General features: G+C 45.5%; 1 protein-coding gene across 1 annotated transcript; it reads right to left on the bottom strand.

Annotated features, from left to right (window-relative positions):
- Positions 1-21,471: 21,471 nt before the first annotated feature.
- On the bottom strand, positions 21,472-107,495 carry LOC142589926 (allatostatin-A receptor-like). The gene is made up of 4 exons (XM_075701639.1): positions 106,993-107,495; positions 45,107-45,196; positions 24,845-25,922; positions 21,472-22,292 (listed from the first exon to the last, which is right to left on the bottom strand). The coding sequence occupies exons 3-4, from the start codon at positions 25,835-25,837 to the stop codon at positions 21,987-21,989; spliced, it is 1,299 nt and encodes a 432-aa protein (XP_075557754.1). The 5' UTR covers positions 25,838-25,922; positions 45,107-45,196; positions 106,993-107,495; the 3' UTR covers positions 21,472-21,986.
- Positions 107,496-144,179: the final 36,684 nt, after the last annotated feature.

Below are 144,179 nucleotides of genomic sequence, written 5' to 3' on the forward strand. Positions count from 1 at the left end.
TTGGGCATGGCCTACACTGTTCGAAAACTGGGCCTTTGACATGGTACAGTCAAGTCCCAAACAACCGATGCAGCCTCCATTCTGGCTTCTAGGCATATTATCTGAAAAATTCTTATTATAGTAATCATCGAAACATACACAAACACCAAGAAAATAGAATGATCAAAGTTTCCATAGTTTTGAATGTGTGCTGCTTAGGAAGCTTCAGAAACTTTATTTTGCTATAACTACGCGAATTCCCCGGAATCGAGGAAAGAGGTAAGCACGGTGAACGCCCATAAGAAAATTTGCATGCCCGCCTGCAGTAGCAACACTCATTTTCTTTCTAGGATCAATGCTTGACTTGAATTGAACATATTGTTATATTTTTTTTAATTAGAAACATTGACATATGCAAAGAAATACTCAATTCACTCGATCTGAGTTTACCACGCTGGACATTTGGAGTGAGTGACTGCGCCTGCTATGAAAGAAAACACATCCCTCCCTAACCCAAAGCTTCACAACTCTGGCCAAGTCATCTTTTCTTTTGTTGTTGTTGTTGTTATTCCTTTGGCGGCTACATATTATTGCACCTGTGACGAATGATTTAGCTGTGTTTTTTTTACCCATTGTCTCTTTCACTCTGTCTGTCTTCGACAGGACTTTTCCTTTCGCAACAACTAAGTTGCACCAGACAAGACGCCGTTTGTTTGGTTGCCCTTACAACTGTCTACACAGCCTTTGTCTTATTTTAGGCGCGCCGCACGAAAACAAATGCTGCACTCCGTCTTTCGAGAATAAACTAAAATTCGAACATGTCTTCGGATCTCAAGATAGATTCTCCAGTGTTGAGAACCAAAGAAAGGAAGGCCCGAAATAAGTAAAAGACAGTTAAAAGTCGGCAAGGATTGAAGCGCGAAGTACGATTTCTGTTTACGACTAAAAGAGAAGCAGTACGTGTGTACCTCCGGGGGGTGAAAGCTTCCCGAATCACCGGCTTTGGTGCTGCCAGTTTCTCCCGTTACAGCTGCTTTCCACATCGGTCCCTCGTAGGAGAAGAGCGACATTGAAAAGCCTCCTTCGATACGAAGTAAATGCTCGAGGATTGATGGGATTTAACAAAAGCAACAACTTACAATCTAGAGACGGCATTGTGTAAGGCTCAGGATGAATTATGAGCACTCGAGGATTTCTTGTATCCGTGCTAGGTTCTCGATCCATGACACCGTTTCTATTTGCGCATCCTAACTACGATGCACGCTTCAAGGCAGCGCAATCGAACACGCGATCTCATTCCGAGCTGTTACAGTGACTAGATTCCTGGTCATGGAGTTCAGCTATCGGAGCCACGTACAGAGACGCTTTTGTTAGTCTTGCTTTAGACAAAAAAAAAAGAGAGATCATGGAAAAGTGTGAATCATTCCTGCCTTGAAATTATGTGAAGTACTTGTTGGTTATATTAAAACAATATGTTGTTTGCAAGCAGCTGAAACGCCGTGCGTGCGCTTGGTGTTGGAGAGCACTATACTGACGTCGTGGTTAGCAATATTATTTCACAAAAGAATCCCAATATTCGCACGTATTTTCTAGATTGTGTTCTAAGGCTCTCTTTTTTCTAAAGCTTTCCAAAACAGTAATCTTCGTCCTCCGGTATTCAGTGATTTTGACTTCGATATCAGCAGCATGCTTGCCTCACAAAGTTCTCGTCAATGTTGTGGAGTGCTTCGACAGTAGCAGTTCTTGCACAATCGTTAAGATTGCGTGGCTGCCAGTTAGCAGCGTAACAGGGACATTTCTGGGAGGTAGAGAGCGTTCACCGAACTTTGGAGGTGACGTTGCCGCAGATGTCCACAGCCAGCGACTCTTGGGTTGGTCAGGCCCCGTAGGAGCATTCTTAGGAGTGGTGCGTAATTGCGCACTGCACAGAAAGCTTGGCTGTTGATTAATTATGGGGCTTTTACTTGCCAAAACCGCGATTTGGTTATGAGGCACGTCGTAGAGGGGGACTCTGTAATGACTTGGACGACGAGGGGTTCATCGACGCGCACCTGAATGTAGAGTAGAACTTGTTGCTGGGCGAGTTGGTTGGGATCTAAAGAATACATTGTTGCGCCAAAAAAGGAAAATAAAGACTTGGGAAGGAAGAGTACGAAACGACGCTCAATCAGCGCTCAATCTGTCGTTTCGTACTCTTCCTTCCCAAGTCCTTATTTTACTTTTTGGCGCAACAATGTGTTCTTTAGCCACCTGAATGTCAGTGCACAAGTGTTTTCGCATTTCGCCCCCATGGAAATTCGGCCGCCGCGGCCTGGATTTGATCCCGCGACGTCGTGCTTAGCAGCCCAACACCACAGCCACTAGGCAACCAAGGCGGGTTTGGCTGTTCATTCGAGCACTTGAATCTTCTAGATGATTCTCATAATTGGCCTTTAAGGTTCGTACTCATCACTGCCTCCTCCTTCTGAAGAAAGGTAACCGCACGAATGGCGTCCTGACGACTGGTATAGCACATTTCCCGTCGTCACAAATGATCGGCGGCCATAAACTGTTGTCCCCCACCAAAGAGAATGTATATGGCGACATGCAAAAAGTTTGTAATCTCCAAGTTGCGGTGGCCTGCATATAAGAAGACTAGGATAGCCCAGGAATTTATCTGCTGTGTCAGATTGGGAACTAATACCTTGGAATGAGTGCGCAAGATATGTGCCAGACGGGTTAGGGAAGACGAGTTGTAGAGCCTACGTCGTTTAAATGAGAAGGCGGGTGTCTGAGGTGATTCGAAGCCGTTTTTTTCAAGTACTTCGCACACTACGTCTCTTCGTCTTGTTGTAATAAATTATTCCTGAGCAGTAACTATTTTGATGCTTGGTCGCGCTGTTTGTCTTCTTCATTTGCAATGTGGGATACCCTACGGAATGTGCAGATCCCCAGAAAAAGCAAGCAGCCACGCATATTGCATGCCCTTCCACATTGATGACAGCGTGTTTCTCCCTGAGTCTAATTGGAACACGTCCACCCGAAGGGACGGCACATCGAAAATACGCCATGAATGGGTTTCATATTTCAGCTATACAGCATGTGTGGGTACGATACGCCTTTACTTTGTAGACGCCTCAGCACTCTTCTCACAGTTGGAAATGAATGGTTGAATTCCCTTTTAGTACATTCTGTACTTTTGTTCTTGATTGTGCTGGTATGTCAGCACTAAAAATCTGGGGTCAACTGTACTTATGTTGCCATAAAAACTGCTCTTCCTATTGCAGCCGAACGCCCGATCAAGATGTGCTGACGTCAAAAGTCAAGGAACAAAGATGTGAAATGAGGCAGCGATTGTTGGAGGTAACTTTCAAAGTGAAAATACGGTCAAAGTCAGTCTGAAACCATCCGATCATTATGCAGCACTCAAACACAAAATATGCTTCAGCGTAACTTTGTTCGAATGTTCAAGGGCAACTATTGTTGAGGAATTCCAAGCTCCAGGCGAGGAGCCCATAGGCACTTTGAGCAGCAAAGGAGTGCGTAGTACTTGTCTCGGCGAATGAGCTACATGAACGGCAACATTTCATTTCACCTGGGTTGAAAGGGGCTCACTAATGAGCGCTATATAGTACACCCACGTATAACTACTTGCTGAATAGGCAAAGCTTGAAAACTTTTTCTTTCGCGTGGGTTGGCGCAACATTAGTTAATATATGCTGAGAGAAACAGAATCTTGCCTACTGTCCATGTTTTGTATTCCAGTGCGCTTGCTTCGTAAAGAAGCAAGCAAGCAAGCAAGCAAACAGAAACTAATGAACACTTCAGCATGCTATCTGAAAGGGCTAGATAAAACCACACGTTGCAATCCAAGATCTTTGCAGGGATCACCAAGCAGGTAGTTTGATATTAGGGTTTCTCTTGTACCCAAGCAAAGCTTACTTCTCTCGAATGTGTGGTTTGTTTCTCGTTACTCAATCTTTGCGCGTGGCAAAAATGAATCACAATGGAAGTCTGCATGTCTGTGCATATGATATATATATAATCTTTGCTTGTGCCGCCCCTGCTGTCATGGCGGCGTTGTTGCACCTGTTGCTATATTCGTTGGGCCAACTGCCATTCTTCTGTGTGACAGAGAAATAGCTCCTTGAAAAATATTACTCCGCAACTTTTCTTTCCGGGCTCGTGCCTTTAGTGAAGCCAGGGCCTTTTCTTTACGCTACAAAAGGACACATTGTCTTTCAGAATACATCTTCGAAAGGAAAACGCGCTTTCATCACTTATTCTTAGATGCTGCCACTCCCTTATCTAACTAATGTCTTTGTGATGTTTCTTTTCGCCAAACACCGAGAGCCCACTCGTAATTCTTTCTTTCCGGTGTCCGGACGCTGGAGGAACTGCCCAACACCGTAGCTTCTTTTCCTGCCAACCGCACCCATATAAATGACAACCACACCGTGACTTCGTCCTCGAGACGCAAACATTGCTGGCTCTATCGAACAGCCCTCGGGATGGCTAGCTCCAGACTTAGGATGGGGACAACCAAAGCAGCTCCGTGTGGATAAAAGGGGCGCTGCCTGTACGGAAACAAAATAGGGAGGACAACCCGTTTTTTTTCTTGCCACGAGGACAAAAGAAAGCGCGCTTCCTGTCCGAGATCAAAGAACATCCACTCGGCCGTTTCGATCACGAAAGTAGACCTCTGTTACACTTCCTCCGAGTCCTGCATCCGTTCACGACAAACAAGATGTCGTCCAAGCGAGTGCTTGTGAACGCCGCACAGCCAGCGGAAACCTTCTTTTTTTTTTTAGAATTTCGCAGGAAGTGCCAGTGCTTTCTGGCATCCCCTCCTTTTCATGATAGTATCGCTTCACTGATGGGAGAACGGCGTGCACGTTAATATGTTGGCCTCCTTGCGAAATTTGCAGGTTGACCCTGTTCACAAGTAATGCGCAGTTAACTGTCAAACGGAACACGGTGACGCGCGGCCTTTTTTCTGCTGTCGCTGACACTGAAGTCTCGCTTTGAATTACGCATATGCACTCAGCAGGCGAGTGGAAAGCTGCCAACGCCGCCATCAACAAGTCATCTCCTGCAAAGCCGGGTACTCCGCATTTTCCAGAGAGAGAAAAAAAGATGGGTGTTCTTTGTGCTTCTTTGAGCTCTTTTCAGACCCGCGCTGTAAACTGAAGCCTAAATTTCGAGGCAGAAGCTTTTTTACAGCGAGTGCTGCCAAGTTCGCTTTGTGCAGATTTCATGTAGCTTTCGGATGAACTTATCAAGCTTATCGTCAGTACGTTTTGCTTTCTCGCCAATGTTATCAGAAGGAAGTGGAAATATGAGTCGCCCACACGCGAGGTTACGTCCAATGACCACGATGTTCGAGCCTGTCTTTCCGTCATCTTCGTCCTTTGTGCCATGTCTGCACACGTGTGCTTAAGGTAACGCTACGTGTGGTTCTTCTCTGTGAAGCGGGTGATGTCGCCCACTTCTGTCGCGCACAGTATTTGTTTACAAGCGCTGGCCACAATGCTGGTACGAGCATTTCCTCCCGTAGCCTTCTCGCTGTCCACATGTCACTTTTTAGCACCCGTATTGCTGCAACGCGGAATAAAACATGTTTGAGTACAGTCTGCCCCTCTTCTTGCGGAAGCCTGAAAGTGCGACATCCGTGTTTCACATGCGGCTGCTGTCGTCGTGTCGCAAGAATAGCTAAGTGCTTGGTTTTATTTAATCACTGGAGGGGATTACGACCCCGTATGCACTAAGTGCGACCATGGAGTGTTCGCCACTGGGGCACACATTCTCTGGGGATGCGAGGGTAACGCTCCCCCCCAATCATTACTGCCAGCTCCCTCCGAGGAGGGTTGGAACCAGCTGCTGACAAGAGCAGACAAGAAAACGCAACTGGCACTTGTCTCGTGGGCCCAAGACGTCGCCCCCACCTGGGAGCCACACTAGGCCTACCTGCCCTAACTTCCTACCCTGCAGTGGCAAATAAAGGTGTTTCTCTCTCTCTCTCTCTGCTTGGTGGATGGAACGGAACGCCTTCACTTCAGTGGCGCTGTGCCATCTTCGTTCCCCATTGCTGGTGGCTTATGAAAAGTTCATTGTGGCCCCTAAAAAGAAGTTTGGACTCAGCGAAAGAACATCAACAATTCCAGCAGGAAGCACTCTGGTCTCTCGACCCAACAGTCCAGTTCTGATGATACCGCAGTACAATATCTTATCTATATTCAGACATTATGGGAAACGAGGCAAGGCACAACTAACGCCCCCGGATCTTCGAAATGTAACGATAACTGCCGGCATGGGCTCCTCCTTTGTGCCAAAAGAAAAAAAAATTATTCGTTTGCGCGAGCCCTATGAGCCTGTTAAATTAAGGGGCTTTGTGACATTAGGTGGCTAATCGGAGAATTCGGCGTGTATCTTTTAAAGCCGCCTCCTTCTTTTCCTTTCTTAAGGGCCGAGTGCGGAGGTTAAAATTGGACGAGAGAAGGGACAGGGACAAGCGGAGACTACCAAATAAAATTTTGTTATCTATGCGCCGAATTGGTGCAAGAAACTAAAAGAGCTATCTGAAGAAAGAACTTGTGAAGACGGAAGCAGAAAAAACCAAGTGAGGGGCAATAAAATTTCAACAAAGCAGAAAAACAAGAGATACACAAATCGATGTAAAGTAGCATAGCAACCGCCTACCATACATGCGCCTTCCTAAAAACTCGAGGTAAACTTACTGCCTTTTCTTCAGCCAACTTTGCTAAGCTACAGGTGAGGTACAGAGCCAGTATTTCGTAACAATTTTCTCAATTTTTTTGATAGGTGTACACCTGAGGCAGTCACACGAATGCCAGCACACTACGGTAAGGGTCTTGCATGTTAGGCTCTTGTTAGGGCCTCACACAACGCGTAGGGTTAGAGTTTTGACTCAGCGCGAATAATAAGAAAAATAAAGACTCGAAGACCGTTTCTTTCATGGACTTCAAGGTTCGAAACGCTACTCCCTTTCTTTTTGTTTTCGACAAGAACCCCCCTGTTATGAAAAAGTAGAATGTATTACGAGATATAACTGTTGTTACTCAAGGTAACTTCAGCGCCCCGAAAAAAAATATCTTTAGAAAATATCCATTGGCGCTCCCGCATTCAGTTGCAATGCCCAGATTTCTTTTGTTTTCCTTCCGTGGGCACATCTGGCAGTTGAATCGTTTTCTTTGAAACGCTTGCATGGTCCCTTTATTTTTTTTGCTCTCCGTCTCGAACCCGTATTTCATTTTCCCGCAGTCTCCTGGTGACTCCACGCGGGTTGCATGCAGAGCTCATTTAGAACAACCGCTTCCGCGGGCGAACTCCAGCGCAGTCGACGCCTGTGTTCCCACTGGGTGGCGTATTCGCCACTGACTGTCATATCGCGTGTTACTCCGACGTTCTTTGCCGTACGCAGTGTTTTTTTTTTCTTTTTCTTTAGTTGCGGAGCGCAGCGGCCCAAGTTTCTCCAACGGGAATTTCAGACTGCTCCGGGGAAAGATTTACGAGAGCCGAGGCCGCGTTGTTATAACGCGACGTGGCTGGAAAATACGCCGGCGGAAGATGGTGACCTCGCGCGTGTTTTGTCTCTGCCGTGACGTATGCGCTCGCGACTCGGTCGTTGCGGCTTCGCGGTTCGACTTGTATTGCTCCACCGGTACTTGAAAAGCAGCAACGTAACGTAGTTCACACCGCATCGCAATTCCAGAAATTTCTTTTTCTGACGCTACTGTCTGACCGGTAGAGCCAGCGTGTCCAGGATAAATGTTCAGGCTTTTTCACGATGGTCTCTCTTTTTCCCTTCGTAAAGGTTTAATTCCATTCCAGCCGAATGGCGTGAGTTCGCGGTATGTGCCATCAGGGACTGACTAATGCGCTCGCTTTGTTGACGTTGGACGTCATGCAGCCTTATCTGCATTTCAGTCCCCATAGTTTGAGTTGTCGTCGCCTCTACGTACTCCGTTTGCTTCGCTCCCCGTTCTTTTGTTTCCTCTTGAAAGCGAGGTTGAAATTTTATGCGTCTGTCACTTTTCATTTCTCGCTATTCAGCGCATAGCTGTAATGCAAATGCCCGGCATACCACATGGAACTTATTTTACCATGTACCGCAGTGTTCCCTCCGTTTCCAGATTTAAAGCCTGTCACGGGTATTCTACATGAGTGGTTGTGTTTCGGTTACTATTAAATTTAGGAAAGTGAAACTCGGCACAGAGGTCCCGGCTTCTATGGAGTACTAAAGACGCACGGGCGAAAAAAGACGCGCTTGCTAAACACGCGATTTTGATTACGCGCTTCCAGTTTGCACCCGCATCCTACGCTCTCAAAATGCATGTCCTTCAGACAAAACTGTCATGTCTACGCAGTTTCTCTGTTATCACAGTGCGTCGTTCAAAGGATAGACGCACACAGAATTCGCTCTGCTCACATTCCTTTCAGCGCAGACTTTGAACACGAGGTTCGTGCCTTCAAAGGTATTTTGTCTTTCGCCTTGTCTGACTGACGTACCAGTGCTATGACTGACTGACTTAGAGACCTACTAAATGTCTAACACATTGGCTAACCAAGTGAGGGACTCAAGGGGCTTGAGTGACTGACCGACTGAGTACTTATCGAATGCCTGCCGGACGCTTGACGAATGGGCTGACTGACAGGCTGAATTGTCTGACACCCTGACTGGCTGATGGACAAGCGATACAGCTGGCAGGCAGACTAATCAACCGAATGGCCTATTGACAGGATGAGTGGGACTTGATTCATTGACTGTCTTTTATTGGCCTGCCGATTGACTGACTGACTCACTAGCCGATCGACTGATGACTCGATGTTCTTGTACTATATTCACTTACTGACTGGCCGGTTGAGTGACTGACTAAATTGGCGGATTGACTGAGCAGACTGTTCACTAATCGATGGACCGGGTGATTGACTTGCATGAACCACTGATTATATTGACTGCATGAATAACTATGAGAAAGCTACGTTTTGGCTCTGAGAAACGGTGCAAAAAGGGATTTTCGCTAATTGCGCGTATATTACACCTGACGCTCTGATTCGCCGGTATTCAAGGAAACGAACAAACACAGTACGAGTGTTGATAGTAATGGCAGCCTTCCCGCCTACAGAGAATCTTTTAGGGAGGTCCCCGAACTGACTGAAATAAAACATCTTCATATGCAACGCAAGCATCTCTAAGAGTTTTTTTTTTCCTTCTGTATGTTTGCTTCCACGTGAAGCGCTCCTTCCAAAGACTTCATGCTTGATCACCGTCATCAGAACCAGTTCAGTTTGGTTCGAATTAAGTAGATGATATACGCAAATACTTGGGGACGCTGTGCCTGCGACATCCACCAAGGATTCAGTTTTTTTTTATTGCTGTAACAAATCATACGGACACACAAGGTAAATTTTCACTGTCCCCGTTGCAGCGATGTTCCGTACAAAGTCCAAGCACCATTCGCTCCGCACGCCGTGTCTTGGAGAGAAAGTGTCCGAACGTAGTCCGAGAAGGATCCGAAGATAAGGTGCGACAACGACGGTGGACGAAGAGGGCACGCACACACACAGAGGGCGCCCTGTGTCTGCGTTCTCTCTGCGTCCACCGTCGTTGTGGCGCCTTTACTGCGGATCACGCTTGACCAACACGCCCAACTATCCATCCTAACAGTCCGAGAAGGATCGTGTCTTCATGTGGTCCATCCTGCCACGCGCTCAACGTGGGAAGTCACGAGATCTAAACGCGCGTGTCCTCCTCTAGCTCGGCCACGGCTGCGCATGGCTGTCTGTGCCGTTGTGCGCATGCGCGGTCCATGTGTCGTAACTTTGAGGTAGTCTGCGGTGGCTGCAAAAAGGCTACGAGGGCGAGCCGACATAGCTAGTGGCTTCACGCTTGCTGTCTTCCCCATCACCTATTGTTGGAGGTAACGTAATCTCCCGTTTTGGAGACGCGGTGAGGCGAGAGGCAGCGCGAAGGGCTCTGCCACGCGGCCTGAGCTCTGCTCCAGGAATATAAGAGGAACCAATGATTTCCAACAGGGCTCTTTCCGGTTTAGAACGCAATGCAGACCTTTGAAATGAAAAGTAATATTAATACATGCACCTCGAAGCACTTGTATTATGTGAGCTACGTATTTGTTAGTTTAGTGGCATTCTCAAGAAAGGATTGGCCAGCTTTTGCACACAGAGACAAAGGCGAAAGAAAAGCTACGTGTTTTAGACCTGTCCAGGGAATAAATCGAGTGAATTAAGTAATAAAATAAATCATATAAGTGCCACTTGCGCAATATTTTTGGCAATATCTAATTGATGTGAGCCTAAGGTGCTTATGGGACTCTTTTGAGAAATTCTAAACGCTGAATTTCCAGCGATATTAAGTCACGGCGCCCCCAATGCATATATAAAAGTCTAATTTTTTTTCAGTTTTTGTGTAGTAGTTTGGTTCTATACATATAAAACCACTTGCAAGAAAGTGTGAAACAAAGTGATTCGACGCCACTATTGCGCAGAGTGCAATACTTGCTATAAAAAATCCTGAAGGTATTAAGGAAAGTTGCATTCTGCGAGCGCGTGCTTTCTCGGATCTCCATTTTCTGATTTTTCCCATGTTCAACAACAATGCTGGCATCAAAGTTTCAACGTAAAAACTTTATTTATCACACCGTAATTAGACAAAGAAAGGCCGCTCTTTTTCCAGTTCGTGAAACGCAAAGACCACTCTGGGGGGGGGGGGGGGGGGCACACGACATACGCCTTTCAGACGGCACTAATCTCGTGCCACGCCATCATATCTTTTGCTGCGGCCGGGGCTGATAAAAAAAGTACGTGGTGGGTCTTTGTGTGCTGGTCACTCGGTAATAGTCCGAAGGAAATAAGAAACGCTACAGACAGAAAAGAAAGCTAGCACTGCTGCTACGCGGAATTTGGCCTAAGAACGGGCCCCCCGAGAAGCCATATACTGTCGGTCAGCGCGGGCCGGCTTCGTTCGACGAAGACGCCGGGAAGGCGCCATCCCGGGGACGGTGTAGGTCACGTATGGCTCGTAAACGAACATCGTGAGCGTATAGGGACTAGCTTGGAAGGGAGGAAGCGAGCCGAGTATAACAGCCAACGCAAAAGTGTCGCCATGCAAGATTCAAGGCTGCCGAGAGCAGGGCGACCTGCGTTGAAAGCATGAGTATATTGTGAGCTCTCCCTTTACAGCCGAGTGGGTCGAAACATTCGTGGGCCCTTTCAAGAGGACGTTCGTGAGGACGATCGTGAGGACGTTTGTGAGGACGTTCGTGAGGACGTTGGTGAGGACGCTTTCGTGAGTACGTTCGTACGCGATATGGTGTCGTAAAAACCACTGGTGGCTAAAGTCCAAGCAGGTCGAGGGTGCAAAAACAGTGGCGCGGGTACATGTAGGCTCCATAAATGGAGTAATACTCGAGATGTGAGGCTGATTGACCGATGGATTGACTGGTTGGCAGGTTAAGCGAAGAACTGATTGAATGACCGACACATATATATGACTCAGTACTGACAGCGAATAATTGAGTGACTGAATAACGGAATGGTTTTAGACAAAAGGCGAATATGAAAATGATAAGGTACGGGGGCTGAATGAAAAAGTATTCGGCTGGCTACCCTTTGCAAGGAAAGGGTCGCAGGAATAGAAAGAGAAAAAGAGAATGGTTTCCTGAACCAATGCGCGCCGATGTAAAGTGCCATGTGGTCCAAGCTGGTCAGACGTGTCTTTTAACCTGGGAAAAGAACAACAGCGCCTTTTAGCCCGTCCTAGCTACACGCGAATATGGTTTTGTCCCAAAAAAAAACATAATACAGAGAATAAAACGCTGTAGATAAGGTCTCCACGTCAGTTTTGACCCATCAGGGTTCTTTATAACGTGCAGTCATTTTCCTTTTCTTGGAAGTAAATCTTGGAATGCAAGGCCTCTTGGTCATCCAGCTGGCCATCGTTTCCTGACTTAAGACCTGCACTCTTGGTAGTAGGTCTACTAATTTTCAGCGCTGTGCCACGTTCTGCGAACACATTTGCACCGGGACTCATTAGGCAACATCACTGTAGGTAACGCCACTACTTGTAAGTATAAATTGACTCTTACGGGTACAGATAACTATGAGCTGTTTTAGTAAATTGCACTATTGAAATAGCCAAACTGCCTTGAGCCTTGAGCCCCGTTCAGACTAGACATTCAGCGTCCAGGGTGACGGTACTGCCATTAGGCGGTGGTGAATTTCTGCAAACTGTCCCTCTCCGGGACGGTTGTTTCCGGACCCATTTCTGCCGCAGGTGTAGTAATAATCGTTCGCGTGGACGAATATGTATACGGGCCGATAAGGAGTCATCCTTCTTGGCACTTCGCCAAAAAAATTGGCGAGGTTGTTTAAGAGAGTTCTTACTGGCTAGACAGCGCTGATAGTGGAATATCGCATGCTTTTCTTGTTCTGCCGGCATTTTCGGACTAGGGAGAAAAGTCATCGGCACGACATTTTGGCACCAGGAGATTCCAAGCCTTTTCGATCTCTTTGAGTGTGCCACAGTAAACGAGGCATAGTCGCCAAAGGACATCTGCGATTAGTAAGAAAATGCCTATAATTATGCAGTTGGCAAAACCAGCGTGACGTCACTGGCTTTGCTGGGGCTCACAGTTCATCATTTATACGGCAGATAAGGGCTGCATGTTTTCCACTACATATACAACCAAGAAAAATTTTAGCAGTACCTGCGCCAGAACAGCCCAAATTCGAGAAAGTACTGTTGAAATTACTCACTTCACATCGACTTACCGGTGTTGAGTTATCGTTGAGAAAATTAAGGAACAGAGGCTTGGATATGGTTTACTCCCTTAATAGAAAGAATTTTTCTCCCAAATTAATAAATGTGCGAAGTTTGAAAAAGGAAGACTTGATAAGTCTGAAATTATATTGCGTTGCTCTGTAGGTCCTACACAACGGAGAATCGCTTCTCTGACATTTGTTTACTCTAGTGTACTGTAACATCTTCTGAAAGGATAAAACTTTCAGAAATTATATTTCAGAAACATTGCCACGGGAACTCCATACGAAGCTGTAAGGAACATTTCAGGACAGCATATCCTGCTGGCTACTGGCGCTAAGAAAGTACTGGGCATATGGCGGCGCATCAAAAAGAAAAAAAATGCAATCAGTGGCGATTTACATAATTTCGTTAGCATTACATCGCACCTCTTTGCGCTCCTCGATTCATTATTTTAACCACGTTCAAAACATTGAATAGTCTTGTTCAGAAGCTGACACCGTTCTTCTTTCCTTAAACTCCTTCCCCTATGTAGGGTAGCAAACCGGACGTGCGTGTGATTGACCTCCCTATCTTTCCTTCCTTCCTTTTCATCCTCCTCACACGACACACGCCCTGCCTCTTGGAGGAGCGGAGGTCAACTGACCGTTGTCGAATGCATATCACATCCGGTGGCATTATATCATCATCGTCATCCTCATCGTCACCATCACTCTATTTATATCTCCACTGCAGAACAAAGGCCTAGGCCAGTGATCTCCAATTATCCCTGCTATGCGGTAGCTGATTCCAACTTGCGCATGCAAATTTCCTAATTTCATCACACCACCTAATTTTCTGCCGTCCTTGGCTGCGCTGCCCTTCCCTTGGCACCAATTCTGTAACTTTAACGGTCCACCCATATCTGCCATACACGTTACATGACCTGCCAACAAGCATATTTTTTCCCTTAATGTGGATCAGCCAGAATATCGGCTATCTTCGTTTGCTCTCTGATCAACACCGCTGTCTTCCTTGCGCCTAACGTTATGCCTAACATCTAGCGTTCCATTTCTCTTAGCTTGTTCCCGAGCTTCTCGTTAACCTTGAAGTTTCTGCCCCATAAGTTAGCATCAGTAGAATGCAATGATTGTGCAATTTCCTTTTGAACGGTTGTAGTAGGCTCTCAGTAACTGCTGTGTAATGGCTGGCGTATGCAATCCAAGCTATTTTTGCAGATCTCCTTCTCATGAGCAGGGTCCCCTGTGGTTAAGTGGCTTAGATAAATGTACTCCTACAAAGACTATAGAAATTTACTGGCAGCCATGAATTCTTGTTTCCTTGCAAGGCCGTTGAACACACACACACACACACACACACACACACACACACATATATATATATATATATATATATATATATATATATATATATATATATATATATATATATATATATATATATATATATATATATATATATATATATATATATATAAACGTCTACAACCTGAGCGAATTCCCACCCTTCACATACACTCTTTGCCCACTTTGACACTTTAATAAAATTGGCAGGCGATACAAACTCTGTAGTGCACCCGCATGAAAAACAATGATTTCGCGAGCGGATTGGAGGTACGAATACGGTGCATTAACCACAGAATTTATTCTGACGCCCGTAGCGATGGCGTCTCCGTCTTCGAAGTGAGGCACAATGTTTTCCCGATGGCAAAACTGTAGCTCTCGCGAGGTAAGAATGCAAAAACGTTGTCTTTGCCACCCCCATTTCCACCTGTACCACTGGTACCACTGGCTGCGCGGCAGCACCCAGTACAAGTATCTCCGGTACTATCGGGATTTCCCAATGGTACCACTTGTACTAATACCACCGAGAGCAGCGAAACTAGAACAACATCATTCCTATAAACAGATCAATCACTTCCTAGATTCGGCGCTGTCCGCGGCAGGCTGAAGATATCTCAGAGTAGACGTGCCTGGACTTGCGTAATACTAATTAACCACCAGGGGCACGCGTTGTATGCTTACGTACTATCTACAGCTGCTCTTAAGAGAATGAGGGAAAACCAGCCCTGAAACTTTACCAAAAATGCTTCAGTAGTTTGTCCTCCTGCTTTCAGATTAATAAGCCCAAGTGAAAATTTGTTTTAGTTGGGTTTTGGAGCACCGGCGTTACTGCGGACGCCTTTTACCGTGAAGTTAGCCTCTACTTGTGCGGGATTTTTCATGGGCTCGTTCTGTGCTCAGATGAATGCATGGATGGACGGATGTTAAGAGCATCCCCTTTGAAACGGGGTGGTCGGTTGCGCCACAAAACTCTTGCTATTATACTGCCTAATGTCCTACCTAAGTTAAAAGAAAGCAAACAAGAAAATAACGCTATGGCCTCCCACAACCAAATTTTCTGATCCCCTATTGTTAAGTTTGCTTTTGTACGTGTCAGTTTTTTGACGTTTCCCTACTTTTCTTCCACCAATCTTCCTATCGCCTCTTACTAATCTCTACTGCGGCCATGTTTACTTTTCCCCTGCTTTCGCTGAACCCAAGGGCTTCAAGGAGGCCAATGGTGCCTAAATCGACCGCTGGGCCGATTCACATTCTAAATAAAACATGCTCCATCGTTTCTCTAGCTTTATCGCAGCAAGTACGTGCTTCTTCTTCCTTCTTATATCTCGTTTTATAGGTGCGTGTTCTAAGGCATTACGATTTCGCTTCGGAAAGTAATGAGCTTCCCTTTGAGCTATCATAAACTATTTCTTTCCTGATTTCGTTTTTCCTCTTAAGTAGTTACTCTTGGCGGGTCTGTATTTCATTGCCGCTACCCAGGAGATTATTTCAGCCTCCGTGACCTTCCGCTTCCCGTTCTTTGTTGCTGTGTTGCCCACCCTGCAGGCCGCATACTTGCTGGTAAGCTTCCTAGTTCTTTTCTCCACTGTGAATCAATGTTTTTCCTGTACCCATACCTCAACATACTCATCCAAGAACATTGCAGCCACCTAGCGGCCATAGCCACTAACACGGACCTCAAACGGTAGCTGAAATGAAAGGCTTTGTCTTTGAGTTTCCGCGTAACATAAACATGTTTTTCGTATACTCGAATTACAAGCCGAAGCTATCATGTCTGCAGCTTGTGCGTAAGTCGTACTTTACGAATTGACTTACTGACTTTACTTTAAAAAATTCAATTACTGCAGTAAGACACTTGCGCAAGGAGCATGGCCTAGAACAATCAAGATGTATCCTGCACTTCCGCACACGTGAGTGCACGCGTGACGTAACGTCGGTTGTGGTGGCGGTGCTTGTCTAACATCGACAGCAGCATCGCTGTACATACACTTTCGCAGGTTAGATGGAGGCGAATTTCTTTTAATAGATTTTCTTTGTTTCTGTTTTCAGATCTGTGGATTCGTTACCATAATGTTTTGTTATTTATTTGACTTTTTCGCTTACCTGCCTGGACGTTAGAGGCTGTGGCATTCAGCTGCTGAGCGCCCGGTTTTGCGTTCGGATTGCAGTCACCGTGGTAGGATTTTGATGGTTCACTTATATTTAACGGCACGTCAAAGAACTCGCACTGCTGACAGAAAGTAATCTAGGGCCCTAGGCTATGGCGTCCCTGATAATTCCAGGGTTGCTTAAGGACGTTAAGACGCAGAGGTCTACCAATTCGCTTTACGGTTTTTTTTCTTCTCCCAGTTTTCAAAATAGTCGGCCCTTGCAGTGTGCACAGTGCCTGTCTTTCACAGCTTTTAAACGCAAAATATGCACAGTGAAGCCCGTCTTTTCTGATGCTATACGTACACTCTAGAGACGGCTTAACACGACCGGAATAAACCCATTTAAGGGCGTAGATATATTGTGTTTTTCAGGTTTTTGTTTTTATATCTTTAACTGAAATAAAGGCCTAATGCGGTCTTTCTTGACAGTCAAAGACACTCGCGTAGAAATGAGGCTTCGTCCCAGGAGCACGCATCTATAAATAGATGGAATAAATTCTTGTGCTCATTTTTCACTACACCAAAGTCTAGAGTTTATTTCTTTTTCGTTCGCAGTTGAAAGGAAAGATGGAAATTTACTGACTTTAACGAGCAATTTTAGTTTCTGTCACCCACTTTAAAGAAAAAGAAAGCACTAGGAAAATTTTAAAGCTTTCGGCGAGTTAGACGTGTCCAGTTTACTATTTTTTAAATCGGTAATAGCCAATGATATCGCATTTTTTTTTCGAACGACGACCATTGCGACATTTAAAGACTACGAAACTGACGTTTAACGCACCTCTCTATAATACGTCATGTTCGACCAGGACATCTGCGAAACACTCTTAAATTTGTTATTTGTGAAACGTTTATTATTTTGATGTGACAAATTGCACGCAATTTCTAGCATTGCCCATTATTGCTCGCGCTTATGTCCCCTAGATAAGGGGCATGTGCCACTCCAGATAATTTTTGTGATGGTGTAGGGACTTTCGTAATGTTAAACAACTCCTCAATCGCTGCAATACCATTAATACTAAATCCTGATAGTAATGGTCAGTTTTTGGCAATCTGTTCATGTCATGCTGACAAATGTGTAAGCGGTATTCCAGAAAAGCTTCTGAACAGGATGGCGGGCTTTCTGCAAACAATGAATGCGACTCGAGGAATCGCGTGTAGATAAACTCGCAGTGCAGCGAAAGTGAGGTGGGATGTCTCCTGTCCTGATGAAGAAAAATTTCCACGAATTTAACTTCCGTCTTATAATGATTCAGAAGCAAGACGGGCTGTTCCGAGGTCTTCATTTGGGGCGCGAACAGCTCACACCATCTCCGCTCCGTTAGATCCGCCACCTTACGCTGTTCAGCGACGGCTCAGAAAACGTCGAGCAAATCATTCATCAGAAGTACGTGATGTGCAAAACGGGAGAACCAGGTTGGTGTGAAATTGCATATAGCTGCAACTTTATGAAGAAAAAAAGAGAACCGCAGGTTTTCCAACTTGTCCGTTGATTCGTTACACTAGGATTCCAAATTATAGCGGTAGTGGAATTCTGAGTGGCAGAGAACCCTCAGTTTGCATCGAATATGCTTGTGCAACCTTAAACCGACGCCCAAAGCCACCTAATTTTCAAAGCATTGCGGCATTACAATATGCTCAACTAATTTGCACTCGTGTCTTATATCGCTAATGGCTCAAGAAAAAAAAAGTATCTGTGCTTCGAATTGCCGATTAATTTACCTTGCCCTTCAATCGGCTTCCTCATGGTTAGTTCAGGTGATAGGCCAACACGCGGTAAGAGGTTGATCACGGCTCCATCCTTACACGAGGATGAGTTTTCAAGCGAATAGCTCACCTTGACACTTTCGTCCGTTTTCGTTGTTGGTCGGTGGTCGATGGTTGGCGATCGGTGAACGGCGGTGGTTGGTTGGATTCTGAAAGGAAAATGTTCGTTCGTTGTTCGTTCGTTCGTTCGTTCATTCGTTAGTTTGTTTGTTTGTTTGTTTACTCGCTGGCTTGTTCTTGCATTTGTTCGGGGCATTTGCTTGTGTTGAGAATCATCGTCGATGGTTTCCGCACCATTTTCTTTGAACTGAGAAGCTTTCTAACAAAGTCGTTATGGGTTTTTCTTGTACCATCGTGCATCGTACCATAAAAAGCAGGATGACAATTTTCCTTCTGGGGAAGCTTCTTCAGCTTGTGAATTTCCACTGAACTGGCGCAGAGTTGTCTCAGTCGTCAGCAACCTTTGCTATTGGCTTGCTGCATTCACTATGTCTATTTCCAGTATCCGGATTGACTGGACCTTTCTAATCAGAAAATTTAAGCTTAATATCTTTTTCAGAATATGTGCTCTGATTTGCCTTCGCGAAGAATTCTACACGAGGTTTTTTTTATACGAAATAATTGAAATCGGCCAGAAACATATTCATAGCAATGCAATATGGACTTCCAACGCGTTTATTGTACATTTTGAACGAAGATAATTAGTACAGGTGAACACGTCTTGGAGGAAAAGGACGTAAAAATGAAAGCCCCGGCAGCTTTGGCGTTTTATTTCTTGGCATCAGTCAGGAGTGCTCGCTTTTAATTTTCGTGTGATTAGAGTGGGACAAAAATTTAACCAGTTTTAGTTTTTAACAAAGTTTTGCTTGCACCTCCTCTAGAGTAAATGTCATACGCTTGATACAGGTTGCGTATAATAAACTTCAACAAGATGGTAACAGTCTTTCAAAAATGTCTTTCATTTTTCCTCTGACACGGCAAAAAGCCTCAGCCTACAGTTACAGCTTGAACTATGAGAACCAAGCTAACCATCTATGCTTTCCCCACTGTAACAGCATTAAGTTTACTTGCTACCCTGCAGAGAACATTAGCTGCGTCACAAGCACAATAGGTAACAAGTGGCGAACGCCCAACACCCTAAGTAGACAAGCACAATAACATTTTTTTTTTCTTTGAAGATGTATGTGCCAGATTCGGTGAAGTCGATTCTTGAGAGAGGGAATTGCACAAGCTCACTAGGCGAACACAGAGGCTTTTTTTGGCATCGGAACACAAACACTCGCACTCGTGGAACAGTTTTCTTTTCAAAGAGACGTAGAGAGAAAGAGACAAAAATATAAGTTACACGGCTTTCATCACAGTTGAAGCACCGAGATGACACTCTGTTTAAGCAGCGCAAGAAGTACAGGTCACGAGGAGCGCGACGTTGGTGTGTTTTTTTTCTTCTTCTTCTCCATAAACACGGCTTAGGCCACGATAGATAAGTTAAAATTGCACACATTCACCACACATTCACTGTCGGTCCGAGTTCCGCACGAAGGTTCGAGCATTCAAATTCTTCTTGTGGCACTGTACACACAACACCTACGCTACCGCACGGCGCTACAAAAGTGGTCCAAGCGTCCTTGGGTAGAAGACACGTATTCCGTTAGAGAGACGAACGTTGATAGGGCGTTGTGCTCCGTCGAGAGATGCGAACGCTGATAGGTTAGGGAACGGCAGAAGCTGAACTTCTCGTACGAGAGAAAGGCGGCAAGATTCCAGCAGAGAAGATGGGGACGCCGTCGAAAACGAACTCCCAGAGTACGACAAACAAGTTTCCATCTCAATGAAGATAAGCGAATTCTAGCGCGTACCACAAACAGGCATCGCGGCTTTTAAGCACTGAACGTGCTTCTCGTATGACACCAACCACTTCCAGTGAACTCGAGGGGCCTGAAAGAGGCCGACCCGATCACGAAGCACTTCTCATACCATAGGTCGGCGCGACATCAGGTATTTTCTATGTGCAGTGCCTGCGGCGCTTGCTAGTTTCAGCGATTTGGGCTACGTGCATTGAATTATCCCTATATTGTTGAAATATAGTTAACCGACTATTGAGAAGCATAATGAACACACTTTGTTACTGACGAAGATCTAGAGTTTTTCAAGCATGCGCGTATCATTCGCGTCAGTTCGCCCACTTACTGGCCCCGGATCACTCTAATTTTAATGTTTACATGCAAATTGGAGATCGTATCTCTTATTTATCGTTCATTTGAGAGGTCTCCTGTTTGTCGTGCTCACTGACTCATACGCTTAAGAACCTGAAATCACGTCAAAGGAAATCCAGTAAGCTATTGATGAGAGACACGGGAACAGGGGATGTGGAAAGGACAGGTGTGCAAATATATTGTTTAGTACACTGAGTGAACATCGTAAGTCATAAGCAATTCGTACCTGTCTATTTCCAAGCTAGTAAAGGAGATAGTTCGCAATGTAAAACACGTCGTAAACGTTCGGTCACGCATATGTTCCGCGTAAAGAATGATGCACAAATGTAAGTAAAAAAAAAGCAAGCAATATACGCTTACGCGAACACAACCTAAAGCAATTCGCATGTTATGCGCGTAGGATAGGACAGCGGGGCAGTTGCCTAAGTCACTGGCATGTTCTGTGCAATATGGAGGGTATGATTGCAATGACCTCTGAAAGAGGCTAAACATTGATATTTACACTGACGTTCCACGCTTTCTCGTACGACCATATCACTGCGGTATACGTTGGCAAATAACTATTATAATAAGTTCTCATCGCTTTCATATAGGCTGGGGATGCGAAAATCACTACTGTCTATGATGGAACAAAGAAATGCTTGAGACACTTGTTTTTCTTTTAGACAAATAGTGTGTTCATAATAACGGTGGAAATGAAACAATAACCCATGAATATCAAATGTTGCGCCAGCATGCACTACCTGTTTTTAAAAGAATCTTAATTTTACAGCGACAGCTAAGCTCACTCGAACTTAGCAGTGCCTATGGGGGCCCACATGGAATATATCAGTGTCGTCACTTTTGGAAGGATGTTCTGGGCAAAACTTTCTTTGTTTCAAGCTAGCACAATCACAGTTTAACTTCACCAAACAACGCCTTGTGTTCCCCGGCTCCAACTTTTAACATATTGAGATAATAACTCTGACTTAAGCTTGACAAAGTTAGGGGAACAGCGTAGCAGGTAGAAGAACAATTTGGCCCTGTTTCATCAACCGCTTCTCTTGTTCTTCACGTCCTTTCGACAGGTGCGTTTTGTGCGGTTAAAGCTGTCGTTAGCCTCCTCATCTGTGTGAAGCTCACTACGAAGATAATGTGCAAACACTCAAGACATTGAAAAAGAATTTTGCTCCGATTCAGTCAACGGTATCTCATTCTTCATCGGGAAGAGCTGGTTTTTGAATGTACACCTGAACGCACACCTGAGGCATGATCCAAGAATGCCAAGGAATTTTAAAAATACGCGAGGGAGCAGAGGCGTCAGCTAGAAGCCCGCCAGGGCCGCACCACATTGAAGAAGAACCATTTACACAACATTGGGCCGAGACGCTACGATGTCTGCTGTGTTTTGTGACGACACATAGTGGCTTGTCGGCGATTAGTAGCAGCTTCGTGAGGCGGTGACGTCGAAACTATTTCTCGAAGACAAAAGGTTATCTTTCTTTCGGTTGTTGTTTGATTAATGTTGCGTCATTCCTAGTGTGGTAGGCTGAATTTTGATTGAAGTAAGTTTTCTTAGCCAGCAAACTTCGTCAACATCATTGTCACGTTTTTAGAACTGCATCATATGCAGAAGCTGGACAGTCACATTCTGTCAACGACACAGGACATACACAGCGCAGAACTGCCGAATGACGGAATGCAGCGTCCTTGATGGGGAACGAAATGTGGACCAGTAGGGCCCGATGCTTCGGTTGACGGCGCACCATCGCAGTCTTCGTTACAGGATGTCGTTCATGATTTTGGGAGCCTTGTTGGCAGAGTTGGCGAGCGTCTCTCGCTCGGCGAAATCGATCTCTTCCCCCCGCGTCCGCGTTGGGCAGGAGCCGACCGCCGCCGGCGTCTTCCGGTAGCAGAAGATGACTTTCCGGAAGCTCTTGCGGAAGTTGTCCGAGAGGAAAGCGTACAGGAACGGGTTCACACAGGAGTTCGTGTACGCCAGAATCTGTGAAGCAATCTGCACCACAATACGCGGAGGGTTCATCGGCAGCCCGTAGATGTCCACACTCTTCAGCACGAGCACCACCTGCGAGAGAGAGAGAGAGAGAGAGAGAGAGAGTGAGAACATCGCGAGTTATATTCTGCATTTCGACGGAAAATACTAGTGAACAATGGACATCTACAGGAATCCAAGCTTTTACGTCTTACTGGAAGTGCCGCCCCCGTTTGTTTTTCGACTCGCGAAATGCATTGTGTCCGTCGCGAACGCTTATGCTTCTCTTCAGTCATTGTTATTATAGTTAAACTATTAAGAAAGCGTTGCTATCGTCTACGGTGCTGTTAAACACGATCGTTCCCGAATAGCATCGACTCTGCAGAGGCACTGTAGAGCCTTGGCGTACGACACCAGCGATTTCTCTTAAAGAGCTCTCTCGATGTTGCCGAAGTAAAAGAATATAGCAAAAAAATGGTTTCGTTACATCCATCGAAGTCAATATTAAGCCAAAACAATACCCGTCATCTACGTTCCGTCTATTTCATATCTTGATCTCTCTGAGCTCACTACATCTCTGTTAGATTGTTGTTCGAAACGTGAGAATGCCGTGACCGCACCGCTAAACAAATGAAACGCACGCAAGATAGAGGCTTGCAAGGAAATTGCTTGAAGAGAAACTTCGAAGCCTTGATCTGCTGTCAAAGTGTAGTTTCCTTTGTTTCTTCTCCCCCCCCCCCTTTGCGTAGGCTTCCGACTGTATGGTGCTGTCTCGCCGATCGTACAACATGGCTCACTGGCTACTTACGCTGGGTATCTTCTGAATAGGCAACATGGGAGACGGCGCATGTGGAACCGAGCATGTGACAATGTATGTGACCGAATATACAACTTGCGCTTGTAGATATGCGCAATCGGATACGTATGTATGTATGTATGTATGTATGTATGTATGTATGTATGTATGTATGTATGTATGTATGTATGTATGTATGTATGTATGTATGTATGTATGTATGTATGTATGTATGTATGTATGTATGTATGTATGTATGTATGTATGTATGTATGTATGTATGTATGTATGTATGTATGTATGTATGTATGTATGTATGTATGTATGTATGTATGTATGTATGTATGTATGTATGTATGTATGTATGTATGTATGTATGTATGTATGTATGTATGTATGTATGTATGTATGTATGTATGTATGTATGTATGTATATGAAGAGATAGAGATAAAACCAAAGCACACACAGCCAATGTGACACAAGGGTATGTGACCGTTGTTCGCTAATTCTCCAGAATAGCTGTCTGCCACTGGTCAGGTGCCAATAGCGGTCTGCCACTGGTTAGGTTAGGTTAGGTGCCCGATAGATGAGTAGAGGCAAAGGGTAGAAGGAATGAAGTCGGCAAAAAAAGGCACATTGTTCAGAAAGAAATACAGGAAACATCTGAAACAGGGTTTGCATTGAGTGAGGAGTGAGAAGCAGCCGACAGCGAAAAAAAAAATATGAGAGAAGAAAAGGGAACCATTGCCTTAATTGAGCGAGAAGCGTTAAAGAAGAACCGAATGCCGCATATGTGTGGAATTCACTGATCATTTTTATTTTTGCCATCGGGATAGGCTTGAACCATTTAACCACACCCTGCAGCCTACAGTCATGAACCGGTGAAGCAAGAACATTGATCGCACTGTCTCCTCGTGGAAGTACTTCTTTTGTCAACATTTACCCGACTCTTTGAAAACTGTTTAACGGCACTCAAGCTGCACCAAACTACTGGCGTCCCCACCTAATGAGAGCCGACAACTGACAGAATCATAATAGAAGAAAGCTGTTGTAGGGTACTGGATACAAGCTGCGTCATCACATACAATTCTGGTAGTAGGAAATTCAATCAAGTAAGTTACATTAAGCTTGCAGTTATAAAACTTTTTTTTTCTATTCCGGAGCACTGAAGGAAGTGACCACACGTGTGGCACTTTCTGCTTGATATTCTAAATCATTGAGCTCTATCGCACACACAGCCTCGGAGGCTGCAGCTTCGGCATGTTGCGGTCATCAGGGCTTGCCGTCAGAAAAGCTGAACGTGTTTTGCAAGACATGACAGGCATTTCAAAAGCTGAGTTTGTTCCACTGCACACACATGCCAGCTTCAAAATTCTAACCCCATATTTTACTGGCTTAGTTTGTACTTAGTTTGTTGATAATGTTACACGGGGACGAGAGCTTTGTTCTTTATTTTCTGTCATCAGTGTGTAATGCTATGCTCACCCAAAAGTCATACCTATGGCTGTAGGCGCGAATGAACCCAAAAATATCCGCTGCCATTTGTTTACGAAGGCGGCAATATACTCAAGTGGGCGCCAAAGACGACTGAACAGCCATTTAGTGTGGTCGTCTCATGCTACGCTTGGACACTATTTGGCGTTGTAGGCATGAAGCATGAAGCATGGAGACAAAAACACGTTTTCGACCCCATTTGCGCCACGGATTAGCGTCGCTCCCGTAGCTACATCCTTCTTAAGCTATAGATAGCACGACCCGAAGGTTGACTAGCACTTGAGCACAGGACCGCAGCCTGCCACCCTTGATACCTGTACTCGGTTTTACTAAAGCAATACACGTAGCACATACCTGAACAGGACACCAGCAAACGGCGAACACGACGACGACCACCACTACGAGTCGGGTGACCCGTTTCTTGGATCGCACGCTTTCCGCGCTGACCCTGCCTCCGGGCGCCGTTCCAAACCAAAGCCTCTTGAGCATCAAGACGTAAAGTACGAATATGAGCGCCAGCGGAATCACGAAGGAGGACATGAAGAAAGATATCTGAAACGCCGCGATGTTGTATCCCAGGTCCACCCGGAAGGTGCAAGAGGAAAAACTGTCGTTGAGGACAATCATGCCGTGGGCGAAGAGCGCGGGAATGCAAGCTAGCAGAATGACGACCCAGGTGAGGAGGATGGCCATGTACGCGTTTCGCTCCGTTCTCACGGACATGGAGGTGATCGGGTGGACCACGGCCAGGAACCGGTCGAGCGACATCAGCACCAGCGTGTATATGCTCGCGTACGCGCACACGATGACGAGGTACTGCACGACGCGGCACCAGACGTCGCCGAAGGGCCAGTAGTTGAGGGTGTAGTCCCAGCCCGTGAAAGGGACGCAGAAGACGATGAAGAGCAGGTCGGCCATGGCGAGGTTAATGATGAGAATGTTCGTGGTGGAACGCATCTGCGGGTTGCACAGCACGACGAGGACCACGAGCGCGTTGCCGAAGAAACCGATCACGGCGATGGCACCGAACAGGATGGGAACCACGATGCCCAGCACCTCTTCCACCGCCCTGTTCCCGGGGTACTCGAAGAAGTCGTCGTCCTCGCCGTCCGAGTACGCGGCATCGGGAGTCACGTTCCTGGAGTCACCGCCGCAAGACAGCGGCGACGCGGTACCGTTGCAGAGGTTCGAGGCCGCGGCCGCCGCGGTCTGTTTGACGAGCGTCGCCAGGAACTTGATTGGATCGGAACTCCCGTAGTGCTGGACGACGCCGGCAGGCGTCGCTGACTCGGCGTCGCGCTTGTGGTCTTCAGCTGCATACGAAGGGTCTTCGGTGTACCTGTGCATGATGGAGTCTTCTCAGGGCTCTTGCTGCTCTGGATCACAGGAGTAGCTTTGAGTCGTCCGTGGCCAGGATACGAAGGTGGAGACACTGGAAAAGAGGAAAGAGAAAATGCGAATGCTAGCTTTCAATAACGTTTCTGCCAATATTGTTCGCGGCGCGTGCACCAACTATAAAAGTGATCGGTTACTTATTGCTGACATTCATGAGTGCTAGGTACAATTTGCTTAATTTAAAGAAAGTGACATTGTGGTATCGTGAAGAAGTATGCGCACATTATTTCACGTGAGCTTTTGCAGGCTTTTTTTCATCAGGCACAAGAGCGTCGAGTGCGTTGGTGATACGTCTGCTACATACGGCAAAATATGCTTGCTCGAACGAATTTCAAGATCACATCTTTCGATTTTAAAAGAGTCGGTCGAGTATTGTTTCTTAATCAGTTGGTGGCATTTCTTTTTTTCGCGCACGAAGACCACGAGCTCTTTCCCTCATTCCTTTCCGAAATATATATGGTGTGAGTCAGCGCACCTGGCCTTCTATGTTTTGTCCACGTGTTTTCTTTTTGTCCTTTTTGATGATGGTTTAAGTTGTCAGGTCAATACGAGCAGTGCATTCTTTTTTTTTTAATCAGAAGCGTTCACGGGCACTGGACTGCAACGGCGCGTAAACGCCGCCATGATGCAATCAAGCTCGCTGTTTATCTCAAGCCGAGTGTGTACCCACATTGCGCTCAATAATAGTGCCATTGTACCTGCGCACTTTCTGCTGCATTATTCGCTTTACCTTTCATCCGGAGAGAAATGACCACGGGGGTGAAGTGGTGCGTCTGTGCATTGCTTGATGAAGTGTCGACGCTAAAGACTTCACTGCGACCTTTTAAATTAAGCATCAATCGTTGCAACATTAGTCCTATGATCACGTTCCCCACTCGCACCAGTACGCAGAAATTTCACCAACATAGTCGGGCACTACCGGCATTAGGTTCACATTGAACATAGAAACCGAAACGTTCTTTATTGCATAGTGCAGATACCGACATGGTCATACACTCTGCTAGCTACTGCTTATGACGAGAGAGACATATGAAACGACGCATTCAAGTATAGCCCACATCTGCCCAAGCGCAAACGCACGCAGCAGCAAGTAAGTAATGTGCCTGGTCGACGCCAGTGCCCCTGAGAAAAGGCTAAGAGCGTTGTCCCAGCGTTGTCCTGTCCGTTTCTTTTTGCTTGTGCTCGCGTCCGTACTTGCTGGAACCCCTTATACGTTCACCGTGCACCAGCTGACCCAGCAAACCACACTACTAAACTGCTAAGAGCACCTTAGTTGCTCCAAGGTTGAGGCACATGCCACAACTGTGAGGAACTGCCTTGCAAATTTAGGGCGGTTTAAGCACTTTACGTTTAACAAGGGGTACCAAAGATGAATATCAGGTCAAAGTGCACTTGTACATTATGCTTCCGCGAAATTACGCTTCTGCCAGAGGCAGGCCTCCCAGAATGTTCCTATAGAGCATGTAATAAGCTTACGAGACGCGTTTCCTAAGGCTAGCGGACAGGTTGCAGTCACCGTATCTGTATCGCCGCGTGGGAACACCCGTTTGGCGAATGGTTGCAAGGCTCTGATCGGGTTATTAGGATTCCACACCCTTTGGCTCCCTACTAAACGACAAGTGAGGCGTGCTACTTTTCTGGCACAGACAGAACCTAGAGGGTCGTAACTGGCACTCTCGATGTACTTCCTGGTCGCAAGACAACCAGGAGCCAGCACCGTGTTTGTGCACGAACGCCCTTCTTCATATCTCGTTAATAAAGATAAATATTACGAGAAAGATTCGGCCTGCGTAGATGGCGAGGATCAGACCATCACTCCCTTCTCGTCGCAAATGGGGTGGGTTTCGCTACATTATGGTGGTCATTACCCTGGAAAGAACGTGTAATCTCTAGCCCGGAGGCCACCCCTATCCTAAGGGAGAGAGACCGGTAATAACGCCCGGGAAGGTTACAATAAAGCAAATGCTTCCAGTGAACACTAACAACAAACTGAGCTCAAGGCTTGACAAAAGGGCGGATATGGTTCAGTGACTGTGAGCACAGGACTAGTAATTTTACCTTGAAGGCATCCTTTTAGCATCGCGTCTTTCTTCCCTTTTCTTTTAAGACACCTTGGCTAACTACAAGTACCCTGCTAAACATGCTTTTGTTGTGTTTATTTGGTTCTTAATTTTAGCCATTTTTTTCTTGTTCTCTCGTTCGTGTAACTCCGATAAGCATGCTGGATAGTTTTTCCATGTTGTGCATGATTGAAGAAAGCCATACCTTGTCTTGTCTCATATATTATATCTGCTTTATTGTTTACTTACCATTGATACAAAGCTACTGGCTAAGTAAAATGATTGCACTTTTTTTTCAACAATTTCTTGCAGAGCTGATCATTGCCACAATTATGTTTAGTAATTCTTAGTGAAACTGCACTTCGGCAAAAAACTCGGAGCAGCGGCAAAGAAAAGGAAACATACGGAAATCTTTGCTAAGTATAATGATGCCTGCGTTCAAAGAAACTTATAGGTGTTATGTATATGGACGCAACGAGGCCTTGAATCATCGCGGGCATCGGAATATTTTTCAGGTGATTGCTTTTTCTTCCCTTATTTAGGACAGTTTCTGAAGGTAAGCTTCACGGCAGATATGTCATTCGAAGGTAATGAAGTTACTACTATGTGGCGGAAGCAAGTGTAGTAGGGCTGAAGTTACGATGAAACAGAAGCTTATATTCTCTTTAAGAAACAACTTTCGCCGTGCAGAAAGCTGCGCGCCTCATTTTCGTAAACAGCAATCTCTCGTCTTAGGGATAGGACATGTTTGTAGTGTTTCGAATGAGTCATATTGGCTGTTGCATGTCTGTCACTTATTTCTTTTTTGTTGTTGGTGTACAAAGTTAAACACGTGCAAACTAAATAGTGTTTGTTGCGAGCACAGTCATTAGCTATTTGACGCAGAAAGCGGAAGCGGAAGCCACGTGGTTCACGCAGAGGCCTCACTGAGGCTCATGCTCGCGCTTCTCTCTGCACACCTTGCGCTATCTAGTATCAACATCGCGAAGTTCATACATGGCCACCGAGATGCGTGGTGTGCGCCGGTAGGTCTGATTGCAGAAACGCGCGTCATGTATGAGGCGTTAACTGCAGCCGAGCTCCTCCCTCGCGCTGTCCTCTGCACACGCTGCGCCGTCTGGCGGTGCAAACGCGGTAACACCGCGCGTGGCTTGCGAGATGAGATAACCGGTGCGTTATTTTTTTTATTTCACTGACGAGCGGCACACACCTAGTGCACACGTGCGTTTTTTTTTTATTGAAAAGCGCTGCGTACCCACACATACTGCGTCGCCCAACCTGGCGTAAAATTGGCGTTAAAGAGGTTCGATTAGGAACGTCACGAACCCGGTGCACTCGTGCAGCGCGTTCAATTTCCCCCAACTCACAATTTTAAGTGTCTAAATTTGTTTGATGAAGTTCGGGGAAGTCGTTACTGACGTAGCCTGGTACCGGGAAGTGCATGAAGTGTCTTATGTAATCAATTCCGCAACTCTAAACAAAGCAAGGTTTGGGTACGGGCTAGTTGGTATTCCATTGTTTCAAACATCCCTTACCGCGCATACAAGGACAAGGGAGCAAAAGAACGAGGAAGACAAGTGCTGACTTCCAACTGATTTTTAATTTGCGTAACACGCACAATGCGGCTGTATCCCGCTTGTTCAAGAAACCACTATCTTAGCCAGGCATTCTAATGAATGCACCAGACTTATTTTTGAAGCAGCAGCGATTCCCGAAGGTGACTGAGTAATCCGTCAATTGCATTAACACATAAAGAACTGGTTTTTCTGAGGTCGCACATGCGCTCTCGTTCATCTTAGGCGGCGGTCATGGTTCCTTTGAATTTTGAAGGCACACTCATGTCGGTTTGATGCTTTCTGGGGGGCGCTTTCGTCTTGGTGTCTCAGTATATGTGCGTGTTACTCGAAATAAAAATCAGTTGGAAGTCAATGCTTGTCTTCGTCGTTCTATTGGCACCTTGTCCTTGCGTGCGCTGTAACTGATGCTCTAAACAAAGGTTTTCATTTTGAATCGTAGTGTATATTTGAGTCACGTCCTTAGCCTATCAAATTGTGCTTCTTGTGCATATAGCACAACGAAGGCGCTTCTGCGTTACCTTAGAGAGATTGGTCTCAATGATCCACTTTATTTCAGTGTTAGGTGGTGCGCTTTGCGTATGTCGTGCATCCTTAGTGTGAACTATGCACGTCATTTCATTTTTCATCCTATCCATCCGGAGCAGCATGCTAGACATGATGCAGGATCCATTCAACCTCTCTCTCAGTGCTTAGACGTCACAGTATATCTAGCTGCAGCGAAGTACACTTTGCGCCGGCTATCCGTTCCACCTTACAACAGTCCTAAGCCTATGTCATTCACTGGATGCGGCCCTCCGCTCATGCGACTCGGCCTATTCTCCAGTTATGTCGTTTCTTCGCGTGTACAGTGTAGCGGTCGTTCAAATTCATGGTAACGTAAATTTGTTCATCATAAGAATATACACCAATTTTTGTTAACTTACTGATGAAACGTTGTTTACCTGCAACCCACGCTGAAGTTTGCCGAAGAACAGCAGCTAATATGACACCGCAGAAATACACCAGTGCATCGTAATACGCGTGCAGTATGCAGGCTATTACGGCAAATGCCAGTTGTAATCAGCTATAAATCAATGCAGCACAACCCACGTCACGGTGACTGTCGACGGTAATCCGTCTATCATTGAATCAATATAGCGACATGACGTATTGACACAGTTGAAACGAGTTATGTAGGAAGTGTGCACTGCAGCGGTGATGTCTTTTTCACGCGTCCATAAGAACACTCGCCGCCATCTAGCGGCGCCGCCGCGAAGACTGCGCGGCGGCGACGCGGCACAGCTCGTGGCACAGACTTGTGGCCCAGCTCGCGAAAGCGTTGGCGTTAAATGCGTTCATTGAAATTTGGCACACACACAGTGCATTTTCGGCGCAGCCTCCTCCAAATGCATCCGGTTGCTGTCCTTGAGGAACCATTGTGATGTGGGCTCGATTGTGCTCGACATCTGAGAAATTTAAGGTACCTATCCAGACGCGCATCTGCAGTGACCCATGTCGGCATGAAAGACGATCATAGAAGAGTAGCATGTGTGTACGCATTGCCATATACTTAGTGACCCATGTCAGTCCAATGGTCGGTTCGGGACCCTGCTCCCTGTGCCTAGCAGCTCTTTGGAGTGCCCATTCCACCACGTACTATACGGTAACTCAGATAGGCGGGAAAAATGGTTACATACAAACATACATATATACAAACATAGCGCCCCGTAAAGTGCGTAAGTACCTTAGGAATGTTAACGCATTAAGAATGATTAAGTGTACCATTTAGAGTTTGAGCCACACAAACTGCTCGCGGGAATTCGTGAGCAACAACGAACTCCTCGTTAAAGCTGTTGCACAAGCGGCGACGCTGGAAATAATAAAAGAACAGACTGGTAGGCTAGTTGGTACGGCATAACTTGAGGGAAAGAGCAAAGGAGCACGCAAAAGCTTCGTCTCCTTCTGTCGTCCTGCGTGCTCTTCTGGCTTTACCTCAAGTTAAAGAAATATTGCTCCTTCTTTGGTGACTTCCTTCTTTCGTACTTAATTCATACTTAAGGGTACGTGCGCAACACGTTATTCTTTCTTAATTGCTTTTTACGTGTTATACTAACAGCTCGCAGTACGCACTACCTCATAGCCACGAATTGCTGGACGCATTCGAGTCATGTCGTCCTAAAACACATACCATTCAGCGCGTCGGGCAAGCTTTTTACGGTCCTCACGGGTAAAGGTCGTAAAAGAAACGTTTGGGCCGCTATGCGACGGCGCGTTGTCGGCCTCGGTTTCACCTAATCATTACGACGGAAGGTAAAGTTTCCACTCGTCGTGGTCGTTAAGTTCGGCCTAGAATTGCAGTAACGTGTGACGATGTAACGGTGACTACGGAAACGTCGCCTTTACGAGTTCAGGGCAACAGAAGCGAAGTAAAGCTTCATATTACATCGGTTGTAGACACATTCTGAAGTAGTCTGTCGGTAGGGTGGTAAAAACTTGGATCCTAGTCCCTGGTTGCGCGAAACTACACTTAAAATTGGTTCCTTATTGCAAGAGCACCTATAACCAATTCCAGGAAGTCCAAGTCTAACCTATAGTAGGTACCTCGTTCAACAATAAAACGATACACACCGCAACACAGAGCGGACACTAGTCAAAGGAAGTAGCACAGTTTGATAGTTCTTCGCCAAAAGAATCTCACAATGCTGGTTTATGGTTGATGCGCGTGTTGCGGAACTTTGAGAAGTCGGATGCATTGAACAGAAATGGGGTCGAGAACTTCCAGTTCTTGATGGCGGCCTATATCGATCGTGAAATGTTAAGCGGCCTCTGCGGCCTCGTGGGGCCTTACCTCCACCTTAGTCTTTAGCTCGACAGCAGTGTGGACTGTAGGCTTGGGGCCAATTACAAGATTTACAAACAATCATTTCGCCAAAGACTATGCCTGGTGGACCAATTCCTTTTCTGCCGAGGGCATGTCTTTTTTGAAGCTCTTCAGGTCTTCCCGACTTGGTTGCATGTGAGCTGGTAGAGTGCCATTGGCTCTATTTTTTCCGCGTTTAGGCACCACTGTAAGCATTTAAAATGTTTAGGGGCTTCGGCGAGGAGTTGAGCCAGGTACCTGGATACCGGAGCCTGGTGCTTGACCTGTATTCCACGGTAACCTTCTGTGTGTGTTCCCAAATGCCTGTGCGTCCCCATCATATCCTGGTCGTGTATATCCTGACGAAAAGTATGCGGCTCAGGAATTCTGCAAAAAATCAAAATGTCCTGTTTTGTACCCATATTTCTCCCAGAAGATCTTTATATAGGACTCTAGATTCCTATTACGTTTTCCTTCGACGATTGAAGTTGATTTGTTCACGAACAATCGTGGGGGAATTGTGGGAAATCTTTATAAAATCTCCTTTTCTTATATTGAGGCTCGATTATATTCAGTCTCTGGATTCACGTTACACTTGAGAGACTCATTGAGCGTGCTTGTCCTTCGGTTTTTTTTTCTGTATGTGTGTCCTGGACGTCGCAACCATAAGCTGTCCAGCGCTGTTATCATCTGAGCGGAACATGGCGGAATGATAGGGATTTAGAGAAGGGGAAGTGGGGACGGATGTTCTAGTGGGAGCAAAATACAGGCGTACGTCTCAAGTAACTGCGTTGAAACTTACTGCTCATGCTGCACGCTGATAAGAGAGAGAGAGAAAACAAGGACAGGAAAGGCAGGGAGGTCAACCAGAAGAATATCCGGGTTGCTACGCTGAAGGGAAAGAATATATGACAGGAGAAGAAAAATTGCGCTGAACCCATGTCAGAATGGACCGATGTCAGAAAGTATCCCCTCGAGCTAGCCAAATGCAAGCACTAGACTTGATTTCGACATCTCGGTATATTCAAGCATACAAGCCTCGTATAGAAGTGTTCATTGAAAATGAATGTTCACAAGTTGCTGCTGCATTGTTACGTTTTGTTGTTTGCATTTTCAACAGACACTAAAAAGAATTATAAATCGCACCGTATTATTTACTTGCCCTTCTACAGTACCGAAATGGATACCTTCACTGTGAGAGCAAGCATGGAAAGCGACAAAAAGGAAACACAGAAAGGTAAGACGAGTGGCTATGTCGCACTTAAATTTTCACACCAGTTTGCCGTGATGTCGTGATCTTTGACGGCATATGCCCCGAGATAATTAACCTTTTATTACTAAACACTTCATTGCTAAAGTAGTATATTATAGTTGAACCGCAGACAGAACACGGCAAGCTTCAAGCACTTGTACGGAGCCACAACAGTGCACGTGTGAAAAAGAAAGAGAGAGAACTGAAATACATGACGTCACTGTAGCGTACCGGTGGTGGAGCTTCGATGTGAAATTCGACAAAAAGAAACGTGCCCTGGATTATAACTTTTAGCTATAAACCATTTACCATCGTAATAAAGAAAATATAGTTTCTAAGGGCCAGTATATAACCCTGATCTGATTTATTGTATTTAATTAGGGCGGACTTCTAAGTTATCAAGTTCTCGTGACAACATGATGATTGAGTTCTGGGCGCTCAGCAAAGCTCTTTTGTATGCGAGGTTTTTCATAACTGCAATTACCAAAATATCCCATTCTCTTAATTTTCTTTAGAAAACTAGAGTTTTCGTTTCGTTATTTCTATAGAAAGACCGAAGATCTGGTTAATATCGGCGAATCGATAGAAGAAAGCAACAAGAGCACCAACAAATAGTGATGCCATTTGCAGACGCGTATCAAACTCATTGTGAATATTTTAGCCTGTCCTTCTTTTATTCCTATGTTTAGTATACAGCAGATGTAATGGCGCCATTAAATGCGCACATCCCTAGTCTGCACCAGGCAATACCGACGTCAAAAGCAACGCTGAACGCCGCTGAATGAGTTAGTGCTAGAGCAATTGAACATAATGATGGTCCTGTTTTCAAAGTTGGTGGGCTCTCACAACTATAAAAAGAGAATATCCTACGGCAACCATACGAAAATAAAAGTACGAACACAACTGAAATGTGCTTAACGTCCCTCTGGCAAATGCTATACGTATACGCGAATTCTCCCATATTCCGTAATCGACTGTCACTTCCGCAAAGGTTTATCAGTGAACATCACATTGAAGTCTAAAAATAACGAACAGCGATGAAGCATGGGGTCGCGTGCTGGTTTTGATGTGGAGCTTACATCGGCGAGCATTAAAAACTTCAGAAGAGAAAGACGCCTCAGACACTGATATGAGGAAGCTTTTTTGAACTCCCTCGCAGCATGCGACTAAGCGCGTAGCCAGTCAGATGAACCTTCACTGCATAATAAGGCCATTTTTGTGGACTTTCGGGCGTGTGACCCTGTTGTGCACTCCTAGAGGCGGTCATGCGCTAGCCGTGCTGTAAGAAAGAAGAAAAAGCCGTGCGGCATAAACGGTGCCGCGATGCTAAGAAGTCATCTGTCTAGCAGTGCAGGTCCCCGATGTTTTTCTTTTGGTGGCATTTATGGATGGGGGGGGGGGGGGTTGTTGGTGATGATGATGTTATTGAGCTCATGAATACTAGGTAGCTGTTGATGCTACCGAGCATGTTGAGCTTTTTTTTTTGTTTTAGTACGAGAGGGTGTGGCACTCCCGCATGGGATAGGAGCATCTTGGTGTTAAGCCATCCAGCTGTACTAGCCCGATATCACCTCCGTGGCTTGCGTCAGGCTGAATGTTTGCTATTGCACCGTGAATTAGCTTGCTCGCGAACTGTTTTGTTGTTTTTTGTTGCGCCGCCTTGCTAGTTTGCGTTGACCGGCAGGCTTATCTCGCCTCGCTGTTCGATTATTTTCAAAACGAACGAACACTAAACGGTGGTAAGAAATCAGATGAGTTCGTAGCAACGCAGCTAGCCTTTGAAAAAAACCAGTTTTCACACATTTTCGTGGGAAATGCTTGTTGTTAGTATTATAGGAGAAAGTAAGCGCGAATATTGCTCTTGAAAATCGCTCGAAATTTTCAGTCTTGGCACGACGGCTTGGCATGAATGGTTTTAAGAGATTTTCGCAAATTTAGACCACTCTGGCTTTATAAGTTTGCCACGCTTGTTTTAGGTCAGCTTGAGTCCTTTTTTTTTTCATTGTAATGAATGAGCGATTAACGCTGTCTAAATCATTGTGGCTGACTGACTGACTGAAAAACTTTATTGTTTGAAGTATTTACAGGGAGCGTGTGGAGCAGTCCTTAAGGGGCCGTTCCTTATAGAAACTAGGTGGGCACCTCATTACAGGAGCCCATTGGCTGTAGCCGCGGCTCGGGCACGGCCGACCAGGGCCTTCTGGCTCGCCAGGTCGGAGCAGCCGAGCAGGGCCGCCACGGAATGATTGTGCAGAATTTATCCGGCTGTCTTGTTATCTCTCATTCATGTTTGCCTCCTTTCCGACTAAGTAATCCTGCTTTTTGGGTGACAGGAGCCTTGACTTTTCGGATGAATTGCGATATAATCGCGACATGCTCATTGCCACTTACGCGTGCTGTACTCTGCGCACCGTCCTTGCTTATTTATATCTATAGCATACACTTCATGGATAATTCGGCAAATCACGCCGGCGCGCATCGTAGGAAACGGTGATCGGATGAAGCGGCGAATCAGGACGTCCCTGGCGCGCTCAGGTGCAATTCGATGAATTTACCACTACAGTTTCGAGTTACCGTTTCTCCTGCGTCTGCCTTCTTTTATCCATTCTCATAGTGTGCGCTTCTTAATCCTGCATTTATGAACATTCAGATATTCCAGAAGCATAGTGAGTGAGTGAGTGAGTGAGTGAGTGAGTGAGTGAGTGAGTGAGTGAGTGAGTGAGTGAGTGAGTGAGTGAGTGAGTGAGTGAGTGAGTGAGTGAGTAGGCGAGTGTGTGAGTGAGTGGGCGAATGAGCGAGTGAGTGAGGGAGTGAGTGGGTGAGTGGGTGAGTGGCTGAGTGAGTATGTGAGTGAGTGGGCGAGTGTGTGAGTTGTGAGTGGGCGAGTGTGCGGGTGGGCGAGTGAGTAGGTGAGGGAGAGTAGAGTCAGGTATTTGGATAAAATTGGAAATGCTGGCAAATGTTCGCCGGTTTCAGCACAAGCAATAAATTGTTCAATGATCAAAATTTAATCGAACGAGCTCACAAAAAAAAACGTTCTTAACATAAAGTACATTTCTTAAGTGTGCTTGAACACTCGACACAGAAAGAAAAGCAGAGCGCAGACGCTGCAGATTGTGCACTTTCGGCAATCAAACAGAAGTCGATCCAACAATACAAAATAAATGAGCCCACAAGCACACCATAAGTATTACATAGAGAAGCATAACTTGCTAGGGCAACAAAACTTGCTGTTTCCCTTTAGGATCAATTAGGACGTTACACATAAGCTACGCTCAGTATCGTCTGCCCGAAACAATAAAACATAATTCTTTCGTCGCTTCAACGCAGTAGTTCTCAGCGCAACAGAGGCGCAGCAACCGCACGTTTGCTTCCCGTGCCATATTCCCGCTCATTCCCGAGCGGATGCATACAACGAAGTCCATGCCACGGAAAGGAAGGCCGGACGCAAAACGCGTTTACGTCCCATTGGACCAACGTGCTCGCACACGTACTACGCTAAATGGAAATTTGGCGCGGGGAAAATTCGCGCGTCGCTGATTGTATTGTATTCCCAGGAGGTGGAGAAAGAGAGAAAAAGGAACCCGTCTGGAGAATATCGCATTACGCAAGAACCGTTGTGGGCAGTGCGGACAACAAGACGGTTGTGCAAGCAACATCTATTTCGGCAGCCGTGGGAGCATCGTGAAACGATGCTTTGTTTCTCTTAGTATGCTGTGCGCGCCGTCTTCATCTGTACCCTTGTAAAGGAGAAAGTGGCAATCAACTTTCGCGCATTTGTTGTCCTTGTGGACTTCGGGGGAGACATTTTGCGGCGCCCTTCCTGTCTTGCGAGCGATTGTTTCTTTTACCTCGGATAAGCTCGCCTTTTGTTTTTATTGCGATAGCAATTACGGGGACACGCGAAGCGGATTCACGCCGTCTCCGTTGGTGTCGCCACGGTCGTGCTTCTACAGCAAGGATGACGCATGCTCAGTGTGCACGTGGAGGCTTTGAAAGTCTTTAGAGTGGCGGAGTACATTTGATTTGATTACACAGGGAACGAAGCCAAGTTGGCGTATCATCACGATCGGCTTAATTGGCTCTGCCGGAGGCAGGGCGGCAGCGTTCTGGCTTCCAGAAACTCGCATTATCTTTACACGTGCACACATTAGCGTTCCAGTTGAGTAGCCGTATGCGCACCGCAACCATGGTGGGTATACATCGGTCCGAGCGGAACAAACAGTAATCATCAAGCTATGACTGTCTAACATCCTCGTTGCGCGCCAGCAGAGACAAACTGTTTCTCGTCGGTCTCATCTCGGGTTCCATGGAAGTGCGACGCCTGTAACAACACTGCCGGTATTCATCATCGCGCCAGCAGTGTGACGCGCCTGGCATCTGACGGGGCGCTGTCTCTGCGGCGCCGCTGTTGTGGTTGTCTCACGTACGCTGCATCGCGCCAGGTCAAGTATCGTCTCGCTTTGTTTGCCCCCTTCTGTAACGTGGCGTCCTGCTACACCAGCCAAATATTATAGAACTACGCTGCAAAGAAATGATTTGATCAAGGTTTGGGTACGGGCTAGTAGGTATTCCATTGTTTCAAACATCACTTACAGCTCATACATGGACAAGGGACCAAAAGAACGACGAAGGCAGCGCTTGTCTTCTTCGATCTTTCGGTCTCTTGTCCCTGTATGTGCTGTAAGTGAAGTTTGAAACAATGATTTGATCGCTTGTGCGTCTTCTTCTTCTTTTTTTTCGTAACGGGAAAAGATAATGGCGGCAGCCGACGGCAGAAGAGGAGGGCTGTTCTGCCCAACCGCAGCACCTAAACTTGGAGACGTCCCAGCTCACGGGCAAGATCAGTTGCGTTTCAAACAGCGAGCTGGAACTCGATGAGGAACGCGGCTCGCAACTCGCTTGCGCCATTTCAACGCGGCGCCATTGCATTGTCCCTGCGTATTGTTAGAACACCGTTATGATGAGTTCGAGCGGCATGGCAAACGTTGCTATCTTTCGATGCGAAATCGTCAAATGACCCATGCGAGCGGAAGTGACGGAGTCTGTCGTCTGGACAAGCGAAACGGCACCTAAATTCCCATTAGCTGCGACGCCATGTCCCGCGCCTCGACGGAGCCAAACGGGCGAACGGGAACACCTGCTGCGGCGCCAGGGCACCTGGCGTTGCGTGAGGGGAGAGAGCGTCGCTGCGACGCCACGTCACCTTCACTCTCACTCTCGGAAATCTATGTTATCCGCGTGTCCCTTGCCCGCGCCCACTCTCGCCTGCCTTCTATGTGCGCCTCGGCAAGGCGAAGTTAAAACACGCCAAGGGACGCAACGCGCTCGCTTATCCGCGAGGAGTTCATAGCTGGAAGGACCGCTGAAAGGCACTAAATTTGACATAATGCTCTCGCATTCAGTATTCATAACAAGTGCTTAGGTGGTCACGGATTTTTTTTAATGCATCGCCTTCGATTGAAACTACCAACTTTTTTTTAATCACACGACAAAATAGAAATATTGAGTTGGAATTGACTATTTAGGGCACCGTTAATCAAGTCCTGATGAAGTGTTCAGTAGTGTAGGCAGTGACGTCGAGCGGAAATAAGCGCGCGAAGAAACGCCGTCGACAGGAGAGACGCTCTGCGATGCCCACGTCGTTTCTTCCCTCCTTTATTTCGACTGGCCCAACAGTCAAAGCTTCTGAACCTTTAGTACAGCTTTTAGAAATAATCTGAGTTCACAGAGTACGCACGTGTGAGTCCTAAGACGTAGTTCACGAAAGCTCTGCTCCATCTCCGTCTGCCTGAAATGAGCCGGGTCTGGGTCGGAGCATTCTTTTATTATCCTGCTCTTCCGCAATCAGCATAACTCAATAGCGTCGAGACCAAGTTGTCGTATCCGCAGTTTGTGAAAATAATAATGTACAATTGCAACTAATGCTTCGCATTTTAAAAAAATTTGTTTATTTATGCAAACTTGTATGTGCAGAGGGAGAACTCTCTTCTAACTAAATAAAATATGGCGCGTCTAATAAAATACTGTGAGCAATGTGTTGTCAGAAATGGCAGAAAAGCTCGAGACATAATGGCGGTTCAGTGGAAGCACGTACGTTCGGTATTGCACAAAACCCTGAACACACAAACCGTCATGTGATTCTCTGAAACGGGTTGGTCTCTAATGCGAAAACATTACGCGCCTATTCCGCCAAATATTGTGGTAGATGCCGGCGTGACCGAACGATGGTATCCAAAATGGCGGACGGAGCAAAGAGTAAAAACGCGTCAAAGAAAAAGAAATGTACGGATTGACGTAAAATTTCTAGGGAGGCTCTTGAAAACAATTCGGTACATTTGGGCCTGTGTGGGTAGCGGAACCGTGCCTCCTGGGTTCGAGACGAGCACGCTTCCGCGACACCGCCTACGCTGCACGGTTGTAGTTGACTAAAGTTGTGCCTAGGGTGTGTGTAACTGCACACGTCATACCGCATCTGGCTGCGACAAGAGTGGATCAAGGTGGATTAAAGTTGGTACCAATTAGAACAAGGTGAATTAAGGTTCGTACAAATTAGAGCAAGGTGAATTAAGGTGGATTAGGCTTGGTACAAGTTGGAGCAATGTAGATTAAGGTAGCTTAATGGCGGATTGAGGTAGGCTTGCGAAGGACACGTGACAACGCATGGTGTCATGCGCCATGCACGTAACCAATTAATGCGAGAAGTCGTTATGCTTTCGCATTCAAATCACGCAAGAATACTGGAAATTATTGTCTATTTTGTTTTGTCTATTCCCTCACTTTAAAGGACTTCTCGCAAGTATGGCGTAATTTTGGGTACGCGTGCAGCTTTCAATGCGCTTTATCGGGATGTATGGTGGCGTCAATAATTATTTTGCTCGATAACTGGTGTAAAAGAAACACACGCGCGCTAAGCGGACGGCCGCACGCGGGCATTGGGCATGTGACGTAGGTAAATTTGATTTATATGGCAAAGACTTTTGTTAGCTGTCTCACTAAATTTCATGGAGGTCGGCGGTGCGTTGCTAGCGGGGCTTAAACTCACCTCCATTGCCAAGGCGCCCATTTAAAGGGTCCGTGCTGTCGCACAATCATGTTTCGGGGCGTATTGTTCGCTAAACACCAACCATGCTTCACCTCAAAAGCCCTTTGCAGCAGTGCCGGTCTGCTTATGGCCATAGGAAGGTCGAATGCAGCTCGAGGCTTGTTCATCCACGACACCTCGTCAGCTCGGCCACTGATGAATTCGCGGAAAAACGACATGCACACGCGAAGGTCCTACGGTGTGACGTATCTCTGTAACACAGTACGTAACGACTAAAAAAATGAAAACGAACTAAAATCCTGTCATTGTTCGGGCAGTTATGCCCTGAACTATATCCCCTTGCGGAAGGATATTGCCTGCGTACGCCTCATACCTTCGGCAGGGCTGCAAACGACTAGTGAGATGGAGCGTAGCTCGAGAACAACAGGCTTTCGGGTAAGATATTGGGGCGTCTGACTATATGGAGTGCTTGCGCAGGGCGGACTGATTTCCCACCACCCTCTCCGCCTGCAGTGGCTGCCAGGAGATCAGTTCTGGTGGCAGTTGTCTTCAGCACTCTCTCCGCTGGAGACAATATTATGCGGATCCCACGCAGTGTGGGAATCGACGTAAGCGAACCTTTCTGTGCTGTTTGCTTTGATTTACGATAATTAGCGGTGGCGTTGACAGCAAATGTTTAATTTCTTCAGCGTTTAGTCTAATACGACCGTGGTTAGTTGACGTTAAACGTTACCTTGGGCTCACCACTGCTGTTTGTCTACCTAGTACACAAAACACACAGCGATGACGTGTTTTCCTGAGGCGCTGTTGTGCGCCATTCTTCACAGCCTCCGAGAAGGTTAGCATTCTCCTTGCCTCACACAGCACATCACATCGTTGCGGAAGTGCGATATTTTTATTAAAGTATGCGTTCTACGCGTCAGGACCACAATCGGATTATGAGACATGCCTTGGTGGCGGACTCCAGGTAAATTTTTACCACACGGGGTTCCTTAGCGTGGACCTCAATCTAAGTACACACGCGTTCTTGCATTTCGATCCCGTCGAAATGCGGCTGCCGCGGTAGGGCTCGAACCCGCGACCTCAAGCAAAGCGACAGCCGCAGTGCTACCGAAGCGGGCACAGAAGGGTTGATTTGTCGTGCCACCACTTCCGTAGTGTCGCCTAAAGATGCTACGGCACTTTACTCGCGCTTTGCGTCTGCACGCATTGCGCGAACCGTCCACTGGCCAAATTTGCGTGGTGTTTAAACATACCGTACCCTACCTCGAACTTCAGTTTATCAAGTTTTTGCGCAACCGATGTCGTTACTCGCAGTAGCGTTTACTGGTCGTGATTACGTGGCCTTCTCCCTTTCCCGCCCTGGCCCAATGTACCCAAACTGTGGACGAAGAGTGACAAGGCTATTACTCACTCTTTTCTTGGCTGCGTCGGTTCTACCCATTCTCTGTGTCCTCTCCCTACCTCCTCTCTACCACTCTATTCACAACCTCCGCCGCTCTGGATTGTTGCACGTTATGAAAGACAAAATTAGCATCCACCCGAATTGTATCACGAATCTACAAAGGAAACCCATACAGATTTCTCAGAACCAAAGCCTCGCAGCTGAAGAAAAATTTGTCCAGGTCCGGCATGAATTTTTCTTCAACGGCAAGGCTTCCTCTCCGAGAAATCCGTATGGGTTTCCTCTGTAGCTTCGTGCTACAATTCGGGTGGTAGCCAAGTTTTCTCTTTCATGTACTGTGCTACACCTTTCATGCTTCCGCATAACTCAATTGCTGTTGCCCGTTAGTAGAAAGGTAAGCGCTGCAGTTTCTGGAATGCTTTTACGGGGATCACTAATAGTTACTGCTGTCAAGAAGGTATTCTGGCGACGCACAGGGAGCTCCAGAGGGGGGTGTGCACATGTGACATGATCGAATGCTCCAAACGAGTTTCTCGCGTCGCCTTTCCTCTTTTCCAGTCTCGTGGCACTAGCATGCTTCGTGATTCGGGTATTTTATCTGCTTGTTTTAGGCTTCCTAGCGGATTTGTTTGTTCATTTAGCAGTTTTTTTTCCCGTTTAATTCCACGCTATGAAGCACACCTGAAGCGACGTGCAAGACAGCAGCAGTAGCAGTAGCAGTGGGAAAGTCGAAGGATGAGGCAAAGAAAGCTTCGCTTTAATAAATTTGTGACAAATCAACTTATATGTATATAAAGATATAAGAACTACCGCTACAAACGATCTGGCTAACGACACTCTTTTCTGCGGAATTAAGCAACAACGAACACTACCTAAATAATTTTTGTTCCAACAAAAATACGCCTGCAAGCTTATCATACAGAAATATAATAGCGTCCCAGATACGCTCGGCTTTTCGCTTGTTGTTACAATCATCGTCGATAGTTCCTGCACAACATTATTTTTGTCTTTAGCAGCTGCGCGTACTTCTTCGGGCAGATTTATCTTTTTCGGAGGATTTTAATAAACAATGCAGATTCCCATGTGGGTCTCAAGTTCTTTATGTGAGGCAGGGTGCGCGAAGTTGAGGAGCCTCATATAGAACAGCTGTGGAACTGCCCGCGCAGCGTCAGTCCGCCGTATCACGGATTGTGCTCAACGCAATTCTCTATCCTCACACATTAGGTAGTATAAATGCAGTGAAAGTAGGCCAAAACATGTTCACTTTTGGTCAACATGTGCGTGCGTCTGGGTAAGTACACATTGAACATGCTTCTTTTGCGATGTGAGAGTGCGGTGAAAAGCAGAGCATGTTTAGGTAGAATTCTTCATGTAGTTATTCCCGTTGACCTCAGGTCGTGTTTGATAACCGGCCTTCACTTTAGTGTTATTACCACCCATAACGATAGCAGACAGCGCTATTGGCAGACGGGGTGGAGTACAGGTTTGCATCCGGGTTCCATGTAAAATTCATCAGCATTGTTTAGTTTTTATTGCGACAGCAATTATATGGGCACTCAAGGCGCATTAGTGCCATCGCTATGGCGTTCCGTATAAAGCCCAAGAGCAATAAAATTGTCGCTGCGCGTATGTGCGAGTGAAAACGCGCGAGGGTGAGCCGGTGATCGCGGCTCCATCTCGCGCACGCAAGCGAGAAAAGCGGAGAGAAAGCGCACCGTCATCCCTCATGCGCAAGGCTCAGAGGGGACGTTAGGTAAGGGGGTGCGGGGCGCGTTCTACTCCGGTCCGCCCGAAGGTCAAACGCAGCGCGAAGGTCATTTCGCTCACTCCTGCTGCCGCGTTTCCTAACTCGAGTGTTTTGACAGGGAGTTTCCGTCCTCATCGAGTGAGATGTGTTCATGTTCGCTTGTGTGCACGTGACACCGTGCTTGTTAATTTAGTTAGTCTGCCCACGCTTACAAGTTTATACGGCCGATCATACTACTATCTTTATTTCCTATAGCTATTTGTCCACTAATTTGCAATCGCAATCGGTGCTCCGCTTTTCCGGCGAAACTGCAACAATGTTGTTGATCCGTTGCTGCCTGCAGTTTGGCCGAGATGTAATTGAACAATATTGGTTAAACTGTATACATGTACGCAACATCTCACGATAGCGGTCGTCAAGAGCTCTAGTGGTTAGCGGTCCTTGTCAGGTTGTACTCACAGACTTCCGTACCATTACCCTAGCGACCGTCTACATAAAATAATGGATACAATTTTTGATGTTATAATTCCAAAGCGGGCCTCTAGACATTCCATTGCTATCACTGAAAGATATCTGCACACTATGTACACTACGTTTATATATATTCCTCTAAAGAAAACATTGGTTTGTTTTGTTAACGGTGCAAAAGTATTTTTTTTTCTACAGTATAAGAGGGAAGACGGATCGATGAATTTCTTAAGCTTCACTCTTTCTGTTTTACAACGCGTATCTCTTCTTCTATTTTTCTTATCTTACGCCTGCAAGTTGTTATTGTGTTATATCACTGAAGATGTACTTTAGCAGGATTTAACGTGCTCTTTTGGCCGCGTTCATTCCTCGTGGTCAGTTCTTGACATCACATTTAGTTAAATGTTTACTTTGCAAATGTCCTTTCATTTATTTTTCTTTTTGCCTTACTCGGGTACCAACGTAAAAAACGAACTGTATGTAAAGTGCAACTAACGCTTTATACCACATGACGGCACTTCTATACTTACGCAGATGGGGCAATTCGCATACACGTTTTGAATTCATGGAGGCATAACTTTTCCACTGCTCCTCCCCCCCTTTTTTTGTCCTTGCACGTTCCATAATTTCATAAAATTCCTGAAACATAGTTTAAGATAAAGTCACGATGCTAACAACATCATTATTCATTAGTTTCTTTAGAGAAGACTTGCACGAGGATTTTTAGAAGTTCCTCATTGACAAATCTGTTTACGGGTGCGTGTCCCTTTTTTTCTCTCGAACCCCCCTCGCAGCGCAAGCCAAATGAGCGTAGGAAGAGGCACTTACGAAACTGCTTTCTCCCGTTCAGCGCACTGCGGTGAAACCCGACGCACGGTGGGAATCCTTTTGCATTATTTCGTGATTGTTCCCGCTTACCTGTAAGAGAAAGAAACGAAATGAAGCATTATTACTGCACACGCCGCCTGAGCACTTGCGCACGCCCTAGCGGCGACTCGTTTTCAACTACTTTTAGAGCCTAGCATTTGCTGCAAGAATCGGACCCTCTCGGGTAGCGTCTCGTCAATACCTGCGGAAACGCAGGGCGCGCGCTCTGCCGCGATGTTGCGAGTGGTGCCCTTGTCGCTGCTTTTGATGCAAAATCATCGAAAGACCCAATGAGCGAAACACACCCGACCGCCGTCTGTAGCAGCGAAGCGGCACCTAAATTCCCATTGGCTGCGACGCCATGTCACGTGCACGCCTCGACGGACCAGAGCGGGCGAACGTGTCCGTCTGCTGGCGCGCCAGGCATTGCGCGAGATGAGAGGGCACCGTAGCGAAGTCACGTGACCCTCGCTATCGGAAGCCTGTGTTATCCGCGCGTTCAGCGTCCGCGCAGCCTCTCGCTTGCATTCTAACTTCGCCTCGGTACTCGCTATAAAAAATAATGTTAAGAATGGTAAGAAATAATGATTGCATTCGCATTCAAAACTCACAGGAAGTGCTTACGTGTAGTCAAATTTCGAATTAATTCGGGATCAATAACATGAAATGTTTGAATAGACTACGAGTCGTCTAGCTGCAGCGCTCACTGGGCGGGGCAACTAAAGAAGAATGAAATGATTCAAAGGGTTCATTCCGAACCCCGACTGCGAGAACAGTTCAAAATAAGATTTCTGAATTTATAACTTCATGCGTAAGATTCTGCCATATATTAGTTGTTTTCGCGCACCGATTTTTTCATGAAGCCCGTATATATTGCAACTATGCGCTTTACAGGTTTAATGTAAGGTCTGGCCAAGTATTTTTTTCGTGGTAGCGCCCTTTTGAAAGAGAGGTTGTATTGAATTTTTATTTAGTGTAATCAGCAAACGTAGACAACATACTTATTACACTACATATTCCATGAGTTTCACTCTCACTAATGAGAGCCTGCGCGGAATGAGTGTCTCTGGGCGTCGGGTTTGTCATCGTTGGAGTTTGTTGCTAATGCTTCTAATAACACGTAATCTCTTTTTACATAAGTACCACTAACTCTGTGTAACATCTTTGTTCTTCAAAGGAGCGACTACGCAAGTGGGACATATTTTCCAAAAGTGTTCCGTTTATTTAGTCAAAATTACCGAGAACAATGTTGAGAGCGTGGTATACGATTGGAACATATTGTTTGAAACAAGAATGAAATGCCTACAACAAATAATTAGGGGCACAGGCTCCCTATTGTGACAAACCTGCGATCTTGCAGGTTTGTCGTTCAAGTGTGAGAGGAAAGCACAGTGCAGGCAACACGAAGCGGCATCCTTATTTCCTTGCAGTAGTTTATACTACTGAACGCGAATTAGTGTATTCCTACAGCAGGATACTGTTTCAATGCATTATCTGGACTCAATGTCGAATGCAAATATGAAGTCGGGAACATTTTCTAGCGAGTCCATTCTCTACAACATGCAGTGTGCTTGGCAATAATGAAATCTAAAAAGAATGGCATATTGAGGAGATAATGAACACGCCAGGTTTCTCAGCGTCTACAGGTGTTCTGTCGACAGTACTTCAGGCAAATTGTGCCTTAATGCATACAGGCGCCATGGTTCAGTTGGCCACCCACCCCCTTTCCGAAGTTCAAATTGTGGAAAACAAAACAAAAATTGTATTCAGTGGGGACGCGCTACATCGACGGAAGCCAAATGAGGACAAATAAGCAGTGAAACTTACTCTCTTCTGTTTCCGGAAGGCAACTCAGGGTAAGTTTTACGTCTGTTTGAGGTCTGTTTTTATTACCCACTGGCACTTTTATACATGCGAGAAATGCTGTTTTTGTTATTAAAATGCCGCACTTACGTGCTGAACCCGGCTTCTTTGTGTATGTGGAGCGAGTAACCTCTCTCTGCTTTCTGGTGCAAGGACAGCTCTTCTTTGCATAAACACCGAGGAGGATGTAACATCGTCTGTTCGGTTGACATGCAAGCATAACGTACCAGATCTTCATTGTAATCGAACAATCGCAACGAGCTTCACGATTGTTGTTTTCGTCACTTGCAATGACACAAACATTAAGATTAAATTAATGTGATTATCACTGAGCCTAAGGGCAGTTATAACATAAAACCACTTCCGTACAGTTCCAGTTGCGCCCTACTTTGGATTCAGGATGAGTATTTTTTTTTTTTTTTTGTAATCGCTTCAGAGTGAATTTTGAAAAGAAATGAAGCCAACGTGCAATACTACTGAGAAGGGATGTCATGAGAGTATATCACCTCTGATTCCAAAGCAAGGCACAAAATATTTTAGAAGCCTCTAAACTGAGCGTCAGTTCAGTGTGAATAAAATATTTGGAGAACGCTACAGTTTCGCCTTTAAGAGTGGAACGCGACAACATTAAAAGATCCCTGACTGCTTCTCACACTTCCCGGCAACAGCAGCTTATGTAACCGTAACGTTTACCGGGAAACGCTGGCGGCGAACGTTATGCACGAAGGCGAGCTTTCTGGTCGAAACGCGGCGGTCTTGCGTCGGCCGCGAAGTGCGGAGGCGAGCGCCATCTGGACGCCTTGCATAGAACCGAGCGCGCCTCTCATGAATGGTAGAAACGCTGGCGAAGGGGTTGGCGCGGGAGCTTCCACGTAACAGAATTATGTTTTCTCGTATATTCAAATTACTTCAAATTCTATATTCAAATTCAATTCAATCCGACCTTATCATGTCTGTAGGTTGTGTGCAAATCGTACTTCGCGACTTTTCTGACCCATTTTACTTTGAGAAGTTCACTTAATTCAGTAACTTGTTTGCGCTCCACGGATCGCCTGCATGGTTGGTGATGCGTGGTTAGGAAGGGTTTTACGCGAAAGTACGCTCGGCGCGGGACGCCGACGCCGGATTTTCTGCGACGCGGGGGGCCTTAACGCTACCGCGCTGGTAAGGCGGAATGGCCGGTTTCGCCCCAAGGGCGTAGCCCGCGTAAAAGCAACAGCATCGTTTAGCGTCGCGCTGGAAGCGCGTCTCACAGCGCTGACGAGATTGTGGAGTGTGCCGGCGTCCTTGCGGGCGTCGTATGTCCACGATGCCCGAGATAAGACCAAAGCAATATCGTGAGGAGGTGGTCGGCGTCCAAAGAAAAATAAGGAAAGGTTGCATACTTTAGCTTCACGCTCACAACAGTGTTGTAAGCGCGCAACTGTTCAGCTGGAACGCTAACGTATACGCTCGCACCGCACTCATGACAACAGGGAAAGCCAGCACTCTGCCCTGGCTTCGGCCCATGAGATTGAGCAGAGCGTCACGTGTTGTCCTCTTGGTTTGGTCGCTTTTAAACTCAAAAGCACTTCACGCCCGTCGAGTGCTTGCAATTCCCCACGCTATTGACAGAATCGTCAACAGCAGGACAGCACGACGGCGCCAATGGTGACGGTGCACAAAAGCGCCTCGAGCGTCCATATAATTGCCATCGCACTAAAATGGAAACTGCCTCACGTGGTGGCGCGGTTGCACTATAGCCATAGGTACTACTATTTTTGATGCGACCAAGAAAGAAACGTCTAACATTGTTGTCCTGCCCTGAAGTCTCGAATTGAAAGCTAACGTTTGAATCGCAACGTGTCATGCAGCTTTGATGAATTTCTGCAAATCGAAATTCAAAGCGTAGAAGTTGTAACCATGTCATCACACTCGTGCATAGTAGGTTAATGAAATGATGCGTATGCGACCTCTAAAAGATTATGTAAAAGCAATAAAAAAACAATGTTTCTATAGGAACAGTGTGTTCAATGGCACAGCGAACAATTGCCGCATACATATGCATAGTCCAACGTATGATACTTCGCTAATGAAATTGGAAGGGCAACTTCAAAGCTGCAATACTTTTAACGCCGAAGTTCCTACATAAAGTGGTCGTAGATCACATAAACAGTAAATCTGATACGAATCTGAAAAATATAAAAATATAAACGGTCGCAAGATAAGGAAAATATTTGAAATTCGAAATTTTATCGCGCATCAGCTCGCAATGTGATGATAAATAAAGAGCACGTCTTCACTTGTGGTCTAAGAAATAAAGCACACACTTAACATATATATACAGTCAGCTTTAAAAAATAAGACAGTCAAACAGACAAAGAAAAAAAGAAATGCATAAAGCAACTGACCCGGAATCTATGTCACTGCAAGATCTCTGCTTGCAAACAAGGATAAGAAGAATATTATTCGCTCACGGTCATAAAGAAACTGCGGCCGTTGTAAAGAGCCTCATAAGCTGACCAAATTTACGGCAAAGCTATGGCTTTGCACTTCACTGAGATGAACAGACGTAGACTACAGCCGCAGTAGTCGAGGTTAACTTATTGGCCCCAGCAGGCCGTACATAACATGGGTAGCCGGCCAGTCTCCCGCTGCGTGCGCTAAAAATAATAATAATAATAATAAAAAGCAATGGTGAAATCTACGACGCAAAAGCTGAAGCTATCTTTTTTTTCCCGGAAAGGAATGACGAGATGTGTGAAAGGCTCTAGAATACTACTGCACAGAGACATTGATTAAATCAGGCTACGGAATGCGTTTCTCCTGGTGTATTTCTTTTTTCGTGAAGGACGCAACAAACGCCCTGCTTTATTGGACAGGGTAATAAAAGACATCGGCACAGTCTGAGCCAACCTTAAAGAAATACGACGAGAACGAGACCGGCGACGATGACTGGGCCAAATTTCCTTTCTTTCCTTTTTTTGCTTCATTGCTTAGATTTTTTTTTTGTGCGGCAAAGGGAAGTTTAGGGAAGAGGCGTCTGTTGAGCGAAGTTAAGGCGACCACAACGACACTGGGTTTTTCCGCCTGGGTCCAAACATGCAGGCGTGAGCCAAAATATTGAATGACATCGTCTGGTTTGCAGACGATCGAGCAGACGACGATGAGTGTGGCTGCCTGCTGTACATGATGATTACCCTTGCCCCGGAACTCATCTGCGCTGATGTGTTTGGGAAGTGCAAGGAAACGTTAAGGTGACGAAATATTTGTAAAAATGGTTAAACTACACTTCCGGGGTGATTGAGGCAGTGCCGTTTCTTTTACAGGATCTGGACAAAGATGGTTCACTTGAACAAGGGCTCTCCGTATGACTGGAGAATTGTAAATGCAGTGGGTTGATTCACGTAGCAGACTTATATTCGGGAAAGAGTAAAAAAAACATTATACAGGAAACGAAGGTGACCTTATCCATGGTATGTTTTGTATGTTTAGCGGGGCACATGCACCAACAGAAGGTGCGATGAGAAAATATAATTACTTTAATTTCTAGCAGAAGTAGGTAGCAGAAACGATCATAGAAAGAGAAAAACAGGGCTTTGCGGTATGAAAACAAGTGTAAAAGAGCTTCTGACAAAAAACACGAAAAGAAAACCAAGATGATACGATAGACGCAAATGTTTTCGCGCTAAATATTCAATGCCAATCAGAAACGTAAAACAAAAGCGCAAGGTTTTGTTCACGCCTGCGCCATCGGATAGATCAACATCGGCACTCCATACATCCACAAGCAGTCACTGATTCCCTTTGCGAGCCGGGTTCTTACTTGAGGTAAATGACGACGCAATCATTATGGCGGTGGCCATGCGAAATTACTCGGTGAGACACTCTTATCATTGATTTAATATTCGTGTGTCTGCCTCACAAATGTTTTGTTCTGTTCAGCACACGATATTCAACTCAGCGTCGTGTAAAAGTCGAAAATAACTTAGCAAATCTGGCAGGTGCGTTGAAATGCCAAGACACACAATAAGCCTTCGCCTGATTTCCGCTCAAAGCTCGCAGGGAGGCCGAGAGTTGAAAATAAACCGGCCGTGTCGCAGAGTAGCCGATTTATAGCCAATTTTTTTTTTCGTATATTACTTGCCTATTTCGTTAGCACTAATGTCAAGTCCATGGTGACATCACTGTAATAGACGCTAATTTTGGGGTAACATGGGGATTTGTGGCACAGTATATCACCCTTACAGTGAAAACAAGTTTCACTATATTAGTAATAGATGGCGCCACTATTCCGATGAAGCGTAACTAGCGGGACAGGATAGATGCAGGAGTTTAGAGAAAGGAAAAATAAACGTTTAGGAGTGTATAGAAAAATGCTAGACTCATAAACGTATCTAACATATAGGATTAAATCAAGCAGGCTGACTCATTTTCACCGCCCCGTTTTAAAGGGGATGCCAATAAACCATCATCATCGCCGTCAGGAAGCTCGAGATTGCTTAGTGCCGCCGATGACGAAGACGCGGCTCTTGCTTTACTTTGAACGAAACTTGCATGTAAGGCTTGGCATAGTGGCATTGAAGTGAACCTAGATAGCTAAATGGTGCGCGGTTTGAATTTGGGGCATATATCAGTGAACGGTACAGCTGAAAGTCTCTTGTTAGCCTGATGCACCTATCGATGCAACACTCTGTATAGTAGTGTTGCTCTCTCTCTATCGAGCGGATTTATTTGTAAATGTTAGCATTTTTTTCCTGAAGTTTGCATCTGCTTCTCATAGGACGTCCCTTACTTGGCAGCTTTGTTCCTCTATAAAGTGCTGCGCTTTCATTTTCAGGGTCTGTTATCGCTCCCTCATTGCTTTCGTTTTCTTTCTTTTTTCTGTTTGGCAGCCATTGTTTTATTGCCGTCTGCTCCATACTTTCGCCGTGGTCGTTGCGTTTATGCTTTCTGCCGCCACACCTCGTATCTATCAGTGATGCAATGCTGACACACATTGCCTCCCTGCCTGTCAATATTCCCGGCTCCTAGTCTAGGAATAGGGTGTTATTTCCTTGTTTATTTTATCCCATCTTCCGCCGCTGACACTGTGCTCACTGCTCGTACGGACCGCCTGCTCTTCTTCTGCCCCGGAGAGCGATTCTGCACTGTTCGCTTCGTCGATTTCCCCGGCGTCGTATTAATACGCCAGCAACCACGCAAGACCACCAGCCGCTCTCCACGGTATAACAAACACAAGACGAAGAAGTAAAAATCTTTCTTAGCCCCTGCCCATATCTTACCTTTTAATTGTCTTATTACTTTTCTTTTTTCTTTCCTACTCCACCGCTCGCACTTCTGCCCCAGGACCAAATGTTCGGCTCCGCTGATGCGTTCTGACCCAGTCACTCACACTCACCCGTGTCAGCGATTTGACCGTCATCCGATCTTACTCTTCTTCACGCTTGTTTCGATCGCAAGTCATTTGGCCATACGGGGCTTCGTGTCTTTCTGAAGTTTTGTGCGTAGCGCTTGCCATTATTGCTTCAGTCGACCCTATCGCGTGCAAGTGGAGTACGCTAGCTGCCGGCAATTGACACGCAACGTTCTGGTTCATCAATGCTTTCCTTAAGCACTTGTCATGCACTTGTGCCAGTGCCTTACGTCTTCCATTTTCTTTGTCCTGTCCGCCCTTCGTATAGTTGCAAACGTGATGTAACATACGCGACGTTCTCCAGCTGTCCACTTTCCTAACTAATTTTTTTTTTTTATTGGGATACCTACGTTGGCCCAGTGGGCATTACAATGAGGCGGTTAGTTGAGCATTTATGTATAAGATGTTGCGCAGTGATACGGCAAAAAATGTCCAAAGCAATATGTATGCGGGAATCATTATAACTAGAATTTACAGAGTGAAATAAAAAACAACCTAAATATACGCGGAATTGTACAAACGAGGGGTAACTACGGTTTAAACGGGATTACGTAGGGCTAAAGAAAATTCGTCGTTGCCGACAACTTCAATGACGTCAAGGGGTTCTCAAAAGATAGAGCGCCAACTGTGACATCCCACTAAGAAGGAAGAAAGACATGCCAATGCGCTACTTGCAACAGTTTTTTGAACCAGATTAAGAAGAGAGGGCACACCTGTGTCAACACCCCGTCTCTGAATATTTACACAAATGAAAGCATGATATTAGATAAGCTTTAGATTTTGATTAATTGTGATACCCTTCATATACATCTTCAGTGTTCCTCTTTTTTCTTCCCCCTCTGCCCATGGAAAAATAACCAGCCGCCTTTGATTTCAATAAACAGTTGCAAGTAGAGCCTTGTCCTGTCTTTGTTCCTTCTTAGTGCGCTATCACTGTTGGCGCTTCATCTTTTGAAAGCTAGGCACTAAATAGCCCCACAACGTATTTTACGTCAAGAGGAATTCGATTACAATCGCTGATGGTGCGGGGAAACAAGAGTTCTTGGAAGAAAGCGTACGATATTTATTTATTTCAAAATACTGCAGGCCAATGCTTGGCCCAAACAGGAGTGAAATCATACCTTCGTATACACTGAAAAAAATAAAAACGTGCAGTTTTAGCAGCACACAGATGCAAAATACACAAAAAAGATACATAAAGTACATACATACACGTTTATTGATGTTTTTTTCGTACAAACGTGATCAAGGCGCTGTGACATGTATGTCGGTGGTTTATATATGGTAGGCGGCCTCAAATATATAGCGCTGTGCGACTTTAGTGCATGTAACCTTGAAAGGAAATACGAGAAAAAGTTCGAGAAGCAAGTGGAGGGCAGCTTAGGGAATTCTTAATGTTCAAATCGTTCAACTCTCGCTGCTATTTCGTCGCATTCAGCGACGAGACCATCGTCTTCATTATTATCATCAACCCGGTAAAATTTGTGCTGCTCGAAACAGGAACGAACAAGGACGTAGACAGTAGAACATTCACTGTAGTCCCTTACGACCTATTTTATTGAAAACTGAACACTGATCTGCAACCGAAGCAGTCAAATGCAACAGCACCATAACCAACTGATAAGCGAAACGTGGCAAATAGCGACAACGTTACGATGACGTATCGCACGAATGATGACCCATCATTACACGTTCAACTTCGTGATGGGATAGCGCAACACCCTCATTAATTGTTAAGGTATCCGATTTCATTAATTTAAGGAGATGCTGATGCTAAACTGACTGTTTTTTTTTCAATCTTTTATTGGGAAACGCTTTTATTACTTGTTGTGTTATTCGTCATGGTAGCGTGACGTAAAAGCTTTGTCAACATCAGTGTTTCAGTCCCTTATCACTTCTTTTGCGTGATCACCCTATGTATATGTGCATTGAAGGACAGAAGCCTCTCGAATACATTTCGACTAACCTATGTCGTGCGTCGGCTGACTCTAAAATATCCCTGTGCGCTTTTTTATGTAGTCAATCCCGTCATGCCTTTGCACTGTGGATTATGTACTCTAAGGAAACCGATTGTTATAAAACCGATTGTGTTATCAAAAGACCACAGGTTATCTTTTTTGTGCATTAGAGCACTTTCCCCACTCCTCGCTCTTCCTAATCAATTAGAATATCGGTTTGCATATTTTCCGGCGAATTAATACCTTCTTTTTGACTTGTTGGCAGGCAAGTTGCTTCTAGATAACGGTGCAGGTTTACCACAGGCGCCCACAGACCATAAATGAGACTAGGAGGCGACACAAACGTTCAATTCTAGGGAGCGAAAACGACACATGCCAGTCACATGAACTAATTACGGCAAACAATTCCATCACATAGGAAATAACCTCCCTTCTCAATAAACTCTCGACATAAATTTGCAACTTTAGTGTGAAACCGCAACTCTTTAAGAAACAACTAAAAAATATATTATTTACCAGCATGTCGATGTTCAATTGGTCTAGTTAAGCTATGTGAAGCATTTTTTTTTTCTTTATAGCGCACGTGAAAATATTCATTTAGAAAGATCGCACTTGCCATGCGTGTCTTTTAGGTCAGGTTTGTGAAACTGAATGATTGCACTGTACGCAGGTGAGCTGATTTGCATTAGCATTATTGTGAGGTGTCGTTGTTTTTTTCTTCATTATTTTTCCGTCCCTTAAGGTAAAGCCACTTGTAACTAAAGTACGTTTCTAATCATTTTTATTTTTTACTTTCATTCATGTTACTTCTAATCTACGGGAAAAAAAAAGGTAACTGCTACTCGCTGCGATGGTATCACTGTGTATTTGAAATGCTATAATGTTGTATAACCGGTATTGAGGCTCCTGTCAGGTGTTGCTGTGCCTTAAGCTTCTTTACCTTTCTTGGTATACTTAAAGAAAAATAAAGCATCTGAATCTGAACTTATTGGGTGCTTGCGGTTACAGAAAAAAAAAAAAAAAGCTGTTCTCATAACGTGGCGACTACGTGCACGAGGTTGTTGTATTTCTTGCTTTACTTTAGTTTGCCCAAGTTAGGAAATATACACCGTGGGCTTGCGCAAATAACAGTAATTGAAAGTCAGAACGCTTTTTTTTATCGCCTGCTTTTCTTTTCCATTGTCTGTTCAGGCTGCTCCATGGCTGCACCATGGTGCACGTTTCATGGTGCTCCATGAAACGCCTTTTATGCCTTTTGTGTCTCATCGTTATTGGCAGGGTATCGGCTTATATTGTTTCAATTTCCAACTGTCATCTGCCCCGAAATCTTAGCACTGGTCGAGTGTACTCATCTGACCAGGTGCATTAATTATCCGAGAGTCACTATAGCTTCTGGGAAACCTACCACACAATAGCACGAGCCGTTGCCAGCTGTATTCTCTTTTTCCTACAATTTAAATGCCAGGCACAACTTGGCTGCAACTTTTCTGCGCAGTCCACGTTTCGCTCAAAAACTTTGCGGATAACCAATAGTCACAGCTACCAATATACGGTCTGTTTTCCTTCGTGAGCAATATTACAGAACTACCTTGAATGCAATGTCGCACGTGAGGTTACATCCATCCGTTGTCATATTCATCTGAGACGCCCTTGTATAAGTAAATGCACTAAGCAAAGAAGATAAATTAGAAACATTGGGGGAATATGAAGCAACGGGGCTAACGTTACGAAGAAGTTATTGTTTATTGTTATTGGTCGGTGCCGCTGCGCCGTTTGCAGTTCACTTTACGTGTAGATTGACTGACCTGCTAGGTTTCGCCGCTAGCTTCAGCTTCAGATTATTGCACATAATAAGCTTGCAAATGTTAATTACGCTTATACACAGGGGAGTCCCAGATTCGATCAACAGACTGCAGAACAGACGTTTGCCCTGCCATGTTTTCCACGGTATCTCCAAATTAATGACTAATATATAATATGAATTTCCGTATCAGTTCACGTTAACGTATTAATTTGACAAATTCCTGCGTTTTCTTAGTTTTTGTTTGTTTGTTTCTGCCGTGGAGCTAGTCTCTCGAGTGGAATATCTTAAAAAGCTGCAGCACCAACAACACGTCCGCCTTGTGGTAAAGGTGTTGCAAAGTGGCCTATCCGCCATTATTGTCTTTTTGTGGCCATAACAAACACGGTGAACAAGACCATAGTTTCTTTCGCAGTTCCCATATTTATTTTGCTCTATTAATTTGATTGGCAATGTTATCTTTGTATGGCGAGTTTATTTAAATTTATGTGGTCTTTAGTTTGTTCTTTCGTATAGTCATCTGCATGCCACAAAACCCAAAAATTTACTTCATTTCAAAAAAAAAAATAATAATGTACATATTCTTGACAAAAACGTGACCATTTCTTCAACTTCTGGCGCCTTTGTCGTTGAACGGTTTGAGGCAACTCGATGCGGATTCAGTGGCGCGTCGACAGGAGCATTCTTCTAAGAAAGGCTTCAACAACAAGGCTGCCACCTAATGACACCACATAACAAGAAACGAGAATGCAAAGACCTGCCGTGTTCTACATAGCCACTGCGACGAACTATCGCAGCGCAATGTACTGTCTCTGAAAAAGAACAATGATAAACAACAACAAAAAGGGAGCTCCCACTCTGCCGTATTGAGCCATATCTTCACTACGAGTGCTTTATGCGGCCAGAGAAACGGCAAGCAAGAGCACCGAGTCGCTTCTGTCTCGCATCCAGGCTTTCCGCTACTTTGATTTGTTTCTTTTTTCCCGCCTTCCAGCCAGCAACAATCTCGCCACCGCGTCAGCAGCATCTGCTTCCCATAATAACGCCTCGAGCTGTAAAGGCGCCATTTATTTGCGTTAACGTTTACGACTTGACGCGCTTCCCGTGAAAGTGTGCTGGTGCCGTGGCTTTGCGAGCACGCGGGAGAAAGGTTAAGCTGTCGGCCACGAGTTCGCGGAAATGCGTGGACCACGTGTTTCCGTGGCTGTTACCCTTTTTATCTTCCTCCTTCTTCTTCACTTGGCTGCTTTCTCTCTCTCTCTCTCTTCCGCAGTTAGGGCCATATGCGCCGTTATAGCTTCAGGCGCGTTGCCTTGCTTGACCGTCGACCAGCGAAGCCGCCCATGGCCTGCGTAAAACCACTACAAGACTCGCAGTTTTTTTTTATTAGCCAATGCCGGCTGACCGTTGTTCTTCCTCTTTTGATTCTGAAAATAGTGGCACACTGACGCCATCGGGCCTGTCCGAAGGTACGGCCGGGATGGCGCTTCTTGTACGTCATGATTTCACCTGGATATCAGCGTCGGGTTTCTAATGTCTCAGTTTCCTTTGTGCCATTCGTGCGTCCATGCAACCTTAGCGCACCTCTCACCTGTAACTATCCTCAAACATTTACCCTCCAGGGAATTGAATAGGTGGCGATCAAAGTGGAGCAACTACGGCGATTTCTTGCAAGGCTTAAATCCGCGTGCAACTAATGATGCTCATCCACCCCCTATTTAATCGCAATACGGGATGTAGAAATAGACAAGAACGCCGAAAAAGTGCCGGGAAAGCAAAATTAAAAAAAAAAATACCAAGCAAGAGACAGGGACGTGGCTTTCAAAAAGGGATATACCGAGAAAGTGATTCTTTGACACTGATAAGTCAGCAGTGTCGAAGTTTACAGAGATTATAGAAGGGCTAAAACCCACTGCGAAGAAACACTACCGTTGCCTTCGAAGACTGATACCGAAGCCTCTTCCGGCCTCAAAAAAAAAATAATAAGTTAAATAAAAAGATATTACATCTTCCTGCCCGGGCCGAACAAGTAATAATGCTATCATGATTAAACTGTCCGTTTTTTTTCCCCTAATTGAAATCAGCACTTTCTTGCGCAAGAGCAGGCAAAAGACTTATGAGTGTCTAGCACGCGTCTGAAAAATGCAATTAACAAGTTCTGAAAATCGCGCTCACCCTCGCTACCTCTTCGTTGTTTCAATAACTTTTTTTTACCAGAAAAAAAAAAAGAAACTCAAGTCCTTAACACATATTGTTTTAGGTAACTTCTATTATATTTACGGCGGATTCGGAACAAGATCCGGACGTACTGAATTTACATTGCCATACTGGGTCTCAGTGCCCTCGCCATAAGTGCAGAGCCTGTCGAAAGGTCAGTGAACCGCGGAAAACAGGATAAGAAGTAGTAACAACCTATAGAAGCAGCGTGAAGGATGACTGCATCTCCCTGCCTTGGGCTATACCTTCTCGCCAACGCTGCTGTGAGCCTGTCAAGCTTAGTTCACTTGTTTTTGTATATTCACCCGCGCTGTCCCTCTCAGCTTTGCTGTCGCCATGAAATACCCAAGGATGCTTCACCATCGTTACGTTAGAGAAAGTATGATGGCGTCCACGCTCCGTCAGAAAAGTTGTACGTCATCAATCACTGCGTGAATGGGCCACCGCCGTTCTCTGGGCTCCCATATCTCTTCCCCGCTAAGGGAACAATTTAGAAAATAACAAAAAAAAGGAAAAAGACGAACGCGACGGCTGGCGCGAATGTTCGAGATAGGGCGTTCAGGTTTTTTTTTTTCTTTTTTTTTTTTCCTTGGTGTGCGGAACGTCCTTGTTCTTTTGTCATCGGTTCTGATGCATCGCCTGTAAGCGTCCCAGTTACGGTCGAGTAATTTCTCTTGCTGAAAGAACCGATGACGAGTCTTAGGATGGAAGTACCACCTCAACATTCTCGCCATATTTTTTTTAGTGCTCGGTGGTTGTGTGTTGACCTCGGGCTCTGGTAATCACGCGTTGAGACTGGCACGACAGTGGAACTAAATATTAAAATCTGTTTGTAGAAAAATTTATTATGACGCCGACGATTATGATCTAGTAACTTTTCAACTCTCTTCATGATAAACACATAACAGGGCCGCACGAAATAACCAGGAGGATGAAAGGGACGCGCACCGGGCGTTCCTTTCATCCTCTTTGTTTCTTTCGCGCTGCCCTGTTACGTGTTCAAGAATGCACAGACTAGCCCAAACAAGAGCTTTACTCTATATAGTTTTCTAATGCTTTCAAGACACTTAGCTTTCGAGACACTTTGCTTTCGCGAAGCGCTGCTGCTCTTTTGGACTCGGCAGTTGTTTGCTGTCCCAATGTGCCCTAAGCTTTGGCATTGCCCGTTGAATCCCGATAGCTCGTTGATTGAGCGAGATTATTTCGGCAATGTGCTTCGACGTGAGACACCTGGGAACAAATGCACGAAGCTTTTGGTTTGTGCGGACCGTTTGCCAATGGCTGGAAGGCTTCGCTGATAAGTCGAACATCATGATTGGTTGATGTACTTGCCCATTGCTCTTGCCAGTAGTTTTAAAGCTTGTTTTCGTGCATGCGGGCTCCACTGTTTATTTATATTTCAACGACGTAATTTGGTTCGTCAATTATTTGATATTTTTAGGAGGTCCATCCGCTAGGTTAGAAATCCTACTTGAAGGCAATTGTACTGTCCTTTCAGTATCTGCATAACCTTATGTAATGCAAGCACTTACATTTATATGAAGCTTGATTTCTTGACAACGAAGTGAGGTCTTCCGCCCCCCCCCCCCCCACACCCTCTTCTTTTACTATAAAGGTTGTCATGATTCTCATGCTATTTACACATTGTGTCTATACTATCATGTTGTAACGGAACAGTAGTTCGGTTCTTTTCTGGCGACAATTTCTCAAATCCGGTTGCACTGGTCAGGTATGTCACTTGCACTTGCAGCCCTTAGGCTCGGTTCAACTTAGGAATAACTGCCAGAGCGGCATCTGGACAAAGAAGCCACAGTCATAGTGGTGGAATTACCGCATTCCTGTGTGGGCATACATTTGGTTAGAAAGCAATGTTTTATGGGCGAAAAAACAGAAGTATAGTCTCTTTGGATTTAGCACCAAAAAGTGAACTAAAAAGAAGCGCAATGGAAAGCAATAAGCGTATCGCACGAGCTGCGGTAATCAGTTTAAGGGACTCTTTCACTGGCGTTTCCTAAGATCCCTGATCTTGTTTTGCGGCCGTTTGTAACTATACGACCCGATTGAACAGATTTTGATGGAGAAATGGCTCGCCGAACAAGAACGCATGACTCTGGAACGTACGGATCCCACGCTTGGCGGCGAGTGAATAAAGTAATATATTAACGACAAGAATAGGATGTCGACAACGGCACGACGTCGGAATGACGACAATGGTAGGACTGCAACGGAATGACGGCGATGAACAGTGTATAAAACCAGAGAAGAAAAAAATACTCTACACATTGACCCGAACTGCTTGTGCCACTGAGGTCCCGTTTTCTGGCATCTTTTACCGAACTCGCCGGGGCAACATAAAACGAAAAAAGCAGTTTTTTTTTCTCAGATACTTGGTGCGCCTTTGAATAATCACGCGTTTAGGATAGTCATTCTTAGCCACCGCCTACGGCTTCAATTATTGCGCAAGCGTACATTTGCGACTTTAGATACGATGTATAAACGATAAGTAATCTGAAAACAACACCATCACAATATTTAGGATCCCAATTTGTTCAACTCGCTTGGTACACAAACTGGCTCAACAAAATCTATCCGTCTGTTTTCCGCCAGTTTCTGATAAGACTTTTTTCTGTTAGCGTGGCGAGCTGTATAAGTTTGGTCTACTCTAATAGGAACGCCCAAATGGTAAAATCTAATGTAAGCTGTACGAGTTCTATAAGATTGTCGTGAAAGGGCCAGTTATACAGCGCGTCATATACGTATAATGAGCTATCATAATCTGGAGAGTTTAACGTCACGTGTCAGCGGCATTACACGACAAAGTATCAGCAGGCCGCTTTCCTTTCGGGTGGAGCCATTTGCGCGCTTGTTGGGAACACAGACCTAATGACACGCGCAATCGGACATCAGGAGCTAGCGACTCGTCTCCTGTAGTGGTAGCTTTGCCGGTGGTGATAGTGGTGGTGGTGGCGATGTTTCTAAAGCGAGAGGATAACCCGAGTTGTCTCGCGCCTGCAATGCTTCCGCGTGAGCGTCTTTTATTTCCGGGTTGCGAGGATTTTCCATTTTCTGTCGACGAATTCGGTCCCCATACGGTTGCGTATGGGTCGGATCTGCGTGACTTCGGGATTAAACGACACGCCCCACCGAAGTGAACATCGAAGCGGCCGCATTAGCAGTTCAGTAAGCCTTTGCGGCAACTGCAGCGACTGGCTATGAGAGCCTGTAGACTTCTTTCGGTGTAGCTTTGCTTTACGAATGTGAAGCATTGGCTGGCTAACAATTGACGATGGAAAAAATGTAGGCCGCCACGAATGACGAACGACCACAGCACAGTGACACGAGGAAAAATAAGCTGCGGGGCTATCGCGAGACGCATTCACATCCGCCAACGTTTCCGCGCGGGATTTTCTCGGTTTCGGTCAGCCATGATCTCCGCGTAATGAGCAGGCTTAGAAGAAGAGCACGCCTATCATGGCGGGAGTGCCACAGGATTACCTTCGCTGGCTGCTTCCTAGGTAGCGCCTTTGGAAAGCCGCTAGCACCGGCATCAACACATACAAATTTATGGCAAAGTGCCTCAATACCCGTAGGCGTCATATTACAAAGAACACCGTAAAGCACTCAGGTTAGCCTTCAAGCGTGTCAAGCATTAGCTTTTCTATTCGTGTGAGAGTTCGAAAGTTTGAAAGTTTGGCACGCAGTTCCCCATCGGTCATTCGCCATGCCAAATAATATTGTTTGTTTGTAAAGCACACCCTCAAAAGAGCGAAGATTCACAGTAGCGTAACATTCTAGATGACAAAGTCGTTGAAACGTGATGCAGATGCTCTATGCATCAAAAAGTTTGTGATTTTTTCGGCGGAATCCCATTGGTGGGCAGGTCGTACGTTTAAAGCATAGAATGGCGCGCGCGCAAATTTTCCGTGGCAAGCGTAGGACAGACGAGCCAATCGGAGAGCGCGAGTCAAGATTTGTGCTAATCAGATACGCAAGCAATTGCATGGGTGGCTCTGCGTTCCGCTTTAGTCTGGCTGAAGTCAGTCGCATGCCGATTCCTTAATTTTATCAAGGTAGTAGTCAACTGTTGTAAGCGTTCTGGCCTTCCTGTCTGTAAAGCGAATACTCCTATCGTTTAAAGAAGTTCTTGCAAAAAAAAAATTGGTATTTAAAAGCACACCACTCATAGCTGTGCTTGAAATATAGCTTGTTAATAAAACAAACGACGAAAGGAGTCCGTCGTGCGTGAGGCACCCTCGTTGTCGCAGTATATATGGATGCCACATTGAAGTCAATTCAATACCTATATGTGAGGGTAGACTGTGGCTTCATATAGGCTCCAAACGATGAGCCACTTAACAGGAAACTTGAGCTCGGGGCCTCCTATATGAATACACGGGAAAGGAAACGTCGTCTGTCTCGGCAAACAGTGCACCACATTTCATAAGGCTTGTTGCATCTAAAAGGACAAGTTAAAATCTAGTTAGCTTGGTAGGGAACTTTTTATTTAGGTCGCCGATTTTCAAATAAAGATTGGAAAAATGACACATTTTGAGAAAACGAAAACATCACGTTTGCGACCCTGCAACTCAGCCATCAAAAAAGATATCACAATCCAGTAAATTGCAACTAGTAGTACGTCTAAAACGGACAAACTTGATATATTATACATGGCTCCCAAATAAACCACTAATATGTCGTAAAACTTTTACGAAACTCTTGTAAGCAATGTAACGCATTCATGTAAGATATAAATTGACATGTCAAATCTGTTCGCTTCGGATGCTGTAACGGATGCACTTTACAAACTTGTGATGTCTGTTCTTGGTGCAGAGCTACGGATTTGCAAACATTATACACCAATTTTTTTAACAATTTTTGAAAGTTCCTTTGCATGGAACTCATTTTTTTTTAAATTCAGGCCCTTAATCGAAATTGCGTTTGCAACAGTACCTTGAATTCACCTTTCTCTACTGCATAAAACAAATTTCATTTCAATCAGCCTATAAGTTACTTCAGAAAAGCGTTTCTGCCCGTTTCTATTGAATAGGCGTATCTATTTTGAATATTGAATATATTGAATGCTGAATATATTGAATATTGAATATATTGAATACGCGTTTCTATTTGAATAGGTGGCATCAGTGTTCGGCCTACGCTAAAGCTCGCTTTCTAGAGCGTCTCAGAGAAGGTGCAGTAATTCGCCCCTGACACGCGGCCCCACATTACTGCATGTTTACATGCACAATTTTCGCTTCCTATTTGCTACGTAGAAAGAGGGTTTTGTATACCTCTACATGTTTGTACGACGAGTAAATATTGGCTCGTAGAAACCTCCACTATTCTCAACTAGTATAATGCCGCCATGGTGTAGCAATTTACCACCAAGCTAGTAGGGTAAGGGCATATCGTCTTCATGCACTAAGCAACGCTTGATGTGCAAATTGTGCCGAAAGTCCCTAACCTACATTTTATAAACCTGGAATGAGCAATTGCCTTCGATAATGAATCTATGCTGCTAGCAGCAGAAGTCTGTTCTACAAGTGATAGGGTCAGAGTGCCGTTATCATGCAGCACGCGTATTACATCTGCGCGCCTGAAGATTCCGGAATTACATCCGTTCCTAGATGGTTCAAAGCACTGCTAGTATGCACAAAATCTAGAATAAAAGCAAGTATCTAAAGAGGGCACTCTTTCCTGGAGTGGGGGGCCGTCGAAACCAATGCGCATAAAACAAAGCATCCTTGCTAACGAAAACTGTAAACGGTGCTTTTGATTTTCTGTTTGTCGAGCTTCACACGATTCTACGACCAGGTCGTTGTTTTTCCAGCACTAATGGCATGCATACCGGATTATATTTTCGAAACGTTCCATGCGTCAAACCGAGCGCGGCTTCAATTTTCTTCTTCGCAGAACGGTATGGTGCTCTTTAAAGCACGAATTTAAAACCAAATGCCTTGGAATGCCCTTAACGAGGCACTATTTTATTCAAGAGTAAGAGTACAAAGTTGGGTGTGGTAGGCGAATATCTTTGAAAAGCACAATTTCTTTAAAAAAAATAAAGAAAAGCACGGGAACTGTTATAGTGGTGAAAATTTCTATATAATATTTTTATGATACATTTGAGTTCAACAGTGAAGTTGGTCGAATTTTGACAAGGTATACAAATATCAGCAGCGTATTTAGGAACCCGCACCCAAAGGTTATGTCGTTTCAGGAAACGTCGTTGCTTCTAGCGTGCTGTCATGTTACGGGTGCATTACTAATATACGTGCATCTTACAAATGATTAAACTCAAACTTTAAATCTAAGCATGGTCGAAATACCCTTTAATCGACTCTGAGAAAATTCAATTTTTTTTAAATTTATAGTGCAATACTGCCATGATTGCTTTAGAGCATAGCAGGTTGACTGTAACAAATTGTTTGAAATTGCTCTAAAAACGAAAAACGTGCCCTAAAAAAAAAGAGTTTGAAGCGAAGAGAATAAATTTTCGTTTTCTTACTGAAGTTTTCATCGGAAGATATCGTTGTTTGTCAACAGAAGTCTAGCTCTTCCGAACAGCTAGAAATATCCGCACTGTAAGCTCCACAAACAGAAAAGAGATTCTTAGTAGTTTATTCTTACATTGCTGCAGAGTGCTCATTCAATCTTATCGTCAGTGTGTCAATTCCCTGATGAACGACACATCAAAACTAAAGAATACCGAAGTTTTCGATAAGGGATCCGATCCTCGTCAGGGCTTGTCCCTGTCGTCTCCAGCGACGTTGGCGGTTCGGTCCCTTGTGCGCACACCAAAGCTCAATATGGCGAAGCACAAGTGAATGCGTCTGCATGCTGTTTCGCAGCTCCTACCCAGCAACCTGCAATCTCAACCGAAGTTATCGTTTCGGAATATGTCTTCTGTGAATGAGTAAGCAAACTGCGTCGCGAGCTAAGCACGCGTGACAGTAGTTTGTATCAGACGTCAACGGGGTTTACTGAAGATGCACAATTGATACTGGCCACAAAATTTAGTGGTCGCTATTATTACTATTAATACTATTGAGTAAGCAAATTGCGTCGCGAGCTGAGCACGCGTGACAGTAGTTTGCATCAGACGTCAACGGGCTTTACTGAAGATGCACAATTGATACTGGCCACTAAATTTTATCAGAATATATATAAATATGTTACTTAGGTGATTATTTTTAATACAGCCATTGGTCCTGTAAAAGGTTATGTTTGGTTACATATATACCGACGTTAATTTGTAGTTTAACGCCAATTTTTTTCAAAGTACCAGTTATGATTAGGTGAGCGAAGGATGGAGTTGTAGCCGCACCAGCAGTGTTGCCTACAACAGTGTAGTTCTGCCGCGCGCAGGCGTATGCACCACTGTTGCGAAGGTTCTTGGCGTTCTGATATCTTTTTGGAATCACGCAGGTGAATTCGGGTTCGTGATTAGTTAATTCTAGTCCTTATTATGGATAGTTGATTTTAAGCAAGCATAGAACACTGATAGAAAGCCGCTAAAGCACACAGAAAGCTGTCCAATACCACAAGACTTTATCCTTACTCGTTTTATACTTATCCAGACAGGTATTGTTGCTTCCTCGCAAGCGACAGCTTTGGTGTGGCAGGCGTAAGTATTAAATAAGTGTTGACAACGTTATCAATCTCTCCAAGAAACGATAACCAAGTACCGCTTTCTTTTTCAACAAATACCAAGGTGGTTGTGTGAGAAGTAAGCAGAGGACGGTTTGAGACTTCGAGAAATAACGCAGGTTTTGCTTATCTAGATCTGTCAAGCATCAGCGAGTAAGCGACAGTGACTCGGCAATAAAACAAAATCGGGGACCAGTTTGTCAATCCTCAGTCACTCTTCTCCTTCCGCAAATGCGAACTTTACTTTTTTTTATCTCGTTTTTGTTTCACTGCTATCTCTGAAAATGGGCCCTCCCTGCGAGCGGCTGCTTCCAGTACCATTTGTCAGATGCAACGAGGTGAAGCTGCAGGCGACGTCGGCGAAGCCAGCGGCGGCTCTCTCGACATGGTTTCGCAGTGTCTTTCTTTTTTTTTTCTGGCGATATTTGGAGCCAGAACTCATCAGATTGCCTTAGTGCCAGCACGGAGTCTGATGTAGCGGCCCAAGATAAGAATAATGAAAACAACAATAAATGCAGAAAAAAGAACCCGACCACTCAATTGCTTGCAGAACTAACAAGAAAATTTGATCGACTTTACGGCTGACAGCGTTCTATAGGAGAACTACGAAGCTTCCATTGAAAGTCCTCCCACACCCCCCCTAGAGAGTCTTGGAACAGTTCGCGTATCGCAGTGATCTCCATAGAGAAAAAAATGAGATAAATGGACATGACGGTTAACCGGATCCAGCTATGGTTTGCAGTGTACCCTGTAATACTACTGAAAGCAATCAATCACCCATTTCGATTTTTTCTGACATCCGTCAGTGTACCTCTTCCGAGGCTTCTTAGAAAAGTCTCAGAGTTTCACTCTTGTGCGTATGCTACGCTCAACACTTATTCAATTCGTCTTTCTGGCATAGGTTCTTGTGCCTGCACTTGTGCGGGTTTAAGAATACATATGTGTTTTTTCATAAGACGTCGCGTTACACAAGTTTCGGCTCCCTTACCAAAACACTAAATGTTACAGAGTTCTGTTTCTATTTGATTTAGCTGACTCCTTAGCATATTTGTAGTTCGGCCGAGTTAAATGGATGTTGTACAGAACACAGCACATGAACTTTTTGGAAGGGAAGGATAAAAAAGACGCATAACGCAGTGTGCAATTTGCGTGCATAAGGCAAATTGGCTCCGCTGCTGTAATTGTAGTCTTGCTGACGTACGGACTATGTCTTCAGCAAGAAGCCGATTGCCAATTTTAATGCGATTAGCATCCTTCGGGAACTTGACGCACCTTTAGCGAAATGTCGGTCCATTTAGGTCTCCAACCATTTTCTCGCCAACTTGAGTCAGTGAAAGCTGACTCACACTATAGGTCGACCCGACACCGATTTCGGCCTGACAACTGTCGACCACAGCGTTTTTTTTTTCTCCTTCGGGTCGTTCCCTCTGTCACGCTGTATCGACGCCGGATATCTGCCGACGGTCGGTGGAGAGCTCGACGTCGGTACAGTGTGAGCGAGGCGCCGAGGCGAAGGTAGGAAACGCTGTCGCGGACAGTTGGCAGACCAAAATCGGTGTCGCGTCGACCTATAGTGTGAGGGAGGCTTAAGTAGCGCATGGTCTAATGAACCACTTTGACGGCTACTTAGGTCGCTGTATATGTTCCAGCAGAACTTTTTGTTGGGCTAGTTGGTGCATATTACTGAAGTACTGTAGCGCCAAACAGACGACACAAGAAGAAGAGACACGGACGAGCGCTTACTAACAACTGAGTTGTTAGTAAGCGCTCGTCCGTGTCTCTTCTTCTTGTGTCGTCTGTTTGGCGCTACAGCTCCCTTACGGCGGTGTTTGTGTATCGCGTAACCATTATCATTTATAGTCTTTTGGCCCTGTACACCACGTGTCATCTTCACGAACGTCACCTTCACAATCGTTCTATCGCCTTTTTCCTAGTTACCATGTGATGTTTTTGACAATGCGCGAGTTGCGCCGCCAAATTTGTGTATATATATTGTGTGTTTCCGTCATTAAAGCATCAGTTGTTAGTAAGCGCTCGTCCGTGTCTCTTCTTCTTGTGTCGTCTGTTTGGCGCTACAGTACTTCAGTATATGTTCCACTGGTTTTGTGCCGCTCTTTATTGACAAGCACTTCTTCAACATTTACCCGCTCGCTTGCGGTATCGAACCTGTGCCTTATGTAGTGAGACGCTCTTGCCTTCACACCGGCGCCACGCGCGCACTTCGTGGCGGCGCCGCGAGATGGCTGAGCACGCTCAGTGGGACGCGCGAGAGATGAACCCGGCTGCACACATGTGCTTCGCAGATGACGCTTCCTTTTTTTTTGTGGGAGCAACACGGTGTGTCGCTGCGTTTCTTTAATGCTAATGTCGACATCCGCCATGAAAAAAAAAATTTCTGCGGGAATTTCTAGATGGGAAATTAAGCGTCTGTTTCGCTCTTGCTGCTCAGAGTGCTGGAAAACACAAGGGGTTTATGGCGCACGGTTTCTCGCATGTCGAGACAAACATATTTAGAAGACCGGGCACGCTTATGTTCTCGCATGAATTGTTTACTAAATGCTTCACCTAATGCAAGCTTTTTCTGTTGCTATCTGTAGGTGATGCCGCAGCATTCCTTAGATAACTCGAGCCGGCAGATGCTAACGCGAATAGCATGAATAATATAAGAAACTTTCAGGAGGCTCTAAAAAAGCTGCTACGCTATCTGTTGAGTTTATCAACGTCTGTAGTTATTTCCTAGTTGTGAATGGGGCTTTACCGAATTTGTGCATGCTATTCAAGTCAATGAGAAATTGCAGGTTACGAGAGACGCTGAGACAATAGTGTTGATTTCAGGGCAAATGCATGCACTGGATATTATAGTTGAGATTAGAAGTAAGCCATGGAAGTTGTTTGAGTGATGCGATGAATACTGAGCTGACAGTGGCTGGTCATTTAGGTTCAGAAAATCAGTACTGCGGGCAAAGAAATTACGTGCGAAGAATAGCAGGAGACACGGTGGTCCGACGAGAGCAGGAAATTTGCAAGCACGGAATGGAATTGGCCGAGGAAAGTTAGGGGTAATCTAATATTGTTCTGCGAGGCCCTTGTTATACAAGTGGTCATAAATTAGAGTTGACGACACTGATGACAAAGTAATGATGGCCCAGGCCCTCCGCGTGCGCGCGCGAGCTCGCCGCGGCTTTCTTCCCCCTCCCCTCCCTCTCTCTATGTTTGTATTCCCTCTTTCCCGTCCCACAGAGTGAGGTAGCCAACCAGACGCGTTTCCGGTTGACATCCCTGCCGTCTCTCTTTATTTCGTCCTCCTGGATCACATAATTCCATCAGGACTGCTAAGTTGATGAAAAACTTCACCTGGACATTTGTTCTTTTCCTCCTCTTTGGGCAGTCAATTGAATGCAGACCGCAGGAACTCAGCCAGCGCCTTTTATTTTGGAGGTTATATTTATTTGCCTGCCTTTGATATTTTACCCCGCATCGTTCAGAGATACCGTGCGTTATTGCACGAAGTATAACCGCATCGACCAAATTTTTACGCTATATGCCTGTCCATCTGCCGTAGGCTTCGTCGAAAACCACCGGCACACACACCAAGCTTGTTGGGCACGGATCATGGAGAAAGAGAGCGATGGTGGGTGAGCTGTCAATAGCTTGCGCTGGTATGAAACGCGTGGGCGAGGGATGTGCCAGAAGTGGCACAGCTAGTCATACGTGTAAGCACAAAGAATAAAATCATAGCGACAGGGAGCTCTCTCATTAAACGGTAATATATATATCTCTCTCTTTCTACGTCTTAAAAACACAGTCACAGGCTTCGTGTAAGCACTACAGGCAAAGTGAAAGACCAGAAGATAGATAAAAAAAACGATAGGACGGTAATAGGTGAACGCTAAATAGGCTAAATGGTTGGAGAGACAGCTAATTAAGTTTGGCGATAAGAAGCCACAAGGAATGAGTCGCGAAGCCTCCGTGCTACTTTCCTCACGAGCACGACAGAAGCTCACCGTTAGCCCCCGTAGGGATGACTTTAACGATTTCAGAAGACCGCTTTCACAGTTTCGGAAGAGGTCAGAGGTCTATTAATGGATACCGCGCGAACGAAGTTTCGGCGTTGAACTTTGAGCAATCACATTGAGGGCCGTGAATAAAGGCGGCCAAATCTTCGCCTCTCTCTCGAGCGCAGCTTTTCACTTGCGCTCGAAACTTTCACCAAGCAACTTTGGGGTTCCTAAATGATTTGCCTAATTAGTCAGCACTCTCAGACGATACAAAAAATTTGGCTGTGGAGTCCCCGAAGGAAGCAATCTCCGGGGCTCCGGCTTTACGTTACTTGCGCATGTGCCCATGACTTGAGCTCGGCAGTAAGTTAGAAGCCATCCTTCCGGGGCCCACCACCTCTAGTCGACAGAGTACAATGTCAGCTGGAGCAGTGTAGCGAATCTCTTGACATGCCATTACGACGTGCGGAATCGTCTTCGGACCTTTGCTGCAACAAACAGTGCCAAATTATGATTCTTATACAAGGCTGTTTCGCTCGCATAACAATGATTATCCTTGAATAAATGCGCTGCCTTGGAATATTATCCCAGACGCTGAAGACGCCATACTGTAAATCGCAGGCTTCCTGTGCGAAGGATTTAGCACCCAGCGTCCTGTCACAATTTTGAGTAGAACACCAACGTGCGATGCACTCGATGCTTCCGGAGGGGTTGTTCAGGTCCCTGGTAAATGCAACTGCGCTCGTTTCGACTTCATTCGTCATCAGGAGCTCGAGCACTGCCTATGGAGCTTTCGGTGGAACACCGATACTCTTCCCTCGGTATCATCCCATTCTTCGCGGGACGCATGGTCGGAAGTCTATGACGGAACCAGGCCCGCTTCCCATTTATGCATGCTTCTCAACGCTGACTCACAAGGTGGTCGATATAGCAGTTGCCTGAGACAAACGAACAAACAGCTGAGCGATCGGCGTATCCTTATTCGCCCTCATCGCATTCCGCAGGCAGCGAGAGGCCCCCTGCATCGCTCCAAGTGACGGCAGCGCCCGGGAAACCTTAGCCGAGGATGTGCCTCCCGAATTCTATCATCACTCCTTTTGTTGCTCCTCTGTGCGTGCATCTGTCGTTCGCATTGCATCATAACCCTCCACTTGACGGTGACCACGACGAACTTTCCTCGTTGTCATGCTCATTCTTTCGCTCTATGTCCTGATCCTTTGTTCGCAGTATTGATTGCCGTCTGCTCTACTTGGCAGTGCAGCAGCCTCCTACCATACGTCAGGCGCCTGATAACTTTCCCTTCCGTTGCTCCTCTTCAATCTTTTTTTCGTTCAGAGGGCTTTCTCAGCTGTGTCTCACACTTTGTCGTTTATTTTTCTTTTTTGGTTACGTGGTCCCTCGCAGCATATCGCACAGTCATGTCCTCCCTTTCGATGTTGTCGTAATACATCTCTGTTTTTCTCCTCATTCATTATTTGTGCTGACAGTGCTAACGTAAGCACGTCTGCTCATAGCTTCGCCTAATGTATGTAGCCTTGCACAGGCCATTTCATGTCCGGAGGAGCGTTACTTGCCTCGTCAAATGTTCTCACTTCAAGTTTTCACGATGGTACGGGCCTGTGACACTAGAACAAAAGCGTAGCGGGCCTTACATTCTTTTTTCCCATCGCTATCGATTACTAGGCACTGTTTTCCTTTCGATTCTCAATCATTCATGTGGAGCGCATCGCGTTCTAGGTTTTCTTTTGCAGCTTTCGTGAACTTTTTCAATCAATCACTTTTCTTTAGCAAAAGGCGATCGAGGCTATATCTGTCTCACCATCCGTCTGGCGTTGGGCCTACACCATCTGGTCGTCTATCATCAATTTCTCTGCTTATATTAGGGCCACCGAATCGATCGACTTCATTATGCCTCCAGCTGTGTTGTTCACAGCAGAGAATTGTATTCCTTCTAGTCTGCACTTGGTCATCGCTCAGTGTCGCAATAACTTGGTCTCACGGGTCGCGGCGTTCTGCATCACACTGACCGTGTGCAGTTAATCGTAGCGAAAAAAAAACTGCAACATCAAGAACAATGTCAACGCGACAGCGTGTATAACTTCCAATGCACCCCAAATGCACCCCAAATAGCAATAACTAAACCGCCATTGTTGAACAAATTATCAAGCTACGTCACTAGTCTCACCCAATAGACAAAAGCATTTCCATCCAAGTCATTGGATGTAGTTACCGAAGTTATTACTTACTAGCCCATCAGTATCTGTTAAGCCAATCCAAGTTTCCCTTTTCTAGGACTTTCACTACGATCAATCATTGCGGAAAGAAAAGCGTGGCGCTTAGATCACGCGCCGACAATTGTGCCTGCAAAATGTCGAACTTCTCCAAAACGCGAGAACCACTCAAACAACAATAAAAACGAAAAACAGATAATCAAGGTAACACGCCAAAGCGCTGGCTGCCGCATCACCTGATTATGGCATGTGACTACGGCTACTTGTACAATGCAGAAAGCAAACTCGATGATGACGATTATGGTGATTTTCGAGTCATGGCCTTAGAAACGGGGCCGGGACAATTAGTCGCCTAATCTGCATGAGGTAACCAGATTTTACCACATCTAGCGCAACGTAGTGGCATTACTAGTGCAATGTAGGGGCATGACCACATCTAGTGGCATGACTGTACGACGTTCTGAGTCGTTCCCGCACCTTTTTCTGCAGCAGGTGCGAGCCTCATTCCAGTGCGAATATTTACTCCTGCTTGTTTCCTGTCTTCGGGCACTCCTCAGAATTTCACCATCCAGTGAAATACGAATAAAGCAAAAAATAAAACTAAAATGAGACGGGGCTCGCGATACACACGTCATGCGGTTCCTCGAGTTAAATAAGAGCAAGTGGCAGCGAAAGAATGACGCTTCCAGATGCTAGTCGAGGCAAAGAGAGAGAGAGAGAGAGAGAGAGAGAGAGAGAGAGAGAGAGAGAGAGAGAGAGAGAGAGAGAGAGAGAGAGTCTTTGTTAGCAGTGAAGCTTGGATTTCTGGCAGCGTGGCCTAGCGAAATTTATTCGTTCTATCTCCTCCAGTTCGAATCAATTCGAAGTTGTTTTTTTTTTGCGTGTGGTGGAATGTGCTTTCTAGATATACCTTTACAACTTGCAGGAAATAGTATTTCTGGTCGGCCCTGGGGAGGGGACCTTTAACACTACTCTCTACCTATGGGAGGCAAATCGAGCGTGTGCACGGTTGATGTCGGTTATTCTGCGGAATACAATGCAGGCCGAATGTGGTGGTGCAACTACTTTAGCGGAACAATCGGTTTCTGTAAGAGCGACATATGTGTTTTTTTTTTTTTTGGTATAACGCGCGCGTTTCTTTACTCGATAGACCGTACGAGAACTAGAGGGGCTCTACTTTGGCGGCAGCTAAGTGGTCGAAATTTGGTTTGTCTTGTGCGTCCATTCATCCGTCTATCCCGTTACGCTGATGACTTCATCAACGACACGTGACAATTTTTGCCGTCATCATGCCACCTCGGCATCCGCAGCTTCAACGTCTCGAAAGGTAGAAGAAAAAGTAGGCATATGCACGGACGTCATCACTGAATATTGTACAGATGTTACTTACTAATGAAAACAGGGAATGTGACTGTTTTACACAAGTTTCTTAATGATATTACACGGACGACAACACAACCTCGTCATAGCAACACACAAAAGAAACGAAAAAAAAAGAACAAGCAGCATGGCTTTCCCGAATCAAGCGTATTCGAATAGTAAAGCATTCATCATCAGCCCATTGTCTCTACCTGGGATATCAATTTACCCTTGTCTTGCGCGAGCTTATTCCGATTTGCTCATGCGAATTTCCCAATTTGATCACCCCACTCCATTTTCGGCCCTTCTCGACTGCGCTTCCCTTCCTATGACCCCCATTCTGTGGCTCTAATAGTCCAGCGGTTACCTACCCTACGCATTGCATGGAGTGCCCAACTCCTTCTGTTTCTCCTATAATGTCTACTTGACATTAAAAGAAAGATTAAACCACTTTAAACAAAGAAACACGTACTTTCCTGTACAAGTTTCTTGACGCCCACATAATATAGCTAACAGTTCTCACAGTTTTCTAACACACTGCGCTTCCCAGGGGGGACCAAAACATTTCTCGTTGTCAACAGCCTTCACATTGTTAACACGCACATTTCTAAAAGCGTGTGCCCCTCCGCATGCACAATTTGCATCGTACCAGCGATTTCCCCACTGCGAGACCCAGCGCCGCGACCTTTTCCCGCTTCATTCAGCCTTGCCTTGTAGCAGATGAGAGATGACATTGCTTTTCATCAGCTTCGCCATGTGGCCTGCGTCGGGGTCCTTAATTTCCGGTGAAGAGAGTTCCCGGTTGGACGGAGGAACCTATTTCCGGGTATGAAGTGACATTCGTACGGCGCTGTGTTTTGTTGTGGTACGGCGCAACGAATAGACATGCTCCAGCTCGGCTGCTTTTTTTTTTTCGAAGACTCGTAAAGCGATAATTCGATCAGATGATGACTACCGACTTGAACGAGCAGTGGCACTCCCTGAGCACCTTTTTTTGAAACGAATCACTTTCCTTCGCTCATTTCGCTCGTTTTCACGGTGGTCAGAGTTTGAGGGCGGTTGACGGCGCTTGAAAGTGCACCACCAATACAAGGGCCCATGTGCAAAGGTCACGTGGTCTCGCGCACCCGAGTTACGGAACGCGTTCATAGCGGAACGCCTAACTATCACAGCGTTCCGAAAGTCGCGTTCTGTTCACCTGTACTACAGTAACGCATGGACTGGTTAAAACCCAAGTTTGTTTCAGAATGAAACTGGAAAGGCTAGTGAATTATCTTCCCTATAACAAATACAGGCCTTCAAGCACGGCTCTACTGTAATAAAGCGAATAGCATTTTTAGAGCGTTCGACTATTTGCCAACATTCACAATCGCGGGTTGTTTTTTTTTTGCACAATATTATTGTCTATGATTTGTCATTTGATACCGGTTCTTGATGGGCGGCTTCTGGCAATTGAAATTGAAATCTATTATAATAAGTAGCGTCACGCTGCGAATGCTTTTTTTTTGCAATTCATGGGCAAAATGAGTCTTGCAACACTTCGGAGATTACGTGCTCTACGAGCAGCTGGCATTTACGAGCCACGGCTCTCAAAACAATGGGCGACCTGACACTGTGGCTGTTAAGGCTGAAGCAGATATTAAAAAAGTGAGAGAAAAATGCATTATTCCGCTAACTTCACCTTCCTCTTCTGTGTCGCTTGCTCTGAAGCAATTACATCTCGCTCGTATCTTGTCATGCTCCGCTTTTGTAAGCCCACGCGAAATTGTGCTCGATAATCTGATGCGCAAAGTTGTCACCGCGTTCGGCCACATGTTAACCAAGAGACAACAACGTTACCCTTTCGACATGGTCCTCGCACTCGAGTGGTATAGTGCTATCAGTTAGATGTGTCGATGGCCTTTGGCAATATACTCCGCGTACAAAACTCTAAGGACGGTTGAGGTGGCGTCAAGAAGCGAGAATGTGGAAGAGGAAGACATTGAAAATCCTTGCCTGTCCTTGGAGCTTGTCTGCGTCCTTACGCACGTGTTCGCGGAAACCCTATACTGAGAACACGTTGTTCTCCTGCCTATTTCAATAAAGTTACGTGCGTGGAATAGTGTTAGACTCTCAGAGATGGAAGTGATTTCTGCGTTATCAGCTAGTGGTTATACCTAACGAGTGGCACCGCAGGTAATTACGGTAAAAGATAAAAAGGGCATGAGATCGTTGCTGATTTTTTAAAATTTTTTTGCTCTATATTACCCTGCACTCTTATATGGCAACTTAACGGAATGCGAAGCAATTGGTAGGCACGCTGTGTGCCTATTCAACTCAGTTTATGAGATAATCAAACATTCTACATTCCTTTTATTATGTTTCTAGTCATTTCTACACTGAAAGTCAAAACGACTACACCAGCATGACGGTTCTGTGCTTCGGATAGTCGATCATACTAAGGCTTTTACTGCACGTGAACGCAGCTCACAACTTGTAGGAATGCTTTCTTCGCAATGCAAGAAGTTCTCTTGAATGATGCCTCAGCTAACGAAGTTAGCAAAAGACGACAGAAAGCTCGGTCAATATACCTACAGGGCAGCAAAATTCCGATGTGTTATTGAGTGTAAAGCTTTCCAATAAAAAACCAGCAAACATTAATAAATTTGGGCCGCAGTAAACTTTCAGAGATGACCGGCAATTTATCTTAACACGCTAACCACCATACCGAGCAAAAGCAATAAACGGTTTTAGTGTTTCGCAGGCGCTTACGTTATTTTGCTCAGGGCACGTTGCGAAATGACTACATTCGTAGCTCCCCTAACAGTAAAAGGACCTCTCGGTTCACTGACTGCGTAATGACGACGCTACTGTCAGAAATATGCGTTACGTTGCTTTTATGGATGAAAGAGTTGCTGCGTTGCAATCTTTCTTCCGTGCACTACAACCCCTTAACTCATAGCCAAACGAGGACGTGTGGTTAGGGGGTTCCATTAGCATGGCATCACTTACAGGGCGACGTCATGCCAGTCATTTGTAACACAAATGAGCGCTGCAGTGTCCAAAGGTAAAGGAATGTGACATCCTTTTCTAGAAATGTCTTTGACAAATCACCGGAACTGGGCCGTGCCGTCAAATGCGTTCCCATGAGAGTCTCGGAAGGCAAACTGCATTATGGAAGATGGAGCCATACAGGGTCCTTGAGCTTTGGATAACTTATACGCTTATAGCGCTGGGTAAACACTCATATGTTATCGGAAGACAACTTTTCACTACGAAGAACCACGAAACATTGTGTTTTGTTGTTTCCGTGCAGCATCACTTTTTATTAGTCTTGATGTACAGCGGTTTACGAGCAGTAAACAGCGCCAAAGAACAGGAAGGAAAGAGGGACACAGACCACAGCGCTGTCGCTACAGCGCTTTGGTCTGGGCTCTTCTCTTTGTCTTGTTCTTTATCGCTGTTTACTGCTCGTAATCATGAACCAACCAGCCCAAATGCGTACTCTTCTAAAGCGGGTTGTTTGTACTGCTTGACAGAAACAATAGATGTCTCAAAAGGGAGCAGGGAATGGCTTTTTCACTTTCATTAAAGTGAAACGCGTGTTAGTTCCATTTATGCTGTTGACTTCACTTGCTGCAGTGCTTTAGTATTACCTTCTTTGCGCTCATATTCATTCAGTAGTATGGTGCCCTAAAAAACACTGCTTATGTGTTTCTACGCAAAGCTGTTTAACTACCTCCTTTATCGTCACGAAAATCTTGGAATGGTTCCTTTTTATCTTATTCATTTAGTCCTTGCGAAACCTCGAAGATGCGGAATATGTGGATTCTCTCAAGGCAAATGTTTTTTATGTCAGCCGAGTAAAATGCGGTCATTGAAGCTTTGAGAAGGCAGTTGTAGTGTTCATTGCAGCTAGAATAGCATACTACAATGTCATTCACAGCCAACTTTGATCCTACCACGTCCGTCTTTTTGCCATTGCATTTTTGGCTGTCATTATTTTCTATAACATCATGCCCAGCCTACGATTACACGGAGATTGTTTTCGAGAACATAGTATTAAGAGTGAAACAACGCTAGAACACGTGCAAGAAAAAGAAAACAATGTTTGTCACAGACTACCTTTCTTTTCAGGTTGCTGCCTTTACCAGAATGTCTCTTCGCCGTGTAGCCTGCTAGGGTATCGAAACACATGAAAGAAACGTATTTTGCATTAGCGTAGTTGACCGTAGTTGACCTAGTTGATCGACTGTACTTCTTACTCATTGCTACTAGCCCACTTAATCTACCTTGTCTAATCAGTTCTGCGAAACTTAAACTAGATTCTAAGCTTGAGTGCATAGAATACAGCTCACGTTTTTTTCTTTTCCTGCGAGTCTCATTGTCCTATTTTGCGCATTCGCGTAGATGGAAAGCAAATCTCCAGTAGCAGTGTCTGTGCTGTCATTCCTCATCATACCGGTGAGAACGCTGACAGCGTCACATAGCGAGATCTACGAGAGCTGACCCGTTCGCCGTGTCAGCCGAAAATGTGACTGTGACATGACGAGTGGCCTTTCAAAGGCGACCAGACGTCTTTGCTTTGTGTTGGTCTAAACCTCGCCGATACGAATTGCTATTTACAGCAAGATTGCCTGTCAAGCTAGGCAGCTGCAAAAGAAAAGAAGAAATTGCAACAAGATTTACTCTTTGTTCAATTCGCAGTCGAGACAATCGCCACTGTGTAATGTGTGCATTTGTGTGCGATTAAGTTAGTCACGTTATATGAGTCTGCACGTGTGGGCAACTTTGTCCAGGTACAAGACTACGCAGGTACCCAGCTACAAGACTGCGCGGACAGGAAGGATAACAATAAGCGTCCATCACAACTCGATGTCAGACAACAAGCATATTTTTCCTGACTGAATGCGCCGAGCCCATAAAAGCAGCTCTCTAAAGCCGTAGGTACAGACTCTCAGCCAACCGAGGATAGAACACAGTGCGCATGCGCATTTACTGAAGTCGGTAAAGGCGGCTACACGAAGTTCGCTTTACTAAACTCATTCGCTTTATTCGAACTGTGTTTTTAAGCGTTGCCCTTTTATTTAGTGTACGCCGTTATATCCGGGGTATTGTGAACGGCTTCAGAAACCGCCCGATGTGTTTCAAGTGATTCACCTTTTCCGGTGTAGGTTCTTCGCTATATCCGAGGTAGGACTTGTACACCCTCCACTATATGCGAACGTGCAGCGGCTTCAATCTTTAGGCGCGTGAGCTTCCTCCGTAATGTCCACGCAGCGACACTTTGCCACCAGCGCACCAAATACATTGCAGAACATCTGTGTCGAGGTTAGCTGTAACATTCCATCATTCTTAACAGAATTATGCCTTTTCTATACGACGCCTTCCTGTGCATATGAAACAAGGACAGATATGACGATGGCAGTTAGAGCCGTGCATGTTGGAATATTCTAGTTGACATTAGGAGAAAAAACTAGAGCTGGGCAGCTGGGCTAAGTAGTAATGCATAGCGTGGATAACCGGCGCACCATTAGTGTTACAGAAGGGGTGCTCAAGGGAAAAGAATCGCAGTTGAGGATCGCAGAAAACTAGGCGGGGTGATCAAATTAGGAAATTTGTAGGCGCATGTTGGAGTCGGCTAGCGCAAAACAAGGGGGGCACTTGGAGATCGCTGGAAGAGGCCTTCGTCCTGCAGTGCTATTGAAAAATAGGCTGATCACCACGATGATGGTGATAATGATTATGAGTATGCTGGTGATGATGTAACTTGTTTGGCAGGTAACTAGCGTGTGCAAGGCGGTCTTCACGGGTTCCGGGGATGTTCTCGTTTGAGTGCCCCGGTTAACAAATGTGGCTTTTCGCTCAAGGTCAGTTGAAGCTGGTCGACAATGGCAGCTAATAGCATTTCATGATTAATACATTTTATCATTATCATTATTGATGATGATGATGCAAGACGTGCGTCTCGGAAAGTTCACTAGCGTTGAGGATTGGGCAAGTTGGTATTGCATTCTAAACTGGTACAGCGCAACGTAGAAAGGAAGAGGCAAGCCGAGCCGATAAACGGTTATACACGGCCAGATAAAGGAATAGAGCTTTTTTCATTTAGATAAAGGAATACATCGCTCTGTTCCTTTATCTGGCCGGCTCGGCTGGTTTCTTCCTTTCTACGTTGCGCTGTACCAGTTTTAAAACGTCTTGGAAAGCAAGTTGGCGTTTCGTGCGAGGCTTTCACGTCATCTGATGAATTGGATTGCTGTGATCGATGGTGGCACTCAGTCGCGTTTCGCCGCGGCTTGGGCTAAAGGCGGAGAAGCACGTTCACCGCCAAGGGTCCGAGACGCGCTATTTCGCGTTCTTGTGAACGCTTCTTTGGTGTCCATCCGTTTTGTCCTTTGGGGCCTCGGTGGAATGTACGAGCACACACACTCCTGATGTGGGAAATAATATATCTGTTTCTGTATGACTACTTGTGCTAAGGCTCTTTGAGGGTCCCTATGGTAAAGCAAAGCTACTTAATGTTGTTCGAATCCTGTGGTTGGAATTCCGGTTCAAATCTGCAGGAGTACCACAGCCAGTGTCACTCCCTCACTGATTTTTCAATGTAGCCTTGTTGACCTACGCCCCCTAGATTTGCGGAATACATGCGAGATATTCAATTAGGTTTGCTCTGTCGTCAAGGCACGCGTACCGGTTGACCGATCCAAGTGTTTGAACGCATAGCAGATAAAAACCTAGATCTGTTTTAAAAAGTCCATACACTGAGACAGCGAAAGAAAACTGGGAAAGGGGGATGCGGCGCCGCTCTCTCACTCCCTCCACTCAAGAGAATGTGGTCTACCTTCAGTACGACTCGAACTCACCCTGGACAAGGCAAAAATGTATGCGTGCACATTTTGTGCAACCCATTTTTAGTCTGCCGAAATGAAGGTCGACCAAAATGGTGAACCAAAGAATCGTTAGCGTATTTCTCCTGAAGTCGAATAAATATTGTACAGGAAATGATGAAATGCTGGAAAAGTCCTATGGGAAAGATACGCTCAAGAAAAGAATAGTGTTCAAGTGGATCCAGTGTCCTCGCGAAAGGCGTGAACACCCGCTATGGACCATGCAACGTCACCACGCCCTTCCACCTAGTGCGCGAAGGTCAAAAACATCCATAGTGTGCTTTGTCTTGCACTCTGTGACAGCCGAATGACAGTAAATGTGATAGCGCAAGCCCTTGGCTTGGGGAAGTCGGCTGGTCTCCTCATGCTGACTACACATTCGGAAATAAAAAAAGAAGCTTGCGCCAACTTGGTGGCAAAACTCTCAACTTCTGAGCAGAAGTCGTGTCGAACAGAGTGTTGCAATGATTGAAAAGTAAGAGACAACGGCGATGAATTTGTACAAAGAGCCATCACCGGCGACGAAACTTGCATTTACGAATACCACATCTAGCGGAAGTGGTAAAGCATGGAAGAGAAAATTAAAGATGTGCAAAGGACTTCAGAAAAATATCGCCGGAAGAATAAAACAACACGTAAAGCAAGTTTATGACGTCCTTTTCGCTGCCACGAAGTCGTAAGCCACATATTTGTACCTTGGAGTCAGACTATCGATGCAGCTTTCTACGTAAATGTCCTGGAGCGTCTGAAAGATTGTGTAGGCTGCGAGCGGCCGAATTTGCCAAAATACGGGCGGCCTGAGATTCCCACTGCACGAAAAATAAAAGCAATACTACTGTAGGGGTGCTGGATTCTACGCCAGTTTAATGACCTTGCACCCTGCATTAAAGTGCAAGGTCATTGAGAATACCCCTCATATTCGCCGAATCCAGCCCCCCCCCCCCCCTTGCAAACTTTTCTTTTTCTTCACCAAATGCGACTTGTTGCTGCAGTGCTGGCTTTCGGTGATGTGGCGACAATCCAAAAAGACCTCCTTGCTAAAGCTCATATTAGAAGATTTCCAAGGTTGCTTCCAGCAATTGAACAAGAGGTGGAGCCAGTTTACTGTGTCTAAGGACGAGTATGTTGAGGGTGATCACATTGACGTATCCGAAGAATTGTAACACGAATTTTTTCAAATGCACTCCGCGGACAGTGCCATGGCCAGTAGGTTCATTTAAACGAGATCCGCAATGACTGCTTTAGGCGTAATATTATTCCCACGTGCATTTCTGAATAAAAGTGTTCGGCGACACTACTTGAGCACACTACTCATGCACGGAAATCATTTCTTGACATGTATGTGAAATTCATTATTCATTATTCCGCAAAGAGACGTCTGTTCTTTTCGTTACCGTATTTGTCATCTTGTTTTTATTTTCTCGTGTTTGTACAGAGCACGTGCTGCACACTATAGTGCATTTCTGCTCTGTATACAGCTGATTTTGTTTTTCTTTTAGCTACTGTTCATATTGCATGCATGTGCGTTAGAATACGCCCCTCCTGCAGCGTTCTTTGGACTGACAGTATCTACTAACGAAATGGAATGAGATTTTATTTTCCTCTTTATTTCTCTCTCTCTCTCTTTTTTTGTCTTGCACATCGCATCAAAGCTTTTGTCTCATCGCAACCGAAAAAATCAGGGACGTGAGTCGCCCCTAAGAAGCGACGGCGCCTCGCGGATTAGCATCGACTTCGTGCCATGTCATAAATTAGGGACTCGCTCGCGAACGCTGGCCCTCGCGCAAGAACTACAAAGTGACGCGGCAAAAAAAAAAACGGTCAGAATGATCGCAACATGTGAGATCGGAAGAAATAGCTCCGGCACCCTAGCGGCGCCGATTGATTAGGGAAAAGTATACACGAGGGATTTGCCGTCTGGAGAACGATAGATGGCGAGGCGCCGGGTAAAGGGTTAGGCTTAGCCGGGCGCCCTGCGAGCCATTTCTACGGCCACGAGGATTAGGGCTGCGCCGCCGGTCTTCCCGGCGCCGACCCCTCAAAGTCGCGTTGAGCTCCACGCCGAAGTGCACACAAGAATCGCGAAAAGACCCCGCATCGATGCCCAGGCTTTTAACGCGGCCTGTGGCGGTGGCCGCTTAAGCTTACGGGCCAATGCGTCGCAGTCGTATATACTTAACTGTTTCGAGCGTACGTACGATAATTCAGCACGATGATCTTTTTCGTTTTCATTTACGCTCTGTATATGTTCAACCACAGTATAGGAAAAAGTTTTAAGTGTTAACACTCTTCCCTCACTACGGCGAAGAGCGGGACCGGAGAGTGTTCGTAGCAACAAAGGCGCTGGTGTGTTTCTTGAAATGCACCAGCCTGTACGACCGTCTGTGAGCCACTCAGCAATGGATGCTTGTGTGTCTGACAGTGCAAACCGTGAACTTTTTTCTTCCTTCTCCTCTTTCAATCCCCTTTGCCCCTGCCCCTAAGCAGGGTAGCCTACCAGGCTCAGCGTGGTTAACCTCCGTTCCTTTCCCTTATGACCTGCCTCTCTCTTTCTCACTTTTGCTGGGGTCCGTACCGCGAAGTGACGAACACGTTAAAGTCTTTTGGCGATGTTAGAAGCGGTTTTACTTAGTATGTTTTTTTTTATCTTCAATATGTATTGTGTGCTGTCAGAGTCCATCTCAGTGCGTGAAGTTTAGCTGCTGGCTTGCTTTCTGCTGCGATGGAAATATCGCGCTCATTTATTTCAGATGATGTTTCTGCATTGCACTTTGTTACCACGGGGTTCGCTGCGGAAGTCTCAGTTATGGCTCGGCCCAAGGCTTATGGACAGTTGACACCGCCTATCCGCCTTACCCGCCGTAGTTGCTTATGGCTATGGTGTTGGGTTCCTAAGCACGAGGCTCCGTGATCGAATCCCGGCCACGGCGGCCTCATTTGGATGGGGGCGAAATGCGAAAACGCCTGTGTACCTAGATTTAGGTGAACGCTAAAGAACTCCAGAGGGGTCAAAATTATTCGGGAATCCTTCACTATAGCATGCCTAATAATCAGATCTTGGTTTTGTCACCTAAAACCCCCTAATTTCATTTCCTTGCGACTGCGATGTGGTGATTGTTGTTAGGGCGAATCTGCGAAGACCTACCGGCCAAAAAAAGCCTGACACTTCTCGACAATGGGCAGCAAATGCTACGTTCCGGATCGCAATTCGGTATCCACTACTTACGCAAGTTTCTTTTATCTCCATTTCTTGGAAGCAATGAACACCATTTGAATGCGCAAAGGAAGTATTTCAAAAGGTTACACTTCGATAACCAGTTGTCATGCACAAGAAGGCCGCGCTTTTCTGGCTGTCCTACCCGATAACTCAGTCATAGTAAAATAAAGACAAAACACGGACTTAGATGACCCAGTGTTGACACAAGGTGGAATACTTATCTTACTTTTCACAGTGAAAACTGTGCATGTGCAAGTCACACCATGCTGAATGATCCTACAGCATCTTTCATAAAGCCGCCTCGAATGACGTAATCTAGGCAATGCCCACACGATCAGTGCTCAATGTCAATGCTCAATAGTCAATCCTCCGCACAATCAGCTGATTAATAGAGCGCGGGACGCTTTCTGCTTTATTGTTGATTTTTTTAGGTGCGCCCAATAAGATTTCAGTTTGCTTTGTGCCCAGAAGCTATCCGAAATGCCTCGATGGCATGGTTGAGCTGGTTAATCATGAGCAGATCAACCACGTTGGTCTTTCTTTTCTGCCTGCTCATGGTTCGGTGTACAAAGTTGTTGTTACAGATAATAGCAATGTATGACTCATTACACCATTTGTCGTCGTTGACCTGTGTACCACATGGCTCGAAGAGATTCTGACCTACAATTTGCTCCAATCAGTGCGTACATTTTTCGCGTATCAGCTGAGCGCGGCTATTGACACTGCCCTGCCCATGCTAGGAATGGAAACCAGGTTACGAAGTTTCTATATTGTACGTGTCGCGTATAAAACCACGAAAAGCGAACAAGATGCGCGAAGTACGCTCTTTTGCAATATCATTTACCATTCGTGGAACAGTATCGTTTGCAGACACGCAGAAGTGCGGAAAAGGCTCTATTTCCCGGATGATTCAGCAAGCTTTTCACACCCTCTTCTAAATGGTGGCGGGAACATACGAAATGCGCTAAGAATTACGATTATTCCAAACGGGTAGCGCCACGAGGCAACAGTGAAAGAGTGGCTGTGAAAATAAGCAGTGGCCGAAACATTGAGGCCATGACGTATTTCCACTTCTTAGGATCACCTCCGACGCTTGCGGAAAACCTGGAGACTGGCTTCCGTTACTACGAGGCCAGGTACTCGTCACTACGAGGCCCAGGACGGACTACGTAATGAAGCATACGTACCCTACTCCAACGTCTGTTAGAACTCGCGAAAGCAATTGGATTTCTTGACATTAAGTGCACCAAAGCGACAGAATTCTACTTTTCCACCGACCTCTTAAAGTACTTGAAAGCCGTCAAGCAGTTATAGTTTATTTTTTAATGACAAAAAAAATCAAATACGTATTTCTAGCGGTATTTTCTATCGCCATGACCAGTGGCGTGCCCTTCACCTCGGTACATCTACATTACGCTGTTTCAAATATCTTTAACCTGACAAAGTTTGCCCGGTGACTTTGGCTGGACAGATTTGAAATGACGAAAAATACAATGGATGTGACTACCGCGCCTGCAGGGTGGGATGGTGTAAATACGTAGTCACGGAGGAAATGCGGCTATTTTGTTCAGCTCAAAGAACCAGCAACTACGCAGTCGACAGTTTTAAGCTAGCACCATTTTGACGTCTGGTTCCAGCCACGATAATTCTTCCACTTCTCTCGAGGCCTTCACGTGCTCTAGACACTAAGCAAGTAATAGAAAGAAAGAAAGGAAGAAAGAAAGAAAGGGTCGTTATGCCTTGTTTTTCTAACCTGTGCGCATTTCTTCTGAGCGTCCCCACGCTGACGCCGAACTTCAAGCGCGGTGCCCCTACAAAAATGGCGTGACTGCTAGTACCGGTCCTCGCTTACGTTGATCGTCTTCTGTCGTCTGCAAGAAATCACCTCGCGGGTCTCCTCGAAGAGCCCACAACTTTTTTTCGGGATCGGAAAGCACACCTCTCTCCCGTACCCAAGAACTCCTATTTTCACGATCCGGTTCGCGAAACAAAGCCTGCTCCTAAGGCAGCCGTGCCTTTCTGTCGATATGGCACCTTCTACATACAAAAAAAAAAAAAAGAAATAAAAACCGTGTTTTTCTCTCGTCGTCTGTTATCCTTCGGTTCCTGTCTTCTTTATCGTCTGCGGCCAGGACTGATTTGCGCTCCGTGCAACGCCGTCTTCTACTGACTTACTTATTTTCGCCGTCTGCGCATTCGACTTACGGCTCTTCGGGTTCAATAATTCAGCGCCACCGTCACCTGTACTCGTCTTTCCATTTTCTTTCCGATATTGAGGTTAGCGAAGTTCTTTTCCACCTTTCTGGTTTACCACGCCACCCTCCTGATAAAATTTCAATCGTGTCCTTTTTTTATGGTTGCGTTAGCCAGTGTGGGTTGCTGTCGACTTAGTGCGTGTACGCCTGAGTGCGGATTATAAAACGGAACTACCAATTTGTTCGCCTACTGGCAGGGAAAGCAGTAGATCTCTGTCGATTTCGAATTCTTACTGAGACCTGAGTCTGAGATCTGAGAGCTTGACCACATGTTTTTGACATCAATCACCTTTTCTTCTTATCTTTCTTTTTTTTGAGCACGAGGAGTAAAGAGCGGTGCATTGCACGGGAAACAGGTTATCGGTTTTATGCTACAATTATCGCTCAGATGTGACATAAACACAAACGTGCACAATATATGCGCAAACCTGCGTCTATTAGATTATAACGCTCGCTTCTTTTCCAATAAAGCCAAGGATAAATTCTAGATATATCATCTTCATTACAGGTCAGACATTTCCCTTGGAAGGGGGCCTACTGCTTGTTCATAAGCAGTTTCTGAAGAGCACTTTGCCATATAAAACTGTTTCAACGTCTCTCTTTAACGGCTCTTTTAAAGCGACCATGAACCTCTCAACCAGCTTTCACAAGGTCCTGCTTGTACAGCAAGCCAACCTTAATGGCATTGTTTTTTTTTTCAATGCTTGCACTCCGCTTACAAACTCTGTGCTGTTCCATAAGAGGTATAGAAAAGAAATAAAAATCCCGGACCGACTGGGGCACGGTGTACGTTGCTTCCGCAATCTGTGTGTGGTGAACGTATCGGTCGTGAAGGCGGCGTCTCCTGCTCCATAATATTACACGCTTAGATTGCTGCCTTGTTTCGCGTTACGATAGTGCAAAGAAAGCTTTGATTTTAGGAACCACCTGACGCCCATCATTCGCATGCCACCTTAGCTGCCAGATTCGAGGACGATCACAAAAGGTATTACCGGACTTCGGTCTATAGTAGTCTTGATAAGCAACCACATGCCCTCATCGTCACGGTTGCAAGTCCATCTTACTGTCTTCTTAGCCGAACGTCTTTCCCAGCTTAGAAAGCGGGTTCTTTTATCGGTTCTCGTCTTGGGCGTTGACCCAGTAGAAAGATCCTGGCCCCGCACTCCAAGATATACGGCTTTCTCGTCGCTTATCTCCCGCTCTCTGACTCACCGCCCTTTCATTCAGCTGTTCCTGCGCCTTTCTTTGCCAATGACCATCACTTACAGGTTGGCAAGGGTGCGGTCAACTGCTCACAGGGGACTTTAATGCAGAGAAGGAAATTTATGGAAGAATAAAAATGGATTGGAGTGCATACTGCAGACATGGCCAGATCCTCACTGAGACCCTACCACGCTCATTAAAAAGAAAGGTGTAGAATCACTGCAATCTGCCGGTGCTAACATACGGGGCAGAAACTTGGAGGTTGACAAAGATGCTCGAGATTAAGTTAAGGACACGCAAAGAGCGATGGAACGAAAAACGTTAGCCGTAGCGTAAAGAGACAGGAAGAGAGCAGTGTGGGTCAGAGAGCAAACGGGAATATCCAATATTCTAATACGCGTTAGGAGAAAAAAAAGTGGAGCTGGGCAGGCCATGTATAGCGTAGGATGGATAACCGGTGGACCATCAGAGTTGCAGAATGGGTGCCAAGAGAAGGGATGCACAGTCGAGGACGGCCAAAGACTAGGTGTGACGATGAAATTAAGAAATTCGCAGGCGTAAGCTAGAATCAGTTCGCGCAGAACAGGGGTGATTGGAGATAGCAGGGAGAGGCCTTCGTCCTGCACCGGACGATTATTATTATTATTATTATTATTATTATTATTATTATTATTATTATTATTATTATTATTATTATTATTATTATTATTATGAAGGGTGCGGGACCTTCACTTGTAGCTAAGCTTCATTTCCTACTGGTGTTTTATCTTCTCCAAATTATCGGGGTTTTTTTCCTCACTACACGCTGCCACGAAGTCCCCCTCGATGCAATGTAACGTCACTGTGTCACTTGTGGCACGGGGTGGCATTCACAAAGAACTGATCGTTTGTCATTGAGATGAGGGAGACGCTTTCCTGGGACAGCTGCGGGTGTCAGGGGCGAATCGATCATTACATGCCTATTTATCCCCACTGTGACAACCAGCGCGCTTTAGTCCACAACAAATTACATCGCTTGTATTCAAGATCATTTAACTGTGACAAACGAGCTTGGACGGTGGCTACGTCAGACTTAGTAGTGACGTGCACTGCACAAGCGAAGCAGCGCAGTGCAGTTCACTTAAGCATCTCACTTGTAATGTGAGATGCTCAAGTGCCTCAGAGGAACCACATGACCCGCAAGACGGGCTGTGCGCACGTCCTTGTCGCTCTAAACCTTAACACGCAAGGACACGGAAGGACACGCAAGGACACGCAACACGCAACACGCAAGGACACGCATATCTGAGTATCACAGATCTTGTGCGATGAGCGCAGGAAACAGAAAAAAAAAACGATTTCGAAAATTTTGGGAGGGACACTCACGACTGCTTGCGTATGGGAATGCAAAATCCTTCCACCGTTTGTAGACCTCGGAACTAGATGAACGCGTTCGTATGTTATACCCGCATGAGGTGGCGCGACACATTGACTGTACGTGCCCAATGACGCATGCACTAGGCCACACCTTCGATCAGCCAGACGGCTGTGACGTGACGTGCGTAGTGACGCACGAACTAGGCCACTGCTTTGGTCACGTGGCTTCGGGGAAGCGTGCTCGATCATCTCGCATCCCGGAGGACCGGGTTTGGTTCCCCTCCAGACCGAAATTTAACGAACTTTTCTTTTCAAATTTACTTTAATTTACTTTGTTCATAGGAGCCTTCCTGAGAATTTTTACGTCAATACTAGCATTCTTTGTCAATTTTTACTCTTTCAGTCACCGTCTTTCTGTCACGCCGACTTAGCTGACGGATTCTCGCTCAATGGGGCATGTAATGGCTTCGCATTAATAACGGATCGACGGTCCTGTCCGTGACAGGAGGCTTGTTTCTCGATCCCAGTCACACTGCCCCAGTTGGATTGCGTTAAGAGCAACGCGGTATTAGGCAAACGCAATCAGGGTCACTGCCTCTAACTAAAACTAAGGACGAGCTAATCCCGGCACAGCGGCCGTACGGCGCAAGTTGCGCCAGTGTCCGCTTTCGTTATTTATCTCCAGAAGATTCACTTGCAGAGCAAACATTAACCCCGCAAATCACAGCTAGCTGCGGGCAACAAGATTGTTGGGCAAGCGTTTGCCGGGTCCTTGTAACAACTGGCCGTATGCCTGTTGGTCATTGTACACAAAATTCCCTAAACGCGGTCTCCATCTTATCCCAGGGACAGCCATTTCCAACAGAGAAATAAGTGGAGCATTGCTGTACGATGCGTGCTATTCGAGGTTATAGGGAAATAGCGAAGCACATTTGCTCGGTGGAGCAGGGGATGACAATTGGACCGTGACGGTCAGGGGCTTTCCGAGAAATCGGCCTCAGTTGAAGCATTCATGGATTGTCCGTGGATGTTACGTAACGCCCTGTTGCGGGCAGGACTGATCCAGCTTTCGATACGTTCAAGGGAATTACGTGAGCTGTTTATGCAGCTTTCTTTGTAGCTTGAGGGTTACGTTTGGTTTCCTCCTGCTCCTGTATACAGGGCCTAGCTCACAAACACCGACGAACAAGAACTAAAGAGAAGGATAGAAAGACAGAAAGAAAGCAAGAAAGGCAGGCGCCAGCCGAATGACAGGAGTGCAGAGAGAATCGGCTGCACAATCCACGCAGCTCGTTATGGGAAACTTTGGCCGGGGATGCGCCTCCGCGCTGGCTGAGCGAGTGCGTTGCCTAATGAGGAGGCCCAGCTGGGGATCGCGTGATATCCGTAGACACCTCGATTAGTTTCGCCCGCTGTCATCCGGGGCTCCACGTCGTCGCTGCCTTCGGGAGCTGCGGCAGCGTATCCACACGGTTTGGGGACGTGTCCCACGGGATTCGTAATGCGCTGCGTTGTTACACATTGTGGCACATTGACACAATGATGCATTGCGACGCGTTGTTCCGCAAGCACTTGGTAACGGCCTATCGAGATCGATGAAAAGCGAGTCGCCCCATCGGAAAATCCTTTATGCCCTGTACCATAATCCTCTTTGTTCCTACGCGGTTGATACAGGGACAAAGTGGATTATGAAACAGGTCACATAGGGTTTTCCCATAACGCAATTAATTAATCCAGGACATCGAGCAGAAAGGACTGCATATAGGTAGCGATAAGTACTAGAAACGAAATGGTGTTGATTGCTTCTACACGTGTGAAGCTGCCTAATGCAAGGAGAAAGCCAAAGACAGAGCACTTGCGTCAGCCCACGGAGAAGGTGCAGAAGTCACTGAGTCATATACAGGGTGTTTCACTTAACTTGAGCCGAACTTTAAAAAAAATATGCAAATAGTACGCACCTGGACAGAATCAAAATACTGTTGTTTGCCATCGCTAGGAGATACCCACATTATATTTTTTTTGCATTGCGCCTAATTGGGCAATCAGTGTTAATAAACTAACCAAACTTCTCAATTATTATAAATAGATTAAAGGCGTCAATGAGAAACTTGTAGAGCGACAGGAAGAAACTCCCGACACAGCTTTCTGTTGCTCAATACGTGCTACATTAAAGAGTTTTTCCGAGCGTGAACGAAGCCCGCGAATATACGCGAAGTCCCTCGAGTGGTCAGTTGCGGGGAAACTTAACAAGTAGTAACCAGCACTAGTAACTAGCACTAGCACGAGGAAGTAACTAGCGTCACTGATGATGTCAATTTCTCCTTCAAGCTTCAACACTTCACTTCAAGAACGCTTCAAGAATGGCACTCGCCTTGGAATGTGCCCTGTCGTCGCGATCTAACTTCGTTGGTATGTGAAGCCGGTTCCACTTAATGCTACGCCATAGAAGATTAAGCTTCGAGCACCCCTTTCGAAGGAGAAGCACGTCAGAGTGAAATTGACATCGTCATTTCATATGCTGAAATAGCCCGCAAAACAATACTTAAAAAAATAATTCCGTGCAGAGTTAGAATTTAACAATGGAAGCAAACGCTCACGCTCATGAATTATATATATATATATATATATATATATATATATATATATATATATATATATATATATATATACATACGGCAGAACAACTGGTAATGTATATCGTATCCGATGAAGATGCGGGTGACTGTTGCCGCTTTAAGAATTCTCTGAGATTACCTGATGATCGCGAACTCTTAACAGGTGTGTATCCTAAATAGCATGAACCGAAGAGGAGCTCTTAAATGCCTGCAAATGTGTTCGAACCAATTCGAGTGTTTGTTCCAAATTTCTCAGTTCTTCTTTTTTTTACTTGATTTAGGATTTTGGCAACCAATCCTTAAGTGGCTGACTCAATATCTCGGCTGGATTGGCTGACTGTCTGCTGAATTATGCTTCGACAATTTTAGTATGCCGCGCGTAAAGGTTGTTCGCGAATACATTGCATGCTTCTGGTAGTGGGACGTCAGGCAATTTCTCTCCTTTGGCGCCAGCTCTTTGTGTTTCCCCATTGACATTGATTTTGAGTATTATTTCTGTAATGATGTCGTCATAAACACATTCATTTGCTCCTAAGCGTATTCGTGTATTGGTGGCTAATGATATATATAATCTCACTTAGAGCCCGGACCAATAATTGTGGCCAAAGTTGCAATAATTACTTTTGGTCGATGGTAGATGTTTGTGTCGTTCTCTTCGTTTTACTTGTACGCGAATTTGCATGACTGCCCTTCCAATGCCACAGTAATTGCCCTTCCAGTGCCACTGTGAACCTACAACGACCTGTACACCGTGAAAAAAAAAGGAAGAACATGTTACCAGGAGCATTACTGTTTATATAAACGCATAAGTCACTACGACAAACCAGTGGTGCACCATTGCCCAACACGTACCGTCGACTTAGTCGATTTATATTAAGATCTAAGAAGGAAGGATATTCAAGCCACGATGAGTTTTCCGACCTTTCGTTATTCTTCATCTAAGTCTGCAACAAGTTCTTTTGACACTTGCTGAGCAAAAGTTTCTGAACAGAAAAAAAGAAAACGACGGCGACATGGTAAGGCATTTTCATTCGTTCTCTGTAGTTTTCAGCGGGCCTTGTTTCATCTCTCTTGTGCATTATATGCTTGCATTTCTTTCGCAAGTTTGCATTCATCGAGACCTGCCAGTACAACTTGCCGTATAGTCCGTTTCGAGTGTGACTGATGGCGTCCTCACCCCGTCAGAAAAGCGGAGTCCCATATATCATTTGCGAATTCGGCGCAGGGGTCGTCAGTTTCTCGCATCTCGAGAAAAAGTTTCAGGGAAAAAAAAAAGAGAAGTTACGAAAGAGAACGAATCGAAAACGGCCGACAATATGCCAGACATGGTTAGATGCGGTCGTCCTTCTTCTCAGAGGCCGCGTTTTCGTTGTCGGTTTGGTTTGGCGCGCCAAATTTGTCAGTCAGTCCAAGTTACGCACGTATGTATATGTACCCTTCACGCCAAGAATGGTGGCAACTGCGCGAACACGTCGCCAAACTTTACTGCCATACTTTTCCGGTCGTATGCAAGCGAGTATGCCTGCTGTTGTTGCCGTTGGTTTAGAGCATGTCATTAGCTAGCGTTATTCAGTTAGGTTCGATTAATTATTTCATAGAGGTTGAAGTCCCAACGACAACTTGGAGCCGCAAGAGACAGACTGGCGGAGGTCTGCGATTTTTATAACCACCTGGTGTTCCTCACTGTGCACCTAAATTTAGGGACGCCACCATTATGGCATATCGCATTCATCAAAACACAACCGCCGTGGTCGGATATCGAACCCGCCACATCGTGATGAGCAGTAGAATGCCATAGCCACTGTACCCCACGGCAGCCTAACTAAGTTGAACCACTGGTCTTCATTGCGAGGAATCACTTTCTAGTACTTGCGATTTAGTAGTTTCTTTTGTTGCCTTCTTTCGTTGTTTCTTTATGAGTATGATGCATGTATATGCACATTGCAGTGCGTGGTACCATTTGTATTTCACATGACTAAGGAGAAAGGGCAAGAGAAAGCAGCGGTAATGCAGCTTTAGACTGCTCCCATCCCCGAAAATAAGTACTTCAACTTAGGCGGAAACATTATAAGATAACAAATACAATAAAGCTCCATACATTGCTCAAAGGAATCTCTACTAACAACATGCAAGTGATATGATCAAGCAATAGAAAATAAAGCAAATGCCTAGACAAAAAAAGCACCACAATGGTTTGAGCACTGCAGCAAAAAAGATGTCAAAAAAGCATTTTCCTAATGTTCCTATATGAGATTGTTCTTAGTGATACGTACTATCCATCGTAGTATCCTTTTACATACTATCCGTTGACGTGGCCGGCTGTTGAGCCTTGGCTGTATTTTGACGGCAGAATGCGATCATACGTCGTAACTTCCACTACTGCGAATGAGAGCATCCTGTGATTGATTCATTCGTTTGTGTGTTTCTTAATTGCTTCATTAGCTGGTTTCTCATTTAACTTCAGCTGGAATTTTGTTATCCCTTTGACGTCTGGCATGTGCGCACTCGAATAGCCCCTCTGATTTAAATCATGTCTACACCTTGACGCTTTCGAGATGCAAATTCAGGTAGTGCACACTGCCGATTTTCTAATTGATACCTGGACGAGATTTCTAAACTGCGGTTTCAATTTTGATGAGAAAGAGCGATGACCAAGACTTTAAAAAATCCGAACGAAGAATGACGTGTCAGACTGCTGAATAATTAAAAGGCTGACCTTTACCTTCACCAGTGCGCGAGCACAGCCGCTGAATCCTGCACTCAATTCCTTTCTTTCTTCGTGGCTTTGTAAAGGAAATTTTACCGGTAGCGCATAATTACGAATTGGATACGCCCCAGTTTACAATGCAAGTAAATGAGTACACCTAGAGAGTAAAGAGAGTGCGCAGCATCAAGTTTCACCTAACATGGACATGACATTGCAAATTCTTTCTTCGAACTGAAATGCGAATGGAATAATTTCTCGCAGCATCCTTCATTACTCTGCCTATAATCACACAGGCCGAGAACTCGACTTAAATAATGCATGTTCGGTTTACTGAGCAAATATTAAAACAAAGAATGGATGGAGCGCGCGATATGCATCCCAGAAGCACAATTATTGATCACATCACACCACAGCTTTCAAAAAAAGGTATTTACTGGTGGAAACGTTAACATTACGAAGGAAATGTTGCCATGTTTATGTGAATGGAGCAATGGTGACTGCGCAAGATTCGAACCTGCACCACTCACGGTAACTTCAAAGTTCTCACTACTTTGCTTGGTCACTCGTGGCTTCTTGGGTGATTTGACCGGCCGTCGGGGAACTGGTCGATAAACATGAAGGAAGTTAGAAACCCAGGTTAAGATGACCTTTCAAAGGAAATGGCTAATTAGGCGGCAGACGAGGCATAAGCATATAGGAACGATCCCAGCACACTCAACCATTCTACAGGAAAGACTACAGCTAAGGCGCCGTCATCCCAGATGCTGGCGTAGTGGAGCACCTCTTTAAAGATGATAATCTTTGACTAAGCCATAAAGAAAAGGGTAAACCAACTGCTTAAAAACGCATATTCTTGTGAAAAATTGTGTGAGGATAACTTTGATGGGAAAAAAAAGAAATAGCCCTTTTCATCTGTGCTTTTATTATTCTCTCTCTCTCTCTCTCTCTCTCTGTGTTATGTGCAGGCGCTTCTTCATGTGGAAACTTATCGCATGAACGAGCAGCGGTGGACGCCTTAATGATTCGCTCGATTAGTCAGCCCGGGTAGACGGCTCAAGCCAAGAGATTGTGAACATAGGCGGAAGTAATCTCACCGTGATGGTGTTCGGCCAGCTACGCCTAATGCCGTGTAGGTGTGTGGAGCGAGCTTTGCCGCATGGCGAGCGGTAAATTAACAAACACCGCATCTCAAGGTTCACTGCCGAAGCGAATTCAGCAAAAATCAAGGAGAAACGAAAAAATAAGGAGTAGAAGCAGAAGCCCGTTGGGCCACAGCTGCTCCCGGACAACCTCATTTCGCCATATCTTACTTTCTTTTTCTTTTTGTTTAAATTTCCTTCTCCCTTTCGTCAGAAAAAATTGCTGAAATATTTTTTTTCTTGTTGTCTGTCTTACGTCCGGGATGGTTAATTTCTCGGCAAAACTGTTTTTCCGGTTTTTTGAACGTTTCGTTTTCAATTTTTTTTTTTACCGTGGACCTCACTAAACTTAATTGCACACTAAGAAAGTAAGCCTTCCCTCACGTTTTTTTAATCAGGTCTCAGTGCTCAGAGCATTAGGGTCTGTCATACATATGCAGTAACAGTAAAGTCCTATGGGACGAAGCTGTGAAAGGATGTTACTAGCACTTTTGCAATAAACGACTTGTTGAATTCAGTGCTCTGAAAACTTACCCTAGGCTGCGGTGACTAGTGCTATGTAAAAACTGGGGTTCCGTTTGCGTAAAAAATTCTGTTACGTGTCCCTCCTTTTTTTTCTGTTCACGCTAGTTATCACCAAGGATTACATTTTCATTATAAACGTTTCCTTTGCCATCATGTGTAGTACACAGAAATTTTTTTATCATTTACTGAAACACATGAAGAAGCAGAGTTCTGTCACTCCGGTAGAATTGGAGGATCAAGAAAGTGAGTGTTTGTGCATACTTTATTGTTTATAAATAAATACCCACATAAAAGGGCGTTCCACACAGTATTGTCAGATATATGTTGGAATGTTCCTATATTTAGCTAAGCAGAGAACGTCTGAAGAAAGATACAGAAATTCCGAGAATGGTCTACTCATGCTTAACCATTGTTTGGCTCGGCTGTGGCTTCGTTTTCTTTTTATTAGTTTTTCTTACTTGCTTTTCCTAGCTTATGCGCGTGCACGTATAGCCTTTCCGGTGGCAAATAATGCTTAGCCTTTAGTAGAAAATTGTCAGCTTTTTTTCGTCGCTTCCGATCCTTTCCATGTGATCGTACCAATTGAGCCGGAACGCTGGGCACGAGGGCTCCTCGACGGGGCAGAGCGGTCGTGAGGGAACATCAGCTGCCGCAGTAGTGCGTAAGGCGTTGTGTGAGGGGAGCGGGTGTCGCCTAGATGCCATGCCATCCTAGCTGTCGCTCTCCTAAGCCTGTTTCTTTTCTTTTTTTTGAAAAATGAAGGTGGAGAATTTTTCTTTAACGAGGAGTCTTTCTTTTTCGACGAACCCGCATAGCTTTCCGTTCTAGAAATTGCTACGATTAGGTCGATGTCCAGTTACTTCTCCCCACCTTGTGGATTTCCGCAGAACTGTTACGTCACACTCTTGCCTTTGCTTCGAATGGTTAATAAGTTCGACTTCGACCTGTGGTGGATCTGGTGGCCACTGGTTGTAGCTCAGATGGTAGAGCGGCTGCCCCTCAAAAGTGGTGGTCCCGGGCTCGAGTCTCGGACCAGCAGGACGAATTGTTCTTCAACTGCGAAGCTTGTCTTTCGATGTACCCTTATTGTAGCAATTCCTACGATTGGGTGGATGTCTGATTTTCCCATCATTAATTACTTCTCGCCACCTTGCGGGTTTTCGCGAAACTACTACATCAAGCCTGTGTTATGCGCGCGTTCCTTGTGCACGCAACATCTGAACTGCGTTCTGACTGTGCCTCGGGTAAGGCCCAATGAAAACGCGCAGAGCGTCTCAGCGCACTCGCTTACCCGCGAGATGTTCATAACTCAAAGGACGCTAAGCAGCCTTCGAATGGACATTGGGCCACCCCCAAAATCTCCGGTTGGCCCGCATTTAAATTTCAAGTTAACCAACCCGGAAAATTCGAGTTGGCCCACCCCCAAATTCCACTTGACCCATGTCCGAATTTCACGTTCGTCCACCACCAAATTTAAGTTGGCCCACTCCCAAATTTAGGTTCGGCCTCCCTCAAGTTTCCAGTTGGCGCATCCTGTAACTTAAGTTGGCCGACCCTGTAATTTCAGTTGGCCCACCCCCGAGATTTGAACTTGGCCCACCTCCATATTTCAAGTTGACCTCATAGTCGACACACCCCGACATTTAAGTTGGACCAGCCCTACTACATGCTTCGATTCCCACGCATTTCCTAAGGAGCCATATGTTTCTCTATCTGTATTCCCTCTTTATATTATGTTTATTCGCTTTATATTGCTCCTTCTCGCTTAAAAGCTACCAAGCATCTACATTGACACTATCATAACAATTAAATGTGTTAACTTTGCAAATTACGCATTTTTGAGCAGATACAAGGAACCGCACTTCACGCGTGACGGGGTTGTGGAGCTCGCCAGAGATTTCTCACACTTTAAAAAACAAATTTTTTGCTTATAGCTCGGCCTTCGATAGAACAAACACGATCGTGGGCTTAGATCTATTTGTACGCACTTCGTAGTTTCGAACCTGCTTCACCAGCCGGACGTACAGTCGCTCTGCCTTCACTGCCAGCGCTGCCTGCGTCCACCTCAGCGACCCGCCGTCCTTATCATCTTGACTGGCGCTGCCACACTCCCTCCTCCATCCCGTGCGACCATTCCTTCGGGCTCCCCAAAACTGCACTAACGCAATAGTAGTGAACCCCCCTGCCAGCGGCGATGTTACGCGCTTGGTTAAGCACCAACTAGGCGTAAGGGCGGCCAGCGAAGTAATCTTCTCCGCGCTGTCTCGTAACCCGAAGGCGGTCACCCAAAACGAGCAAGATACTGCTCGGCGTTGCAGAAACAAAAGCCGGATGGACTAATCTGTCTCTCTTGGACGCGCGTCGGCACTGCGCGAGCTTTCGTGATGGAGTGTTTTGACCCACATTCGCGAGGGAACCGTTGGCGACTCTAGACGACGGGAAAGTGATACGGCTCGCCGCGTCACCGTAGATGAATGGGATCGCGGCCAAACGTATCTGAGCGCGCCTGACAAGCTAGCCGAGCCGGCGTAGTTAAGGCCGAGTCTGCAGCCGTGCGAAGGCAAAATGTGGGGCAAACTTCTCTTCCTGCCTTTGCAGCAGCACCACCTTCCTGAATTGCGGCTGCCTGCCTCCGAGTTTAAGGGCAGTTGAGAAGATGCGTGTAACTGTACATGGCGGTAAAACGGGCTACGTGAACGAGCGCCGCATTGTATAGAATGCATATATGCATTGCTAACCGGAATGTGCAAGAGCGGTGCGCACTGTTTCTGATTAAGCAAAGCAGCTTCTGTGCCGCTGCTTATCCTTCGACGCTTTGCGATGTGTTCGGCGAGCTAGGCTAAGCCGCTTGGCTGACATATCGCTCTCGGAGCAAAAGAATCTGTTATCTTCGCCGATGCCTTCTTCCATGCACAAGGTCACAAAAGCCCTATTGCGCTTCTTGAAGGCGACTGGACTGGACGAGCGGTCATGAATCTCAGCGAACGTTTCTCGGCGAATGTGTTTACACAGACTGCGTCTTTATCGTTGCTGTTGTGATAGCAATAATATGGGCACTTCGAGCGCATTTCCGCCAACTCCGTCGCAGTGGCGTTCCGCATCAATTCCTAGCGCGATAAGATGATGGCCGCGCGTCGTGCAAGTGAAAGTGTGTGCGTCAGCCGAGGAGGATGGAAGCTCGAATCTCACGCCCGTAAGCGAGTAAGGCGGGGAGGAAGCCCGTTGCCTTACACTGCGCGCAAGGCAGCAGCGATGGGGTGGGGGGGTGGGTGTCGTTCTCTTCTGGTGGTAGCTTCGTATGACACGGTTGAGCGCGCCCTCGCGAGCGCCATCTTGAAAGAGATCTGTGGTAGGTACAGAGTATATGCGCGTCGAGGGCTGATGGCTTTGCGTGCGCTCCGTTCTCGCGGCTTAGTTCGCTTTGAAGCGAGAGACTGCACAAAGAGCATGTCGCTCGCTGCTGCTGCCCCTATTCCTCACGCCACCGTAACGATTGCCAGTGTCTGCGGCCATTGAGTGAGATTTATTCATGAGACTGCCAACTAGCCCGAACCGACGCTTTGCTCAGGTTTATTGATGTTTGCTTGTTGCCGGGTGACACCGCTCTTGTTAACTTAGTAAACGAATGTTGAGAAACTTGTACGGCCGAATGAACTGCAATATTTACTTAGTACAACTGTCTAATAACTTGTTATCGCAATCGATGATCCTTGCATGGCCTTTCGGGTGGAGCGGCGAAATTTTTTTTCCTGTCATCGTTCCATTTTATAATCTCACTTTCCTCATCCCCTAGTGCACGACAGCCAACCAGACACGGTCTTAGTTATCTTCTTTTGCTGTCATTAGTCGTCCCTCTCTTTGATCTAAAAAAGGAACCATATCCATACTTAAGAACAGCTGGAAAAGGTGGGAGGAAACCGCACTCTACTCAAACTTGAGAAATGATAGCAATGATAATTAAGATAATGATCACCATCATTATCTTGTTGTGCTCTTTGTAACGGGCGATAGACGGGTTACCCAGATCTGACTTAATATATTATTCGGCACGCTGCCAAATTTGCGACTGTTCATGTGCTCTTTCTGGTAGCCGTCGACGCTAGTTGGCATTAAATAACAGAAGCAGGGTGCTAGAAACGCCCTGGTAAAACTGTACCCGCGGCATTTTTCGTCAACATTTATTCTTTCCGTCAAAAAAAAATCCTTGAAGTTATTCTTAATTTATGAAGAGAATATCCAAGCTTCAGCACCAGTTCTTGCTCTAAATGGAAGCGGACGTCACTGAATTTTGACAGTGCGGCATGTCATGCGATGTCTTATATGCAGGCAGTGATGTCAAACTCACTGTGGCTTTCCTTTTTTTTCGCGAGTCACAGGATTCGGTAGAACTGCCATCGTGCGCATTGGACTTACTCAGCCTTAAGTTGACCAGCGGAGGCTAAATGTAACGTAGAATAATTGTAATTGAATAAACGAACGATGAATTAATTGTGATAGATAGATAGATAGATAGATAGATAGATAGATAGATAGATAGATAGATAGATAGATAGATAGATAGATAGATAGATAGATAGATAGATAGATAGATAGATAGATAGATAGATAGATAGATAGATAGATAGATAGATAGATAGATAGATAGATAGATAGATAGATAGAACCTAAACCTATAACAGCCTAACAGTTTTATCAGTGCTTTCCAAAGGACGCTTCCGCTTTCAAAACCTGTTCCTGCAGCATCGGAGACGTGCCTGCTTTGATTCTGCTCACTTTAAAGCGGGCGCACTCTGTTTAACAATTTCAAGAATGAGTCATTTAATGCCATCTATCGGCTGTCACTGATGCTGGTCCTCAGGTTTTTTTTTTTTTTTCCCAGTTCCTTCATTGTGGGTCCTTAATTGCCAACATAGCATCAGCTGAGGCCTTTTGAGAACAGATCGGCTGTCTGCCTTGCTGAAGCTGGATTTTCTTTTTATGCGTCTGTTTACCGCTCTTTCAGCACTGTTCTTGTTCTACATTTTTATACCTTTTTTAATATCTGTCCCTTGTCCCATAAACACCACTGTTAATTTTATATGAGAGTTTCCTGCCTTCCCTCGTTGTTTTCTTTCTGTCTCTTTTATGATAGTGCCTGTGTTTCGAAACTAAAACCTTGCCCTCCGCACCGCTCTAAACCAGTTAGACGGAGCCCTATCACAACAGACAAAACATCGGGGCTACGGCCTTGCACGTAACTGTTGCAGATAACCACAAAAATTCGCTGCAACAACTCCCGGTGGAAATTGCCTCGAATAATCGTCTGTGACGCAAAGCGGGGTAAATATTCAATTACATTTCCGACTCGAGTGCACATCAACTTTTCGCTTTTTCTTCTTCGCGTAATCTTATTCTCGCCTGAAATCTACCCCTAGTCAAGCATAACCAACAGGACTCATTCGTGGTTAACGTTTGTGAGTTTAATTTGTACTTTCTGTCTCTTTGGTTCTCTGTCTCTCTATCTCTCTCTTTCTCTCCGTAATTTTTTTTCTTTTCTTCGCGGGAGACAGATCTATCTCTTCCAATTGAATCAATATATTTGTCGTCCTCTTGACGTGCTGCCTTCTCTTGACTTCGAAGCGACTGTGCAACTGCACAGGGAAGAAGATGCTCTTGACTGTAGGAAAGCGGTTGATGAAATAAGGTACCCACAGAAGACAAGATTTTCATCCACCCGTGAATGTAGCAGGAAGCCACAAAGAAAACCCGCGCTGATTTCTCAAAAACAAAGCATTGCAGTTGAGCGAAAAATTCACCCCGTTCCGGGATTCAAATCCCGTGTGTAGGTTCCGGGTTCGGATACCGGAACAACTCAAACGTTTCGCTCAGCTGCGATGCTTTGTTTTTGAGAAATCAGCATGGGTTTCCTTTGTAACTTCGTGCCCCATTCGCGAGTGGATGAAATTTTTTCCCTTTCACGAACCTTCTCCCTCTCTTGCAGGATTCCATAGAAATTAGTTGCCAATGAGGAACATATATTATGACTGTGGATCCACCCTTGCTGCTGAATGTTTTATTATTATGTTGCCCACCGCTTCTCAGGTTTTGTGTGCTCAGGAGATTTACTAGACCAAGACACACTTGAATCGGAAACGATATCAATTGTGTTTCAGACATGGTGTGTGTGTTTTTTTTTAATTTGTTGTCTGTTCAAACTTTACTACGAAGAGTGTACACCGAGATCATATGCCAAATTTGAAAAGCAAGGGCGACCAAAATGTAACAGGCACTGCGTTGCTTGTCCTTCACTTTGCACACCTCAAGAGGAAAACCTTGTGAAACGTTGTTACCACGAATCTACTGCAATGCGCCTACTGGCGTTCGCGCTGGCATATTAAGCCTGCGGGATTGAAGCCGCATTTCTACCGGACCGAAGTGCACACTATTCGGCGCTTCCCTAAACATCTCTCTGGGCGCCGGGGGATATATTCCGGCCGGGATAATTGTTACACGGCTGTAGCTCGACGCCACGCCGAACGTATATCGTAAATATGCTTTGTGGTATGGTCTATATACACTGCCGCAGCATTTGTAGTTGCTCCGGTGCCGGCAATCCAATTTGTCACAAGACATGTGCGTCTTGCGTAAGAGGGCAAGACTGACCAACTTTGATCGAGCACCCGCCGTGGTTGCTCAGTGGCTATGGTGTTGGGCCGCTGAGCACGAGGTCGCGGGATCGAATCCCGGCCACGGCGGCCGCATTTCGATGGGGGCGAAATGCAAAAACACCCGTGTGCTTAGATTTAGGTGCACGTTAAAGAACCCCAGGTGGTCAAAATTTCCGGAGTCCTCCACTACGGCGTGCCTCATAATCATAAAGTGGTTTTGGCACGTAAAACCCCAAATATTATTGTTATTAACTTTGATCGAGCCGTCAAAAACGCCTATCTTAAGCTTTTTTTCAACCACAGTTTCAGAACATTCTTTCGCAGTTTACACATTCCTAGCCCCTGCGCTGAGACCGGAGGTAAAGCTTCCCTATACCACGGGTCTCATGGAACTTGGGCTAAAATTTAAAACTGTGATAGTGCCACGTAGCTGGACAGAACCAAGGTAATTCTGCAGTGTTTGTCATGCTTTGGACAAAGTCAGAATATATGTATTTTTTATTTCGCCTAATTACATAATTAGTTTACCAATTAATCAACTCCTCAAGTATTACGTTCAGAGAAAAGGTGCCGATGAGAAAATTATAGATCCCCACGAAAAATACTGCATCCAGCTTTCTAATGCCTGGTACAGGCTACATTATTTTTCTTTCTTTTTCCAAGCCTGAAAGAAAGATCACGAAATATAAAACAGTGCAGCGCAACTAGTCTGCCCTCCCCCCCATCCCCTCCCATTCCCGGGGGCCTAGTACGTCACGCGGGGGAAAGAGGAAAGGGTGGCATAGGCTTGATCTCACCATCGGGAACGTGATTCATTTTCTTTTTAAACGAGATGCTCTTAAAGGCAGCCGTATCACCAAGTAGCCACGGTCGGAAAAATCCGGGATCGTTCGAGAACAAAGGATTCGCCTTAATGTGACATGCAGAATAATTGCGGGTCGTATAGGGGCCATACCTGAAGGCGCATCATAGATTGTGCTGGGCTCCGAGGTAGTTTGAAACGGTTTGCCGCGGACAACTCTCACGTTTCGCGTTTAGGCTTTTTTTATGTTTTTGTACATCACCAACAGCCTGCGTTGATCGCTGCGGTAATTAATTTCGATTCTCGGTTGCCCCGGGAGCAGCCGTCATGGTACAGAATGGGAGATAGAGGCCCATGGTTGCCAAACAGTGCGATGCGATACCGGTCGCCGCGGCACTGCCTGACTCTACAACGAATTCGGGACACGAGTGGGAGATGGTTGCGTTAAATACCGGGTTTTCTCGTACATTAGCCACAAGTTATTTACAATTTAGAATATGTATTGCGCTTTATGGTGGCTATAACACGGACTCAGATGAGTGCTTTCATTTTATACGCGACTTTATTTCTTAGCTTCTTTTTGTGTGACAAGCAACATGTTTGTCTTCGTAAGAGTAATACTCCTGTATTGAACAATACAACTTCAAATATTAACAATCCATAGGATGCGAAACCCACAGATGTAGCAGTAACGCTACCGTAAACGGGGCCTGTTGGGTAGGTTCACAATAGTATCGCTGGTGTAGCCGTTATTTCGCAAGAAGTCAAACCTGTAATCAGGTGAAGTTTAGTAATACTCTTCTTTTATATGTTCCGTTCAAAGTTCCGAAGTTTGATACACGGCATGAGTGACGACTGTTTTTGTACATGTATGTATGTGTTGTGTGTATATATATATATATATATATATATATATATATATATATATATATATATATATATATATATATATATATATATTGGTAATTAAAAAATTTCACAATGAGAGCTAGCTCAGGTATCTCGAAAGGAATTCTCTCGCTCCACGCAGTTCTGCTCTGGTATCCTGTCGTCCTATTGGCATTTTTTTTTTCACCGCGTGCAGTTTCTGCCGCAGATCTGACGTCTTATCTCGATGACGTATATAGGTGGTTGAGACGAGGCGACAAAAAACATTTTCCTTCGCAAACAGACATCAAGCTTGAATTCTCGCAGCCATTTGTGTACATTGTTTTTGCGCTCTGGTAGAAACACAGCATCAAACAACATTCGGTGCGTGTCATGAACTTGGCCACCACAACGTTCCAAAAGAAAAAGGCTGAAATGCAGCACTGGTGAAGTGAAATACATTGAAGAATAAGCTTATTACCGTACAAATTCTGGCAAATGTCATTTGTCATTCGTCTGGTAAATGTCAGCAGTTTGGTAAATGCCATCGATCTTAGCAAGGTATAGCAGCACTGTGAAATAAGGCAAGCAGCCTTCTGTAAAAATGTTAGAACTTGCCCATATTATTTTGAACATGCTTTCACAAAGGCCATTAGACATCATATTTCGTTATATCTCTTTCTACATTCAGGACAAGAATAAGTATAACGTGTGCTCATAAGATAATTATTTTCAAAGGGCTTACTACCGGTCTTGTTTGTCTGTATCTCCATTAATTCTTTAATATTATATTCCAATATTTGGTTTAAATATTACATCTCTTGAATGCTGTTTCAAAGTTATGTTAGGAGATCTGATTCAAAGCCCACAACCCCGTACATTTCCCTCGCACGATGCTCCTATCGTGTCGTTTATTTTTCATTCGCACACATTGCCCACTTGTACGAAGAAAATGTGGCCCTTTTTTCTTTAAGATCTTACTTTTGATTTTTTTTTGCTAGGACTAGCAGTGCAATCAAATGGCTGAGTGGAAGTCTTCGGCTGGTGAAGGAAGCCGGTGACCATCATCTTCGGAGGCATGCAGTTTTCCTTATCGTCGCGAGAAAGGAAAAGTTTGTTTACTGGCTATTGAAGGAGGTACACTGGCGATAAAATCAGCTTCCTTGGCGAAAAGGAAACAAAGTCCGTGGCAAAAAATAAAGTAAGTCTTATGAGGGAAATGATGAAAGTACGGCGGAGCATCAAGTAGTTTACCCGAGGCGCAAAAGGACATGAGAGTATAGGACTCTCTGCGTTTCATTTCCAAGTGGTAGGACACATTAGTATTTTTTTGTGTCTTTTTAAATTTAACTTGAGCTCCGTGCAGCACATCACAGATCTTGTACGCACTAACATTTACAAGACTAAAGATAACAATGTTTTACCACATTTCTGGGTTCATTTTTTTTCCATTGCGTTCGTAGTTAACGGCTCGAGGAGCTGTGAGAGTATAAACTTCAACATGGGAAACATGATGCAGAGTGTAGCTTGAGTATTAGGCGGTTTGTTTATGGTGCCACCAGGTAGTGAAACTTTTGTCCCCGGAATTCGTAGATTTACACTCGTTCGATGAAAGGCTTTGATGACGAGGTAGTATGTAGTTCTTCAACGGAGCTACTTGTAGGTAGCCAAATGATATATTCCATATATATATATATATATATATATATATATATATATATATATATATATATATATATATATATATATATATAATATGCGAAAGATTAGATTGAGAAACAAACGTTAACTAAACAACCCAAAACAAATAAGGTACCTCTGGCCACTGTGGTTATCATGTGTATATATTTAGTTTATTTTGTCTTCTTTTCTGTGATGTGTAAAATTTTCTGCCCGATTTTTCAATTTTTGTATACCATTCTGGGAAGCGTAGTGTGCTTTCACCTTTCTCAGTGATTTTCTTTTTCTTTTGCACTTCATTCAGTAATTTTATAATATTCCTCTGATAACACAGGTGACGCTGCCATTCTGGTATCTCTGAAATAACAATACTGCACGCGCGATAAAACATAAATGTGCTCTGCGTGTACAGACAAAACGTTATAGCACTCGAATGCACCGCGCCAGCTTTTGCAAGAATTTATCAAATTATTCGTGGTTGAGTGTTGATTCCAGCCTGAAGGCAGTAGCTCTATATGTGTTGATTTCTTTCAAGGGTTAAAAGCATGCAGGCACTAACGAAAGGTGTAATCATCTATTTAGTATTCGCGACTGCAATGATAATAGAGGATATACTAGATGCGTTTAGGTGCAGTGATAAAGAAAACTACGATAAAGAATCCAGTAAGCCTTACGCAACCGAGTGTCTCTCTATTAGTTCAGTAAAATCCTGTACGTTTTGCTGCACCCTCACTGACGATCCTTTTATCCGTTATCAGCGAAAACCTATGAAAGAATAATCTTTCATCTGTCAAAGGAAAACCACCAATAAGGTATTTTCATTCGCAAACGAAAGTAGCATATGCATGACATCCCATTGTATTTCATCCCATATCTTGTCGCAAGTGTCAAGAAATTTACAGGAAGACAATGAATAATGGCTTTTGTAAGTGTTCCTTCATATTTACAGCAATCAGGTGTGCTTGCTTTTTAGTACTTCACAAAGCCCACAACAGTCAACCCCGCGACCTTCAATACTTATGTCTCATTTCGGCTTTCAATGGCACCAAGGCATTGTTCCTGAGGATTCGAAAGTAACTCTCCAAAAGCAAAAAAAAAAGAAAAACTTCAGAGATAGCTTGATAAATGAGCCTGTTAATATTCTTATATGCTTATGACTAGTACTGCTATGATGTCTTTTAAACAAAATGCGTGTAATTATAAGCAAAGCGTTCGATAAGTTTTCACTAATTATTACGGGCGAGAGAGCTGGAGCAAAAGTCGAATATGGTTCTGCCATAAAAAAAGACTGAATTGTTATAACAATAGCAATGCAAATCGGTAGAAAATATCGAGGGACGATTTAGTTTGATAACTGACGAGTTTGAGCGATGATTTCAATATGTGGTCTCACTTTCCGAAGCACCAAGCACCAGAGAAAAGCTTTGGCGAGACCTATAATGCCGCCTACTGACACAAACCGAAGAAAAGTTTCACGGCGAAAGTGAAAGATAACTCACCCTTTCCCAAACAATGCGAATTCCCCGCAGCCGGCCCAGGACTAGCTCTCCAAACTTTTCCGCTGTTCGGAGTTTCCCGATTTGGCGTTCCCGCTCAACAAGTGTGGCCGCCACCACGCAACACGCTTCCAATAATGGAAACAACCCGACGTTGCACCGCGAACGATCTCGCAACGTCAACCCCGAAGTAGTGGTGGTCTCGTATCACACCGTGCTCCTCTCCTCTTCCACTTCGTCTCTTGCACAGATTATTCCAGGGGCAGGGTAAAAAAGTCACTGGCGTCTAATGGCACGGTAATTCCGCATCGTTGCCATCGGCCCGAACGTAGGCAATCCAGAGCAGACGGCTTGCTGTCGTCTATTAGTAGCAGTTTCTCCACCAACAGTGTGGAACAAACGAATCGAGCAGACTCTTTTTTTCTTCCCCAAGAAGGAGTCGACGGAAGCGGCGCCGAGCAGACGGCGGTGCGAGCGAGTCGTCTGCTAAGTTACAACTCGCGCACTCGCATCGGGCCCTGTCGTCTGCTGGCGTCGCTAGCAGGGATTTCTTTTACTCTTGGCGGGGCTTCTTGCGGGCGAGAGTAGGAGTTAGTGACTCTCGCGGTGGAGAGGGAGCGAAAAGCGACAAGCGCGTATGGCGAAGCGGTCGTTCGACTCCGCCTCCGGGGCATCGTAGGCCAATAAGAGTGCCCGGATCGCGTGGTCGTGCTGCCACCTAGCGACGCTATTGCGCATTAGAGCGGGTCTTTCGAAACCGCGGTGATTTGAAGCAAGCTTTCATGAGCGGAGGGTGAATAAAGGCAGGCCTATATTTTCCTCCTTTCAGATGTACCATTTTTCTTTGGTCGTGCTTTTGGAACCAGACCGTTGTTAATTTGTGTTGTTACTAGAATATGGCAATCTAAAACCTAATATATCTAGGCATATGTCGGGATAATAGATATGCCTACGTTCTTTTGAAAGGAATCTAACAGATATCAAATATGGCCAGGTAAGTTTTGTGCCCATCATTGGGGTTCAGTGTTACAGGTTATACATCAACTTGCCCCTTCACTACCACCTTCCTTCTGCTGGTCTATTGTTATACTCGCGATTTATTGCAAGCACGGAATCATTGTAGTTATCAGATCTTGCTCCTTGTTTGCCTTAATAGTGTATTTATGAATATGTTCCGAAAACCTGCCACTTGGTGTATATATACCCAGTGATGTTTCCTAAACCCATCAATGCGGTGGCACTTTATGTTTGATGCTTGCAATTTTCATTTAAACATGAAGTGGCTATGGATCGGCGTAAATCACTAGGGCCCATGTGCAATCGCCGATGACAAAAGCCAGGCAGAAAGAAGCATAGAAAATCATGTAACCTGTGGCTGGCGAAGGTGGCACAGCCGCATAGTTATACCGCTTTCAACCAAATTCACTTTTTTGTAGCTAGTTTGCAGATGAATCATAGTCGCCGAGTGCGAACGCTTGTGACGAAAGCAGTCCACGTCGCTCTCCTGGAATCGTGAATTCTTAATGCCATATCATCAACTGCTGCTGAACTACACAAAGAAGCAAGGCATTTTTTTCACAAAGCTAGAATGAATTTAGAGACAAATATTGACTTCGAATGACGGCAAGCACGGCAAGCTACAATATCTATGATGAGGCAGGGTAATATTCTAATTATTGAATCAAAGAAAAGGGCGAATCAAGGTTTTGGGACTGAAATGGAATATTGTTGAAGACGTATGCTGAATTTTTCAAACACTACGTGGTGAAATGACATCGATATGAGGCAAGTTTCGAAACGACAGATTCTAAAAGCTTCAGGATTGTTATATGACGCCCTACACTTTCGAGATAATCTTGTGTTAAATCAAAGGTATTCCTCCAGAACATTTGGAAATAAAAGAAACTAAAGTGGGACGACTCAGCAGCCAGCCAGCACCGCTAAGCTTGGAAAGAGTTGGCAGAATGACTTCATCATACACGTAATTTAATTGTAGGCAGATGCTAAGACTGCAACAGGAAAGCTATATAGTTAAAGCATCAATTATTCATCTTTTCACGGACGCAAGTCAGCTTGCGTATGGATCAGCAGCATAGACTGTTACAGTACACTCAGACAGAAGAATGGAGTCTTTTTGCTCATCACGAAAAGAAGAGTCACTGCAATCACATAAGTTACGTGGGCACGCCTTGTGTTATTTGCTGTCACAGTATCAGTCAGATTAACTTGTTACATCAATGCAACTTTCACCGGGAAAGTTAGAACCGTCAAATTCAAGACTTACTCTCAAATCGTGCTCTGTTAGGTCAGGTCAGGTAGACAACACACATTAGTGTTCGTAACCGCACAGAAGAAGTCAAGGTTATTTCCAACAAGAGTCAACAGGATAATGTGAATAGTGAGGAAATTCCAGCTAATTTATTGACAAGAGGAATTAAAATGAAGCACAGGCATAGCAGTGACTTGTGGTGAAAAGACCCAACGTGTCTAGAGAGTTAAAAACGAAGACCTGATTATGAAGTCAAATGAGAATAAGACGATAAAGGTAAAGAATAAATTGTGGCAAGCCGGAGTGGCGCCATGAGTCAGGAAAATATTAAATTGACCTAACTTGTTCGGGTCGCACGAAAAGGCACCGTAGTCGAGCAAGCATGTGTAATACGTTATTTGGAAAATCTCAGAAAATAAATAAACATGAACAGCCTGCCTAACAGCGGTATTGTTGGACACGGCAGAGTTGGTGCCCATAAAACAGGAACAGAAGGCGTTAGAAAAAGCACCAACAAAAATAAATCACAAGACAAACTCGTACACCACGGTCGCCATTCAGAGACGATCAATGCGCGTGAGGACGCAAGGAAGGCTTCAATGCTGCAATTTCAGCTTTGACGAGGTACATCCTATTGTATTGCGGAGGCATTTGCTTGTCAAACATTAGTACTCGGAAAACAAGGACGCCCCCACTACATACAATGAAATCACGAAACACTACTACCTACAATGTAGAGAGTATAGTACGCCACACCGCACGCTCACTCGAGCTCAAGCGGTTACACTCAGAATGCTACAAACAGACACATACCCCACGCAAAACAGACTACACCATTACATGCCTGAGCTCTACGACAAGTCTTATTCCACCAATTGAAATACATCCCTTAACGTCTATCATTCACTCTGGCCATGCTCGCAAGCTCAGATAAACTGCTAACAAGACAAGCGCAAGTTTGAAGAAGCAATCCTAAGCGAAGAACTAGCTCTCCAACTCTGGGCCGTCCAGCAGGTCCACGACGCCGCCAGGAACCTCAACCTCCCGGTTCCGTCGTGGGAGACGCCCACTCCATGAGAGCCCAAAGCTCTCGTGGCCTGCAGGACCTCGAATAAAGTTGATGTCCTTCCTTTCTCCATGCGCATCTAATCACCATGCAGTGTGTGTAATTTTTATGATATTAATGCATTAAAGAACAAAGTATTCGAGCGCGCGTGTTTGATGGTGAGATCAGTCATAGAGAAATGTATCACGTGCAAAACATTCAATTCACGACCAACAACACAAGGTAATGCAAGGATAATGAAGGCAAGGCCTTTCTTTCGACATCATCGGTGTAGACTTCGCTTGGCCACAGTATTCCCGAGAAGAGAAGGACAGTAAAGTGATGCTCTATGTTGTATATTTAGTTGTGCAGTAACAAAAGATATGCAGCTGGACTTAGCCAAGAGCACGTCATATAAAAAAAATTAAATTATGGAGTTTTACGTGCCAAATCTACTTTCTGATTATGAGGCATGCCGTAGTGCAGGACTCCAGAAATTTCTACCACCTGGGGTTCTTTAACGTGCACCTAAATCTAAGCACAAGGGTGTTTTCGCATTTCGGCCCCATCGAAATGCGGCGGCCGCTGCCGGGATTCGATTCCGCGACCTCGTGCTCAGCAGCCCAAAAACCATAGCCACTGAGCAACCACGGTGGGTAACGCGTCATTTGAAGTGGTTATAGGAGGCTTCCGCATATTTGTAGCGAGAAACGGATTAGGCACGACTATTTGTAGTGACAGCGCAAGCGTATTCAAGTCCAAATAAGAGATAAAAAAAGTCCTAAATGAAAGATGACAGTCTACAACAAAAACAAGCAGCCTGTATGTCCAATGATAGCTTATTGTAGAGTTAGCTCCATGGTGGCGAGGATTTTTTGAAAGACTCGGGAGAAATTTTAAGACATGTCTCAGCAAAGCTGTAGGCACTAGACTTCTAAATTAAGAACTACGAAGTGTAGTTGCCGAAGCAGAAGCACCTCTCATCTACCGGCCTCTTATTTACGTGTATGGCAATCGTAATGAACATCAGCCTATAAGAACTGCGGACATAATAGGAAGCCAGCAGCCCTACTGAGCACCAGTTGTTGGATTACTGGCGACAAAAGAAAAAAGGCCAGTGACAACATTATGGACGAGCTGGAAGTATCTAAAGGAACTCATATATGCTAGTGCATAAAAAACTCGAGTCACAAAGATGATATATAAACAGGAAATATGATTATGCTTCCAGATGCATGAAAAAAAAGCGAATTGGAAATTGTGCAAGGTCGAAATTGTGTTCCCAGGCAAGGATGACCTAGTTTGCAATGCTTGATTCACGCACTTCAAGGGAAACTGTTCAAAAGACCGATTCATCTATTATACTAATTAAAACGTTGGTTCGGTTCAATCAGGCTGGCGGAAAGATGAAAATAGCAGACTCAAGAAAAACCAATGGTGTGGCAAGAGAAGTAGTTGCTGGTCGGAGGGTGGAAAGGGAGGGAGCACGCTCTATTGTTTAAATTTTTTATTCTTCTTGTGATTAATAAATCGAAGACGTATCAGTTCTGTGGCCTCTCTGGCTTTCTTCAAAACACTTGTCATTCTTCAGGGCAGTCAAGTCGTAAGTGAACACGTTGTAAGCTTTCTGTCCGGTGCAGCTTGAACATTTCTTCAACGCTAAGAGAAAATGTTGCTGATGGCCTGCATTGCCCATATTTCCAGTTGAGGATGAATATCAGGCAAGCGCAAATGAGAAGGACAGCTTTCGTTTCATGCTCCTCTCTATATATTTCCCACCAACTCTGCGGCACTCGTCAAGCTGAAATCTCTAAACGTCTTCAAAACACACTCTTTCCTAAAGTTGCACATAAAAGGAACATCATAATATTATAAATCTATCATCACCTCAATGATTCCAGTACAGCAGTTTAATGGTCGTCTGAAAGGTTCTAGAGGTTCAAACGATATAACGTATCTTTATTTTTCCCCACAAGAGCAACCAGACAAGGTTCCGTTACCGCGTTCGTTCTCGCCAAAGAAATTGGAAGCGTCTGAGCGTATTCGAGTTTTCCGGCATTCCCCGCGTGTCTCCACTTTCCCTCTGCGTAGGCGGCACACTTCGCCATGGTCATAAGTACCATCTAGCCTTTCCCGCTGCTATAAAAAACTTTGCTGTACCGCTTATAGCTGGGAGTGGAATGTGCGAACCCTTGCTCCTAGCGTATTCGAATGGCCGGTGGTCCGACGTGCGACTCCCGTGGGCTGTTACGTGTGTGTTCTCGCTACGATGTGTAACGCCTCTCTCTCCGGACAACATGAAACCTGCTGGACCCGAGACCATTGTCTGAGTCAAAGATACTCGCAAAATGGCAAGATCTGCTGCTGGTGCAATAAGCTATTCGTTCTCTAGTGTGGTTCTTGCAGCGAACCTTCCTGAGTTGCCGCTTAGACTTTTCCGGTGCTTACTCTCTTCCTATCTTCCATTTCCATCACCGCTTTCTCTGACCTCCAGTATGAGAAAGCAAGACGAACCTTTGTCTGGTTGACCACCCTTTCCTTGCATTCTTTCCATTCTTTCCTTGCATTCTCTCTCTCTTTCATGCGCAATGCGAAATGATTTGAACTTGGGATTATGTTGGAAACATAAACAAACATGCGAATGAGTCTTACAGCCCTACTTCCACTTGGTTCTCAGTTTTGAAGCGGAGATGTAAAAAAAAAGTTCCAAACCATTTAACGAAAGAGCACTTGCCAAACAGCTTTGGATGACCAGTAAAGTGCACAAAACTCTAATCGCTGGAAGCAATAATGGCGGAGTCGCCTCCACATAGTGGTCTCGCAATGTCATCAGGCGCTTTTCCTTGCCCTTCCAGCAGGTCATGCTGGCTGCCCTATTTACTGAACGTGGCCGACAGTTGTGCGAACAATGGAGAAGTCTATCGTCCATGCGAGAGGCTTGAGAATAGAAGTTAACCGGGGTCATTTTCGCTCAAAAGCCAAGAGCCGGACGTATTAGTTCGTCAGAGGGACGAATACTACGTTTTTCAGTGAAGATATGGGAAATGTGAGGGCGTACTATAAAATGTCCATTTACACAAAAATATCCAGCTCTCCAAAACCACGGACAGTTCAATATTAATAAAAAAAGAACACTATGCATAGTTTCTTGGTAATAGATGTTTTAGAAAGGACGAAGAAATATTGGAAAAGCAACAATTTTACTTGCTATAATCTTTATGACGACCGGCGTGTATATCCGAAAGTTTTGGCTGTGTAACTTTCCGAGCTCCTATTTTTGGTGAGTATAGAGCAGTAGTTGCTCTGGATTTCTCCTTGGCAAATACCGCGCCTATGCCCAAAGATTTAATTGAATACTGTGATTTTTGGTTCCAAAACCGAGATTTGATTATGAAGCACGCCGGTACCGGGAGACTCCGGATTAATTTTGACCAGCAGGATATCTATAACTTGCTCACAATTCACAGGTCACGGGCGTTCTTGAATTTGGCCCCGTCGAAATGAGGCCATCGCTGCCGGGATTTGATCCCGTGACCTCGGGCTTATCAGCGTAGCACCGCAGCCTCTAAGCCACCACGGCGGGTATATATATATATATATATATATATATATATATATATATATATATATATATATATATACCTAAAGACACATACGTACATACATACATACATACATACATACATGGCAAATTTGGCGGTTCCGATATATGGGGGGGTGTCTCGTGTAAAGCGCAAGATATTTGCTGCTTAAAATGATAAGTTTTGAGCGTTTTTTGAATGCAATAATACACTGACCATTCTCTAAAAAGAGCGTTTTTCGTGTGTATGGGTAACGTACTGTATCGTTGAGATTGTGCTGTAATCTATAAAAACCCCGCCACGGCAACCTACGACAAGAAACGGTGTTTTGCTATGTGACTGTGGTGATTAAGCACGCGTTTCATTGTCCCACAGTGAAAAGAACTTGGATGTAGGAGCATGCCTCTGTCGAGGCCTCTCGATGTTCCCTACTTTCTTTAATATAACGGAACGTCGTTCTCTGCCCAGTAAATAAAGCAACGATGCCTGAAAATAACGTGTACGCAGTTGAACAAATAAGCAATGTAATATGCTATTCACATGATTTCGGCGAAGCACTCCCGATGAACTGGAGTTTAGAATCGAAGCCAACTTCCGTCGAATGAAAGACAACGTCAAATATAAGCGGAAGTTTCCCTTAGGGGGGAGGAGAGAGCACTTCCGTATTTCAAGCGCACATTTCCTTCCCGTGTTTGCGCTCGCGAACTGCATAGCTTAAATTGACCGTTTACGATGACTTCGCAAACGCGGGGGTTTGAATTGCCCATGCGATGTTTAAAACTCAATGAAAAAGAGACGGGGCGTAGACGAATGGGAAGGCGGCAGTAGACTCCATTTAGAGAGTTAAACTGTATTAGAGAACTTTTATTTACGAGGCGTGCCCATCTTCTGCCAACTTCTTGCTCAATGCCGCGTGCTTTCTTCTTTTTTCGAAATATGCCCCCAGAATACGACCGATATTTGGACTACATCGTACTTGTAGGCGGGTGCACGCAAACAGGGACAACCCTATAGAACGAGAAGGACCCGACAAAAGATGACTCTTCTTTGTAAGTTCACCCAATTGTGGGCAAACAAAAATGACTACACGATATGTATTGGCGCGGGCTCAGTAGCAGGTAGCGCCGACCCAACAATTGTGTATATGCATGTGGCGAAAAGTAACAGTTGTGGTAATTCTTTTTTTTTATGCGGTATAATCCGCCATTTACACAAGCACATACTACCGCTTTTAATGATATGAGTCGCCTCTACCATGGACCGCACTACTTCATTATTTTATTTTAACTCTTCTGTATACGAAAATTGAAGTACGCAGTTACGATCACACCGGCCATAGTAGCCCGTAGGCTATGATGTGGCGCGGCTGAGCTCCAGGTAATGGGCTTGATCCCAACCGTGACGGCAATATACCCATGGGGCGAAATTTAAAAAAAAATGAGCTCGTGTACATAGATTTAGGTGCAATGTTAAAGTGTCTCAGCCGGTCAAAGTTAATGGGGAGTGCTTCCCCCTACGAGGTGCCCTCATATTCTAACTGTAGTTTTGGCACCTAAAGTCCCCAGAATCTAATTTATTTAACACGCAATCACAAGAGTACAATGAAAAGACAACGCGGATCTTCAATCGGACAAACCATCGTTTCTCTTGGATTAAGCACGAACTGATGCGGCAGCTTGCCTGCCCAATGCAGAAAGGCGACCGCAGCGAGAAGAAACATTCTAAAATGAACCTGCAGGGCAGTTCGAGAAACTGTTATTATGCTTTATGTTTAATTGATCTCCTTACCAACCTGATCAAAACTGAGCTGTTATAATACTCAGGATAAAGTGGATTGAAATCAGTTTAACAAACGCACCTCGGAAACACGGACGCGACGCATGCAGACTCGGCAAGTGTCGTGGTTTTCTTCTCTTCCATGCGCCCGTATTTTCACCCTGCAGTTATAAAATGAGTACCCTCGGGGTGCGATAGCAAATTTAGGTCCATGAGATGAAAACTTCGCCGGCGTGCTCCATACAGAAGGCTATTTGCCAGGGACGTCGAGGGTGCCTCCGTAAAATTTTTTGGGCGACTTCGAAATTGCATATGTGGAGGAATGCGGCGAATGAGAATGCTTCGTGCCAGCTCAATGCAGGCGAGACCCCGGGGCTGCAAGAGGAGGACCTACACTGTAAAACAATTGACACCCTTACAGTTAATGATTGTGTAAATCTGTCTATAACTCACACCCTTACACACTTTTAAGATGTAAGGGTGTGAGTTATAGAAAGTCTTACACTTCTTTTTCACTTTTATTGGTGTAAATTATTCCACAGCGAAAGAAGTAATGGACTTCCGCTGCCTGTGATTGCGGCAATGGTGGAAAGTTGCCGAAGAGTACTCATGTCTACCGGGAAACGAAGAAAAGAACATGAAGCCAGTAGTTACACTGCCCAACACAAAAATTATTTGCGGACTGGCTGACAAAAAAAAAAAATAAAAGGTACTCGCTGTCCTGCCCGATTCGTAGAGTATGTGGTGTTCTCGTCAACGAGGAAGCATATAACCTCTGTGAAACGAAATTAACACAGAGCTCACTGGGAGAGATTAAAGTCGGCACACTGCGGTGTTAGACATGCAAAGTTTGTTCAGTGTCAGATAAGGGTTGTTTACGTGATCCTAACGTCCTGCGAAGCAGCACGGATAAGCCACACGGGCAGGCGCCTGAACAAAAGGCTCCATGTACACAATAACTTCCTCAAACTAGTGGCATTGGAAGGAAATCTTGTTCCTCATTGCTCTTTGCGTGTAGGTACTCCAAATCTTGCAATTACATCACGGATAGCTTGCAGTAATGAAAAGTTCAGACAAATTATTATGGCAGCCTACAATATGCTCTCAGGAAAGCACGGTCTGTGCATAAGCTCACCGTCGATCACCGTGGGCCGATCCCGGAGGTAGTACACAGCCGCGTCAAGGAAACTACACCATTTTTCAGATTTCAATTATTCTTACAGACTTTTAACGTTTAAGTGTGAGATCATTTACCGTGAAATGCGTGCGTTGTCGGCGTTCCGTTTCATGACATTTGTTTGCGGGCTGCCATTCTCAACATTCCGGGGAATAACTTAGTCAAGAATGTAAGACAAGCGACGAGCAACTTAAGGGACAGAAATGTGAGACAATATAACCCGCAGATGTCGCAGGTCATATAGGAAGGCGAGCAATATAGATATATCTAACTATATGCGGACATTTTCGCTCTTGTAAAACTCCGCCGAAACCAGCGCCAAGACCACATTTCTTGCGGTACGGGGGCCTTAACGTTATTTGCGCCAAAAGCTTGCCAAGATCATTAATACATTTTTTTTATGGGCGTGTGGTTGCGCTTAGAAAAAGCTTCGCAGTTCCGCCCGAAAGTCGAAGCACAGATTGCGATACCAAATTAGTGGATAGCTTTACGGAGTAAGGATAGTAGTTTTATTAGCCTTATGGGCATGCAAATATTCGCTTACTAACTAAATTAACAATGACAGAATGTGTAAGCGTGACTCAAAGAAGACGTAGAGAGAAACACACACACAGACACAGAGCTGTCTTTGCCTGTCTGCTTCTTTCTACGCCCTTGTTCAGTCGCGCTTCGCCATCCTATCATGGATTCAAACCAACAAGCCCGTCTACGTGTTTTAACTAAATTAACCAGCACGGTATCACGTGCGCACAGGTAAACATGAACACATCTCGCTCGATGAGCGCGGAATCTCGCAGTGAAAATTCTGGAGTGAGGAATCGCGGCGGCAGCAATCGAATTGACCATCATGCTTCTCTCGCTTTAGCGCGAACGGGTGGACAAGGCGGAAAGCGCCAAGCAGGCCCAGGGCCTTACTTGAGCCCGATTCCTCAGCCACATCCCCTTCCCTCCTCGCCCCTTTCAATAAAATTGATCACCGCCGCCACAACATTGGACTTCTCAATTCATTGGCCCGAAAGCACACTGACACGACCTTCTTAATGACCTCTTGCTTGTCGCGCATATCTTGTTGGAAGCACGTGAAATAATGCGGAAACACAAGTTCAAGTTTGCTCAGCAGCTGGGAAGCAAAATGTTTGCTTCACATAAACAAAACTTGGAACAGATGTTGAATTTCTTTTCTATTTCATACGCCACCCGCCGCTTCCCTGGCCTCCCGTCCTGCCTTGGCGTCCAAGAAATCTTGTAAGATCAGCAGCTGCAGCCACGATGATCATAGGTATATGGATACTTTCGGTTGTGCATGCTTACAGGAGCGCAACCCGTAGGAGAGATGGGGAAGAACTTGATAAATAAAATTTAGACTGCCAAATTCCGTCGAGGCTGGTGTGACTAAGTGACGTTACTTTGTCGCTTATTGTGTTACTTAGTCATGCTTGGGCCGTATAAAGTAAAACTATTCCAATATGTTTTCATTCCAATCTCCTGACGTCAAATTTGCGTAACCGCCGACGCAAGCATCGCGCACTCAGCTTCAGGGTTGTCCGAATGAACCAATCAAATGCTCTCCTCCTTCATAGGAGGTCACTTTTGTTTGCTTGAAAAACGAATAACATTGCCTACTCTGAGCGGCTTGTCTTATCTAATTGTTCACAGGAGGCGACCAACCCGCTCACGTGGAGAGGGATTCGATGGGGCCGAGCCAGAGCACTGAAAATAGATAACCGGATGAAGAGGGCGGTGCCGGCGTCTGCGATTGGTCCGCTTTCTCTTACTCAGCTTGCGGTGGCTCGTCGACAATCGCGGCGGCATGCAACGGAAGCTAAACAATGACACTAAAACAGATCCTGAGCGAAGAAGACTTTGCAGAAGGAGGTCGCAAACGTGCCGAACGTTCTCCAAACGTTACACGCCCACGCAAGAAGCTTTATTACACGTAAATAAACCCATGCATTCCGGCAGGTGCGAGTAGCCAGTGCGTCAGCGATCGACGGCAGCCATCTTTTATTCCTTTCAGGGCAGGGCAGCCTGCGGCTATTCAGAAGAAAAATCAGTTTTGTTCGGCATAATGACGTATCTTTACCGCGTACACAACAAGTTGACGCCTTGAGTTTTTGCGGTTTTGTGACGTCGTGTGACAGGCAGGTGAAGTGGGTGCAGTCCGAAAACTTTTGACCAATATCCGCGAGCTAATGGTGAAAAGTCGTCGAATGAGAAATAACTATTTTTTATTTGTTAGGTCAAATTATGCATAATCAGTGTGTACACGTCCTATCAGATGGGGAGCTATCGCCGTTTACGTGGCGTCGCGTGACAGACAGGTGAAGTGGGGGTCGTCGAAAAAAGTTTTTGACCAATCGCGAAGGGCTGATTGCAGAATTGGAATAGAAAAGTGTGGAATAGTTTTACGTTTAGCGCCCCTTTATGGTCCTTTGGCAAGTTTGCTCGTTTTGGTCGACTGTATACTTGTGTGATTTCAGCAAAAACCGCATTTTATTGTGGGCGTGGTGTGCGCCTTCCTTTCCATGATATCAGGTATTTTGTTTCACATCCTTATTTGAATATAGGAATGCCAGCTCGATAAGCAAACCATGCGCGTGTGTGGGTGGGGGGAAGGGGGGGAGGAAGGGAAAGCAAAATCGTGAAATAGTGAAGCCTCTGAAAAGTTATTCAGGAGCTACCATAAGATTCCAACCAACTCGTCACCAAAGACGAGTAGCAAGGATGAGCGAATTTATTTGAACTCTTGTTTCATTCTTTGCTCTTTTAATTGAAATTCATTGCTTTATCTGTAATTCGCAATAATTATTTTCATTTAAATGCATTTTCTTTAACGGCCCCCCTTCGAAATCTCTTGCAGAAGTGAGTGCCCGCGCATGGAGATATATCTAGCTGCCGCGCCTGACTTCACGACCGGCTTTCGCAGCAAATCGATAACCACACGACAAGTATACGCAGAAGCCGTACCTCTCCTCACACTCACCGCTAAGCCCTCTCAAAACGCGATGACATTCCGAATTTCCTAATCTCTTTTTCTCTCCGCTTCCAAGTACCAGAAAAGCTCGATCCTGAAACCGCTTATTACAGGCCCACGCCGAGAAAACGGTCGTCGTTTGCTTTAAAGACAAGTTGCCCTTACAAAGCCTTTTTTTGAACTCAGCCGTTTCTCCGAAGGAAGCGGGCCCGAAAAGCGGCTTTTCAAGTCGGCGTCGAGCAAAGTAGGCTTGGCAACGCGCCAGTGAACATCGTGGCAGGGAAGTTTAATGGAAGGCTAATTCTGGCGTGGAAAATGTCTAACGTTTGAGTGACGTTGAATCGTTTCTTTCAGCGGCGAAATCCCCTCTGGCTGTGTTGCAACGCGCTACTTTTCCTTGCCGTCTCGCTCGGCGTGGCTTGCCTATTGGCTTTGACGAAACGGAAGACTGGCTAGACAAGGAGTTTCCACACGCGGTGTTCAAGAACTGTCAAACGCCGGTGAGGTCGACGAGTTGAGCCCGCGGGGTGAGCTAATAATATCACGGTGAGATAGGCATACAGACGCAGATTTTCGATAGTTTAAGTGAGCCTACAACTATTGGCATCTTTTCAACCGGGCGCCTTTAGTTAGAGTCGACTGAAACAAAACGTTTGTACAGCAACGTAGTAGCTTGAACGAAATTTCAGCCCCCCGCAGGGGCGTCTGCGTCAGCAGGCGTTTGGTGTGTTGCGACACCACGTACCCGAGCACACGAGGGTTGGACCCTCCCGCGTGTAGCCGTGCGCGGCTTAGCCGTGTCCGGGGAAAGGGGGATGCTGGAGGTTGAGCCGATGCCGGGTGTTCGGACCTTTAAGGCCCCCCGGCGGAGGCAACACACCTCTTTGGCCTCTGCTTCATGTAGACGGCACCCCCGGACTGACCCACCCGGGGGAAATCGGCAGTCGCCTTTTCCTGTCTCTCTCTCCTGAAACCTTCGTCTTTCCCTTCCACTTTTAGTACTTTCCTGTCTCCTTCTCTCTTCTATTTACTTCATTCTTCTTGGTGGCAAGGGTTAACCCTGTGTGGCTATCCAACCTTGGGTACACCATATTTGGTTATAGTGGCGGCGTACGACTGGCGTCGTGCAGACTTGTATGCAAGCTCTGCCGCGTCCCCGCGTTGGGCTCCGTGGTGGGCGGTCGGCGCTGTTGCCGAATTTTTATATATCTTCATGGAAACTGGTTTCCCCAAACTTCCTGATCGCCCTCAGAAACGAGGGCGCACCGAAGATGTCTTTAAGTTTTTTGGCAATCGTACACAGAACTTTCCCCGCTTTCATGTCATCCACTCCGATAAGCCTGAGAAGACTGTAAGAATGATCTCACCTTTCGTTGTCTCGAAATCTCTGACAGAAGTTTTTGGTCCCGGATACAAAGCATCGAAAATGGCTAGCGGTGATCTTCTCCTAGAGCTCCGCGATCAGAAACAATTTGAAAAACTGTCCAAACTTGTATCTTTTGGGGGTGTTCCAGTCACAGTGACCCCACACCGTACCATGAATACTACCCGTGGCGTTGTATCGGATGCTGATCTGCTTGAATTGTCTGAAGCTGAACTTCTAGAGGGTTGGAATGATCAGAACGTGATCAATGTTAAGAGAATTAAAATAAGACGTGACGGAAAAGAAATCAATACCATGCACCTAATACTTACATTTGGCTCAAGCAACCTACCACACACTATCGAGACAGGCTATGTGAAAATCCGAGTGAGACCGTACATTCCAAATCCCCTACGATGCTTTAAGTGCCAGCGATTCGGCCACAGCTCACAGAACTGCCGAGGCCGCCAGACATGTGCAAAATGTAGTTCCCGTGACCATGCCTCTGAAACGTGCGAAAACGCTCCACACTGCGTGAACTGTGATGGCGAGCATGCCGCATACTCGCGGTCATGCCCGTCTTGGAAAAAAGAAAAAGAAATAGTCACTATCAAAGTAAAAGAAAACATATCATTCAAAGAGGCACGCAGGCGGGTTGCATACCTTCCTAAGGCCAGCTTTGCCGAAGTGGCGCGTCAGGGGGCAGCGTCACAACGGCCTCCGGCGGCTGTCCGACCCACAAGCAGTGAGTCGGCAGTCACGCCATCTGCCCCCACGGCGGTTGCAGCTAGCGCTGCTCCGTCAACCGAGGAGAAGGGACCATCCACCCCGAAGGTGGGTGCAGCCGAGGCTGCCCCAACCTCCGAGGCCCCTTCCAGCGCTGGCAACGGCCAGCGCAGCCAAATCCCTCAGGGAGTCCCATCGACCTCCGGGCTGGTGGGCGCAGGGGTCTTGCCCTCCAAGGCGGGACTCCCTCTGAAAACCTCTCGCTCGCAAGAGCTCTTGTCCGGCGTCTCACACGAGGCAATGGACACTACACCTGTCCCCAAGGCGCACCAAACGCCTAAGGAGCGTCGAGAATCGCTTGAACGCTTCAAAAAGAACAAAACACCTATTACAGGGCCTCGAAAGGGCTCTGTAATCTAAGGCATCTTTCCGTTTCCGTACACACAGCACTAATTTACATTAAATATGGATACATAAATCATACAATGGAACGTCAGAGGTCTCGTTAGAAACCTTGATGATTTGCAAGAACTCATCCACACACATAATCCAAAAGTGCTGTGTTTACAGGAAACACACTTAAAATCAAAATACACAAACTTTCTTCGACAATATGTTACTTTTCGGAAAGATCGCGATGATGCTGTCGCATCATCGGGCGGTGTCGCAATTATAATTCAAAAAAGCGTAGCGTGCCAACGTTTACAGCTACGAACGGCCCTTGAGGCAGTGGCGGTTCGAGCTGTTTTCCTTAATAAACTCGTCACCATTTGCTCGCTTTACGTACCCCCACACTACAAATTAAACAAACATGAATTTCAGTCATTTATAGACGAATTTCCAGAACCTTATGTTGTTCTTGGCGATTTCAATGCGCACAGCTGCCTGTGGGGCGACTCTCGTACAGATGCGCGAGGTCGTCTTGTTGAGCAGTTCCTTTTTTCTTCCGGAGCGTGCCTTCTCAATAAGAAAGAACCCACATATTACTCTCTTGCAAACCGATCCTTTTCGTCAATAGATCTTACTATAGTCTTCCCGTCTGTACTGCCTGAACTTGAATGGGAAGTTACCGACAACCCTTACGGTAGCGACCACTTCCCTATACTGCTAAGATCACATAAAGAAAACAAATATCCACCACACGCTCCTAGGTGGAAGATTGAGACAGCTGATTGGGAGAAATTTCGATCTCTAACTAGTATCCCATGGGCTGACCTGTCTTCGTTAGGAATTGACGCTGCAGTCGAGGTTTTTACAGCATTCATAATCGATGTCGCATTTAAATGCATATCAGAAGTAAAAGGCTTGGCCTGCAAACGGCGTGTCCCATGGTGGAACGACGATTGTAGCATCGCTCGTAAAAAACAGAACAGGGCGTGGGGGTTGCTACGCGCTTCTCCCACTGCAGAGAATCTAGTCAACTTTAAAAAAGTAAAATCCGAAGGTAGGCGAACCCGCCGACAGGCCAGACGAGAAAGTTGGCAGAAGTTTCTATCGAGTATTAACTCGTACAGAGATGAGGCGAAAGCCTGGAATAGGGTAAATAGGATAAGAGGGCGACAAGCGCATGCACTCCCTTTGGTAAACACAGAAGGCGATACCCTACAAGATCAGGCGGACTCACTTGGGGAGCACTTTGAGAGCGTGTCAAGTGCCAACCATTACTCGCAATCCTTTCGGAAATATAAACAAATAGAAGAAAGTAAGCCACTCATGAGAAAATGTCAACAGAATGAACCATACAACTGTCCTTTTAGCATTGCCGAGTTGAGAGCTGCCTTGAGCGCATGCAAGAGCTCTGCACCGGGATCTGACAGAATCATGTATGAAATGATCAAAAACTTACACAATGACACGCAGGTTACACTACTCACACTTTTCAACACCATTTGGGATGCAGGGTACCTTCCAACCGCGTGGAAGGAAGCCATTGTGATCCCGGATTTGAAACAAGGCAAAGATCCTTCCTCAGTGGCAAGTTACCGCGCGATAGCCCTGACAAGTTGCCTTTGTAAGGTATTCGAAAAAATGATTAATCGGCGACTCGTTCATTTCCTTGAACAGAGCAAAATGCTTGATCCTTATCAGTGTGGCTTCCGAGAAGGGCGCTCCACAACTGACCATCTCGTACGTGTAGAAGCAAATATCCGAGACGCATTTGTTCGCAAACAGTTTTTCTTATCCATATTCCTCGATATGGAGAAGGCGTACGATACGACGTGGCGTTACGGAATCTTAAGAGACTTGTCAGAAATGGGCATCCACGGTAATATGCATAATATAATAGAAAGCTATCTGTCAAATCGTACCTTCCGGGTAAAAGTCGGCAATGCATTCTCACGCCCTTTTACGCAAGAAACGGGTGTACCCCAAGGACGCGTGCTGAGCTGCACGCTCTTTATCGTGAAGATGAACACGCTTCGTGTTTCATTACCACCCGCCATCTTTTACTCTGTCTACGTGGACGACATTCAAATAGCTTTCAAATCGTGTAACCTCGCAGTCTGCGAGAGACAGGTACAGCATGGCCTGAACAAAGTCTCAGTGTGGGCAGACAAGAATGGATTTAAGATCAATCCTAACAAGAGCTCTTGCGTTCTTTTTACAAGAAAGAGAGGCCTGGTTCCGGATCCTTCCTTAGAACTGTGTGGACAACGAATACCTATCAGCAAGGAGCACAAATTCCTAGGTGTCATACTTGACTACAGACTCACTTTCGTCCCCCACAATAAATATCTTAAAGAAAAATGTCTGAAAACAATGAACATAATCAAACTTCTATCCCAGACTACATGGGGTAGTGACAGAAAGTGTTTAATGAATATCTATAACAGCCTCATTAGATCACGACTAGACTATGGTGCCGTGATCTATCATTCTGCAGCCCCGAGCGCGCTAAAGATCCTAGATCCGGTCCACCATCAAGGAATCCGACTGGCCACTGGCGCTTTCAGAACGAGTCCCATACAAAGTTTATATGTAGAATCAAATGAGTGGTCACTTCATCTGCAGAGAACATACATCAGCCAAACATATTTTCTGAATGTCCACTCAAATCCACAACATCCCTGTTTTAATACCATTAATGACATGACATATGCTACACTCTTTCGCAATCGTCCCTCCGTAAGACAGCCTTTATCGCTGCGTGTGAGGGAGCTTAGTGAAGAAATGCACGTTCCACTCCTCGAGCTTCCCCTAATGCATCCAGCCAAGCTGCTGCCTCCGTGGGAGTGGCAGCTCATACAATGTGATATATCTTTCGTGGAAGTCACAAAGCATGCTCCAGAGATTGAAATCCAAATGCATTTCCGGGAACTCCAGTACAAATACTCCTGCACTGAGTTCTACACAGATGCATCGAAGTCACGCGACGGGGTGTCCTATGCAGCCGTCGGTCCATCCTTCTCGGAATCCGATTTACTGCATCCGGAAACTAGTATCTTCACGGCTGAGGCCTACGCAATACTGTCGACCGTGAAGCATATAAGGAAATCAAAACTCAAAAAGTCAATTATATATACGGACTCCCTAAGTGTTGTGAAGTCTTTGATATCGTTCTGTAAACACAAAAATCCTATAATCATTGAACTCTATTCCGCCCTAAGTAAAGCATATGTGTCTAACCAGCATGTGATAATATGCTGGGTGCCTGGACATAGGGGCATCCAGGGTAACGTGTTAGTGGACCAAATGGCCACATCAATTGCATCACACACTGTAAATTCTGCCGCTACAGTTCCTGTCGCAGACCTGAAGCCTTTCTTAAGAAGGAAACTGCGAAACTACTGGCAGCGCTTGTGGGACCTGGAAACAAATAATAAGATGCATGTAATAAAGCCACAACTAGGTTTCTGGCCTCCTGTAACAAAATCACGCCGGACAGATGTCCTATTCTGTCGTCTAAGAATAGGACACACTTTTGGCACGCATAACTTTTTACTTACTGGAAATGAGCCCCCAACCTGTGGGAGATGTGGGGAGAGGCTGACCGTCCTCCATGTCCTCCTGGAGTGTCGGAAAGCCGAATCTGAGAGAAAGAAACATTTTCCATTAGCATACCGGCAGCGCATTCCCCTTCATCCTGTAATGTTACTCGGCCCAGAACCACTCTTTGACACTAACGCAGTCCTAGACTTCCTGAAAGATGTTGTGTTACATGTAATTAGCCCTATACGTTCATAGCGTCTCCTCTCTCCAGAGGATGCCGCTGTGATAGCTATTTTGTATAGCACATGCCTCTCGGCCCTTGCGTTTGAAGGGCTCTGGCGAGGCAGTAGTGCTCTTAGACAATTCTAGTCTCTCGCATATTTTATATAATGCATCATTCTTTTTAATGTATTTTAGTGATCATAGTACATATCTTTAATCATTGCCATAATTTTATTACAGGTAATTTTTATGCAATTTACACAAACTCTTTTAGGCCCCTCTACAGCCAAGTCACATTAAATTGACAGAGCCCATCAGACCACGACATATTCATTACCACTAGCATGGCGCTCTTTGGCCATACCTGGCCCTTGCGCCATTAAACCTCAAACATCATCATCATCGAAATTTCAGCTGCTTTGAACATCAGCGAAAAAAAAAAGAATACGTTAAGATTTTCTAGCCGATATGTCGCATGCACATCGCCGCGTTATTGTAAACTCGTTTCTGACGATAGGCCTTCACTGAAGGTCGACACGCTATCTGCGCTGGGCGGCAAAGCACTGCAGAGTTTGAACCGCGTTTATAACTACTTTTTGTATTTTAAAAGAAAGCTACTTCAATTAGTCTATCCGCACATTATACGTACGGCTCTTCCAAAACATTTTAGAAATCTTCAACTTGCATGTTTATGAGAATGCCTAGTTATATACTTCTCCCTTCTAAATTAAGAAACACACGTATCAAACAGAACAGCGCGTGCTTAGATACGCCTTGTTCCCTGGTTCCAGCACTCACGAAGCCGCAGAGAGCAACTTCGTTTCACGAATCATTACCAAAGAAAAGGCCGCCAGTGTGCGCAAATATTGGCTGTGAAATTATCATACCTTAAGTATAACGAGAAGCAGTAACTTGGAGACTTCCTTTCTGCAAGAGACTGCATTGCTAATATCACGTGATGCAGAACGCACTTGACTTGTAGCCCTGTGTGCGCGCGTATGTCGCAATGAGGCTGCGATCCCTCATTACAGGCTCCTTTTCGTCCTTCCCTACATAAGTGCATTCCAATGAGTAAGTGGAAGGTTTCTTCATACACGTTCCGCTTATTTAGTGGACCTCGTGTGAAATGAAACGAAGGGTTATCAGCGGCAGCAGCTAGAAGTTTTTCCGAACGAGGAGCCCCGACACTCAGGCACATTCGTTCTCCCTAGGTTACACTAATTTGAACATTTTCTTTTCCCTCATGCGTTCCACGTACTTAGGAAAACCTGCGTAGAACAAGACTCAGAGTGTACAATTGACGCATACAGAGTAGCTATGAGCGAGTGAGTGAAATAACTTTATTAGGTACAGAGAAGACGCAGTGGAGACCCCGTGCCACCCGGCTAGTCCCACGTAGGGACCGCCAAGCCGAGCTTGACGGCCCGACCACGGGCACTCTCGACGGCCAGGGTTTGGTCGTTCAGTTCGGGGCTGCCCAAGGGCGCAGCCCACCTGTCCTCGCTGAACGAGGAGCCGATGGCTTCACACTCCCACAACACATGATCCAATGTTGCCCTTAGTCCACAGGCAAGGCAGTCTGCACTGGGAAACCTTTCAGGTTATGTTACATGAAAAACCACAGGGTTAGGATACGCACGGGCCCAGGTGTGACCCTTCGACTTTTACAGAGTAGCTGTTTCATATTTCATAGACCAAGTAAAAGTGGCCATTCCGTTGAAGTCCCGGTGTATCGTTGCATGCCTCCGACAGACAGCCCCGCGCCGAGACCAGCTTCTCGACACAGTGACCGGGACTTTGGTATTTAAGACAAAGTGTCTGTGGCAGGGAAGGCTTCTGGCCCTTGTCGGATTGACACCACTTGTCCCTATTCGGCCGGACTGACGATGTTCGCTGCGGATCATCCGGGTGCTGTGGTGCGGCACGCCGCTGTGAAAAATGCAGAGAGGAGCACTCGACTGTCACGCCCTCTGTAGACGGGAATGTCGACTTTAATTTCCCTTAGTGGTCTGATCAGCCCTAGTATACGTTAACCGCGGGTGGAAACGTGGGCGAGGAGGCCAGTCTGTAGCTGCAGGGGAGTGCAGTTAAGCGCCATCGGACCCCGTTGTGAGAGCCGGCTACAAGCTACAAGGACGATTATGGCGATGACCTGCACGGTTTAACGATGTTTCCTTACTTTGCTCAGAATGTTCAACAGTGTTAGCGTTTCGTACCAGTCTGTAGCTGCAGGTGAGTGCAGTTAAGCGCCAGCGGACCCGGTTGCGAGAGCCGGCTACAAGCTACAAGGATGATGATGATGATATGTGGTGTTTAATGGCGCAAGGGCCAGGTGTGGCCAAAGAGCGCCATGACAAGTGGTGATGTTGACGATGTATTATGGAGATGTGACTTGGCTGTAAAGTGGCCTAAAAATAGTTGCTGTAAAGTGCATAAGATCTACGTGATATAAAATTATGGCGATGACTAATGACGAATACTATGAACATTAAAATCCATCGTAAAAGAATGACATAGAATTGAAAATATATGAGATGGTAAAAATAGCTGGAGCACTGTTGCCTCGCCGGAGCCCTTGAAACACAAGGGCCTAGAGGCAAGTGCTATATGAGAAGAATTATCACAGCGCCATCCTCTGAAGAGAGGAGACGCTACGAACATGTGGGACTAACAACATGCAATACAACATCTTTGAGATAACTTAAGACTGCGTTGGTATCAAATAGCGGTTCTGGGCCGAGTAACATTAATGGGTGAAGGGGGATGTGCTGCTGGTATGCTAAGGGAAAATGTTTCTTTCTTTCAGATTCGGCTTTCCGGCACTCCAGGAGGACGTGGAGGACGGTAAGCCTCTCCTCGCATCTACCGCAGGTGGGAGGGTCATTTCCGGTGAGTAGAAAATTATGGGTGCCGAATGTGTGTCCTATTCTGAGACGACAGAATAGGACATCTGTTCGGCGTGATCTTGTTACAGAGGGCCAGAATCCTAACTGTGGCTTTATCACGTGGAGCTTATTATTTGTTTCCGCGTCCCATAGGCGCTGCCAGTGGTTCCGTAGTTTCCTCCGTAAGAAGGGCTTCAGGTCTGTGACAGGAACTGCAGCGGTGGAATTAGCAGAATGCGATGCAACTGACTTGGCCATCTGGTCCGCCAGATCATTACCTTCGATGCCCCTGTGACCTGGCACCCAGCATATGATGACATGCTGGTTACCTATATAGGCTTTACACAGAACGGAATAGAGTTCATTAATTACCGGGTTTTTGTGGTTAGAGAATGACATCAAGGCCTTCACAACACTAAGGGAGTCCGTATATATGACTGATTTCTGGAGTTTTGATTTCCTGATATGCTTCACAGCTGACAATAGTGCGTAGGCCTCAGCCGTAAAGATACTAATTTCCGGATGAAGTACATCGGTTTCCGAGAAGGATGGACCGATGGCTGCGTAGGACACCCCGTCGTGTGACTTCGATGCATCTGTGTAGAACTCCGTGCAGGAGTACTTGTACTGGAGTTCCCGGAAATGCATTTGTATTTCAATCTCTGGAGCATGCTTTGTGACTTGCACGAAAGATATATCGCATTCTATGAGCTGCCAATCCCAAGGAGGTAGCAGCTTGGCTGGATGCATTAGGCGGAGCTCGAGTAGTGGGACATGCATTTCATCACTAAGCTCCCTCACACGCATCGAGAAAGGCTGTCTTACGGAAGGACGATTATGGAAGAGCGTAGCATATGTCATATCGTTGATGGTATTAAAACATGGATGTTGGGGATTAGACTGGGCTTTCAGGAAATATGTTTGGCTGATGTATGCTCTCTGCAGCTGAAGTGACCACTCATTTGAGTCTACGTATAAACTTTCAATGGGACTTGTTCTGAAAGCTCCAGTGGCCAGTCGGATTCCTAGATGGTGGACCGGATCTAGCATCTTTAGCGCGCTCGGGGCTGCAGAATGGTAGATCACGGCACCGTAGTCCAACCGAGATAGAATGAGGCTCTTGTATAAATTCATTAAACATTTTCTGTCGCTGCCCCATGTTGTGTGGGATAACACTTTCAGTAAGTTCATTGTTTTTAAGCATTTGACCTTGAGATTCTTTATGTGTGGAATAAAAGTAAATTTTGAATCAAGTATGATGCCCAAGAACTTGTGTTCTTTGTTCACAGGGATTCGCTGACCATACATTTCGATACTGGGTTCTGCAATGAGCCCTCTCTTTCTAGTGAAAAGCACACAAGAACTTTTGTTGGGGTTCACTTTAAATCCGTTTTCATCTGCCCATTTGGATACTTTGTTCAAGCCCTGTTGTACTTGCCTCTCGCATACTGTAAGGTTGCAGGATTTGAAGCCTATCTGTATGTCGTCTACGTAAACAGAATAAAAAATGGCTGGCGGTAATGAAGCACGAAGCGAGTTCATTTTTAAGATGAAGAGCGTGCAGCTAAGTACACCTCCTTGGGGTACACCAGTTTCCTGTATAAAACGTCGGGACAATACATTGCCGACTTTCACACGGAATGTACGGTTGGACAAATAGCTTTCTATTAGGAAGAGCATATTGCCACGGATGCCAATTCCCGACAAGTCTCTCAAGATTCCATAACGCCACGCAGTGTCGTACGCCTTCTCCATATCGAGGAATACGGATAGGAAATATTGGTTATGTAGAAAGGCGTCGCGAATGTTTCCCTCAATGCGCACAAGGTGATCGGTTGTGGACCGCCCTTGTCTAAAACCGCACTGAAAGGGATCGAGCATATTGCTGAGTTCAAGGAAATGTACAAGTCTGCGGTTAACCATTTTTTCAAAAAGCTTACAAATACAGTTTGTAAGGGCTATCGGACGGTAACTTGCCGCCAAGGAAGGGTCCTTGCCCTGTTTAAGAACAGGAACCACAATCGCTTCTTTCCATGTGGATGGGAGGTATCCCGTAGCCCAAATAGCGTTGAAAAGTGTGAGTAGTGTAAGTTTGGTGTCAGTATGTAAATTTATGATCATGTCATACATGACTCTATCAGGTCCCGGTGCAGTGCTTTTGCATGTGTTCAAGGCAGCTGTCAACTCAGCAATATTGAAAGGCCGGTTATAGGGTTCATTCTGTCTGGATTTTCGTATTATTGGCTTACATTCTTCTATTTGTTTGTATTTCAAAAAGGATTGCGAATAATGGTTTGAACTCGACACGCTCTCAAAGTGTTCCCCAAGCGAGTCTGCCTGATCTTTCAATGTTTGACCTTGTGTGTTTACCAAAGGAAGGGAATATGTTTGTCGCCCTTTTATCCTATTAACCCTGTTCCAAACTTTGGCCTCATCTGTGTACGAATTGATACCGGATAAAAACTTCTGCCAACTCTCTCTTCTAGCCTGTCGGCGTGTTCGCCTGCCTTGCGATTTCACTTTCTTAAAGTTAGACAAATTCTCCGCAGTGGGAGAGGCGCGGAGCAACCCCCACGCTTTGTTCTGTTTCTTACGAGCGATCCTACAGTCCTCGTTCCACCACGGGACACGCCGTTTGCATGCCAAGCCATTTACTTGTGATATACATTTAGTTGCGGCATCTATTATGAAGGCTGTAAAATATTCCACGGCAGCATCAATTCCTAACGAGGACATGTCATCCCATGATATGCTAGTTAAGTTTCGGAATTTATCCCACTCTGCTGTGTCAATCTTCCACCTAGGAGCCTGTGGTAGATATTCGTTTTCTTTAAGTGTTCTTAGTAGTACGGGAAAGTGGTCGCTTCCGTAAGGATCATTCGTAACTTCCCATTCTAGTTCAGGCAGTATGGACGGAGAAACTATGCTCAGATCAATTGAAGAAAAGGTATTGTTTGCAAGACAGTAATATGTGGGTTTCTTCTTATTCAGAAGGCACGCACCAGAGGAAAAAAGGAACTGTTCAACAAGTCGACCTCGCGCATCTATACGAGAGTCGCCCCACAGGGAGCTGTGCGCATTGAGATCGCCAAGTAGAACGTAAGGTTCTGGCAATTGATCAATAAAGGATTGGAATTCATGCTTCGTTAATTTGTAATGTGGGGGTATGTAAAGAGAGCTAATGGTGATGAGTTTGTTTAGGAATACAGCTCGAACCGCCACTGCTTCGAGAGGCGTTTGTAGCTGTAGAAGTTGACATGCAATGCTCTTATGGATAGAAATGGCAACACCGCCCGATGATGCGATAGCATCATCGCGATCTTTCCGAAACGTGACATACGGTCGTAGAAAGTTTGTGTGTTGTGGTTTTAAGTGTGTTTCCTGTAAACACAGCACTTTTGGATTGTGTTGGTGGATCAGTTCTTGTACATCATCAAGGTTTCTAAGGAGACCTCTCACGTTCCATTGTATGATTTGTGTATCCATATTTAATGTAAATTAGTGCTGTGTGTACGGAAACGGAAGTGATGCCTTAGATTACAGAGCCCTTTCGAGGCCCTGTAATCGGGGTTTTGCTCTTTCTGAAGCGTTCGACGGAGCCTCGCCGCTCCTTAGGCGCTTCGTGCGCCTTGAGGGTAGGTGTAGTGTCCATTGCCTCGTGTGAGGCGCCGGACACGTGCTCTTGCGAGCGAGAAGTTACTAGAGAGGGTCCCGCCTTGGAGGGCAAGACCCCTGCGCCCACCAGCCCAGAGGTCGATGGGGCTCCCTGGGGGATTTGGCTGCGCCGGCTGTTGCCAGCGCTGGATGGGACCTGGGAGGTTGAGGCAGCCTCGGCTGCGCCCACCTTCGGGGTCGATGGGCCCTTCTCCTCGGTTGGCGGAGCAGCGCTAGCTGCAACCGCCGCGGGGGCAGACGGCGTAACTGGCGACTCACTGACTGTGGGTCGGACAGCCGCCGGAAGCCTTTGTGTCGCTGCCCCCTGACGCGTCACATCGGCAAAGCTTTTCTTGGGCAGGTATGAAACCCGCCTGCGTGCCTCTTTGAAAGATATGTTTTCTTTAACCTTGATTGTAACTATTTCTTTTTCTTTTTTCCATGATGGACAGGACCGCGAGTACGCGGCATGTTCCCCATCACAGTTCACGCAGTGGGGAGAGTTCTCACAAGTTTCAGATGTGTGTTCGTGGGCACTGCATTTCGCACAGGTTTGGCGGCCTCGGCAGCTCTGCGAGCTGTGGCCGAAACGTTGGCATTTGAAGCATCTCAGGGGGTTTGGCACATATGGCCTAACACGAAGCTTGATGTACCCGGCCTCTACAGACTCGGGCAGATTACTTGAGCCGAAAGTCAATATAAGGTGTTTTGTGTTGATTTCTTTGCTGTCACGCCTGATCTTAATTCTTTTAACATTGATAACATTCTGATCACTGAAGCCCTCCAAGAGTTCATCCTCAGTGAGCTCCAGCAAGTCATCGTCCGAGACAACACCGCGGCTTGTGTTCATGGTACGGTGCGGGGTTACTGTTACTTGGGTCTCTCCAAATGACACAAGTTTCGGCAGCTTCTCATACTGCTTCTGGTTTTGGAGCTCCAAAAGGAGATCACCACTTGACATTCTCGACACCTTATATCCTGTGCCAAAAACTTCGGTCAAAGACTTGGAAACAAGGAACGGTGAAATGGATCGAACTAGTTTGTCTGGCTTTTCTGAGTGAATCACGTGGAATCGCGGAAAGTTGTGGACTTGTCGTCCGAAAAATTGGAAGAGATCTTCGGTGCGCCCTCGTTTCTGAGGGCGATCAGGAAGTTTGGGAAAAGAAGTTTCCATGAAATATATAAAAATTCGGCAACAGCGCCGACCACCCACCACGGAGCCCAACAAGGGGACGCGGCAGAGCTTGCATGCAAGTCTGCACGACGCCAGTCGTACGCCGTCACTATAACCGAATATGGTGTACCCAAGGTTGGATAGCCACACAGGGTTAACCCTTGCCGCCAGGAGAAAAGAAGTAATAAGAAGAGAGGAGGAGACAGGAAAGGTCAAAAAGTGGGAGATAAAGACGAAGATTCGAAGAGGGAGAGACAGGAAAAGGCGACTGCCGATGTCCTCCAGGTGGGTCAGTCTGGAGGTGCCGTCTATGTGAAGCCGAGGCCGAAGAGGTGTGTTGCCTCCGCCGGGGGGCCTTAAAGGTCCGAACACCCAGCATCGGCTCAACCCCCAGGATCCCCTTTTCCCCAGGCACGGCTAAGCCGCGCACGGCTACACGCGGGAGGGTCCAACCCTCGTGTGCTCGGGTACGTGGTGTCGCAACACACCAAACGCCTGCTGACGCAGACGCCCCTGCGGGGAAGCTACAAGGACGATTATGGCGATGACCTGCACGGTTTAACGATGTTTCCTTACTTTGCTCAGAACGTCCAAAACTGTTAGCGTTTCGTAACGGCAATATCAGTGCTTTAACGCTTTGTATCCACCTGTATTGTATCGAGGTAAAGATGGGCAGGACTTTTTTTGAGCTATAAACAGTGTCATTTTACGCCAAGTTTCCAAAACTGCTGCGCTCGATCATCATCGATATTGTTTAACAAGATATAAATAATTAGTACTACAGGGAAAGCATTTCGCCAATCAATGAAAAATAAAAGATTATTTGTACATTTAAGGACAATTTGAATTTTCGAAATCAGCGTCAAACCAAGTAGGAGAAAAAAATCGTCGTAGCTCCAGTACTTTTTCACTGTCACGAAACTTACGTTATTATAGTTTGCGGAATTGTTTTTATTAGAATATTATTAACGAACTACTCTGATATTTTTCCTTTAGTAATTAGCTGGTAAAGGTGACGCAAATATAGCGTTTTCACGATGCCATTGACAATATATGGCTGTATATGAAAGCAGAAAAAAAAACTTCAATACGAATTCGCACATCCCATATTGTCTGCTGTAATAATCTGCTGACATGTTTGCCTAAATATTTCAGATGCACAAGTTGGTTTCAGGTTGGGATTGCCACACGAATGTTTGATTTCTCTGATGCTTAAACCACTTGATAATCATTTAAAACCTCTTTAATCGACCGGACGTGTCAGTGCGACCGTTATGAGACGCGTGCGTCAACTAGCCTGAAAACTTTTCTTTTAGCAAACAGACTCACTGCAAACCTCATATATAAAGTTGCTTCAGAAATGAGGCGGTATTTGTACCCTATTCCATATTCGCGTGTCGTTTCTCTCTGGTGTTCATATTCGCTGCAGAAGTCTTACGATTCAAACGTCCAGAAAGCAGTACTATTGCGTTTGCTGTAAATAGGCAGTTTTTCGCGCACGTTTCTTCCGGTGGCTGCGAATTTAGTGGGCTTTTGCACAAGCACATCAGCGCGCCCATAGTATTCGGCGGTCGTATGTGCCACCAAGTCGTCGATGAGCAAAACGAGAACAGGGTGATAGCGAGAGCTAACGTTCCGACAAGTGGACTTGTCTTCTTCAAGCCGCCTTGAAAAATACAACTCCACTTGTCGAAACGTTACCTCCCGCTTTCACCATGTTCTTGTTTAGCTCACCGTCTTGAATTTCCATCTCCCGCCTTCCCCGTGTTCACACCATGTTGTTGTAGTTTGCATTCGAATTATCCTTTCTTATGCGTTTCTTACATGCAATCCCACCAGGAATTCTATTCAGTTCCCGCCTACTTTCTCAGAAAGAAGCGCCTGTGTTCAATATCTATGCGCTTGCAGTTATTGTTAAAGGTCCCAATTGTATAATCAATAAAGAGAATCCTAAGCATTTTTTTTTGTTTGCTTGTGATACAGCAGTCTAACAATCAAGTCTTATATCCCCGTCTTCTTTGTGCTGTCCATCCCTCTACAATATTGCTGAAGATTACGGCAAACTTGACAAGCACCCAAACCCGAAGTTAATAATGAGTCCCATCATTTTCTCTATATTTGTCACGGCTATAACTGCGAGTGCGCTTAAACTTTTCCTAAAATTACGAGCAGCGTTCATTAATCTTCAGGGCAGAAAGCATTCCTACACTAATGTACCTACCATTTATGAAACCAACAGAAAAAAAAAACTTGACTCAAGTTTTTGTGACGGCGGCGAAGCCATGTCTCTCTGTCATATCCATTTAGCAAGCAGACATACCGCCCTCCCCTTCCTTTCCTTATAAAGAACGGAAGTTGACAGGAAATTCTGAGCTCATACACTTTTGCGTCAGCAATATGAGGCCCCATTCAGAGTGCAAATACAGAACAAATTTCGAAGCTTGACGTGCATAGACAAACGGTTTTGACAAAGATTTTGTCGCAGCGTTGACATTGCAAATGAACTTCTCAGAACTGCCGTTTTCCCTTAGCTGTATCAATGCCTAGGAATATAAAAACTGCTTCGCCTAATGCTTAATCATAACTTTGCTGAAAGAAAACTTGGTTTTGCAAATGGTGTCTCCCAAACACATGACGTATTACTTCCTTCCTAAAACTTAAAATGCCTGGTGAGTTCCGGTGTGTGAGTGAGTGTACGCATAGCTACGCGGCGCCAGGCAGTTCGTATATCGCTCTCCGTAAGCGTATGCGAAACATCCGGGCTAATTTTCCCGTTTTCATTTCTGGCAATCAACAATGTTCTGCTTCATAACCACAGAGAGAAAAAAAAATGTGCAGTTAGGTAAGTGTGCACTTGACTCGACCGACATACACGTGCAATATCTTGCAACTCCTGCGGTTTTTAACTCCGTCGTAACTGCAATATTTTTTTTACTTCGTGCTTGCCGTTTTTATTACCATTAGGTTTCAGGCACAAGTGACAGCTACCCTAAAAACTTCTAAGGCACTTCTAACATAAAGCAATTCGGAAGATTGAGCCAAATTCAAGATGGGTATTTAGCGAACTCGCAAGTACACATAGCAGACGTCTTCACATTTACACGGATGGTTCAGTTTCTTCCGTAAGCTCACCAGGGGCAGTGGTTATTCCCACGAAATGCGTCACAATAAAATTGAAGACATCGAATTTTATATCACTGACGGCTGCAGAACTCGCCGCCTTCGGTGCTGCTCTAGAATTCTTAACTGAAGAACAGACACAGACATGGTCAATCTTCTCCGACTCCAAGGCCGCTCTCCACTGCATTATGTTGCCATTCCCTCATGAACCGAATGAACATAAGCCGCTGGCATAATACTTCTTCTTCACCACGCAATAGGGAAAAAACACAACATAGTCTATCAGTGGATGCCGGATGGTTGCGGTATCTACGGAAACGACCGCGCAGATGAGGCCGCCCGATCTACTTATGATGGCCTTCACTGTGCAGCTATACAGTTATCCAGAACATACGCTGCTACAGGGCTTCGTTCGCTCGCACGTGAACTTACACTTTCACAGTGGAACTCGACGGAATTTAGCAACGCTCGTCTTCACAGCATGGATCCGAATATACGGCTACGCCTTCCGTCAGGGCTATCTACAGCTGAGGAGACGCTCATGTGCAACTTGTGGCTTGGCATGGCCTTCACTAATGCTTTCTAATTTCGGATCGGAATGGTCAACAGCCCTACATGCGGTAACTGTGGGTGCGAGCGAACAACCGCCCACCTTCTCTGTGAGTGTCCCCGCTTCAGTGCGCCCAGGAAAGAACTTTCAAGAGTTTGAGATAGTCTTGACAAACGCTCTTTATCGGAGGAAAGGGTCCTGAGACACTTGCCGAGACATTCCTCAGCACAAAAAGCTTTGAAGGCGTTGTTCCGCTTCTAGCGGAGAACATATCTTAGAGACAGACTTTGAGCAGTGCCTTATTCTCCTTTCCTCTGTCGCCTTTCTTTTTTTCTTTCCTTTTTTGCACCATCTCTTCTATTATCTTTTATTCCTCTTACCCCCTTTCCCCAGAACAGGGTAGCAAGGTGGTCTGAGAACTGGCTAAACTCCCTTTCTTTCCGTTTATTCCTGCTTCTTCCTCCTCCTTCCGCAAGTACCAAACAATTACGTTAAAAACCACTTGCACTGTTTTCATCGATGCAAGTTACGGATAAGTAAAACATCTGTGACATATCACACGGTAGAGCATGTGGTGCCAAATGCAAGATGAAGGCTGAGAGACGGTATGAGCACAAAGTAACGATTTTATTTAATAAACACGAATGCCCTTTTGATCTTTCGGTGACGGAGATGTGTCTGCACATAATCGATTTTTCTAGAACACATTGCAGGTGACCGAGCGTGTGAGTGGCGTTCAGTCACTCAAAAATACCGTCTGGAGCAAATGTTAGAAGTTTATATACTCTAGGACATTACTGCGGCGCACTTTCCGAGGGAGCAGCTGCAGCAGCCTGGGCAGGAACTCCTGTCATTCTTTTTCTTCCTTTCTTCTTTTCGGTATCAGAATATTTTTATGGTTATATATCCTCCTTTATGTCGCACCAACATTGTAGTTTCAAATAGTGGATTTTACTAGGCCCATTCTAACCGACAATCCCTGCCACGAAGGCCCAGAAGAAACTCGTACCAATATCACCAAATAAACAACGAGGAAGTTGAACTTCCCCCAATCCATCCGTAGATATCCGCAGCGTGACAATGTGGTTCTCTGCAAGATTTAGCAGCATTCACTCTATCCATAGTAACAGAAGTCTCGCAAACAAGAAAAATGCCTTATTATACACATGTGCGCATTATTGCATTGTATTATACCACTCTGCCACAACTAACCGCTACTGCTGTCGCCGGGGTCACCTTCCACCTCGAGTGCGCTAGCTATATTAAGCTATACGTGCAAGCGTGACGTGGATTAGTTAGCACAGGCAAACTGGGCAGGTGTTCTGCGGGCGATAGAGGTCGGGCTACGAGCACTTTTGTTCTGAAGCACTTCACGTTACCTCGCTGCAGACTTGTCACCTACGTCTGTGTCCGCTTAATAGGACCCGGCCGTAGTCAATATATTCTTGGCTGGTGCGGTTTGGAACCTCGTGGGCCTCTAAAGCTCTCTGTGCGCGGGCTGTCGCCGAGGTGCTCGACGAGCTTTGTCTGCAGTCGCGCGTAAAGCCTATACAGACGGCGTTGCTTCCAAGAAGCACTCAATTTTGGGTGACGCTCCGCCCACGTGACCCCTTTACAATGGGCTCTGCGTATACATACGTGCTACTGTGGTCCTCCCTGCCTTTCGTTTGTGATTTTTTTGCTTGACACTGTGGTGGTGACAAGATTAGCTGCCAGCGCTGCTACATTTTAGTGTCGGGAGAAAATTACTTCTTTGTATCCACAGGCATGACGCAAGAGGACGCGTACGCAGCCTTTCAACTTTCCTGTCTTTCGAGCAAGAGCTACACTTAATTTCGACGGCGGCACCGCGATGTCGTAGCCAACCACTCTACGCGTCGACGCCTCGACGCGTCGATGACGTGCAGCAGCTGAACACTTGAAGAGTGCTCTAGATTGGACAAGAGCGCGTGACATAATATCTGGCTGCGTTAAGTGTTTCTGTACGCAGGGAGGCCAAGCTCTATAGTTCTTGCGTCACTCGAGGAGAGCGTTGTTCTAGTTAGGAAGCTTATCGCGCGCTCCCGGAGTTGGCCTGACTATATTGCGTCCGTGTATGTGCCCTATACGAAGCCTAAGCCTACTAGGTTCTCGTGAAAGTCAGCGACAAAGTGGATTTCGGTGCTTACTACACGTGGAGGGACAAGCTGCAGTGCGCTTATAAAGTGACGTAAGAATAGAGGCTGCAGTGACAAAAAAAGAAGAAAAAAGAAAAGTACTCTTAATTAAAAATAAAAGAACAAGGACGTTGAATACAGTAAACAAAAAGAAAAGAACCCCAAAGAAAGAAAGTTTTATCCTTCCTGGCTTTGCGTAACGTGTTCAGTGACGGTTTTTCTGAATTTAACGTACACAAGTGCATTAGTGATGATATCTGAGCTCTGCTTTGAATTGAACAATTTCAAAAGCCTCAGGAACTAATCGCGCTTTTATGAAGTAATGCGTTGACTCTGAATTTGTGTAGAACTCTCACTTCTACGTCAAGTTCCTTGCGCATTTGGATAATGTATGTAGCGCCCCTCCTCCACTGTAACCGACTGTAAAAGCTTTTCTACAGGTGATAACGATCGAAAGTGAGCGTGAGGCAGAATTTGTTATAACCTAATAAGCGCTGTCGCATTTTTACGACACGACTTATTAGGTTGGCGTCGACACCAGTTTAAAACACGGTAAATGGCGAAGTAAGTGTCCTAGAGTGATCAGTTCCGCAGGTGCGTTCATACTCCGTTATGTTCACGGCAGTCTGATTTCTACGAGTCGTCTTCTGTTAAATCGTACAGAATTTTTTATGAATAGATAATGAGTGTACCGGAACACGCGCTTTCTGCAGACGAGTTCCTATACTATAGCTGAGGTGGACATACTTTGCCGCTAGTGATGTGAGCGTGAGAAGAGTAATTGGCAAAAGAAAATCGTTACCTTTTTCAGTGGCACTCTGGGAGCAGTTGTCTAAATGACAAATTTGGAGGAAGTGAAATGTAAGTGCACACGTATTTAAAAGAGAAAGAAGAAAGCGTTGAAGATCGCACTTGATTCCATACATTCATGATCAAATTCCGAAGGCCAAATCGAGGCACTATCGAGACTGAGCGAGTGCCACCACCCATCAGACGGCAACGTCCCGTAAAAAAGCGCAACGCGAAGTTTTAATGACCGCAGGCCGCGGCAAATGCTGACCCGACACGCGGCCGCACACGCTTGCCGGGCGAAGTGTGCCGCATCAGGAGATATACCGCGATTGGCCGAGACGTTCGCTTTCAAACTCCCTCGCGCTTCTAGTCACGGGGCAGTTCCTGTCTTCGTGATGGCAAGGCCGCCTTGTTCTGCGCTCCCGCGGTGCTCGGTTTCGATATTGCCTGGATTTACCGTTGAAATTCGATTATAAATATCTCGAATTAGTTGCGACCCTAACTATATTCTTGATTTTAGTTGTTTCTTTTTAATAAGGGTGCAGTAACAGGTTATTGCCTTCAATTTCTCCATTTAGACAACCGCCCCTGAGGAACTCACAAAAAAAAATATCCGGGGGCACATAAGCATTTCTCATGAGTTCTGAATGCGAGAGCATCAATGTCCAATAGAACGCATCTGAGCGGTCCTTTGGGTTATTAACTTCCCGCGGGCATGCGCGCGCGTTGACATGCTTGGCGCGTTTTGATTTGGCCTTACCGAGGCGCAGTTAGAACGCAAGCGAGAGCTTCCGCAGACAAGGAACGTGCAGATAACACAGAATTATGTACGAATGCGACAGTGAGGGTGACTTCGCGTCGCTTTGTTGCCCTCTCCCCTAACGCAACACCTGGCGCGCTATCACTGAAGCAGGTGTACCCTTTCTCGCGCTTTGCTCTATCGCGGCACGCTCTTGCCGTGGCGTCGCAGCCAATGGGAATTCGCCTGTCGTTTCGGTGCTACAGCCGACAGACGCCGTCTTTCTGGCTCAATGGGCCATTTGACGCTTCCGCATCAAAAGTTTACAATGAATTTTTATTAATCACTCCTCTGGAGCTCACGTTATGAGCGGCGAAATATGTCCGTGTAACCTAGGAACTCGTCTGGAAATACGCCACGTTGGCTTCGCTTAGAGACCCTTTATTAAAATTATCTATTGTTTCAAAGAACACCCTGTATATGCGTGGGTACGTTACATATAGTGGTATGACTGTGACCAAAAGCAATTCGTTCCTCAATGACATAAGTGACACGCCATCCTAGCTGCGACAATGGCGGCTGTCAGGAGTCTATCGAACATCTCCTCTGCACCTACACCCACATTGACGACAACTGATCATCGTTTCGTACACTGCGCGGATCAATTGGATTCAAGGTGACAAAATTACTTGGTCCGTATTCACATGCTTCACGAGCCCAGAAATGCGGTGCGGGCATTATACGGCTGCTCCTGAAGTCGACAGAGCTCAGTGAGTGATTGTAGATTAGATGTGACCCTCCGTATGAAGCGACACACACAGTGTTGCTTCTCCTTTCTCTGTTTTTAATGTTTAATCTCTCATGGTGCCAGCATAGGGTAGCAAACCGGATGCGCATCTGGTTGACTTCGCTGCCTTTCATTCACATTTGTTCTTTTTCTATCTAGTTTGGCTAACTGTGGATGTCTGTCTAGATATACATCCCTTAGTTTACGCAATATCCGTGTAGAAAGGTCTATAGTTTACGTTATCTCCTCTCAAAATATCTTTCATGACTGAATGTTATCGCGGAATAAGCGTTTATTTCATATACGCGCGGCTACTGAAGTTGTTCACGTTGACGTAATTTGAACATTAACTAGAAATAGAGGAATGGAGCAGCCGTAAGAATTTCCCCACCCGAACGGACGTCCTCAGTAGAAGGCTGCATGGAAGTTGCTGTCAGTTTTAAATGCCGTGTGAACTCCGAAAGCCAGACAGAAAAATGCTTCGGAATATTGTTTACTTGGAAATGTTAGCACGCAATCACAGTCGCACGCAAGAACACTGCTGAGCACCTGTTACTTACAAACAAAGCGCACGGAGCTGCTACAGTAACACAAGGATCATCAAGAAGCATAGCTTTAATAAAGTAAGGTGGGATGCGCAACTTATCGCATCGCTGTCAACGCTCGCGACGCAACAAGTAAATCGAATACACGAGAGATGGACCGGAGGTAACGAACGAACAAGGATATCAGCATTCAAACAATCAATATGACCTACGCACGTTCGTTAACGAAACATAATTACCCGCCGGGGCGGATTAGGAACGATAGAGTCGCGCTGATAAACACAAAGTCGCGGGTTCGCTTGCCGACCGCGGGTTCCGCATTTCGATGGGGAGAGAAATGGGAAAAACCGTTCGTGTACCCTCCAGTGGGGGCGTGTCCAAGGAATCGCAGATGGTCAAAATAATCCGGAGTCTTCGCCTGCGGTGTGCCTTGCAATCATGTTGGAGTTTTTGTGCGTAAAACGCCAGAATGTACTTATTATACTGAAATGAAATTAGTTGCCAGCAGGCGCTCTTTCCGTACGTCGCGTGTTTCTTCCACTGACCTGTTTCGCCCGGTACAATTAACTGCTAATCACGGTCCACTAGAGCGTAAATTTCCTTATCGTGCTCACCTTGGCCGAAACCTTGCCGGAAGCTGTTACCTGCCGAGTCAACAGCACAGTGCGGTTACAAAAGGATGTCGAAACGACGCGACAGCGCACGTGCGCTAACCTTTTGCGCGTTCGGGAAGCCATTTCTCTACGAAAAACAGCGTCGCGAAAACACACGATCCTGCTCAGATTAGCCGTGATGAACACGCAAGCGTCATCGCAGGCTGTGCAGGCTCAAGGGTCTGACGTGGGGCAAAATTAGCCTACATAGGGAAGCGTGGGGAAGCAAGGCAGAAAGGGGCAACACATTACGAAACAAGGAAACCTGCTGCCACTGCCACGTGCGACCCCGTGATATAGACGGCTGCAGGATGTGGCAACTAGTCTGACGCTCGGGCAGCAAACGTCTGTACAGAGAGAGAAGAATGGAGGAACACAAACAAAGCGTGATTTGTTGTTGTCCCCAGTCACCTCGCTCAACCCGACCGACCTACGTTCGTTGCTTGGTGACCGGTTGCATAACAACTCCTCCCATAAATCGTGCTTTTTTTTAACGTACTTACAAAGTAAGACGAAGAGAAAAGTGGGTTGCCTGTTAGCAATGAACGCCCGCCAGTCACCGAGACTCAAAAATTCTAGGATATGCTGGTCCAACTGCCAGTAAAACGTAACGTCATGCACTTAGTTGTCATCGTAAATTTTTTCGCAATTTCATATGTGCATCGCTGTACAACTTTGAGCTTGCTAGGTCTAGGAATGTCGTTCCTGAGTTTAAGTATAACAATTTTAGCGCTTGTCTAGATAGCGCATTGTTTTGTTTCAATGTTTTTCTGAAAACGGAAATAAATGTTGGCATCAAGTTAAGCCTAACACATACATACATACATACATACATACATACATACATACATACATACATACATACATACATACATACATACATACATACATACATACATACATACATGCATGCATGCATGCGTACGTACGTACGTACGTACGTACGTACATACATACATACATACATACATACATACATACATACATACATACATACATACATACATACATACATACATACATACATACATACATACATACATACATACATACATACATACATACATACATA

This window comes from Dermacentor variabilis, chromosome 8, assembly GCF_050947875.1.
Source record: "Dermacentor variabilis isolate Ectoservices chromosome 8, ASM5094787v1, whole genome shotgun sequence".
In the NCBI taxonomy this organism is placed as follows: Eukaryota; Metazoa; Arthropoda; class Arachnida; order Ixodida; family Ixodidae; genus Dermacentor; species Dermacentor variabilis.

Coding starts and splice junctions, on each gene's coding strand:
- LOC142589926 (XM_075701639.1), bottom strand. CDS start 25,837: ATGCACAGGTACACCGAAGACCCTTCGTATGCAGCTGAAGACCACAAG. Junction 22,293..24,844: donor TTTGCTGGTGTCCTGTTCAG/GTATGTGCTACG, acceptor TCTCTCTCGCAG/GTGGTGCTCGTGCTGAAGAG.